At 42.8% G+C, this 144179-nt stretch overlaps 3 protein-coding genes and 2 pseudogenes across 3 annotated transcripts in view; 3 read left to right on the top strand and 2 right to left on the bottom strand.

Annotated features, from left to right (window-relative positions):
* Itgb3 (integrin subunit beta 3) overlaps positions 1-4359 on the bottom strand; it is a 55266-nt gene extending 50907 nt beyond the window's left edge. Inside the window, 1 exon segment of the mRNA XM_036195317.1 lies at positions 4262-4359. Coding sequence (XP_036051210.1) covers positions 4262-4359 — 98 coding nt within the window.
* Positions 4360-27067: 22708 nt separating this feature from the next.
* Myl4 (myosin light chain 4) lies at positions 27068-68430 on the bottom strand. Its single transcript, XM_036198059.1, has 8 exons — positions 68163-68430; positions 37770-37923; positions 34526-34553; positions 29715-29864; positions 29301-29474; positions 28789-28866; positions 28023-28068; positions 27068-27159 (listed from the first exon to the last, which is right to left on the bottom strand). The coding sequence occupies exons 2-7, from the start codon at positions 37890-37892 to the stop codon at positions 28040-28042; spliced, it is 582 nt and encodes a 193-aa protein (XP_036053952.1). The 5' UTR covers positions 37893-37923; positions 68163-68430; the 3' UTR covers positions 27068-27159; positions 28023-28039.
* Positions 46783-47808, top strand: LOC118588773 (annotated as a pseudogene).
* Cdc27 (cell division cycle 27) lies at positions 67876-104034 on the top strand. Its single transcript, XM_036195316.1, has 15 exons — positions 67876-68053; positions 80261-80336; positions 82468-82615; positions 83246-83371; positions 86917-87014; positions 87729-87883; positions 87988-88199; positions 89275-89389; positions 90076-90191; positions 94422-94521; positions 95808-96015; positions 96633-96805; positions 99439-99591; positions 100091-100299; positions 103854-104034. Exons 1-15 carry the CDS (start codon positions 68027-68029, stop codon positions 104032-104034), a joined length of 2097 nt encoding a protein of 698 aa, XP_036051209.1. The 5' UTR covers positions 67876-68026.
* Positions 104035-138824: 34790 nt separating this feature from the next.
* Positions 138825-144179, top strand: part of LOC118588771 — a 9583-nt pseudogene continuing 4228 nt past the window's right edge.

Below are 144179 nucleotides of genomic sequence, written 5' to 3'. Positions count from 1 at the left end.
TGGAAGAGTATTAAATGCTCTGAACCACTGAGTCATCTCTGTAACCCAATCCTCCTTTTTAAGATGTATATCTTTTTATTTTATGTGTATGAGTATTTTGCCTGCATGCATGTATGGGCATACAGTGCCCAAGAGATCCGAAGAGAATGCCAGGTTCCCTGAAATTGAAATTACAAGCAGATATGAACCACCTATGTAGGTCCGGGGACCTAAACTCAGGTCCTCTGCAAGATCAGCAAGTGTCTTAACTGGCCCCAATCCTAGCCCTTTAAAGGGGGTGGAAGTTTTCTGGGGACACCATGTGCCTGGAGAGAAAGGTAAGTTTTTATTGTTTTGCTGTAGAGTCTCAAGTTCCAATAAACTCTGGCAGTTTCCAAAACGGAGAAACCTCAAGCAGCCTCATTCTCAGCTCCTAGGTTCTTATCCACTAGTGACCTGAGTTGAAGTAGGCACATGACTCTTCCACTTAGGGAGAAGACAGAGGAGGGGATGGTGAGATAGAGCAGGCCACCCTGTGGGCAGCAAAGAGAGGAGGGGTAAGCCAAGCGGTTTATCCCCAAAGCTGCCCAGTCACATACACACCCCTTGCCCGATTAATTATCTGTCTGCTGATTCATGACTTGCGGTTCCTGTGGGCATGCTTCCTGGCTGTTTCTGCCAACAAGGGCAGGATTCTTGCAACTGGGAGGAGACGATAAACAGAGATCCAAGGAGGGTGGGGAGTTGTAAAGGAAGAATTTTTATCAGGGACTTCTAGAGTCACATTCAGCTCTCCCTCCTCTCAACTCAACACTGCCTCCTCATCCTATCTTATGCTATTCCCAGGAGACACATGCCACCTCTCACCTTTGCCCTCATGCTCATGAATTTGAGGGGAAGAACAGAAAAGATTGTCCAAGTGACTCCCCCAGAGATAGGACAAAAGGGAGACACTTCAGAGGACTCCTGTGTTTCCATCATCCTCTGGTCAGAAGGTGAACACCAGTGCAAAAGGGCTGGGGTTGTGATTTAGTAGTAGAGCACATTTGGCACACAAAACTCTGGGTTCCATTCTCAGCAAAACACACACACACACACACACACACACACACACACACACACACACACACACATCCTCCAGAGTGTTCAGGTAGAACACTCGAGGTTACAAGTATGTAAATATTGGATTTCTTCAAAGTAAGAGACATCACCTCTAGATGCCTTTTTGTACCATTCCCTACATGCTTCTTTTGCTGCCCGTGTGCCAAGCGCTGGGTGCAGTGTTAAACAAAACAGACACTTTGCTCTCCCTATGAAGACTGAAGTCTTATGTGTTGGGTTTTACCACCCTCATTTTAAAAAGTTGAGACTTAAAAGGGGGAAAAAATGAATGTGTGGCCCTCTCTCCTCCTGGGTCTTCTCTGTAGATTCCTACAGGACCAGAGGGGCTGAAGTATGCCAAGCCACCAAGGAGGAACGGGTTGAATTAAGAGGATGTGAGAGATGAATTCTCAGCTGGGAGCCTGGATTGGACTAATGCATGAAGTAGCAACCACTCTGGCCTGCGGTCCATAGTACACCACCAGTAACAGGAACACTAATGACAATAGGAATCGCCAGTTACTGAACACTTTGTCTCATTTAGTCTACGTAATAGAGGCGCCGTTCTTCTCCACTTCCACGACTAAGATCTTAGCAAGACCACATGGTCATTCGGGGCAAAGTCAAGCCTACAGCCCACTGGCTTAAATCCCTTTCCTCAGCATCTCGTCTTTCGTCATCTCTCAGGCCCCGAGGATTCTGGAAGAGGGCTTCAGTTGGAGAGTTTCCAGAATACAAATTGTAGAAGAAAAATAAACACCTCAACTCTGACCTACTTTGGTTAGAATAAGCACTAAATATGAGGAAGCCACGAAACCGGTATTCAGATGAAGCTAAAAAGATTATCTTTGGAGATAAAAACTGAAAGTCAATGCTGTCCTCACAGAAGCTCTTGTCCCCTCACGGCAGAATCTCCGGCTCTGGACAGCCTCTCTGTGCCACCTCACTCGCACCCTGGTCCTTCTGTGTCCCTTCAACACTGTCCTGTCACCCCAGCAATGCTTCCCCAGGGACCTAATGGTATTTGCAGCTCTGTCACCAACACTGGGGGGGGGGGGGTAAGTGTGACAGACACTTCTCTCACAGGGTGCTCTAGAGTCCTCTGTTCCTCCACAGGACTCCACCTGCCCCTCAGAGGGAGTCTGGGGCTAGCTCAGCACAAGCCATCACCTCTCTGGATTATTCTAATCACAACAAATCTGTGAACAGATATCCTAGCGGCTTTGTGGGTTTTGTTTATTTTGGTGCATATGTGCATACGTACATGCGTGCTCATTTATAATTGTTCCTGGGCAGAGACCAGAAGGCAATCTTGGGTATCATTCCACCAAATATCACTTTTTTTTTTTGAGACAGGATCTCTTTCTATCCTGGAGCTCCCCAAACAGGCCAGGCTGGTTCACTAGTGAGCCCCAGGGACCTGTCTGCCTCTGTCTCCTCTCCTAGCACTGGAATTACAAGCACACTACTACACCAAGTTTTTTTTTTTTTTTTTCATTAGGTTCTGGGGACAGAATTCAGGTCCTCCTACTTTATCAGCCCAGTCTCCCCTTCTCCCCCATCCCCACTAAAGGATGTTTAAACCCAGACTTAGGTATACCAGAGCAGTGTGATCCTGTATGGATCATTGCAACTGTGTGAACCAAACAAACAAGTGATACACCGAACACTGGCGTTCAGGAAAGGTGGGAGAAAGTGAGAAACCAAATAACAGATATACTTCACCCTCACTAGAATTGAGCCAAACACCCTGCTCTCTATGCATCTGTGAACTCATTACTTTCTTCTCCAACTACAGATCATGATGGTGATGATGGTGGAGATGGTGATACTCAGAAGTTAATTTGAAAGAAAGCTATGGATATAAACAAAACACGGTGTGTTTTAAATATATCTCAGTAAACAGCTGAGCGGAGCTGGAAGCTGTCTAACTCAACAAAGAACACTAGCTAGCTACCCTGATCTGATTGTTGCACAGTGTATTTGTAGATGCATTTTCACACTTCACACAGGCATGCCCTGTCGTTACATGTCAATTTAAATTTCAGAAGCAGTGAGTTTTTAAAGGTTTTAAATTCATGGAAGTCAGCATATCTGTATGAAACATCAGCTTTGCTGGTGAATTTCCCCATTCCCAGTCAACGGCTAGCAGCAGCTTGCTGAAGGCTCAGACACCTCCAGGGCAGAATGCTGGAGATCGAGACTTCTATTCTGTGGTCAAAAGGCTTGTTCAATGTAGGCTAAAGACCACAGTTTTCATCTGTCACTCAGAAGCTTCAACCGGTTTTTTTGTTTGTTTGTTTGTTTTTGTTTTTTGTTTGTTTTTGTTTCTTGAGACAGGGTTTACTCTGAGTAGCTTTGCGCCTTTCCTGGAACTCACTTGGTAGCCCAGGCTGGCCTCAAACTCACAGAGATCTGCCTGGCTTCAACTGTAAGCCCGCACTGAGACACCCTTTCCCTTCCATGGCTGTGTTTATCTGTATCATTATGGAAGGGTCTTGAAGGCAGCCACCAAAATATTTTTTAGAATGCTTAGCCTCAAAGTAATTAATAAATTTTACCTTTGAGAAATAGTCCATCTGGGTCTGGAGATGTAGCTCAATTAATAAAGTGCTTGCCTGACACAAGGAGGCCCTGGGTTCAACTCCCAGCAGCGCATAACCCCTGGGTGGTGGTGCATATCTACAACCCTAGCACCATTAGTGGAGGCACAGGATGGTCTGGAGTGTGAAGCATCCTCAATAATGTGAGACCCTATTACACACACACACACACACACACACACACACACACACACACACACCCATCTGTAGGGTTTAACTTGCTCCAACTGACCCAGAACCTCAGTTTCTCCACCTCCCACAGTATCATGTCCCGCTCCCCTACAGCTCTACTGACTGGACCACTCCCCATCCCTGGAGCACCAGTGAGGCCAAAAGCTGACTGTCCAGGCAGATGATGATGGTGTGAGCTGCAAGCAGGGGAAACAAAGCCAGCCCCAAGGACCTCTGTGCTGACTCCCAGTACACAGTCAGAGAGTGCTAGGTGAGAGATCTGTCCCAGGAGGTCTCAAGCTCGAATCCTGCTCCTCCTTAAAGAGTGGAGCAGCCAGATGCATAAACTCGAAGTTAGAGACGTGCCATACTCGGAGAAAGGGGCAACCTAGCGTGCACACACTCACCGAAGCAGGTGAGCCACATCCTCCAGCCAGTGCACCACCGGGGCCGCCCCGCAGAGCCCCACCTGGCCTCTGCCACCCTCGACGCCCCCGGAGACCATCGGAGGAAGGACCCGCCCCCCACACCTTAGCTTCTCATCCCGAGCTCCGGGATCCCACGGTCCCACCGCTGTTTGCACACCCGCCTCACTCACCTCCAACGACAACGCTCGCCAGTGTCCCCAGCGCCAGCAGAGCTGCCCAGAGCGGCGCTCGCATCCTGTCCGCTGCCCTTCACACGCCGCGCGCTACCGCTAGCCTGGCGCCCACGGCTGCTTTTCCCGCGGTGGGAGGGGAGGGGAGGGGACGCAGTGGGTGGGGCGCGCGGGGCGGGCCAAGGGCGTGCGCTCCCTCCCCTCGGGTGCCGGGTGCCGTCTGGACCCTGCCTGAAGCTGCAAGCGTGATGGGGAAACTGGCGAGCCTCTCTTCAGAACCCTCCCCAGCCCTCTGCCCACGAGGAAACCGAGCCCCCACGGGGTCGTGTGCGTATCTGGATCCTAGGGGTTCGCGTCTGGGTGCTTGGTTTAAAAAAAAAAAAAAAAAAGTAGCTATTGGGCCACTTCCTGGACTTTTCCAGTCCCACCTCCACAGACATCAACTATTTCACTTCGCCCTGGCTCTTGATTTCCTCCAGTCTCATTCATCCTCTCATTGAGTTAACAGGCAAGCAGCTGTCGAATGCTTTCTCTGCAAACTCTTGGCAATACCACGTCTCCAGCTTGTGTTAGGGGAGATGGATCTGTGAAGAGCCTCTGTCTATCAGGTGTGTCTGATAGCCGTTTCAGGGGAGTCACTGTAGCGCCTTCAAACTCAAATTCACTAGCTTTGTGGTATTTTCCTGAAAGACTACTTGCCTGCTATTCCGGTCCCCTACACTAGTTTCCTTGGGTCTTCCCCAGATAGGAAACCTCTAGAAGCTCAAAAGGTCCAAAATACTGGATCTGAAGAGCAGGTCATAGGAAGTAGCAGGGCCGGTGTATCCTGATCAAGAGACTCGGACTGGCGATGCAGCTCAATTCTACCTTGCTTCCTTGCCTAGCACTACTTCCCAGCACTACAAAAGCAGGCCGTGGTGTATGCCTATAAATGTAGGGCTAAGGAGGCAGGAGGACCAGAAGTTCCAGGTCGTTCCTGAGCACATAGAGCATTCAAAGCCAGCCTGAGCTACAGGAAACCCTGGAGGAGGGGCGTGGCAAGAAGAAACCTGACACCTGGCCATGATCCATCCCTCGCTCTGAGCCCAAGAGATTCTTGTCACTCCTAAATGTCCCATGCCTTTCCATCTGACTGACCTTCCTTCCTCTTTCCATTTGGAAAATTCCACTTATTTTTCAAAACATCTCAAATATCATCTCTTCCATGCCATCTTGTCTGATGTTCCTCCTCCAGCTTCATCCTTTGCACAGGTGGGCACTTCTCCCTCAGACCTCTCCAACACCAGGATAGTATATCATTTTGGGTAACAGGTAAGAACTTATAACTGTACAAATTAACTGACAGGACTGCATTTCCTATGCTATTGGGACCTAGTGTATTATTACTATACATAATGACAATGCACGGTGATGCATGTGACAATGCATGGCGATGCATGGCGATGCATGTCTCAGTCCCAGCACATTAGGGTAAGGCAGGAGGATGGCTATTCGAGCATCGCCTAGGCTACACAGCAAGACCCATCTCAAGCAAAATAATAATAATAGTGATCTTAGGGAGATGGATCAGTGGGTAATAGTGCTTGTTGGACCAACATGAAGACCTGGGTTCAGATCCCCAGCACCCACATGAAAATCTGAGCATGGACACATGCTGACCCCAGTGCAGTGGGAGGGAGTGCAGAGACAGAAGGCTGGCTGGCAGCTAGCCTCACTCCAGGTGAAGTGAGAGACCGCATAAGAACATAAGGCAGACTGTAACAGGGCGGAACACCCATCCTCCTGGGCTCCTCTGACTTCCGCATGTGTATGCATGAGTACCTGCAACTGCACACGTGTGCATGCACCACACACACATGCATATGCACATACACAAAACAGTAATTCACAATTTATTTTTTATTTTAAACAGTTATTTATCTCTTAAATAAAAAGGTCAGATTAATCCACATATTTACTGTTTCTGGTACTCTTCACACCATTCTATAGTTCTGAATTTTGATTTAGAAACACTTCCCTTCATCCTGAAGAACATCTTAAGTTTAGCAACTCCTGGGACTGGAGAGATGGCTCAGTAGGACCCAGGTTCCATTCCCGGCAGCCACATGGCAGCTCACAACCGTCTGTGACTCCAGTTCCAGGGAATCCAACAACTTCACACACATTTTGCCTGAACGTGTGTCTGTGTGAAGTTGTTGGATCTCCTGAAACTGGAGTCACAGGCAACTATGCACTGCCGTGTGGGTGCTGGGAATTGGACCCCAGGTCCTAAAAGATCCCACAAACTCATATCTGTACCTCCAACTGGGGCCCAGGTATTCAAAATGAGCCTCTGAGGGACATTTTACATTCAAGCCACAACCAAGCTGTCCTACTGTGTGCTGACCCGCATGGTCTCTGAAGAAGTTTACTGTCTTTTCCATTCTTTTCCCATATCTTCTTGTTCTAGCTGCTCCCCATACACACACTCTAACTTTTCATTTTGAAATTAATTATGTTTACTTTTGTCATTACAAAGCACTAAGGAAAGTCTCCTTCTGTCCTTCACCCAGCTTCCCCTAATGTCCATGTTTTATCTTGATTACCACATCATAATTACCAAACTACAGCAAAGAGTGTTGATTCAATACTGTGAACTAATGCCATTACAGAATTTGAATTGTGCTGCTTTTCACATTGTCCTTTTTCTGATCCAGGATGTCTCTCGTATTTAATCTTCACGTCTCCCAACTCCCCTTCAATCTTTAACATCTTCAAAGTCTTTCTTTTTAAACACAGTCCCTGGTTGGAAAACTAAAAGGATAGTTTCCAATAGGCTAACTGCTCCTGAGAAGGTGAGTACCTGGAACAGCAGGCAGAGAGGCAGACATTGCCTGGGTCCATGGCCCAACCTCCTTCTCTAACTGCTCTCTTGTCCCAGCCCTCCAAACCCTAAGAGAACAAGGGCAGTTCCCAGTGGCCATATTTCAGCCAGTGGCATGCTTTCTGGACACAGATGAATAGACAAGGGTATGTGTACAGTATGAGCTCTGCCAATCAGAGCCCATTCCCAGAATCCTGGATTGGAAGGACACCCAGTGTTGAGTGTCTGGGTCTGTGCAGTCAAGCCTGGGAGCTGCAGGTGTCCTGAAAGCTGAGGTCAGGAAAGCCATTTTGAGCAGAGTGCATGAGAATGCCGGCCACAGTCTAAGCGCACTTGCTCAAACAGCCTCAAAGTGGAAAAATAGCCGTTGGGTTAGAGGCCAGAACGAGTGTCCAGGAAGTTGGAGAGTTTCATTTGTTTCCTTCTTTTTCATCACTTAGAAGTCTTAGAAAAGCCAAGGCCAATTATTTTGTAGTTTATCCCTCGGGTAGAGTTTATCTTCTGTTTTCTCATGATTGCGACATTTTGGACAAGAATCCCACAAAAACGATCAAATGATGTGTCTTCTCAGTATGTAACATCAGGAGCACACAATGTTAATATGTCTTATTATTAGGTTGACTTCAATGACCTAGTTATAGTAGTATCTTCCTGGGTTTGCTCGTTATAAAGCCACCATTTCCCTCTTTGTTATTGATGCATATTTCATTCACTCATTAATACATATTTCACAGAGAAGGTGCTTTACCTCCGTGCCTGAAGGCCTGAGTTCCATCTCCAGGCTCCACATGGACGAAAAAGAGAACTGAGTGCAGCAGGATTGCTTCTGACCACCACACACACACACACACACACACACACACACACACACACACCCCACATCAAACACAGAAGTAAATAAATGAAATGTATTTAAAAATGGAAGAACCACTGACAGACGGACGGCAAAGTCAGTGGGTGGTCAGGCCTGTCAGCAGGTGTTTCTACTCACTGAACCATCTCTGCCTTTTTAAAAAATTTTCCATCAGTATTTCACAACTACAACATTTGCTGCTGTGTGTTTAACGTGGCTTTTCTACTTCCTTCAAGAGCTACTAATTAGTATTCTGCATAAGGAAGAGCTCTCCTGCTTCTAGTTCTAAAAAGAATTGATTCAGAGCACTATGAACCCATGGACACTCATTTCATTCCATAGGTTATGATATAATACTATCATTATTTTGTTATTGAATTTGTCTCAGTTTTTTTCTTGACCACTTTTACATTTTTTCTCCATCTTTGATTTGTTTTTAAGCCACTTCACTCTATGGTGACTTTGTATTTATCTGTTTGGGTTCTTGGGGAGAAAGTTAGATATATAAGTGGTTTGTTTTCACTGTACATATTAGAAACTTTTAGCCATTATTTCTTCAAATACTTTTTCTCTTTACCTAAGGAGACGCCAGTTAACACGTGTTAGATTAAATGATATCTTCCACATGGCTGAGGCTCAGGTTTGGTTCTGTTTTTCAGCTCTGGGGATGGACTCTAAGATCTCACAAATCCCAAACAACTGATCTATCACTGAGCACATCCTAGTTTGTCTTCAGTCCGTCTATCACGATTGATTGTCTTGTTCACTAGTCTGTTGATCTCTTTTCATGATCTCTAATCCTTCTTTTGGCCCCTCATAATTCTGTTCAGCTTATCTGGGAAGAATTTTCATTTCAGACATTGTATTTTTTTGATCCTACTTTTCAAACTGTGGTATTTTCTTTAGGTTCCCTTTTTCCTTTCAATTTCTCTGTTGAGATTCCTCATCTCTTCAACCATCAGTTGGGTCCCTGTTCCTCTGTAAGTTTTTAAATCTGTTTACTATAGTTGTTTAAAAATTTAGCCAGGTGGTGGTGGCATACGCTTTTAATCCCAGCACTCTGTAGGCAGAGGCAGGTGGATCTCTGTGAGCTCGAGGCCAGCCTGGGCTACAAAGTGAATTCCAGGACAACCATGGATACACAGAGAAACCCTGTCTCTAAAAACAAACAAACAAAAACAAAACAAAATTCTAGTCAGCTGGCCCTGGGGAGGTGACTCAGTAAATAAAGTGTCTTCCGCAAAGCATAGAGACCTGCATTGGACCCCTAACACCCACAATTTAAAAAGGGGGGGGGGGCCTGGAGAGATGGCTCAGAGGTAAGAGCACTGACTGCTCTTCCTGAGGTCCTGAGTTCAATTCCCAGCAACCACATGGTGGCTCACAACCATCTTTAATGAGATCTGCTACTCTCTTCTGACCTGTAGTCATACATGCTGTATACAAAATAAATGAATAAATCTTTAAAAAAAAAAAAAAAAAAAAACACTGGAAGCGAGCTTCTGCCCTCCAGGGTTCTCCCATTGTGCTGTAAGCCTGTATTTAAGACCTCCTCCCTTCTTTAATAAACTGCATTCAAAAAAAAAAGAGATTAATATGTTAAAAAAAAGAAAAGAAAAGAAACAGGAGAGAAAAAAGGTGTGGCAGGAGACAAGAAGCTCTCTAAGGCTTACTAGCCAGCTAGTCTTCCCAAAATGATGAACTCCAGGTCCAGCTAGAGACCCTATGGCAATAAAGAAACAAAAGACATCTGATGTTAACCTCTAGCCCCTACATGCGTGTGTTCATGCATATACATACATGCACAACATTCTTATTAGCTAATTCTGTTTCACTTAAGGGTCGGTTTCTCTTGGGTTTTGTTTGACTGTTTTATAAATATTAATTTATGTATTATAATATAGTATATAATTATTAATTATATAATATTGATTCAGTTTCCAGTGTCTCCATAATCATTCTTTTTATTATTATTTCATTTTATTTATTATTGTTGGAGAAGGGGCACATGTGTGCTATTGCACATGTGTGGAGGTCAGAAGACAACTCTTGGGTTTCTCCCTCCAAGGATCTAGGGTTCAAACTCATGTCTCTAAGCTTGCTCAGACATCTTACTAGCCTTTTGTTTTGTTTGTTTCATTTGTTTTTTTGATACAGGGTCTCCCTATACCATGCAGGCTAACCCTCGACTCACAATCCTCCTGCCTCAGCCTCCTCGTAGTGAGGTTACAAGAATACACTACCATGCTTCCCTTAGTTGCTAACACCTATTCCTTCATATACATAGTTTAACCTGCTGTGGGATGTCCTGTATGCTGTAAATATATGTTGCTATGATTGACTGATAAATAAAATGCTGATTGGCCTGTAACCAGGCAGGAAAGATAGTGTAGGCAGGACAAGGAGGAGGAGAATTGTGGGAGGTGGAAGGCTGAGAAGCATGATGTAAGATACCAGTAAGCCACAAGCCACGTGGCAAGGTATAGATTTATAGAAATGGGTTAACTTAATATAGCAAGAAGCCTGCCATGGCCATACAGTTTGTAAGTAATATAAGTCTTGGTGTGTTTACTTGGGGAACATGAGTGGGAGAGATTTGTCCTGACTGCCAGCAGGCCAGGACACAGGAAAACTTCAGCTACAGTAACCACCCATGTATAGATATCTTGGGTGGATAGAAGTGTTCCAGATTTGGGCCACAGCAGCACATCATCCAATCCTATTTGTTTTGGTTTACATCTCTGGGACCACAATTCATGTGGAGCATCTCTTCATGTTCATTACCATCGAGTGGGTTGTTCACTCTAGAACATCGTCCTTATTCCTAGGGCATGAACTTTCTGGGGAGTCACCTAAATGAGAGTTCATCACCCTGGCTGGGCTGACTCCCCTGCCCCTCAATATATCTAAGAAGTGGGCAGCAGCCTCCAGTGTCTGCTCAGCTCTTGGTTGTGTCATAAAAGCCAAAGAGAATCCCCTGAGTGCACATGCATCCCATCCCCCAACCCAAAGACCCTAAGGAACACCCCGGTGGACTTCTGAGGGCATTTCTCCAGTTAGCTTCTTCATCTCTAAAGAGCATTTTCCACAGATCACATCCTCGGCAGCCCTGAACTCTGCCCTTATGTTCAGTGGACCCAGCATGCACTTCTCTCCGTCTCAAGGCAGAAAGCTAGACTAATAGGGCTCCCTTTGTGCACTTCCCTCCTTCAAGGACTACTGTGTTCCCCCTCCATGTCGTTCAGAATCTATGAACCGTTTCTCAAATATTTTGCCCAACTTCATTGATACATAACTGTAGGGAGCAATTCTGTATCAATCACTATCAAGAGTAGAAGCTGAGATTCTGTAATTATTTACCCTCCTAGAACAGTGCTGAGCAAACAGATGCTGTGAGTGCAGGGACTGGTCTTCACATTCCATGGCAACCCCTCTGTAAATAAAAGAGTCTATCGCCCCTTTGTTATTCTTCATCACAGGATAGTTGATCTTAATAATTACAAGGCCAGAGAGATGGCTCAGCATCAGAGAAGGGCATCTGCCACCAAACCTGAAGACCTGAGTTCAATCCCTGGGACTCATACGATAGAAAGAGAGGACCAGCTCCTACTACTGGTTGTCTTTTTACCTACACACGCACACGCACACGCACACACACACACGCACACACACACACACACACACACACGCACGCACACGCACACACATACACGCACACGCGCACGCGCACACACACACGCACACGCACACACATACACGCACACGCACACGCGCACACGCACACGCACACACACGCACACGCACACGCACACACACACACGCACACGCACACGCACACGCACACGCACACGCACACATGCATGTGGGGGGATAGGTGTGCCCCACACACACAATAAATAAAATATCAAAAATCAAAATAATCTTCACAATCTAAACTGTTCCAACAAAGCTATTGGAGAACAGCTTGTCCATCCTGTGATGTAAGCAGGAAGGACCATGGAGGAGCATCCAGGGCACAGCAGGGAGAAGGTGCATACAGGATGCACTGAAGAGGCAAACGTCACATAGTACAGTCCCTTACCCAACTCAGGCTGACACCAAATCCTGTCCACTGAGCAGCCCTACTCCTGTTCAGTTCCTCATTGTTGCTGTTATAAGTCGAAAGAAACGTATTTATGGCCACATTTCAGACTTACATTCCAAGATCAAGGTTAATCCCTTTATATAACAAGGCAGAGGGCCTGCGTGGAGGGACTCACTCCACCTCCTGGTTATGCCACTTGTAATGCATCTTACTTCTCTTGTCACTGCAACAAACGCCATTTAAAGAAGGCGAGGTGTGCTTTAGTTGGAAGATCTAGTCCATCATGATGGAGACATGATGGTATCAGGAACTTAAGGCAAATGATCTGATTGCAACCACAGTCAAGAAGCTTGTGCTCAGTTCACTTTCTTCTTTTATTCAGTCTAGGATCCTAGCCCACAGAATAGTGCCAACCACAGTTAAAGTGCATCTTCCCACATCCACTAACCTCATCTAGAAAACCCTCATGGGCACACCCTTACACTTGTTTTCATGGTGATTCTAAGTCCTATAAAATGGACAGATCAAGATTAACCATCACAGGATTTTGAAAAGGCCATCAAATTCTCTCTACACTCTTCTTTTTTCCAGTCTGTAAAAATAACTACCTGTTTCCTGTGCTTTTCCCTTAGTGTCTCTCCCCACACACACCTGTTCCCAACCCACATTCAAGGCTGCTTGGTTCTGTGAGACCATGGTTAGGAAAACCCTCTAACTGGCAGAGCACAGAGGAATATGTTCTCAGTTTTATTATTTGTGGAAATACTGCAGACCTCTTGGTGAAAATCCACTTCTCTGGTTGAGGATACTAAGTGTGATGTAGCTTACTGGCTCAAAAGCTTCCTCCTACATGCTTGGCAGAGGATCTCCTTCTGTCCATTGAAATTATCCAGCTGTTCTTTGGCTTGCAGAAGAATGAGCTTTTCAGAGTTTACACTGATATTAAAAAAAAAAAAAGGCCTAGCTTAGAATTTTTCTGTTCTGGAAGCTGTCTTAGAAAGTACCCTTGGAAGTGATCAAGGAAATTGGGAGGAACGAACTCAGCCTTATCAGTCACTCACCCACATTAGGAAATATTGGCCATGTGCCAGATGGCTCCCAGGATGCTAAGGATGCAACAGCAAAAGGCCCTGGGAAATCTACCTCGGGGTCAGAGAGAAACTACACCCTCGTAGAGCCAGCCCTTCCTCAGCTGAGAAAAAAAATGGAGAGCCCCAGAACTTGCTATCCCAGCTCCACATATATGTGACAGTCTTGTCAAGTCTGGGTTGAAGCTATGTGCCCACAAGGACATCCATCGCATGACAACTCATGCCACGCCCTGAGAGCCATTCCTAAACCTTCTGCAGCTAATCCTCAAGAGGGAAGATGCCTCCTTCTGATATGGGCTACTACTTGCCTCCAAATTTGCCCTGGCCCCAAATTCTTGTTCTGGTGCCTGAGTCCTGTCCCCCACACACCCAGGGTCTAGCTCTAGTGAAAACAAATCTGCTACTCAGCTCCCCATATGGACTGTAAACTTCTCAGCTAGTCCCTAGTCACCTGCCTACCAGACAACTGGGTGAAGTGGCTCCGTAAATGCACCTTTGACCCCGCCTGACCACCTTTGACCCCTGAGGCCTCCATACAGCTTCGCACACACAGAGATAAATGATTTTTGTCTAAGAAAGGAGAGTGTTGGGGATAGAATTTCACAACTTACCTTGGCAGGTTGCTTAACTGTCCTAAACTTCTGTTTCCTCCCTACAAAGTGGGACTCAAGTGCTAGCTCACTTAGCTCCATAGCTGGCATGTGATAAGTGCTCGGTGATCTGAGGCTGCTGTTCCCCCTTAGAACCAATCCATTTGTGCTTCTTGAGTTTAGATGAGGTCTAGCTGCCCCCACCCAAGGTTCCTGTTCAGTGGGAGGCAGTGTGGGCCTTGAAATGAGCCTCATGGAGGTCCCAGTCACTGGAGGAATGAGATGCTTCACACATGACCAACTAATAATAGCAAGTCCCCTAAGATCCTTTGGTATTTTTTCCTAAGAAAGTTATTATAAAAAGACCAGGTCTGGCTTTATCCAATGCACTTCTTCCAGCTGAAGATGTACTGATGCCCCAACACGCGCTTCCCCTTTGCTATCCACCATTTGCCATACGGTCCTCTAGAATCAAGCTAATGCAGGCACTATGCCTTTGAACCTCTGTAACTGTGAGCCAAATGAATGTTTTCTCCATATAACTACAGAGATGAAGTGATGACTGACAGGATGCTGGGTTCTCAGTCTAGCCCCAACAACTGCCTGTAAGTTAGGAAACCAATTGCTTTATTGTTGCTGGCTATCATTAGCTGTCCCTTCTGGCCAGTGCTGGCTGAATTGAGGCAGGAGAGTATTGTAAGTTATGGCACTGTCAGTGCATCAGTGCAGGACAAACTCACCAAAGATCTGGGTCAGCTCTTCTGTCCCTATGCTAATTAATCCTTGGGGGAGCCAGTGGCTATTCCTCAGCCCTTAAGTGGTGCTGCTAAGACAAGCCCCTTGTCCCAACCACTGGAGAACTTACCTCTTCAGAAGCCAGGGAGATTTTCTTCACCTGAACAGTGTCAGGAGCTTTGTGAACACTCTGTAATAGGCAGAAGCTTGTGTGGTGTCTATATTTCCAGGGAGAAAACTAGACTTTACCTTTCACTGGCTTCTCAAGTGGTTCTGTGACCTCAAAGTTTAAGAACAAATGCAGAGGGGGAATCCTGGCATCTACGGTCCTATGATACTGGAAGGCCTCACTCTAGCCACTGTTCACAGTATAGCCGAGATTTTTGCCACTCTGCCAGCCTCTCTGTAGAAGCAGGACCTAGTCAGTGGCTCCCCAAGACCCTTGACACTTCCCTCCAAGAGTCATCTCCAAAGCTAGGGCTCTAGCTCACTTCACTAAGCATACACAGGACCCAGGGTTTGGTCCCCAACACCACAAAAAAATAATAATAATAAAAGATGGGGGGTGAGAGGAGTTAGTTCCACAGGTCTCAAGGCAAAGGAATGGCCTCCTTCCTTCTCCCATCATGCCAGTCTATGTTCCCTTACCATGATGAGCTCCTGAGTTAGGCCTCCCCTAGAGTTTCTCCTGAGGGTAGGAACTAGAAGCAGAGAGCGCCCACCATATTTGCATTAAATACTGATCATCTCCTGTAGTCCTCATAATAGCCCATCTTTTTGTTTGTTTGTCTGTTTGGTTGTTTATTTGGTTGGTTGGTTGGTTGATTGTTTTTTTGAGACAGGGTTTCTCTGTAACTGGCTATCCTGGGTCTCACTCTGTAGACCAAACTGGCCTCAAACTCACAGAGATCCTCCTGCCTCTGCCTCCTGAGCACTGGGATTAAAGGCATGCACCACCATCAGGCTATATTAGCCTATCTTATAGAGATGGAAACTGAGCTTAGGGGGTATGAAAAGGTATTTATTATGTTCACTGTTATTCTAATACCTGCCATATATTTTGCAGTATTAGGGGCTAGATACTATGCCAAACATTTTTTCCATAATACTTCTTGTTTTCAGTGAACACAAAATAGTGATTTTTACATGAGCAAAAATAGGGCCTCAGAGAGACAGGGTAATTAACTTAAGAGCACCCAGGTAATTAGTGGCAAAGATGGGATTAAAAACAGATCTGTCTGTCTGACTCAATGCTCACCCTACAATCCACAGTCTCCTTTGTTGTAAATATGGTACAAGGTGCCAGACACCTTGACTGTTTCATTGTGTCTTGGTAGGAAAAGCTCCCATCTTTTGGCTAAAACATGCTTGACTATCTTGTTTTCTGAGATAAAACTGAGAAGCCCATAAAGAACTGCGGTGCAGCCCAAGCCAAGACCAGGAATTCTGTGCCACTGACCCCAGGAGGCACCTAGGGCCAGTCATGTCCCACCCTCCCACCCCCACGGCTGCTCTATTTCTAGGTCTTGACCACTTCCTGTCTTGGCTATTACAAGAAGTCACCAGCTCTGCCTGGCTGAATGCTGATACGGCTCCGGAAAAAGCCAGGCATTAGACCAAGGTCTGGGTGAAACACAGCACCCTGGGGATTCAGCTTTTCCCTGAAAGGATGACAAAGAGTAGGGTGACTGTAAGCTTGGAGCAGAATCTCTCGCAGCAGCAGCAGCATACCTCACTTCCCTGCGCCCCTGGCTGTTTCCAACCCGGGAAGACCTGTAGTCCTCAGCCTGGGTCTGAAAGCCATGAGGAAGCCACCAGGAAGGAACAGAGGAAAAGAGCCATCCTTTGCTTCTTTTCCAGGCAGGACAGCCTCACTGCCTTCCTTTGTCCATCCCTTCTCTCTATTCTTGTACCCCATCGCCCTCCGACACTCGGGGGCTCACACTCCACCCCCAGGGCTGTCTTCATCTGCCATTCTCATCCTCCTTTTTGGGTTCTTCCTTTGGACCTTTGGATCTCTATCTAGACCCTCACAACCGCCCCCTGAGTGCTCGGAGGATTCTGCGTGGTAAGCCTTCAGACCCAGACTATCCTAAGTCAAGGAGCACCCGGTTTTCTACGCTTTCCTTTGCCGATATCGTAAAATGAACCCACATCCTCTACCTTTTCTGAAGTACTAAAGCGAGGTGCCGGACAAGATGTAAACTGGTGGAGAGAACAGCAACATTTCACAGCTGCCGGGCACTGAGGGCTCCTTAGATGCCAGGCGTTGTGCTGTCTGCCTACATCAGAAGGATCCCACACTCTTGGACTGTGGACCACAACCCCAAATGGAATTTCAGAACTGAATGTGGGGGTTCCAGAAAACCTGGCAACAGTACAAGATTTTTTTTTTAATGTGATATGACCAAAAATTAATTCGAAATCAAACACATTACGAACATGAGCTGTTTCTGGCGGTTCCCGCCCATGCTGTGTCACATGATCTACTGCAGCTTTGGTTCTGAACAGACAACATGCATATTTTCAAACTTCATATACCTTCCCATCAGGCTTCAATGAAGGCTGCCTGAAACACTTTTAGCTCAGATTAGAGACATATGCTACTTTTAAAATTGTATTACATTTATTTGTTTATTTGTTTGTTTGTTGGGATGGGGGGCTGCATGCATGGAGGTTGGGGAACAACTTGGAGGACTCAGCTCTCTCCCTTTACCACATAGATCCTGAGGACTGAACTTCAGTCATCAGACTTGGCAGCAAGAGCCTTTAGCCTCTGAGCCATCTCAGCAGCCCACACATATGTTATTAATTACAGTGTTTCTTCTGTGAATACAAAGTTATCCATTTTTATGAAAACATAATAGCTTATGGAAAACAAAGACTTTACATATTTTCCTACTATCGCACCTCAATATGTATCCAATTAGTACACCTTTTGTTTGGACTGTGTTAGAATGTTTAATTCTAAAATTTGCAGTTTGAGTTGCTGCCATGCCTTTTATTTAAGAATCATTAAAGGGTGGTTAAGGATGTAGCTCAGTCAGTAGAGTGCTTGCCTAACATGGGCAAGGCCCTGGGTGTGGTGACCATCACACTTCCAATCAGCACTTGGGATGTAGAGGCAGGAGGGTCAAGGTCAGCTTTGGCTATGTACGGTGAATTCAAAGGACTGCGTCTCAGAATTGATTGTTTGATAGCTGCTGGTGGAGAGTCAGTTTTCTTCAGGGATTTGGCCCCTGGGAGGCTGCCCATGGTCCAGCAGATGGCCCTACATCCATGCACACACAGGCAACACTCAGTGAACTCAGTGAGTTTGAAAGAGAAGAGTTCATGAAGTTGAAAGGGAATGGTGGTAGGGAAGAACTGGAAGGGGAGGAACAGAAAGTGGGTTTGATAAAAAACATTATGTGCATGCATGAAATTCTCAGTCAAAAAATTAATTAATTGGTCAATGATTTGGGGGTTGAGATTGGAGCAAATTTCCAGCCATTTCTGAAATGGTCTTGAATATATTTCTGCCATTTTGTACTATGTATTGGTATAAAGAGTATCCTCAGCTTCAACAATTATAAAATCAATTCTGGAAAACACTGAAGATGATCTACATTTTTCTTAATTATCTACCTAATAATAACCAAGTGCATCTATCTCATTTACATGCAAATTGGCTTTTATCTTTAGTAACTGGTGAGGTGATACAAATACCAAAGACTTGTTTTAAAGTGCCTTTCTTTATGATTCCATGTGGGTGCTGAGACGCAAACCAGGATCCTCTGCAAGAACAGCCAGTGCTCCTGACCACTCGGCCGTCTTGCCAGTTCATCCCAGTTTCTTTTTCAGTGCCTCTCTTACATCTGTCTCCTACTTGGTACATTTTACATGTGTTGTGCACATGCAAGACCTAGCATTCCTTAAAGGTAAGAATTCGCTGCTATTCAAGTTTACAAAAACCCCAAAGTCCAGGCAAACTATCAGCCACCATCGTAAGAAATGAGGCATTAGCATATATCGTAAAGGCCATATTCTAATTCAATAGCTAGGAAGGCGGAAGGCAGGCCAGGTGTGGTGGTGCACGCCTTTAATCCCAGCAGAGGCAGGTGGATTCTATGAGTTCAAGGCCAGCCTGGTCTACAGAGTGAGTTCCTGGACAGCCAAGGCTACACAGAGAAACCCTGTTTTGAAAAACAAAACAAACAAACAAACAACAACAAGAAGAAGAGCTGGGGGGAGAGTGACACAGTGGTGAGGGTGAGCGTGGCTCTGAGGTTCCGTTTCCAGGATGGGGAGGGGAAGAGAAGAGGCGGCGGAGAATTAATTCTAGGAATTAATGCAAGGAATGCAAGGAAATGTGTTGAATAAACAGCAAGGTAATGCATGAACTCTAGCTACATTGTAACTAATAACTGCGGTGCTTTTTTATTTTTATTTTTATGCTAGATCTTTGACCTTTCTTTTCTTAACATATGGAGCAGGAAGAGGCTGAGTTGAGAGCTGGCTGCTATGGGTGGAGGATAGAATGAGGAAGGGGCAGGACCAAGGAGGCCATCATTTGAATCCCCTCTGCCCCAAGTCTGAGAAGGTGAAATCAGACCAGACCAGTCAGACTGCTGGCTCATGTTCCCTCACGCCAAAGTCTCCCAAGGACAACTGAGACACTCTAACTCCCTGTCCCTACATCAGCTCAGCTGCAATGTGACACTTTTGTCTCCAACAACTCATACCATATATGATGTATGCAAATGCAAAATGATTAAGATTCTTTACAAGTAGAGGCTGGAGAGACGGCTCAGAGACTAAGAGTATGTACTGCTGTTGATGAGGACCCAGAGTTCATTTCCCAGTGCCCAAATTGGATGGCTCACAACCACCTATAACTCTAGCTCCAGGGAATCAAATGCCTCTGGCCTGGGCAGGCATCTCTGCTCATAAACACAAATCTACGCACAGACACACTTGTGCACATAATTAAAAAATAAATCTTTGAAAATACATATGCTCTTTTGTGTATGACCAAATGTTTGTGAGATGGGAATTACTCATGTTTGGCAATAGATACAACCCTAAAGAAAAGTTAACCGGTAGGGGGAGGTGCATGTGAGTGCTGAGCATCAAGAAGATGGGCAAGGAGTCTGAAGGAGGAAGCCCAGAGCAAGCCACCGGACTCTGAAAAAAGAACATTGGGAAATTGGCCTCAGTAGAAGGAGAGTCTGCATCCTCCCTCCAGGTGAGGGACTTGTGTCCTAGATAGATCCAGAAAGTTCTGGAAAGAGGCACACTGGGCACAGTTACAAACACGAGTAATTCTAAGAAGTCAGGAAGCAAGATGGCTGCAAGTTCCTGAGCAGGCTGCCTCTGTGGTGAGAGCGCCTCAGAACCGATGCAGAGGAGTGCAGATGCAGAGGAACGCCCCTGTGGCCAAAAGTGGGAGCCCAGGAGGAAGAACTATAAATGCCTCTCTAAACCAAAGTGGGGGTGGGGGCTTTGGAAATGAAACCGGTTCTGAGCTTTTGTCAAGTTCATGGCGGCCTGGGAGGAAGACCAGCCTGGTCAGATGCAATGTCAAAACATCCAGCAAGATAAACAGAATCCCACAGAGGCTCTAAACAGCACGTCTTGACCTTTTATGGATCTCTGACCCCCTGGAAAATATGATAGCAAAGCACAAAGCCTCTTCCTGGAAAAGGAGCATACATACCCCTGTGAGAGTCTTTTATGGTTAAGAATCCCTGTTCCTACCACAAAAGGAATGAACGGTACTTGGCAGGGAAATTCTAACAATGTAGTTTGCAAACAATTAAACAGGGAAACAGGTGAGGAAAGGATTCCACAGAGGCTGATAGGGCTGAAGGAAGAGATCCTGTGACATTCTTTTATACACCACCAGGATGGGGACAGCTAAGAGCTGCTTTCAGGCTTAAAGTTATGGCAAGGATCTGAAAACTAAAGCCTCGGAGAGCTGAGTTCAACATGAGACTTGAACACTTTGTTAAAGGCTGGAGAGATAGCTCGTTCAGTAAAATGTCTGCCCCACAGACATAAGCACCTGAGTCCGGATCCTTGGAACCCACATAAAATTGGCATAAGATGGCCTGGGCCTGTAACCCCAATTCTGGGGTGGGAAAGGGGAGCAGACACAAAAACAAGCAGATTCCTGAAGCTCCTTGGGCAGCCAGCCTAGCCAATCAATGAGTTTCCCCATTCAATGGGCAGGGGGAGGGGGAGGGGAACAGGATGGGACACAACTGGCCTCTGCGCGCACGCGCGCGCGCGCGCGCGCGCGCACACACACACACACACACACACCCACCAATAAATAAATAAATAAATAATAATTTTAATGTTAAAATTGGCAAACATGATTTTACCTATGTCCGGACCAGAACTCCACAACCTCTATTTTGACCTTCGTTTCGTCTTTCCTGACAAGGGGCGTCATAACATTCAGACTGTAAATATGAAAATGCATCCCATGGAAGAGTGGTTTTCAACCTTCCTAATGCGGTGGCCCTCTAAGACTGTTCCTCATGTCATGGTGAGCACCAACCATAAAATTAATGTCGTTGCTACTTCCTCACTGTAATTTTGCTACTGTTATGAATCATAATGTAAATATCTGCTATGCGAGTCTGGAGGTCGTGACCCAGGTGTTGAGAAGCACTGACTTGAAGGGAAATGAGACACAATGTAGAACAAACTGGAGAGCGACATGTGCACTCAGTATGTTGGCCTGAAACCAGTACCTGCTGGAGTGCTTGGCCTAGAGGAAATTCCAACTTGTGTTTTCAGGAATGGGCTAAAATGTTTTCAAAACTTGTTATCTTTAAGTATGGGGGAAAGGGTATGTGCACGTGAGTGCAGTTGTCTGCAGAAAGCGGAAGGTTTCAGAGCCCCTGGAGCTAGAGTTGCAGGTGGTTGTGAGCTGCCCAGGGTGCTGGGACCTAACTCAGGTCATCTGCAAGAGCAGTATTGCTCAGCTGCCTCTCCAGCTGTGGTGTTAGCTCTTACAGGGTCAGTTTGGGAGGTAAATGCAGAGCAGCAGCGGAAACCTGGGGACCTATTAGGGGAAAATATAAGTATTAGGGCTTTTCCTGCCTTAGTTTCATGAGCTGCATGCTAGGGTGGATATGGAGGTAGAAAACGGCAGTTGTGTTACAGGGATGCATTGCTGCTGCTGTTTGGAGCTGGTTGCTTTTGAGACTCTGTAGCCCAGGCTGGCCTCAAACTCCTGACACTCTTCCTGTCTCGGCCTCTCAGGGTGCTAGGGTTGTGGAAGTGAGCTGTGCTATAGGGATTTTAATGAAAAGTCGGAACTTGACAGAGGTTGCCCATCCTGGGAGCCTCTGTGGTCCTACCAGAGCAGGAGAGAGAAGATCGGGAGAGAGAAGAGAGGGAGGGAGAAGAGCGGGAGGGAGGGGAGAGGGAGGGAGGGGAGAGGGAGGGAGGGGAGAGGGAGGGAGGGGAGAGGGAGGGAGAGAGGAGCAGGAGAGAGAGGAGCAGGTCTTCCCCAGCCTATACCAGAGGTCTCCTCTCTGCACCTGAGTGGCTGCACACCCCTGAGCACACCTTCCCACCCTCTCAGTCCTCTCCTCCAGTCTCTTACCCTGGTCCGATGCTTTTCCTCACTCTCTCTCACTGTCATCTCTTTTTAACCAAATCTTAAAATCCAAGGCGATGCATGCAGTTCTCGTTTTAAAAAATAAAACAAAAAAATTAGGCTTGAACCTAGGGTGATGTGCATTCTAGGCAGGTAGTTTACTGCTGGGTTCTATTGTTTATTTATTTATCTGTTTTATTTGTTTGTTTGTTTTGAGATGGTATTTCATATGGCTCAGATTAACCTGGAACTTACTATGTAGCCAAGGGTGACCTTGAACCTCTGAACTCCTGTCCCTGTTTCCAGAGTGTTGGGATTACAAGGGATGACTACCATGCCTGATTTGGGTTTTTGTTTGTTTGTTCGTTTGTTTTTACTTCTTTTTCAGACAGCATCTTGCCAACTAAATTGCCCAACTGGTCTCCCACTTCAGCCTTCTGGAGCTGAGACAGAAGCGATTATCACCATCCGTGTCTATGTTTGCCACACCTATTTCATGACGCCCTCCTCTTCCTCCTCCTCCTCTTCCTCCTCCTCCTCTTCCTCCTCCTCCTCTTCCTCCTCCTCTTCCTCTTGCTCCTCCTCTTCCTCTTGCTCCTCCTCTTCCTCCTCTTCCTCCTCCTCCTCTTCCTCCTCCTCTTCCTCCTCCTCCTTTTCCTCCTTCTCCTCTTCCTCTTCCTCCTCCTCTTCCTCTTGCTCCTCCTCTTCCTCCTCTTCCTCCTCCTCCTCCTCTTCCTCCTCCTCTTCCTCTTGCTTCTCCTCTTCCTCCTCCTCCTCTTCCTCCCCTTTCTCTTTTTTCTTCTCCTCCTCTGATCTCTTGTTGCTCTGGCCCTCATTCCTCCCTTAATCCTTAGAAACACTCTCTTCTGTCTTCTAGCATAGCTGTACTTCTACATGTATATTAGTTTCCTTTGGGTAGAGTATAAATTCGTAGAAGGAAAAGCCATGAGTGGCTTTGTTTCCTGAAGAATCTACTAGTGTGCATTCATAATTAGTTTTTTTAATGAGTGTCTCTCACCACTTAAGATTCAAAGCACATATACATTAGATTATTTTTATCCAACTCAAGCATGAGGAGCTGAGTTCAGATCACTAGGGTCTACATCCAAAGACATATTCAGCAGGCTACCTCTGTGTCCTAGTTAGGGTTATTATTGCTGTGATGAAACGCCATGACCAAAAGCAAGTTGGGGAGGAAAGGGTTTATTTGGTTTACACTTCCACATTGCAGTCCGTCATTGGAGGAAGTCAGGACAGGAACTTGGAAGCAGGAGCTGATGCAGAAGCCATGGAGGAGTGCTGCTTACTGGCTTGCTCCTCACAGCTTGCTCAGCCTGCTTTCTTGTAGTATCCAGGACCACCAGCCCAGGGATAGCACCACCCACAATGGGCTAGGCCCTCCCACATCAATCACTAATTAAGAAAATGCCCTACAGGCTTGACTGTAGGCCAGCCATATGGAGGCAATTGAGGCTCCCAACTCTCTGACGGCTCTAGCTTGTGTCAAGTTGACATATAACTAGACAGCACACTCTGTGATGCCTGCTGTACTAGGTAGGGAGAGATAGGGATCCCTGGAGCTCACTCTTCATCTAATCAGTGGGCTCCGGGTTCAGAGAGAGACCCAGCCTCAAAAAAAATAAGGTAGAAGGAAGGCCAAACAGCTCATCAGTTAAGAGTGTTTGCTTGTCTTCCTGAGTTCAGTTCCCTGCAGCTATGTCAGATGGCTCACAACTACCTGTAACTCCAGATCCAGGGGAATCTGACACCCACAGCGCGCGCGCACACACACACACACACACACACACACACACACACACACACACAATTAATTAATTAAGTGTAATTACCTACCCTCTTACCTTGCAAGCTATGGAACTAAGGCAAAGTGGGTTCATGATTTAGGAGTCAAACTGGGTCTTGCCGGGAATCCGTATTTCCACCACAATGTCCTCTCTATGACCCTCATTGCAAAACCTTGTAATGAAGCTTGCAGGCTAACTAATTGCTGTGCTTCTTTTAAAATAAACAAGATCTCCATGTGTATAAATGCCCAAAGATTAGCTAAATGACTTCTGAAATTTCTGCCAGCCCAGGCTATGAACTTTGTGTCATACTTGGGGCTCCTCATGGAGGCACACTGTTGCAATTCCGCCATCTAGTGGTAAGAACTGGACATGGCACCTCCAGCCATTACCAACACATGGCTACCTTAAATGCCCCAGTAACCAGAGTTTTTGCAGGATGCCAACCAAACACATGGTGGCACTGTGATAAAACACTGCCTTCAGGATTATGTGACTCTAGAAACCAAAAAGGTCTCTAGTTCTGACATCTTCAGCTCTCAACCTAGTGACTCTGTACAGGAGAATAAGCTGAGACCTCAGTTTTTAAGGGGAGTGTTTATGACAGTGGAGGGAAAGAACAGGGAAGGGCCAAGCTTGACTCAGATCTTGAAAGGTTAGAATAATTTTAATTCTGCTATCCCACTGGTCACCAGGAAAGGTGTGCTCCCTGTGCAATAATAACGAGTCTGAGACCCGCTCCACAAGAAGACATCTGTTACTATAAACCTGGCCCAAAGTCCATGGCTGGGGAGATCACAGGCCCTAGAGAGGATGCTACAGCTGTGGTTGCGCTAAACGGACATGATATGCTTGTCAAGTTGCCTTCTGCTGGCTTCCTCCACTCTTACACAATCCAGAATTCTCTACCTGGGGAATGGTGCCACCCACAGTCAGCACACCTCAGTTAATGCAATCAAGAGAATCCAGACAAGTCCACAGGCCAAACTAATCTAGACAACCCCTCATTGAGACTCCCTTCCTGTGTGACTACAGATTAACGTCAACCACGTCACCAACCCAAAAGCATTTGGACATTTCTGTTGCTGTTGTTATTGATGTGACATTAATGGTGTTTTGATAAGGGGACATTCCCATAAAGTTGCCCTTCCTCTCAGGGAGCAGACAGCTCCGTGGAAACCTGAAGTGAGAACTTTGTTTATCATCTTAGACCTGGGTGGCAGAGAGCTTGGCCTTATGGACACGCTCAGCCGTTCTTCCCTCCTCACAGCAGCTGCCCTGTGACCCATCACTTCCTGTCAATCCATACGATGGGTCCCAGGCCAGAGCCTTCCTTATGTCTCCCCCATTGAGGTAAAAGGACAGGAGTTTCTTCTGTCTTCACATAAATGAGGCCCCAGTATCACAAAGGTGATGTATTGATCTTGCCAGTTCCTGAAGACCTTAACTGAGAAGGAAATGCTCCTGAACTCTCCTCAGTGGACAAAATGGCAGAGAAGCAGTAGTCATCTTAGATCACCAGACAGCTCACACATGAGGAGACCATGTAGAAGGGACTTGAGTTCCTGTGGGATATGATGCCACCAGCCCTGGATCTCACTGGGAAAGAGAAAAGTGAATGCTCTTCCATCTCTTGTCTGGTTTGTTTGTTTGGCTGGTTATTGTTTGTTGCTGTTTGGTTTTTAAAGGTTTTAAATATTTGTTTCCTTTTGGGTTGGTTTAGGGTTTTGGGGGGTTTTGTTTTGTTTTTGTAACAGGGTTGTCCTGTAGACCTGGTTGTCCTGGAACTATGTAGCCCAAGCTAGCCCCAAACTCACAAATGTGTGTGTGTGTGTGTGTGTGTGTGTGTGTGTGTGTGTGTGCGCGCGCGCGCGAGAGCATATCCTCAGAAGGTAGAAGATGACATTGGATCCCCTGGAGCTGGAGTTACAAGTGGTTGTGAATGTCTGGATATGGGGGCTGGGAACCAAATTCTTGATGAGCAGAAAGTTCTTGACCACTGAGTCATCTCTTTAGCCCCACAGTTTGAATATTCTTAACTCTACTGTGGTAGTTTGAATGTAATTGGCCCCTATAAACCTATAGGGAGTGGCACTATTAGGAGGTGTGGCTTTGTTGGAGGAAGTGTGTCACTACGGAGGCAGGCTTTGAGGTCTCATATATGCTCAAGTCACACCTAGTGAGACAGATCATTTCTTGTTGCCTGTGAGTCAAGATGTAGGACTCTCTATTCCAACACCATATCTGCCTACACACTACCGTGTCCCACCATGATGATAATGGATTAAACCTCTGAAACTGTAAGCCAGCCCATTCAATGTTTTCCTTTATAAGAATTGCTGTGGTCATGGTGTCTCTTCACAGCAATAGAAGCAATAACTAAGACAACTACTGAATTGACTGAAAAATGGTTATCATGCTGGAGTCTGTATTCTAAGTGTTTAATCAAATTTTTAAAGTGCTGGGGATCTAAGGTAATTATACATACTAAGCAAGTGTTGACTTTTAACATTTTCTTTTGAAGCAGGCTGTAGCCCATGGCTACATGTAGCCCAGGCTGGTCTCAAACTCACTGTGTAGCTCAACATGATCTGATCTTCCTGCCTCCACCTCTCCACCACTGGGATCACAGGTATGTGAAGCTAGGACTCTGTGAGGGATCCTGACAGTCCCGGGTGTCCCTTTTCCCACCTTCTGCCTAAGGGTGACAGAGTGGAGCCAGGGCTCTGTGGAGGTGAGACCCCAGTGTCCTCAAGCTGCAGGCCCTTCAAAGGCCTCCCCCTCATGTGATTGATGCCACTCTTCCTAGATCCTTGGCCTTCTATCCTAGTCTCTCTGTTCCCAGATCCAACTCACTTCTCAAGAACACGAGGCCTCAGTGACATTATCACATGCACACACAAATTAACTCCATTCATAGGTTTTAAAAAGCAGCCCAGGGACTGGTGAGACTCAGTGTTGGACTCTTTATTTACAGGGAGGGTTGTAGGTCTGAGAGGTTATAGAGCTGTGACGGGGTGTGAGTCCAAGACTCTGTGACAGCCACCATGGGTCTCTCCCTTCTCCCTTGCTCACTCAGGGCCAAGCACCTGGAAAAAAAAAAAGTGCTAGATAAAGAGAGCATGTTACCCTGCCACATCCCATGCCCTTATCACAATCCAATGTCACTTGGGAGGACCCTACACCAAGGGTTTGAAGTAAAGAGGCAAAGGTGGGGATTTCAACTTGGAGTGAGGCTTTGTCATACCCAGGAGCCTGTGCTGTGAGAGGCAAGAGGACATAACAGTAAAGATAAAAACAGGGCATGTCCTGGTTGGCTGTTTGTTTGTTTGGGGGGTTGTTATTGTTATTGTTGTTGTTGTTGTTGTTGTTGTTTTGCCAACCTGAGTTATCTGAGAAGAAGAACCTAAGTTGAGAAAATGCCTCCATCAGAGTGCCTGTAGGCAAGTCAGTAGGGTTTTGTTGTTGTTGTTGTTGTTGTTTGTTTGTTTTTTTGACTAATGATTAATGTGCAAAGTCCCAGTCCACTTGGGGAAGTGCCACCTCTGGACACCCCTGAACTATGTAAGAAAGCAGGCTGAGCAAGCCATGAGGAGCAAGCCAGTGGGCACTGTTCCTCCATGGCCTTTGCTTCAGTTCCTGCCTCCAGGTTTCTGCACATTGAGTTCCTGCCCTGACTTCTCTCAGTGATGGAATAAACCCTTTCCTTCCCAGGCTGCATTTGATCATGGTGTTTACCCCAGCAATAGAAATGCTGACTAAGACCAGGCAAAAGATGAGGGGGCAAGATGTTGGGCAGGAGAGACATGTGGCTAGAACCCGCACAAGCAGGCAGTCCCAGGCTGCCCTATCTTGGCTGCACAGACCTGGCACAGAAGACTTCTAGGGCATGTGGTATATTTATAAACCCCTTTGAGCCCAGAAAGGACCTTGAGGAAGAGGCAGAACTCACCCTGGAGAAATCTGGCTTTACCCGGACATGATGTGCTTGACAAAGGCTAAGGAAAGAAATTGAGATTCAGCCATACAGAGTCCCCCTTGGAGCTCTTCCCTCCTCTGCACCGCTTCCTGTCGCCCACACTTCCAACCTTGTCATGCCCTTTCTGCAGGTGGGAATTCTCTTCCAAGAGGGTTTGCAGAGAAGGCAGAAGAGGGAAGAGATTTGAACTCTGCTGTGTGTCCCCTCTGTGCTGACCTTAGACAGGTGACATGAACTACTACACCATCACTACACTATAGATCCTCACAACTTACGAAAGGCATCAGCATGCCCACCCCCTCTCTGAGGCTCAGAGATGGTGGCTTGATCCAAGTCACATAGATGAATTATCCCAGAGCTGTCAAGGTCCTGGGCCAATGAGATGGGTCAGTTGGGTAAAAGTCTTGTCACAAAACCCTAATGACCTGAGTCCAGTCCCCAGGAACCAGTGATAGAAGGAACTATTGTTTCCTGAAAATTGTCTTCTGACCTCTGAACACACATGTGTGCCCATACCAACATAGAAATCATAAATACACACACAATAATAGTAATACAGATGTATTTTGATTTCCCTTCCATTATATTAGATATTCACTCCTGGGATGGAGAAAGACAGCACCCAGTGAGAATCTGCCACAGCACATCTGAGACACACATCCTGCAGCCTCTGGGCTGGCCCATCCCATCCCACACCGATCTTACCCGGGGCACCCTGGGAAGCAAAGAAGAACCGTACCTTCGTAATTGATGCAACCATTGGCGTCCTCCTGCCCAGACAACAGCTGCTCCACCTCCGCCTCACTCATCTTCTCTCCTGGGGGTGTGGGAAGGGGGTCATAACAACAAGTGACAGAGGACGGGAAGGAAAACAGAAGCCCTCATAAGGCTGAAAGCCCACCCTGGATCTGAGAAATGGTTAGTGCCAAGCCTCAGCAAAAGCTCTGCGAGATGGGATCACTATCTCAGAGCACAGCAGTAACCGTGGTAAGGAAAGAGGCCCCGAGACCACGGCAGCCCCAGAGTAACCCCTTCTCTGCCAGCTGTTCTCCTCTCCCAGCCCCCAGTACTTGCTGAGCAAACCCAGTTCCTGGGGCAGATGGGGTGAGGGGTTCCCATAGCTACCAGGGAAAGAGGCCCTGGACTAGGGTTTGCCAGATACAGGGACCCTTAGATACAGCCCGTCGGACGCCACTTGGCCCCTCTTATCCTTCGGCTACTTTCACGCAGTTTTCATCTCTGCTGACGTACCCAGAGTAGCAAGGACGTGCCGAAGCTCCGCCCCCATGACCGTGCCATTGCTCTCTTTGTCGAAGACCCGAAGCCCCTCCACGAAGTCCTCATAGGTGCCTTGCTCCTTGTTGCGGGAGATGTGCTGCAGGATGGGCAGGAACATCTCGAAGTCCAGTGTCTTGGAATTCATCTCTTCCAAAGGGCATGAGGGCAGACAGAGAACACCACTTAAGTAATGCGCAGGGGAGGAGAGGGCCAAGAGGCCTCTTCCCAGCCCTGACACCACCCAGGGCTTCATGTGACAGGCAGAGTCACAGGGATGGCCAACAGAATTGGAAAAAAAACTGGTGTCCTTGGAACTCTGCATTGGGTCCAGTTATTAGACCGTCCTGTATGGGTGCTGAAATATCTAAACATCAATCCAACACTAACCTTCAGGCTTGGGTTTGCCCAAAACACGCAGCACCTCGGCATTGGTGGGGTTCTGGCCCAGGGCCCGCAGCACGTCCCCACACTGCCCATAGGTGATCTTCATCTCTCCAGTTGGAGTTCGGTCAAACAATGAAAAGGCCTCTTTGAACTCTGCGGAGAGACACCCAGCTACAGCCCCCTGCCACGGGAGAAGGCGGTGGCTGTGGCTTCCTCACTGGAGTAGCTAAAGGAGAGCAGTTCCCTGGAGGCACTCACTGTTCCAGGCTGTCCCGGAACTGCTTTTACCCCATCTTCTGATAAGCAAAGTCACCTGGGGACCCCATGACTTATCTCGGGGTCCCTTCTCCCAGTCAGTTAAAGGATTGGCTTGTTCCCTATTTCTCCTCACCCCACATCTTGTCCTTGCCAGGAATGAGGCTTTCCAGATTTTCAGTTTGGCTCTGCCTAGGAGAGTAGGAAAGCCAGGCTGGGTCTCAGCTCCCTCCTGCTCTGCCCATTATCCCTGTCACTGAGTGTCCTGGGAGGTGGCAGGATGTGGACACAGTTTGCAAAGTGATAAGACCTATTCCAAAGGCAGCTATTATCAGGACCGCCTGTTCCCAACTGCAAGAGCTCCAGAGCCAGACAAAGTGACATTGGGGCCATAGTCAGACCACACCAGGCCTGCCACTGAACCACTGAGCCACTGGTAGCTTTTGGTAAAAAGCCACTGACACTTTTGTAGGTCTTAGGTTTAACTGAGGACACAATGTTCACCTGCATGTGTGGCTGGTGGGAGCACCAATTGTGCCAAAGGTGTGACTCACAGAGGTAGGGAACAGACCAAGGTGCCTCTCTTGTCCTCGGCCTCTGGGGCTAGCTCAGTACAAGAAAGACCTGGAACCTTGAAGTTTGCAGAGCAGGCATCTAAGGGGCAAAGCCAAAGGAAGACACCCCTGGGCCCTCTGTAAATAGCCTTAACTCTTCATTGGTTTGTTTGCTTTTGATTCTGTGAGACAAGGTCTCACGTAGTCCTGGTTGACCCCAAATGTGCTAAGTAGCAGAGGATAACCTGGTGCTCCTGATCCCCCTGCCTCCACCTCCCAAGAGCCAGGATTATAGATGTGTCTGGCTAATTCTCCACCAATTTGGATTCAATTACTTTATTAAAATAATATGAACTGGCAGTGGCACTTAAGTCCCCTCATGCTGTGGACAATGGCGTGGACAACCACAGGTGACAGCAGACTGCTGTCACTGATGGAGCAGCAAAGAGCTTCGGTGGAAGCCCTGTCCTAGAATGTGCAAATCTGGTGGGAGAAGAGAAGTCATCTGCTGGAAGCTAGTTCCTACGGCGTAAAGCAGGTCAGCAGCATGAACCAAAGAAGAATGCTGAGTTACTTGAGAGGGGCAGGAGGGGGGCGCTGCCTTTAATCCTTTCCAGGTACTTTAGAACTGCTTGGTTCCTTAAAGGCTGTATATGAATTACTTACAAATTATTCCACAGTCAAAGCAGAGTACCCCAGATTTAATACATACATACAATTCTTCCTGCTGGGGATCCCAGTAGACACGTGAAAACACCAAGGTTTAAAATTATGGCTAGCCATTGGTACAGGAGCTGGCTGCCATATCAAGTGGCAACACACTGCAGTAATGAGGTAGCTGCCTCATGAGACAAAGAGCCTCATGGTGGAAGCCCTGTTCTAGAAGGTTATGCAAATCTGGCAAGGGATCAGAGAAGCCAACAGTAGGAGCTTCCTATGGGGGAGGTGTAATAAGGAAATTGGAGCCATAGCACCTAGAAAATACAAAGCTTAGAACAATGTGGTAACTAGCTCCAGATAGATGAAGGGTAGATGTAGACAAGATGCTGAATAGTCACAAAATTTCAGAACTGAACAGAACCAAATATCCTCACTTTGAATAAAAGAAAATTAATTTTTGTAAAAGTGACTACAGGGCTGGAGAGATGGCTCAGTGGTTAAGAGCACTTAATGCTCTATCAACCAAGGTTTAAAACCCAACACCCACATCAGGCAGCTCACAAAAGCCTGTAAACCCAGCTCTAAGAGATCTGATGTCTGCTTCTGGCCTCCATGAGTGCATATGCATGCACACAAAAATACAATGAACTTGGAAGAAGAAGGGGTGAACAACACCTTATGGCTCATAGTGGAAGAGCTGGTGACAATAAAATAGTCTCCTGATTCCCAAAGAATGTTCTTCTCTTCATAACATAGCAAAACCATAGGCTGGGGCTGGGGATGTGGCTCAGTCAGTAGAGAGCTTGCCTAGCGTGGGTGAAGTCCTGGGTTCAATCCCCAACACCCCATAAACCAGGTGTGGTCATACGCACTTATAGCCCCAGCACTTGGGAGGTGGAGGCAGGAGAATCAGAAGTTCAAGGCCATCATCAGTTAAAAGTGAATTTGCAGCCAGGCTGGATTAATTAAGACCCTATCTTAAGAAAAAGAAAGAAAGAAAATCACTCACCAGTAGCCACAGCTTCACCAAAAAGCACATGGAGAGACAACAGGGATGAAACTTAAAGAAGAAACCTTTGTAATCCAACATAAAGTGCTGTGTAACAATTCTTTTCTATACTATGAATAAAAAGTTGATTGGCTGATAGCTGGGCAGGAAGAGATTAAGCTCCAGAGCCAGACTAAGAAAATTCTGGGAAGAAGAAGGGCAGAGTCAGAGAGTAGGCTTCCAGATACAGAGGGCGTAGGAGATGAACAGCTATGTGGCAGAGTGTAAATAAGGAATAGGGTTAACTTAAACTCTAAGAGCTAGTTAGTAATAAGCCTGAGCTATTGGCCAAGCATTTATAATTCATATAAGCCTCTGTGTGTTTATTTGGGCCCGGGAGGTTGGGACAGGAACCATCTGTCTACAATGAAGAGAAGTGGCTTCAGAGTCAGGGTGTGAAAGGTTACAAAGAGCTAAACCCCCAACCTGAAAACTTCAGGAAGAGTAGAACTCAACCAGCTGTCTTGGTGAGCTTTCGGCCATGATTTCTCTTGGGAAATGGGAAACTCTGGTTATTGAGTGAGTTTCCAGTCCTCGCTGGTGCGGTGGGGCTGACATAGCTACAGACACATGTGTTAACTAGAAAGCACTAAGAATTTCACAGTGTCTACCAAACTGTTATCCAACAGTGAGTCTCCACGGTGTATGACAGAAAAAGATTCCTGTCACAGGTCCAAAACACATGTGCCAGTTCTCATGTTCTGTGTGAGTAAACTGATACCACTTTCTTAGAGGGAAATTGACAAGAACTATTATTAATCTTACAACCTAAATGCAGGCATGCTTTCACCTAGCGCTAAGAAGGCCACTTGGAGAAAAGATGCTAATGCCCACCAAATGGAAACAACATGAATCTCTCTGATTATTTAAGTACATCCACATATCAGAAGTCCCAAGCTTTCTCTTCTTTTAAGGTTTATTTTATTTTTAATTATGTGTGCATGGGGGGTGCATATGAGTGCAGGAGCTGAAGTTACAGGTGGTTGTGAACTGCTCTGGGACATAAACTCAGATCCTCTGCAAGAACAGTACACACTTGTAACCACTGAGCCATCTCTCCAACCCCTTGAGATTTATCCTAAAGTTACATTTACTGACACTTTATATAAGATTGAGAAAATATAAATTGTCTCTATTGAAAATGAGAAGATTTGGTGACAGAGACCACAGATGGACTAGTGTACCTGCAAGTCACCACTGGCTCTGCCACCAGGGAGGATGGGCATGTTGCAGACCTACTTCATGATGAAGGAGGGAGTGCCCATAAGCTAAAGAGTGTTCCAGCATCAAGAACAGAGAGAAGGACTTCCTGCTGGGAAATAGTCCTCTTGTACACTGTAAAAAGTTGTCACTTGAACTGGTTTAATAAAACACTGATTGGTTGGTAGCGAGGCAGGAAGGTAGGTGGGAAAGCCAAACTGAGAATGATGGGAAGAAGAAGGAGAGCAGAGTCAGAGAGATGACAGCCAGCCACCAAGGAAGCAAGACATGTAGAAAATGAGGTAACATGCCACGTACCACATGGCAAAGCATAGTTAAGAAATATGGGGGCTGGAGAGATGGCTCAGAGGTTAAATGCACTGGCTGCTCTTCCAGAGGTCCTGAGTTCAGTTCCCAACAACCACTTATAATGGGATCTGGTAGCCCTCTTCTGGCCTGCAGTACAGGTGTACACACAGGCAGAACACTGTATGCAAAATAAATAAATAAATGAATGAATGAATAAATAAATAAATAGTGTGGGTTGAGTTAAATGTAAGAGCTAGCTAGTAATAAGCCTGAGCCATCAGCCAAGCTTTTATAATTAATATAAGCCTCGGAGTGGTAATTTGGGAAGCAATTGCTGGGTATAATCAAGCATAAGGGTCAGAAAGCTCCACCTCTGTTTACAACATCCAGATGTCTTGACAGATTAGGGGGGATAGAGGAGAGGTAAAGACATCAGCACACTTGATACTGAGCATCAGCTTTATCTCAAGCACTCTGAAAGGACAGCGGAAAATAAAGGTCTAGAATAAGATACTCAAATCTGAATCCTGGATCCACCTCTACCAACTATGTGAGCATGGACAAGACATTCAAATTCTCTAAGCCTCATTTTTACTACCTGTAACATGGGAGCAGTGATAGCTACTACACCTCATAGGATTGTTTGAAGAAGAAAGTGACTTGATCCATATAAAGTGCCTAAGAATGTACTAGCAGGCCTGCTGGGATGATAATAACTACTGTTACAACAAAGGACCACTACTCCTTCTCTGGAAAGCACAAGAGAACACAGGGTTGTTCACACTCACCTTCGATCTGGTCGGCACTGAAGTCTATCTGTAGGGAAGGAAACACAGGAGTGAGGGCAGGCACTGCTAACGGCTTCCAAAAGGAAGTCTGGTCACCTCCAGCAGGCCACTGATGGAGAGGGAAGGACCCTGGACAGAGTATAAACCAGTCTCCTGATGAATGGGCCAAAGCTGGAGATGTAGGAAATAACGCAGCCTTCAAAGCTCCCTCAAAACCAAGAAGGCAAGTGAAAGGAGCTGCTGCAAAGGTTCCACACTTAAGAGTCACTATTGCTATTTATTTATTTATCTGTTTATTTATTTATTATGTACACAGTGTCCTGCCTGTGTGTACACCTGTGCTGCAGGCCAGAAGGGGGCACCAGATCCCATTATAAGTGGTTGTGAGCCACGGTGTGGGTGCTGGGAATTGAACTCAGGACCTCTGGAAAAGCAGCCAGTTCCTAGCACCTACATGACAGCTCACAACCATCTGCAACTCCAGTGCCAAGAGTTCCAATGCTCTCTTCGACAGACAGGCACATGGTATACATACATACATGCAGACAAGACACTCATAGCCATAAATAAATCTTTTTAAAAAATGCCATCAAGAGGAAAAAATAAAGAGAAGTTATCTATCTACACAGTTCCAGAACCTATGGTGACCTGCATTATAATCCTTTCGGCCAACAATAAATTCCTTGTAGTCCTAGACAGCCCTGGATGAGCTGTCACCCCAGGTTCACACTACCCTGACTAGATCTGCCTCCTGTGACTTTGAGTGCTCACTGTTGCTCATTCTGAGATGGCTCGAACCTCACCAAATGAAGCTTTCCCTTCCACGGTCCCACACCACCTTCCTCCTAGGCACTCTAGTAAGTTACAGATGCCTGGACTCTGCCACTGCTTATCTGGGCCTGTCTCATTAAAACCAGGTCCCTGCCCCTGCCCCCACCCACCCTGGATGATATTATCACTAAAGTGTTTGGTATATAGTAGGTACTCAAAAATACTGTGTTGAATGAAGAAATGGATTTGGGGTGCCCACCCCGAACACACACGGTTGTGCAACTCTGAGTACAGAGTACCTGGGTGGGACGTTCTGAAAAATGAACTAAGATGACAAAGTATGAGTCAGCACTCTAACAACCTTGGATGTCATTTTGATGACGACCTTCCCCACTCCACTCTACCCTGGTCCTCCCTTAATGGTGCTGGGTGCCACCCCTGGGGCATTCCATGCCCACCCTACCTCTTCTCTAGAACTGGCAGGGGCTCAGCCAGGGAACTGTGGCCAGGAGTGGTTTTGCAAAGTGTGGAGGTAAATGAGAAAAGAAAAGCATCCTCCACCCGGCCATGAGGAAAAGCAAGGTCTACACTAACTCTCTGAGGGAAAGACAAAGCTTGTCTTGCTTTGCGATGCTTTTTTGCCCCAGAACAGACCTGTGAAAGAAGCAGTCAGCCTGCCCCCGTGGTCATCGTGACGCAGTGGGCTCAGGTTTACGTCTGCTCTCACTTCAGTCAGGGGATCTTATAAACCAGACAGACTCTGGGTGCTGTGTGAACGGAGAAGGACTCTCATGAGTGACACTGACTTCCTTCTCCCTTTCTCCTGTTTAAAGGAAATCAGGAGAGGCGCCTGAGTGGAGGGAAGTGAGAGATGAAAGGGGATCGTGGTCATCTGACGCCACGGGGCAGCTGTCGTCCCGACAACAAGCACCAGGTGACAAATCAGAAATAAAGGCTCCTGGGGACACAGACCTTCAGCTTTCAGGAAAGACAGATGATGCAGAAAGCCTCCGGGGACTATCGGGGATTTCCGATACTCTGTTTCCCCACAAGGAGCCCTACAAGCAGGCATGGGGCTCCTTCATCCCTTTGACAGATCAATCCTAATAAACGCCTGGTGGGGCTAACAGGGTCTCAACCCCTTGGCACAGTATTGTAGGAAGTGTCTTCAGTGAACTCGATCCTGAAGATTATGGAGGCCCACACAGTTAGAGCCTTGGGTTCAGGGTCTCTGCCTGTGTGTTACAGAAGCTTGTCTTGGGCACCTCATCACCCCAGCCTCACCCTGTGAGATTCCCCTGCCCCCCCCCGGGGGGGGGGTAGGGTACCACTCCAGACCCGATATTAATAGCTCTTCATACCAGGAGCCACTTGACCTCTCCCAATCTGGTGTCCAGTTTTCAAACGGCTCCTTTCTAGAAGCTTCTGACCCCCTCCTTCCCAGGCCCAGCCCTTCCCGGCTCATTCCTTCAGCAGCTGGGCCAGATTGCTGGGAGGCCTAAAATGACTAGGTCAGCCACCAGGGCTCACACCAGCTCCAGAGAGAGGGCTGTTATCAGCCAGGTGAAGAGAACACGATGAAGTGGGACATAAAACTGGGAGACTAAAGAAAGCAAAGCAGGCCCAGCTCCCTCACCAAGTTAGAGAGGTCTCAGCCAGGAGTGAGCCACGCAGGCCAGGGCCACAAAAGAGTGGCCCATCAGTGTAAGGGGGAGAAAAAGAGAAGGTCCCCAGGCTGCTCTCATCTTCTCTACCTCCCTTCCCAAGAGTATATTTGTGAGTGGAGCCTCCCATGCCCCAGCACACAAGCTTCCTCCCTGGCTGCTCACACCCATTCCCAGATGTGCCACTAGTTCCCATTATGTGTCTATTTCTCATAAGCATGTTCCACCTCTCAGGGCTGGAAAGAGAATTCTGCAGTCAAGAGTACGAGCTGTTTTTCCAGAGAACTAAGATGTGATCCCCAGCACTCACATGGCATCTCCCAATCTGTAACTCCAGTTCTGAAGGATCCAATGCCCTCTTCTGGCCTCCATAGGCACTGTGTGTATGTGTTACACAGACATGCATGTAGGTAAAACATCCATACACAGAGGATAAAATAATAAGTTGTAAAAGATATATTCATATTCCACTTTAGGTAAAGGCCAATCTTGGCTTCACTATGGTTGCCCCACACTATGTTTTACAAAAGCTGGCTGGTTGGTTGCACCTGCCACCATTTTGGATTCTGCTAGGCTAATCGGGGGTGGTCTAGCTGAGCCTCTTTGCACATAGCAGCAACCTGTTGTTAAAACAGAAAGCCTCTAACCTAAGTCTAGTTCTGGTTCTACCGGCCTTTGGAGCTATGACCTAGGGCATGGATGCCATGGTCCTCATCTCTGTCTGGCCTGAGAGACTCAGATCTCTCAGCAACAGAGAAAACAGGACCCTGTCATCTCTACCCCTACCCAGTGGGCTGAGCATCACTCACCTTCACACTCTTGGGGTCAAAGGCAGAGTCCTTGAGGGGCTCAGGAGCCGGGGCAGGGGCTGGAGCAGGGGCTGCGGCTGGCTTGGCAGCCTCCTTCTTGGGCTCAGGCTTCTTGGGAGGCATGCTGTCTTTGGGTCTCCAGTGGAGGTAGGACCTAAAAAGGGACCAAAAGAAGAGCGGTGGCTCCTGAGAGAGAAGATGGGAGACTGGAAGGCCTCCTTCTGCTTTTATTCTGGGCAGGAGCCCCCACAGAGGGGCTGGTGAGAGCTGGAGCAACTGTCGATGACTATAAAAGGAAGACACACCAGCAGCAGGGCGCAGCTGACATCTCAGTATTGTCACCAGTTTGGGGCCACCAGTCCCCTCCCCACTCTCCACACCCCCCCCCCCCACCCTCCCACCCTCCCACCCCCCACCCCTTACCCCCCCACACACACCTCACTCCTCACAACTTGCACCTCTGGAGCAGACTGATCTTTCCTGCCAGTTGGTGGAAACCCAGAGAGGGGCAGGGAAACAGACCCACTCCTAAGTGCCAGAGCAGCCAGAGAGAGATGAGCTGACTTGAGCCGTTGATAACCCTCACACGTAGCCCAGGGGAGGCTGAGGCTTTTTTTAGCCCCTCCTGAGCAGAGGCAGCCCACTCACTGCACATTCCTTTTAAGCCAAGATCCTTTAAGCTGAGAGCCCTAGTCTCTGCCCTAGAGGCTCAACTGTCCAGGCATGGAGCCCTGAGGCAACAGCTGGTCCAGCCACCCCTGCTGTCCCCATTCTCCTAACCCACCGGGCAAAAGCCTGCATTGTCCAAGGACAGGCATCCCAAGCACTCCACAGACTTCAGCTCCCTAGATCCACCCTCGACCCACATACCCGCAGTTGTTCATTTAGCAAATATTGCACCTTTGTGCCTGGGGCAGGGGTTGTCTGGGTAAGAAACAGATAAGGCAAAGCTGGGGAGCTAGAGGTTAGAAACCTCAAGATCTAAGATCTAGTGCATGCTTTCTCTCTAACTCATTATGCGCCATTATACTGTGTGTGTGTGTGTGTGTGTGTGTGTGTGTGTGTGTGTGTGTGTTGCTTACTATGTACCAGGTTACTAGACACTTTTCCTATAACATCTCATTAAATATTCCATAATCCTAAAAGGCAGATACTATTATTATTCATCACACACACACACACACACACGCACACTATGGTTAAATAACTTGGCCAAGGTCACTCAAATGATTCACTATGAGCTGGGATTAGAAGACAGGTATATCTGATTCTAATGTGTATAGCTGAATAATTTATATTACAGTCTCCTTTACATGAGAAAGAAAAATGGGGGAGGGGGTAGTAACCAGGAAGGGCAGGATGAAAATAGGGCAGAGTGATACACAACTGTCATGCCAACACTCAAGAGACAGAAACAGACGGACCATGAGTTTAGGCCAGTCTGGGCTACATAGCAAGATCATAGTTGAAAAAACAGAGAGAGAGAGGAAGGAAGGGAAAGGGAGGTGAGAATCAACTGTTCACAGGAAACCCTCCTGGGGACCGAGAGGTTGGGGGTGGGAGCATGGCAGCAGTTTCTATTTTTTCCCACTTCCTATAAATAGAAATTTTTGTAACAATCATGTGATGTTTTGAAAAAAAAGAAATAAATGAAAATCAACAATATTCAGAAAAATAAGCAAAAAAAGTTTACCACACACCTCATGCGTTGAGCTGAATCTTTAGACTATGTAGAGTTCACAGGATAAAAACCAAGGAAGGCACAACAGCACTTTGACTTTCTAAGCCATTTCTTCACTTACAAAACAAGATTGTATCAGCTGAGAATCCCAGCACTCAGGAAAGGGAGGTAGGATAAACAGAAATTGGACGTCATCCTTGGCTATGTAGTAAGTCCGAGGCCAGCCTGGGCTACATAAATAAAATAAAGATTGCTAGATGGGAGAAGTAGGACATGACTGTAATCCCATCACTCAAACTGTTGAGGACCTAGATTGCTAACGTGGCCCACAAGAGATTCTGCCTCAGACCACAAGAAGCCAAAATTTGTAGACTACTTCCAATGAGCACTGGAGCCTCCAATTCCAGGTACTCGAGCCAAACATCTGCCCCTTCCTCAGTTCCCTAAACTCAGCCCCAGATCACTTGCTATGAATAAATACACCTTATGCCTGCAGCCTTCCTGGTGAAGAATCTAAGGCCCAGAGAGACTATAGTGTTCAGCACTGGGTTGCCTAAATCTACTCCCAATGTGTGGGCTATCTTTATACTACACTGTATAAAGTTTCCCATGGCCTGCCTACACCTGTGCTAGCTGCTGCTGGACAAAGACGCCTTCAGAGGAAACTGAGGTAGGGAAAGGGACCAGAAATTGCCCCCAAACCAGAGCAAGACTGAAACTCAATCCAGGTCCGTCTCTTTTCATGTCACCTCATTTCTCTTTCTTCTTGCCCATTAAACTTGACCCCTTGAGGCCATGGAGATGGTGCCCTAGGAAAATACACCAGCTGCAAGGCTGACAACTTGAGTTCTGTCCTTGGGATGCACGTGGTGGAAGGGAAGAATGGACTTCCTCACGTTGTCCTCTGGCCTCCACACGCTTAGGCTCCCCTACTCCCACAAATACAAAGTAATTAGCTAACTCAGTCTTTTTTCAAACTTAACCCCTTGACAACTCTAGCATCCTTTTCTATGCCCTGTGAGTCTCCTCCCTGACCTACTTCACTGGGGCTGAAGTTAGGTGGATGGTGATGAGGAAGGAAAATAAGAAACTCAAGCCCCTCAGGCTCTGCCTGCCCCCTGCCCCACACCTCCAACCTCTTTCCTGGACAAGCATACTGGAGTGTTTGTATGGAGAAACACCTATGGATTTCCCTGGGAAGCCTGTAAAAACATCACAGCTGGAAGCTTGGAGATGGGCATCCATCCTAACTCACCAGCCACAGTCTCTCTGGGCCACAGCCAGCTGACATGAAAGATTGTCAGGAGCTTTCAGACATGTCAAACAGAATCCAAATGCCAGGACACTCTTCTGGCACCAAGGCTTAGAGAGGTCAGGTCTGGGGGCTTCCCTCTACCACCAACCCTTTAAGCGGTTTCCCATCCTGTGTTTTATAGTTTGTTTGGGTTTGCTTTTGATTTGTTTTTTACAATTATTTATTTATTGGGGGGGGGCAAACCATGAGTATGTGAGGAAGTCAGAGGACAACATGAAGGAGTTAGTTCTCTCCGTCTACCATGTGGGTCCCAGGGATCAAACTCAGGTCACTGGGCTTGGCAGCATAATACTTTTGTCTACTGAACCATCTTCCTGACCCTTGTGTATTTAATTTGATTTGATTATTTTTATTTATTGTATTTTATTTTCATTTTAGACTATTTAAAGATTTTATTCTAAATTGTGAGTGTGTGTTTATGTTATGTGCACATGTTTGTAGACAGATTTTTCTTTGGGCCACCAGCTCACAAAAAACAACATGGAGACCTATTATTAATTATAAAAGCTTGGCCTATAACTTAGGCTTATCCCACTACCTCTTATAACTTAAGTTAACCCATTTCTTTTAATCTATGTTCTTTTACATGGCTCAGTTACCTTTACTCTGTCCTGCCCATTCTGCTTCCTCTCCATCTGGCTGGTGACTTAATCTTCCTTCTTCCAAGAGCTCTTTTATGTCCAGAAGACCCTGTTATACCTCCTGCCTAGCAATTGGCCATTTAGCTTTTTATTAAATCAATCACAGTGATACATCTTCACACACTGTAAAGGAATATTCTACAACATATGTTTGTGGAGACCAGAAAAGGACTTCAGATCTCCTGGGATCAGAGTTACAAGTAGTTATGAGCTGGCTAACATGGGTGCTAGGAACTGATCTCAGGTCCACTGTAAGAGCAACAAGTGCTCTTAACTGCTGAGCCTCTCAGGATTTATTGGGCTGTTTTTGTTTTTGTTTTGAGACAGAGTCTCACTGTGTAGGATAGGTTGGCCTAGAACTCATAATGTAACCCATGCTGGCCTCATACTCATGACAATCCCCCTGTCTCAGCTTTTAAAGTACTGAGATTACAGGTATGAACCATTATTCCAGGCTTCCCTGTGTGTATTTATTTACGTGTGTGTGTGTGTGTGTGTGTGTGTGTGTGTGTGTGTGTGTGTCCCCAACATCTTCCTTCTATCACTTTCCACCTTATTTTCGGAGACAGAGTCTATCACTGAACCTGGAGCTCACTGATTTGCTAGATTGTTAGCCATGGAACTCCTGATCCAACTGTCCCCAAACCACACACACCCAGGACTGCAGTTCCAAGTGTGGTGCAGGAAGCAGGTAAAGATCCAAATTCAGATTCTCGTGCTTGCCCTGTGTCTTAGTCACTGTTCTATGGCTGTGAAGAGACACCATGACCACAGCAACTCTTATAAAATAGACGATTTTGTTGGGGGCTTGCTTACAGTTTCAGAGGCTTAGCCCATTATCATCATAGCAGGGGTTTGGAGGCATGCATGGTGCTGGAGCAATAGCTGAGAGCTACAACCTGATCCAGAGGTCAAGAGGTGAGAGGTGAGTCTAGCATGGGCTTCTGAAACCCCAAAGCCCACCCCAAGTGACGCACTTCCTCCAACAAGGCCACACCTCCTGATCCTTCCAGTCCTCTCAAACAGTTCCACTCCCTGGTGACCAAGCCTTCAAATCTGTGAGCCTGTGGGGGCCGTTCTCATTCCGTCACCACACCCTCCGACACTTTACCCACGAGTCATCTCCTTCCTGTGTCTTACACACTCAGGTCCTCACAACCATTTTCAAAGAAATAGTTTGACTGTTTTAAATTTTTTACATAACCAATGACTGAAATACTCTCACCTGCTGACCAGTTTAAAAGGCAATCAATCATGGCATTTTAGAAAGAAGTGTACTAGTGTGATCCTCAAAAGACAGAGCTAGGAGGCTGTTTTACTTTTCTTGTTTTTTGTTTTGTTTTGTTTTTGTTTTTGTTTTTAAAATCTGGGCAGGCATGTGGATCAGAGTCCTAAGTTCAGTCTCTAGCACCATTAAAAAAAAGTCTAGAGGGGCTGGAGAGATGGCCCTGCAGTTAAGAGCAGTTGCTGCCCTTCCAGAGGTCCGGAGTTTGGTTCTCAGCACCCACATCAAGGGGCTCACAGCTGTTTATAACTTCAACTCCAGGGGTCCAATGCCAACGGTCTCCTAGGGCACCAGCACTCAAGTGCACATAATCCAAGCAGACACACATACCTACACATACTTTAAAATAATCAAAATAAATATTTAAAAGAGAAGTCTGGAGTGAAACAGAACAACAGTCTGCAGGGCTCTCTAGACTAGGCTGTGGTATAGCTGAAGCCTATCTTTACCATTTCCAGTACAGGGTCATGACCTTTAACGTCCCAAGCTATGGTAAGATTTGTAAGAAATACATGTGAGGCAGGCAAACCATCCCAGCAAGAGATCTGCATTTCCCATGAGTTCTCCAGGCAGAGGACACCCAGCTTCTCAGGTTTCCTCAGAAACAGAGAACTCTGAGAGACAGAGGTTCAGAGGAAGGAAAGGCAGCACATGGTGATGGTGGTGGTCCTGAGGTGTGGTTTTAGAAATGATGACAGACAAGACAGGAAGGGGTGGAAGAGGGGCAGGGCGGCAGCTTGGAAAATAGCCTGTGAAACATTGCCTCCCCGAAGCATGTTATGAGTCCCTAGGTTCAGGCAACCTGCCTCCTCAGAAGAAAAGCCAGACCGCCTGAAATCTCTGGCATAGGGCACCCCAACGTGGGGCAGGGGTGGGTGGGAGCACTTTACATGTTTCTGACTCTCAGCAACCCCAGGAGAAAGGGCCCTGGCACCCCTGAAGCAACAGGAGGAGAGCTATGGCTTCTGGGAAAGAGCCTTGGATGTTGCCAAGAGTCCCAACAGAGAAATGAGCCTTATTTATCACCTGAACTCACTGTCTTGAGAGGGATCTGCCAGGCGGTGGTGGCTCACACCTTTAATCCCAGCACTCGGGAGGCAGAACCAGGCGGATCTTTATGAGTTCGAGGCCAGCCTGAGCTACAAAGCTACACAGAGAAACCCTGGAGAGGGATCCTATTGTAGAATATTAGTTAAAGATGTGTTACACTTATTTATGCTGTGGAACATTTGTTTAATGATGCAAAAGTGTGTTGCATTCTTTTATGATACATTTTGTGTTGCATTGTTAAACATGGTTTAACTCTGTGAAGTTGTGTTACCTTGCCTGTCTAAGACACCTGATTGGTCTAATAAAAAACTGAATGGCCAATAGCGAGGCAGGAGAAAGGATAGGCGGAACTGGCAGGCAGAGAAAATAAATAGGAGAAGAAATGTGGGAAGAGGAGGATGCCAGGGGCCAGCTGCCCAGCCACCCAGCTAGACATGGAATAAGAAGGAAAGAAAAGATACACAGAAATAGAGAAAGGTAAAAGCCCAGAGGCAAAAGGTAGATGGGATAATTTAAGTTTAAAAAAAAAAAGTTGGCTAGAAACAAGCCAAGCTAAGGCCAGGCATTCATAAGAAAGAATAAGCCTCTGTGTATTTGTTTGGGAGCTGGATGGTGCCGCCCCCCCCCCCAGAGTAAAAAGAGTGTAACAACCAACTGCAGCATCCCAGTAGCGAGAGTCAGAGGTCCCACTTTCTCATCCTCATTTTGTCTCCAGATCACTGATGTTGAATTTTGACCCCCCAACAGGGACTTGCCTTTCAGCACACACTGGCCAATCTAAGAAAGGAGGTCCTGGAGAATGAAGAACTAACCCTGTGAGCACTGGCAGCCTAGGCAGCCTAAACCCAACCTCTGTGGGAACAGCTAGCAGTGCCTGAGCCAAAGTTAGCTCCACCCCCGAAATGCTCCCACTGGAAGGACGCCAAATGCAGTGGACTGAAAATGTAAGGTAGAATTTCCTACCAGCCAGTCTACATAAGACGTCAGCTCAGAGACAAAGGCACTGAGAACCTCCTCTGGACTGTGCTCATCAACACCCACTCCTGTCTGCCTGTCACCTCTGACCACACAGGGCCTGACCTGCCCTCAAAGAGACAGACTCTCCTGCTTAGGATCGAATGCTGCTGACAGCAGCCCTGGCTGTTAATACTCTGTCCTTGTCCCCCACCCCCCCCCTTCTCATCTGTGTCTCATAAACCTGGATATCACAGGGCATTGCCGAAGTCAACAGTGCTTTAATCCATGTCCATAAAGGAGCTGGCAGGAGAGGTTGAGGCCCACTCGGGGACCAGACCGCTTGGGTTGAAGCCCTGACTCAGCCAGTTAACTTCTTTGTGCCCCAGTTTTCTCCCCCTGGAAAAACTGGAGCTGATAATAAGTGACATACTATAGCTAGCTGTTTGTGACTTGTGTGCTTGTGTGTGTGTGTGTGTGTGTGTGTGTGTGTGTGTGTGTGTGTGTGTGTTGTATACATTTGTGTTCATGTAGAGGACAGAAGAGGGAGTTGGATCACCTGGAACAACCATTGCAGTCAGTTGTGAGTACCTGAAGTGGGCGTTGGGAACTGAACTTGAGTTCTTTATAAGGATTGCTGAGCCCTATCTCCACTTTCTTTTTGGTGTTGATGTTTGTTAGTCTTTTAGTTAGTTAGTATCTTAGTTAGGGTTTCTATTGCTGTGAAGAGACACCACGACCACAGCAATTCTCTTTTTGTTTGTTTGCTTCTTTTTTGTTTGTTTGTTTGTTTGTTTGTTTGTTTCAAGACAGGGTTTCTCTGTAGTTTTTGTGCCTGTCCTGTCCTGGATCTCGCTCTGCAGACCAGGCTGGCCTCGAACTCACAGAGATCCGCCTGCCTCTGCCTCCTGAGTGCTGGGATTAAAGGCATGAGCCACCACTGCCTGGCCACAGAAACTCTTATAAAAGAGAACATTTTATTGGCTGGTTTACAGTTCAGAGGTTTAGTCCATTATCATCATGATGGTCCATGGTGGCATGCAGGCAGACATGGTGCTGGAGCTGAGAGTCCTACATCTTGATCAGTAGGTAGCAGGAAGTGAACTGAGACACTGGGCATGGCTTGATCTTATATGAGACCCCAAAGCCTGCCTCCACAGAGACATACTTCCTCCAACAAGACCAAACCTACTCCAACAAAGCCACACCCCAGTAGTGCCATTCTCTATGAGCTTATGGGGCCAATTACATTCAAACTACCACAGTTAGTTAGTTTGTTTGTTTGTTTTGAGACAGGGTCTCAACATAGCCCTGGCTATCCTGGAACTCACTGTTTAGCCCAGGCTAGCTTCAAACTCAGAGCTCCATCTGCCGCCAATTCCCCAGTGCTGAGACTAAAGGTGTGCACCACCACACCTGGTTCCACTTTCTCTTTTGAGACAGGACCTCACACCAAACCTGGAGCTTGCCATTTTGGCTCAACTGGAGGTCCAGTAAGCCACCAGAATACTCCTGTCTCTGCCCCACATTCCAGCACTGGAGTTATAAGCACATGTCACCACGCCTGCTTCTACACGAGTGCTGAGGATCGAATTCAGATCCTCATACTTCACTAGGAAAGCTGTTTCTATGCACTCCAAACAGAACAGGCAAGGATAGGGGGAACTGAGTCCACAAAGCTGTTTTCTGACCCCCAAACACACACACACACACACACACACACACACACACACACACACACACACACTAAAAAGTTAATATGGTCTTTGCTCTAGCAGTTATAAAAACAAACCAAGAAATGGACGATCTCTCAACAATCTGTTAAGACTATCCCATTTTAACCATCTAGTGAAAGATTTGCCACTCTTGACCAAATACATTACAGAAGACTGGAAAGAAGTCCACAAACTGTATGAAGAGAAAGTACTTTCAGTGGAGACAGAAAAATTATTAAAGGGTCTGGAAGCTGTAGGAAAATTGAAAGATGAGCTGGAAGCCATTGGTCTAACAGAGAAACGTGGGTTACTTAGCAACATCTAACAATTCACTTCAGGTCTGAAGAAACGTGGACAGCCTTGTTATAAGGAATGCCTCTGACTGCATGACTAAAGAATCTGAGAACGAGGAAAGCTAAATTGGTGCTTGAACCAGGAAGTTCTGAAATATCTTTAGCATTTGAAACACAGGGCAATGAAAAAGCAGGGTGTGGTAGCATGCTTGTAATCCCAAGGCTGGGACGTGGAGACAGGTGGACCCCGGGGGATCACTGACCAGGCAGCCAAGTCTACACACATGTTGAGCTCCAGGCCAGGGAGAGCCTTTGTCTCAAAAAAAAAAGGTTGAACGGTGCCTGAGGAATGATAGTGTCCTCTGGTCTCTACAAATGTGCGTCCTCACACCAGCCCTGAATGTGCATACATATAAGCCCTTATGTGTGCATACACGCACACACAATAAAATTTTTTTTAAAAAGGCTCATAACATACATACATATTTCATATTTTAATTGCATTGGAAGCTAGTAAAACAGGTCAGGGGTTCAGAAGAAAATTTAAGTGGCGCCCTGATGAATTATGAAATTATAAAAGTTTTAGATGCTCTCTATAAAAACACGTAAGCCTGAGCCAGCTGGAACGCATTTCTGGCTGTTGACAGCAGGGCTTCTGTGAGCCAGAGGTCTGGGAAGTATATGTGAGGCTAGTGTAGTTGCTGCAGCAGTGTGCTTGGTGGTCACATGAACAGAAAATGATCCTTAGGTTGTTGCTTTTTTTTCAGATGAGCTAGTAACGCGCCTAGCCTGTGGCTAGGTGTGACCTTAAGACAGGATTTAAGGGCCATGAGTCAAATCCCAGCAGGTGGAACTGAGTCCTCCCTCCAATGACCTGGGCTCAGAAGACAAACAGCTGCTCGTGTGTCGATCATGACCACTGGTGAGAACTTTGTTGGAGAAGTGTGACCTGCAGTTGTTCTCATATCAATATCAAAAGAAAATAGATACTCCAACTGACTTGTTTTTCACTGTTTCTGACCCAGATGATATAGGCATGTGTGGCTTTGATACTGGAACTCTGGGTATAATGAGAAATTTCACATCACATGTGATGTTCCCATAACATCTGCATGACCTAAGAGGTCCACAGTCATCAGTGTTCCCACTCATGACACACCAGTCATCAGTGTTCCCACTCATGACACACAGCAACATCCCAGCTCACTGTGATCGATGAGAGATGATGGTACAGTGTGTGCATAATGAAAACATAAAAAGACAGGGAGACAGGAGAGGGAGAGGAAGGGGACCCAAAGTTGTGTGTACTAACCTGGCTCTTGAGAGCACTTCTGCCTTGCAGACAGCGTCTTCCTAATGGACGCTGTAAAATACCCAATAATTTTGTTCTGGTGAATGGGACGTTTGTGCTTGAAAGAGGTGAGATCCAAAAGTGTGAGTAATCCCACATCATGCCACGCACCTGTTTAAATCTTTGTTTAAATGCTTTCACTGGAAAAGGACAGTTTTTAAAATATTCAGATACCCCCAACTACATCAGACTCATAATCTTCATGGAATATGAAACTCATACAGAAACATCTACATTAAGAGGGTTAAAAAAACAAAACATCTTATTAAATTATTGATGAGTTTTACAAATTCCTTTCAGAGTTTTCCCAGTATCACATAAATAACATTTCTCTTTTGTTTTGTTTTTTCAATGTGTTTTTGTTGTTGTTGTTGTTGTTGTTTGATTTGGGTTTTAAGACATGGTTTCTTGATGGGAGGCAGTGGTGCACGCCTTTAATCCCAGCACTTAGGAGGCAGAGCCAGGTGGATCTCTACGAGTTGGAGGCCAGCCTGGTCTACAGAGTGAGATCCAGGACAGACACCAAAACTACACAGAGAAACCCTGTCTCGAAAAACAAAACAAAAACAAAACAAAAGACATTGTTTCTCTGTGTAGCCCTGGCTGTCCTGGAACTCTCTATGTAGACTCAGAGATCCACCTGCCTCTACCTTCTGAGTGCTGGTATTAAAGGTGTGCGCTATTAAATAACGTGTTTTTTTATTTGATCAAAAAGATGTTTTGCGGGGTTGGGGATTTAGCTCAGTGGGGATTTAGCCCTGGGTTCGGTCCTCAGCTCTGGGAAAAAAAAAAGATGTTTTGCTTCTGGTGTTTTATTTGTACTTATAAAGTTTTCTCCCATAGCCAAAATGTGATGGAAGGCCCCAAGAAAAAATTCTAAGTCTGTCTTGTGAGGTATTTTGTTCTTTTTCATTGTATTTTATGGCCATGACTAAGGATGGGACTTGACCATGGTTATTTCTTTTCTGTATAGCAACACAGCTTCCTGTAGTCACACTGTCTTTTCTCATACTCAGAACTGGCAATAACTTAAAAGGTTTTAAGTATTCATAACCCAATCCATAATCTTGAAAGTATAGTTGTTAAAAGGCTCAATTGTTAAAAAAAAATTGTGTGTATAATCTCATTGCACATGAAAAACTAAAATGAAAGCTCCAAGGGAAGACAGCAGTTATTTGAAACTTAGAATAAAGAAATTGAAGCTGACATGGCCTGGCATGTGGGCGCACGCCTGTAATCCCAGCACTCGGGAGGCAGAGGCAGGTGGATCTCTGTGAGTTCAAGGCCAGCCTGGTCTACAGAGCGAGTTCCAGGACAGCCAGGGCTGCATAGTAAGACCATGTGTTAAAAATAAATAAAAGGGTTTCTTTGCTGCTGAAATTGAAACCTTTCATAATGAAAACAAACATGTTTTTCTAAAACAAATATGTGTACGTTTTCATCATTGTGTAAATGAGCCACAAAAATGACAAGAAATATTTGAGGAATGTTGGGTTGACACTAATACATTCTGAGGCACTTTTTAGTTTATAAGACACTCCTTAGAATTTCATGTTAATACTGAGTTGACATAAGAGTTGGTTAAATTATTTAACCTGGACAGAGATGGGTTTTATTTGAGTGATTAGTTTGACCTGATTTAGTTTTTGGAGACAGAGTTTTACCACGTAACCTAGGCTGGCCTTGAACTCTGGGTTAGTTTTGAAGGTGATGTACTTCAAATAAGATTCAGTATTTCCACAAAACAAACAGATCTGTCAAGTGTACAAGTTAGTGCTCGATTCAGTCATTATGAGACTAAAGTGTTCCTGGGAGAGCTTGGGCAGGTGGGCCTACTTTTCCAGCTATGAACTGTTGTGGAATATTACTTTAGGCAAAGATGTGTTACATTTGTTTGTTACTTTAATTATGTTCTGCTGCCTTTGTTACGGATGTAAAGATCTGTTTATGCTGCATTTTTTTTATTATGTAAAGATGTGTTGCTGGTTCACCTTGCCTGCCTAAGGCACCTGATTGGTCTAATGAATAGCCAATAGCGAGGCAGGAGAGGGATAGGTGGGGCTGGCAGGCAGAGAGAATAAATAGGAGAGAGAGAATGAGAGAAGAGAGCAAGGGAAAACAAGAGGGACATGTCCAGGCCAGAAGCCAGGCAGCTGCCAGACAGACAGACATGAGAAGCAGTGAAAGTAAGATCTACAGAAGGAAAGAAAGATGAAAAGCCCCAAGGCAAAACGTAGATGAGAAGAAACAGGTTAAGTTATAAGAGCTAGTGGGACAAGCATAAGATAAGGCTGAGCATTCGTAACTAATAAGTCTCATGTCGTGATTTGGCAGCTGGTTGGTGACCTAAAGAAAGCTTGATACAATGAATTTCATTAAATCTAAACACAGATTAAATACTTCTGATGAAAATTTAGAATCTAGGCTGAGATGTTACATAAGAGTAAAATATACAACCTGAGCTTGATTCCCAGAATCCATGGAGGGAGAAAACTGACTCCTGAAAGTGGTCTTTGACTTCCACACATGTTGTTGCACATGTACATGCATACACACACACACACACACACACACACACACACACACACACACTTAAAAATACAAAATCTTTTTTAAAAAAGAAAATGGGGGTAGGGAGCACTTAGACAAGAGAGGTCTGGTAGACCACTAAAGGCTAGAAATCAGAATGACCAACTCAACCCCTGAATATACGATTTCTCCCCACCAGTGAAAGAGGGAAAAAATGAGGAAGAAAGTGAAGGCTCAAGAATCCTTAAGGCCGGGACTCCAAAGGGAAAGTGCCTGAAATCAAAGGTCTTTACTTCTTTCTGAAGGGCAGGGTCTCAGTAGCTCGGGCTAACTTTGAATCCACTATGTATGCAAGGGTGAACTTGAACTTCTGGTCTTCCTGCCTCTAACTCCTGAGGTGCCAAGACTACAGGCTTCTGCTGCCTTGCCCAGTCTATGTGAGGCTAGAATTTGAACTCAGGGCTTCATGCCTGCTAGGAAAGCCCTCTACCAACCGAGCTACACACCCAGCTCCTAAAATCAGATTTCAAAGATCACCATAAACTGGCTCTCAGAGCACTTTACATTATCTCTCAGACTTCATCCCAGAGAGCGGCAGCCTGCTTTGGCACCTGGCTGTCTGGCGTCTGGCGTCATCACTCAACACAGCTGGCTAGTGATGTGTTTGTGAACTGCATCCTATGGGGAGACCCCTGGAGGAACAGGTGAACAAGACTCTCCCACAGGAGTTAAAGCAGTGAACAGAGAGCAGGACAGCTGGTGTTTGGCGGAGATCAAGTCAGCCAGATGTGCTGGCTACACTGGCCCAGATGTGCTGCTAGCTACAAAGGGGCTACAATGGCCCAGAGGGAAGGGGTGACTTGCCCAATGTCACAATGGGGCTGTATCTGCCCAAGACTAGAACCCAAGACACTACCCTAGGGCAGAAGATGGAGTAGGCAGAGCTGAGGCTCCACAAAAGTGATGGTCCTGTGTGAGTCTTTGGGAGTCCAGCTCCAACCTATCCCACCTATTGAAGAGTTCTTAGGTGGAGGAGAGAGAAATGAGGGAATATTAGACAGAAAAATAGACCTAGATGCCAAGGAGAAAGACAGAGACACAGGACACAGGACACAGGATAGTGCTGTGGATATCGCTCTGTATGCCATGAATGTGTTACTCTGATTTGGTTGATAAATAAAATGCTGATTGGCAAGTAGCCAGGCAGGAAGTATAGTATAGGTGGGACAAGCAGAGAAGAGAATTCTAGGAACAGGAAGGCTGAGTCAGGAGTGGCCAGCCAGACACAGAGGAAGCAAGATGTGAAGGCAGAACTGGGAAAAGGCACCAAGCCACGTGGCTAAACATAGATAAGCATCTGTTGTTTATTTGGGTCTGAGTGGTTGCTGGCCCAGGTGGGACTGAGAAAACTCTAGCTACAGGATAGCTTTGGGCGGGCCTGGGTCAACACCCAGCAGCCCCTCCATTTATTCAAAAGGACGTTTTATAATATGCCTAGGGGAGAGGTAAAATACCTCCCTCTTGCAAGAGCAAAGCACACTGTACAGCCAAGTGTAGACTCTTCCAAATATCTGGTAAACACGTCCGCGGCTAAATCATCTCCTTACAAAGCCCTTGGGTAAAGCAAGCTCAGATTCTCTGACCTTGAGTAATTTGGGCTCTCATAATCCTGGCACCCACAGAGGGATAGCTCTCAAGGAAAAACAGAAAATGCCTGAGCAGCCATTTTTTCAAGACAGTCTATGAGTAGACTCTGAGTACTAGAGATGCTTCTCCCCATACCAGCTTCCTCTTTGGCTTCTGGAGTTCCAGGTTCCTCTCTAGAGCACTGCCAGTGGCTTCTCCCAAGGCTGGAGTCAGTACTGTTGCCCCTAAGCCTTCTTCTAAGGCACTTGAAGAACCAAAGCTCTGCCATTCACCTTCTTGCCTGTATCTCCTGTGTCCACTCCACACACATTTATTTGCTCAACCAACATGTACTGAGTGCCCATAATGCACCAGTACTGTTGCTAAAGTGAATAAGGGGCCACAGGAAGCTCACTATCATACATAGCTTTAACACGATGATAAATACAAAGATTCAAAGATTTTATAAGATATTACAGCACAGCAGTGGTGACGCACACCTTTAATCCCAGTACTTGGGAGGCAGAGGCAGGTGGATCTCTGTGAGTTAGTGGCCAGCCTGGACTACAGAGGGAGTTCCAGGAAAGGCGCAAAGCTACACAGAGAAACCCTGTCTCAAAAAACCAAATAAATAAATGAATGAATGAATGAATGAATGAATGAATGAATAAATAATATATTATATAACAATATATGTTAGTCCTGCCTGGGGGAAAAAAATCTATATCTCAAAGGCCCAGCTTCTTTCCCAGATGGCTCAAGCTCCACATTTCTAATTGACTTCTGGACATTTCTCATGGGAAACACTCCAGATTCGGTTCAGTTGGTCCTCTGTAACTGTGGGATCTGCATGAATGGATCCAGCCAACTACAAACAGAAAATATTTGAAAAGCTGGATGTGGTGGTACATGAGTATAATCTGAATACTCAAGAGGCAGAGGCAGGTAGGTGGATTGCCAAAAGCTAGAGGCCAGCCTAGGCTATATAAGGAGACACTTTCTCAAACAACAAAGATCAGTTGTGTCTGAACATATACAGACTTTTCCCCATCATTATTTCCTGTCATAATAGTCACATAGTATTTGCATTGTGCTAACTAAGTACGACAAGCAGAGCTGGTTTAGAGTATAATGGAGTGAGCACTCCAATTATAAATAAAGACTACACTAGTTTCACCATTTTGTATAAAACACTTGGACATCTATAGATGTTGGTACCCACCCTGGATCCTGGAACTTGTGAACCAGTCCCATAAATACTGGAAGATGTATATTTTAAACCTAACCCATCCCTGATGACCCAAATTATAGATTTGTGGATTTTTGTTCTATTCTGGTTTGATTTTTGATCTCTCTCTCTGTCTGTCTCTCTGTCTCTCTCTCTCTGTCTCTCTGTCTCTCTCTGTCTCTCTCTCTCTCTCTGTGTGTGTGTGTGTGTGTATGTGTGTGTGTGTGTTGTATGCACTTGAGTGTGCAAGTGAGTGCATGCAAGGACCAGAACATGATGTCAGATATCTTCCTCTGTCACTCTCTGCCATATTGCCTTGAGACAGAGTTTATCACTGAGACAGAAACTGGCCATTTTGGCTAGACAGGCTGACCAGCAAACTCTCTTAGGATCTGTCTCTGCTGAATGACGCTGTGGTTACAGGCATGCGCAGCCAAGTTCAGCTTCTTATGTGGAGCTGGAGAGATAAAGTCAAGTCTTCATGCTCACAGAGAAGGTACTCTTAATTACTAAGCCATATTCCTAGAGCTGGCTTTTTTTTAGGACAATGTGTAATGTAGCCCTGACTGGCATCAGACTGTCTATGTAGCAGGGAATGACCTTGAACTCCTGATCCTCCTGCCTCCATCTCCCCAAGTGCTGAGATTACAGACTTTGTGTCATAGAATATTATTTTAAGATGTGTTACATTGGTTTATACTGTGGAACATTTGCTTTAATGATGCAAAGATGTGTTGCATTCCTTTATATCACATGTGTTTAACTCCATGAAGATGTGATACTGTGCCTGTCTAAAACACTTGATTGTCCAATAAAGAACTGAAAGGCCAATAGCAAGGTGGAGAAATAGGCAGGGCTGGCAGGCAGAGAAGATAAATACAAGAAATCTGGGAAAAAAGAGAAGTCAGAAAAGGAGGAGGACATTAGGAGCCAGCCAGCCAGCTATACAACCAGCAATGGAGTAAGAAAGAAAGATATATGGAAACAGAAAAATGTAAAATCCCAGAGGAAAAAGATAAATTTAAAGTTAAGAAAAGTTGGCAAGAAACAAGTCAAGCTAAGGCTGGGCATTTATAAGTAAGAATAAGCCTCTGTGTGTGATTTATTTGGGAGCTAGGTGGCGTGCCCCCAAAAAGAGAAAAAACAACAACAGCTTTGTCCACATACCATGCCTTGGTTCCAAATAGCGTATCTGTAATGCAAGAAAAATAACAAAGTCTCTTCAAGCCAACTACGGTAAATACTAGACTTGAGTATAAGATGAGTGGAATGAGCTGGGCAGTGATAGCACATGCCTTTAATCCCAGCACTCGGGAGGCAGAGCCAGGCGGATCTCTGTGAGTTCGAGGACAGCCTGGTCTACAGAGTGAGATCCAGGACAGGCACCAAAACTACACAGAGAAACCCTGTCTCAAAAAACTAAAAAAAATAAAAAAATAATTAAAAAATAGAAATAGAGTGGGATGGCCTACTCTTGAAATCCTAACTCTTGGGAGGTTGAGGCAGAAGGATCAGGAGTTCAAGACCAGCCTCGGTTACAAAGGTAGTTCAAGGCTATCCTGTGCTAAATGAGACTATATGGAGAAGGAGGAGGATAAAATTGTGTCCATGTTTAGTCTATTGTTCTGCAATTTATCCAGAATTACATAAAAGTGTGCCTAGAACCTAGCTAGCCAAGGAAAAAAAACCTAGTCAAGAGCTCTCTCTCTCTCTCTCTCTCTGATCCAGTTATTTTAAAATTATTATTATTTGATTTTTGTTTGGTTGGTTTGTTGGTTTTTTTGAGACAGGGTTTCTCTGTGTAACAACCCTGGCTGTCCTGGAACTCTCTTTGGAGACCAGGCTGGCCTTACACTTACAGAAATCTGCCTGCCTCTGCTTCCCGAGGGCTGGGATTAAAGGCATGTGCCGCTGCCGCTGCCACCACCGCCACCCCACCCCTCCCCACTCCCCAACCCCCGGCTAAAATTATTTTTAATGAGCTTATGAAACAGTAGGTTTCCATAGGACATTTTTCATGCATTCTCAGTTTCTGACCCTCCCTCTGCTTTGTCCTTTCTGCTGCTTCCCAGCCCCCACCCTCCCTTAGTCCCTTCCACCCTCAGCCCCTCTACTCTCATGTCACACATTTCCTACCATCCCCTCCCATGGCCCCTTTCCAGCTTCCTGGCCTCTACAGGAACTCCTCGACTCAGACATATAAATCCCAAATTTTGAAGCTGGGATGCCTCATCTGTCTTTCCGGGCCTGGTCCACCTCATTCAGTACAATAGTTCTACAGTTCCATCCATTTTCCTGCGAGCTTCATGCTTTCATTTTTCTTTATAGCTGAATAAAATTCGATTGTGTACATGTACCACAAGTTCATTATCCACTCATCAGCTGATGGACATCGAGGCTGATTCCATCTCCTAGCCACTGTGAACAGAGCAGCACTGGAGGTGGATGTGAAAATGATACAGATATGTTCAATCTGGTGATCAGGCAGGCATATGGACTCCATCTGAAGGAGAAAAAAAAAAAAGATGATAGCCAGTAAGATAATTCAATTTAGATTTTTGCCTCTAAGTCTGTACTCACCAAACAGCCTTCTGGTTAGAGTGTGGATGCTCTCAGAATCTTTCCCAGTACTTTTCATTAATATATATATATATATGATGTAGATGTTATATATTATAATATATTCCCTTTAAATTCAAAATGCACAATTGTTTAAATTCCCAGTCTTTTTCCAGATTAAACTGCCTAGGATGTCAGGAAAATGGAAATTTAGGATGGCCTAGGCTCCTCGTCATCTCTTCATGGCATTTCTAGCCTAGTCACATAATCCTCAGCTGCTAGCATAATCTCCCTTGAATTCCCTTCTCCTGAGGTCATTTTCCAGCCCAGTCACCACCACCCTGAGTCTGTCTTATTGACTCTGAGCTCATCAGCCTGGAACTTCAACTTTGATCAACTTCGATCAACTGTCCCCAACACCATCATTTTAACCAAACGTAAAAGGCCTCCACTCCAGGCAAGCAAATCAGCTTACTTTCAGTCCCAGCCATTCTTAAAGATTTATTTATTTTTATTTTAGGTGTATAGATGTTTTGCTTAAATATATTTGTATGCCACGTGTGTGCCTGGTGCTCAAAGAGGCCAAAAGAGAGCATTGGATGGATACCCTGGGCCTGGAGTTAAAGGCAGTTGAGTGGCCATGTGCGTGCTGAGAATTGAACCCAGGTCCTCTGTAAGAGCAGCAAGTACTTTTTTTTCCCAGCATGGATATTTATTAGGCAGGGGAGGGGATATCAGTCCTTCTTGTCCACCGCCTTCCTCATGGTGGCCAGCACATGCAGCAGCACCCTTAAATGTTGACCCAGCCCACAGCCCAGTCGTTCGTATTTCATACTTTACCTGTGCATTTGATATGCAAGCTTAGGTCAAGGAGCACGTATCATACAGAGTTCACTTCACTCAAGAAGCAGTTTAGGACTATTCAACATCTCAGACACCACCTTGATCTTATTTTTTAACTTTTTGTGTTATCTATTCTCTTCTGAAAAATTGACATGGTCACTGGAAATGAAGTCACACCAAGATCTGTATTTTCTGCCTTGTTTTTGTTTGTCTTTTTGAGACAGTATCATGAAGCTCAGGCTGGGCTTGAACTAACTGTGTATCAGAAGATGGTCTTGAAACCCTGATCCTCAGCCTCTCAAACTCTGGGATTACAGGTAAGCATCACGACACCTGGCCTTACTGTTCAGTCTGGCACTAGCACTGCTGCTTTTCGCCCCCCATTTCCTTCACTGGGTTCTTATATTCTTCTCACTGTTTCCTTGAGACCCTTCGCTTCCCATGCAAAGCCATATCTTTCAAGCCTATGTCTGGCTCATTTTTTCCCCATAATCCAGAGAATCATAAATCATGCCAAAGCCACCAAAATGGGTTCTGAGTCTATTTAAATACAAGGATGACATCTAGTATGTTCATATATATTTTGGCTCATTTTTCCAGAATTTCTGTGCCTGGTGCCTTCTAAGGTGAAGGATATACTGTATGTAAGAATTTGAGTCTGGGGCTGGAGAGATGGCTCAGAGGTTAAGAGGACCAACTGCTCTTCCAGAGGTCCTGAGTTCAATTCCCAGCAACCACATGGTGGCTCACAACCATCTGTAATGAGATCTGGCACCCTCTTCTGTGTACATAATAAAAATAAATAAAACCTAAAAAAAAAAAAAAAAAGAATGTGGGTCTGCAGCTGGGTGGTGGCGGGGCATGCCTTTAATCCCAGCACTCGGGAGGCAGAGCCAGGAGGATCTCTGTGAGTTCGAGGCCAGCCTGGTCTACAGAGCGAGATCCAAAGCTACACAGAGAAATCCTGTTTTGAAAAACAAACAAAGAAAAAACCAGAATGTGAGTCTGTGTGTGCACATACATGTGCATGTGTATAGAGGCCAGAGGTCAACCTTGAGCTTCAGTCCTCAGGAGTTATCTACTTTGGATCGTTTGTTTGTTTGTTTATGTATTTTATGTATATGGGTATTTTATCTGCATGTACTTCTGCATACCAGAAGAGGGAATCAGATACCATGTGACTACTGTTATAGATGGTTGTGAGCTTCCAGGTGCATACTGGGAATTGAATTCAGGACTACTGGAAGAGCAATAAGTGCTCTTAACTGCTGAGCCATCTCTCCAGCCCCCTTCTTCGGGTATTTGAAAAGGATCTTCAGTAGCCTGGAGCTTGCCACATGCAGGGTGTCTGGGGGGAGAGCCCAGAGCACTGCCTATGTCTGCCTCCCCAGCACTAGGGTCGCAAACTCACACCACCCAGCTCAGGACCTGCCATTCAAGGCAACACGGTACCAACTGAGCTATCTTCCCCGCACTCCCTAGGGTGAAGGATATTGAAGAGTGCTTGATTCCTCTGCAATAGGTGCCTGGTCATGTACTTCCTTCAGATCATTTATAAAGAAAGAAAAAGTTCAAAATAGCATCAAGAATAGAAGAGAAGCCAGGCATAGTGACCGACGCCTAAAACAAACAAAATAAAATAAATAGAAGAAATGAATTTAAGCATCCAAGTCATTTAGCCATCAGGTATTCCAAAAATGTGTATTTTTTTTTTTTTGAGCTGAGGATCGAACCCTGGGCCTTGCGCTTAGCTAGGCAAGTGCTCTACCACTGAGCTAAATCCCCAACCCAAAATGTGTATATTTTTAAGATCTTGTCACTGTGCAAGGTGATGGGAAAATCATGGCTGGCTAAGATTCCTGTCCTCATGGAGTTTAAAAACAAAAAATACAATTACAATTGCCACGCCTACATGAAAGAAAAGATCATACTGCCGTAAGAATAAGAGGGTGGAGCTAGTCATTTAGATGAGGCAGGACAGGGATAGGACAGGATCCCGAGACCGAGGCTGAGAAGACAAATAGAACTCAGCTGCTAAAGGAATAAAGGTAGGGCTGGAGAGATGGCTCAGGGGTTAAGAGTACTGACTGCTTTTCCAAGGAACCCACACCTGTCTGTAACTCCAGTTTCAGGGGACCTGCCATCAATGCACATATAATAAAATATATAAAAGAAGATAAAGGTAAAGTGTTTTAGAAAGAAAAGGCAACACATATAAAGGATTCTGTATTAATCACAGTATTTTTAAGCATCTTCTATACAGTTGATGCTTTTCAAATACAGAGAATATTTGAGAATATAGAGAATGATTGGGCCCTTCCTCTTAGACGACAAGGCTTAAATAGGATGATCATTGCATCTGGCTGCTATAATAAAATACGCAGACTGTGTGGCAAGAGCAATAGAAATTTAGTTCTCACAGTTTAAGAAGCTAGACATCCATGGTCAAGGTGCCAGCAAACAGCTTCTCGTGAGCTGGTTTTCTGACGACCTTCTTACAGTGCCCACATATGACCTTTCCTCAGTACACAGGGAGGAGGGGAGGGGAGAGGAGAGGAGACCAGCCTTTGCTGCTTAAGACCCCATCTCACACAACAGACGCAGGGAGTGTTGGAGGAGAGAGGAAAAGACACAGAAGGCCTCTGAGAGAGGAGAACAGATGGAAATGTTCTGTGCAGCTGAAATGCTGAGCGGAAAGGTGAAAAGGGTAAACAGGCTGACCCAACAGGTGGGACAGCCCTGGGAGGGTCTTGGAAAGGGAGGTAAGGAGTGTGCAAGGAAATCCTTGGGGTGGGTAGAGAGGGGGCTCGGCCACGACAGACTTATTTTGGGAACAGGGAAGACTAGAAGCGGGAAGAAATGGAAGTTCTATGTGTCACTAGATGTAAGGGTTGCACAGAATCAAATATGCTGCGTTGACACCTTGGTTATTTTTAGCTAAAGACACTTGAAAAACAGCAGATGCAAGAGGGATGCTCTGACCTTCCTTTATCTTTCTTGTGGTACTAGGGATGGAACCCAGGCTCAAGGGGTCTACCACCGAGCTACACTTTATTATTATTATTTACTTCTTTTTTTCTACCTTCTTTTTTACTCTTAAAAGCAGGTGATGAAATGCCCACATGAAAAGCACCCTCCCTATTCTAGGAGAAGGACGTCACCTTTTCTAGTTGGTGTGATAAAGACCATGACCAAGGAGGCTGGAGAAATGACTCACTTGTTGAAAGCACTGGCTGTTCTTCCAGAATTCCCCACACCTACATTGTGGCTCATATCCATCTTTAGCTCTGGGCCCAAGGGATCCAGTACCCTCTTCTGCCCTATGTGGACACCAGGCATACATGTGATATATAGACATACATGCAGACAAATATTAAAATAGTTTTTTTTATTTTTAAAAAAGACTATGACCGGGGTTGGGGATTTAGCTCAGCAAGGCCCTGGGTTTGATCCTCAGCTCAAAAAAAAAAAAAAAAAAAAAAAAAAGACTATGACCAAAAAGCAACTTGGGGTAGGGAGGGGGGGCTACTTAATTTACAGGGTACAGTCCGTCATTGAGAGAATCCAAGGCAGGAAGTCAGGCAGAGCAAGAACCTGGAGACAGGAACTGAATCAGAGGTGTAGAGGAATGCTGCTTACTGGTTTGTTCCTCATAGCTCGCTCAGTTTGCTTTTTTCTACAACCCAGAATGACCTGCCCAAGGGTGGCACTACCCACAGTGGGCTGAGCCCTCTTGCAACAATCATGAATCAGGAAAAGTGCCCCACAGACTTGTCTATAAGCCAACCTGATGGAGCCATTTCCTCAGCGGAGGTTCCTTCCTCCCAGATGACTCCAACCAGGGCTAAGTTGACAAAAAAAAAAAAAAAAAAAAAAAAAAAAACACCTCAGCAGCACACCACCCAAGGATGGAGAGTCGAGGCTAGGAGAAATGTACACAAGCATAAAACTAACCCTTTTCTTCCTCATTATTTTGCATTATTAAGTACCCAAGGCCCACACTCTTTGTCTTGTTATGTTTTCAAAATTTATTATTCTTTGCCCAATCTAGTAATAGTGAGTTTAGCTCTGCTGACACAGGATTCCTACGAATTCAAGGCTGAGCTATTAATGAACCCCTACCCCCAAATTCTTTTGCTATGAAATTAAGTAGATCAACATGTTTTCCTCCTCCCCCAGTTATAGATTAGCTCCTTTAAACAATGTAACTCCAAAAGCCCCAGCTCATTTGCATAGTTGATGCTGTAGCACTTGGACATACTGCTCCCCTAGTGCCCACACTTGACTCTCCTCAAGTGCACATAGATTCTCTCCCAGTCAATAAACTCCATGACTTCACATCACCATGACCTGCCCTGAAATTCTTCTCTGCAGAGTTAACGAAGAATCCTGGCTGCATCTGAGTAGAGGCCCCAAGTGACTGAGGGGGATTCCTCAGGGTGCAACCTCAGCAGTGTTGATCCGTGCCTGCCCGCAACCATATCAGCAATGTGGCTGAACGATGTAAAATACAGTGATATCTTACATCGGATTAGGAAGCATTTTAAGTAGAGTGAATGGGGGTCCCATCCTGAACAAAATGCCTGTGGAACATTCTAATAGAAATGTCTAATTGACCTGGCATTCTAACAAGTGGTTGGCCACAGACACCATTTCTTTTAATGATCTGTAGATAATGGAAGCCACAGGAATAGGCAAATTTGCTAGGAAGAATATGTAGGGTGAGGAAAAGGCTAAAACAGGCCCCTTGAAGCCATCAAGTGTCAGAGGGGCTGGTAGGGCCCTGCAAGGGAGATTGATAAAAACCAGAGCAGTGGGGGAGGTGCTGGCAACAGGGGGCTGTGTTATCAAAGCCACAGAGGATGCTTTAAGAGGAAGGAGAAAACCTGGTGTGGTGGGAGAAGCCTTGAGGGCAAGGAAGATAAAGAGGGCACAGGCCTTATATGGCAGGAACAAGATGCCAGCTGCAGACGGGAAGTGAGGGCACTCAGAAAAAGAATACACTTGCTGGGTGTGCGCTAAGCTGTTTCCCAAGGGCCTGACCTTCGACAATATTACTATGTCTGGCTTTCTTTGGTTGCTTGGTTTTTTGATATGGGCTCTCGTGTAGCCCAGGCTGGCCTCTAACTTGCTATATATAGCCAATGACAACTTCGTACTTCTAATTCTCCTATCTCCAACTGTCAAGCACTAGGACTACAGGCATGTACCATGATACCCAGTTTTATGTGGTGCTAGGGATTGATCCCAGACATCTTTCTACCAACTAAGCTATATCCCAGCTCCTATAACTGGTTTTTTGACAAAAGTTAGGGACTTCAAATTTAACTGAATGCTAAATATATTAAAATTCAGGCCAAGGAAAAGAACAATGTGGGCTGTGTATGTAGCTCACTTAATAGAGTGTTTGCCTAACATTCATGACAGTGTGGGTTCTATCCCCAGCATAGTATAAGCTGGGTGTATAGCACAGCCCTGTAATCCCTGTGCTCAAGTAAGTGGCAGCAGAAGAATCAAAAGTTCAAAGTCAACCTCAGCTATATAGTGAATGTGAGGCTAACTTGGGATATATGAGACCCTGTCTCCAAAAAAGTGGGTGGAGGGAGCCTGATGAAATGCCTCAGTAAGTAAGAGCTTGCTGTACATGCCTAGAAACCTTAGTTTGATCCCTGAAAGTCACGTGAAAGGCTGGACTCTGTAATTCCAATGGAAGCTAGCATGGTAGGAACAACAGGAGAGGCCCTGCTTCAGCAAGAAGGAAAGCAAGAACTGACTGCCTGAAGTTGTCCTTTGACTTGTGTATGTGTGCCATGGCATGCACACACTTACCCATGAGCATAGGCATGCATGAGTTTGAGTGTGCATGAGTGTGTGCACGCACATGCCACACACACACTAATGACAAAGAAGAAAAATTTTAAATTTTAAAATGGAGCTGGAGAGACGGCTCAGTGGTTAACAACACTTGCTGCTCTTGCAGAGGTTCTCAGTTCTGAGTTCAGTTCTCAGCATCAGTGTTAGGCAGCTTACAATTAATTGCATGTAACTCCAGTTCCAGGAGATCTGACGCCCACTTTTAGCCTCTTCAGGCACACACATACACACACACACACACACACACACACACACACACAGCATAAACTCACACAAAAATATGCACATATACAAAAATAAAAACAAATCTTTAAAAATAATAATATTTTTAAAACAAATAATCTACATTTGGGAGCTAACGCTTATTGAAACCTAATTCCAATCAATAGGTAAACGTATTCGATGTTGGATAACAGCAGGGTACAAAAGTAGTTGCAAGATGTTAAGTTTAAGTAGGTCAACCAGTGTTCTAGTTTGGTTTTTTGTTGCTGTGACAAACACCATGACCAAAAGCAACTAAGGGAGACCACAGCAGAGATCTCAAGGCAGGAACTGAAGCAGAAATCACAGAGGAACACTGGTCACTGACTTGCTCCCCCAGGCTCAGTCAGCTACTTCTCTTAATACAGCCAAGGTCATACTTGCCTAGGGTTAGCACCTCCCACAGTGGGCTGGGCCCTCCCACATCAACCAGCAATCAAGAATATACCCCACAGACCAGTCTGAGGGAGGCGATTGCTCAACTGAGGTTCTCCCCTCCCAGGTAGTTTGTGTCAAGTTGACAAAAAAACTAACCAGCATTCTCAGGATCAGAAATAAGTAAAATGCTCTAAAAGAACTCATTGGATAGGCTGGAGAGATGAGTCAGCCATTTAAGGGTAGGCTCACAACCAAAGGACAAGAGCTCATCAGAGTACTTCAAATAATGTGGGCTTGCCATGGATCAGTAGAAAACCACTATAACAGACTATTAACTGGGTGAACAGTAGTCAGAAGAAAGTCTCTGTGTGTGTGTGTGTGTGTGTGTGTGTGTGTGTGTGTGTGTGTGTGTGTTTTCCAAGCACTATCCACCTTGGTGGGATTTTTGTTTGTCTTGTTGGAGTTTTGTTTTTGTTTTGGGGGGTTGTTGAGGGGAAGGGTGGTTTGGTTTGGTCTTTTGTTTTGGAGACAGGGCATCCCTATGTAGTACTGGCTCATCTGGGCTATGTAGAAGAGGCTATGTGGTGGTATTTGTAATCTAAGAAATAAAGCTTGCCTGAAGACCAGAGGATAGAGCCAGCCACAGAGTTAAAAAACATAGGGGTCAGGCAGTGGTGGCACACACCTTTAATCCTAGCACTCTCTGAGTTCAAGGCCACACTGGGCTACATGAGATTGATCCAGTCTAGGAGAGGAACAGAGCCAGGAAGGGTGGCACACACCTTTAATCCTAGTATGTGGGAAGCACACGTGCCTTTAATCTCAGCACTAGGAAGGTTGAGATAGGAAGTGAAATGGCTGTCAGGAAAAAGGCATAGAAGGTGTGAGGAGACAGGAACTAGGCTCTTTTGGCTGAGGACTCAGAGGCATTCAGTCTGAGGATTTGGCAAGATGAGAAGTGGCTGTGGCTTGATCCTTTGTCTCTCTGACCTTTCAGCATTCACCCCAATATCTGCCTCCAGGTTTTGTTTTGTTTTGTGGGTTTTTTTTTTTTTTTTTTGGTTGTTTTATGGTTTTTTGTTTGGTTGGTTGGTTGGTTGGTTTGGTTTGGTTTTTGGTTTTTCGAGACAGGGTTTCTGTGTATAGTTTTGGTTCCTGTCCTGGATCTCACTCTGTAGACCAGGCTGGCCTCAAACTCACAGAGATCCGCCTGGCTCTGCCTCCCAAGTGCTGGGATTAAAGGCGTGTGCCACCACTGCCTCGGCTGGCTCCAGGTTTTTATTAAGACCATTTAGGATTTGTGCAATAAGGCTAACCTGGAACTCACAGAGATCTGCCTGCCTCTGCCTCCAAGGCGTGTACTGCCATGTCTGGCTCCACCTTGGTTTTGGTGCAGGGTTTCACATTGGCTTGGAGTTTGCCAAGTAGATTAAGCTGGCTGGCCACTGAGTTCCAGCAACTTGCCTATCTGCTGGCTCTGCCCTGGGATTACCATTGTGTGACACTACACGTGGCTTTTTCCATGAGTTCTAGGGACTGGACTCAGGTCCTCATGCTTGTAAGGCAAGCACTTACTGACTGAGCTAATTCTCCAGCCCTGGATGCCCTTTCCTATGGGGCAGGAACTTTGGAAAAAATAGATTCTAAGCTCAAAATCCACCTCCTCTGGTTTACAAAACTCCTTTGAACAAGTCAACACTTGAGTTGACACACCCTATATGACAGAAAAGCTCAGGGTATACAATAACCACAAATTCAACATTACTCGTGTTGTGTGGTTGCTATAGAATGTAAACACAGCTTTAGATTGTTTTTAACACAGCTTTGGACTGTTGAATAAAAGTTTCCAATTAATCATCGGTGATGGTTCATCTTAATGTCAACATGACAGCTTTTAAAGTGACCCAACCATGGAAATGGTCTCTGGGACTGTCTGTGAGGGAGTTTCTACATTAGGCTCATTGAGGCGAGAAGACCCTAAACGTGGGTTGCAAGATTCTGTGGCATGGGGTCCCAGACTGAATGAAAAGAACAAAGGAGCTGAGCAGCAGCCTGCCTCTCTCTGCTCCCTCAGTGCAGGTACACTGTGACCAGTCACCTCAAGTGCCTCTTTCCATGCCTTCCTCACTAGAATGGACTGCACACTGAACTGTGAGCGTAAAGAACTCCTCTCTTTTTGGAGACGGGGTACCTGGCTGTCCTGGGTCTCACTATGTAGACCAGGCTGGCTTGGTCTACGACTCACTTGGTCTCCATCTCCCAAGTGCTAGGATGAAAGGCATGTGACACCACGCCTAGCAACCCTTCTATTAAGTTGCTTCATCTGTCATTTTGTCAGAGCAACAAGAAAAGTGATTAGTGCACAGTCCCACAGCATTCTAAACTATCACAATAAATCTACAGTGCGGCTCAGCTTATAGGGTCAAGTTTTAAGAAAGACATCTCTTACCCATCCCTTTCTTTCCATTCCCACCAACAGACTCTCTCGTCTTTTACCTGATATGGCAGACCATTTCCAAGGATGGCCGGAGCTGAGGGTGCACCTTAGTGCTTGTCTAGCATTTGCAAAGCTATGGTCTGATCTCCAGGTGGAGAGGAGTGGTATCAAACGTGACCCAACAACCCCTCCCATAGGGCCTACCATTTGCAGGGGCACTTCATCAAGAGATGGAGCTTGTTTTCCTCCTAGTGGATCCAGACTAATCATGTGTCTTAAACTGACAAACAAGAAACAAAGGATTTGACTTATAGATCTAGGTTTGAAGGGGACTCACAGCTTGTTTTCAGTCTTGCTTGACAGCCACCAATTCAAGCTAGGAAAGGCCACCGATTGGTGAGTGACCAGTGTATGTAAAGAAAGGTTTTGTGGGGGAGAATTGAGAGGCTGAGATAATAGTAAGACCAAGCCTTAGACCCACGGGTAAAGCTGTCCTACAGCTCTAGCTATGTCAATAATGACAACATTCTGTGTCCATGTGACTCTCTTACCACACAGGTCTTTGGGATGTGACTAGAATATCTGAAGAATTTCACTGGATTTAAGCTGAACTTTAAATAGCTAGAGACAGTTATGTAGGTCAGCACAGACACCTATTCCCACTCTAATTCAGCTAACACAACCCCACTAAAAGAACAGGACATGGGGGCAGCTGAAAATTGCCTCAGTACCTGTCCTTCACGGTACTACAGGTATGTAGGCAATGCCTAGAGATGGTTTCACATCTAGCTTAGAGGAGTCCAAACACAAAGTTAACTTTTAGAAGTTTTCCTTGTCTGATGAAAGGCGAGATTTTTTTTTTTTTGGTTTTTCGAGACAGGGTTTCTCTGTGTAGCTTTGCGCCTTTCCTGGAACTCCCTCTGTAGCCCAGGCTGGCCTCGAACTCAGGCCTGGCTCTGCCTCCCAAGTGCTGGGATTAAAGGCGTGCACCACCACCACCCGGCTGAAAGGCGAGATTTTAATAGTTCCTTGATTTGTTCAGAGGACCTGGCAAAAAAAAGCAGATGTTAAACCTCCTGTTTGTGTCTGAATCTACATCCATCATTTAAATCCATATTTATTTCCCTCTTCACTGAAGTTGAAGTTTTACATCATCTTAAACAGGTAGCACAAACTGTAGTTTTCAGTTACACTGATTTTCTTTTTTCTATTATGAGCCAAGGTGTCATGCAGTCCGGGCTTGCCTCGAACTCACTATCTAGTTTGTAAAATACTATATTCTAGATCCTTCTGCATCCAGCTCCCAAGGCAGGCATGTAATGTCAAAACATGTCTGGTTTGGGTGGTATGGCGATCCACACAAACGGCTTCGTGCATACTAGGCAAGTGCACAGCCTAGTCGTTTTGTGTTTTTTGTGTTTGTTTGTTTTTTGTTTTTCGAAACAGACCATAATCTCTTTGAGTACAGGAATCCTATTCGTTTCAGGAATTGTTATGTTCCAAAAACCCCTCGATTTTCCTCAGAGGCCTGAGTACGAATTCCAGGAGTGGATAATGATCTAAACTCAAAAGACTTTATCAAATTCAACCCCAAACTAGTATTTTACTCTTCGCTGAATCTACCGGGCACAATGCAAAACGGCCAAGGAATTTTCTCAGAGGCCTGAGTACGATCCAGGAGTGGATAATGATCTAAACTCAAAAGACTTTATCAAATTCAACCCCAAACTAGTATTTTACTCTTCGCTGAATCTACCGGGCACAATGCAAAACGGCCAAGGCGCGAAGCCAGACCTAAGCTCCGCCATGCAAAGCGGGACTACCGCATCCCTCTCTCCAGGTCCATCCTACCAGTTGCTCTTTGGGCGTGGCCTAGTTAGCGTGGCCGATTGGGCGTGGCGTGCGTAGGGAAAGGCGTGGCTGAGAAGAGGCACTTCCGATTGGGTCCAACCCAACGATTTCCGGTAGCACTCGACAATTTCCGGCTGCAGGCTCCGCCCCCGCCGGCTTCCCTCGGGTATTTCCGACATCTCTCGGGCTTTTCCGTCTCGCTCTCGTTTGGCTCTCTCCACTTCGGATATTTCCGTGTCGCGCTCGGAGGAGCTCGGCAACCACTCGGCCTCCCCCATCCCCCGGTAACGGTCGCTGGTGAGTTTAAATGAGCCGGGGCTGGCCGGGCCGGAGCCGCTACGGGGGGGGGCCTGAGGCACTGCAGAAAGTGGGCCTGAGCCTCAAGGATGACGGTGCTGCAGGAACCTGTCCAGGTAATGCTAGGCCTGGCGCCATGCCTGGGTCGCAAGCAGCGAGCAGCCACTTCGCGGCCTGCTGCGGCCTAGGCCCCGCTTCTCCCGCCTCCCTTGCGGCGAGCCTTACCTGTCTTTCGTTTGTCCCGAGGCCTTTCCAGCGGCCTCGGCCGAGCTTAGCCCGGGCCCCGCATTACTTCTCGCCTCTCCTGCGAGTCGTTTCCCGTCGGTACTGGCTTCCGGCCATACTCCCCTCCTGTTAGTGGGGGCCCTGCCGGCGGTGGGGAACGAGGGGCCGAGATGGCGCCCCGAGTGCTCGGCGCCCCGGGGCCCGACACAAGCGCCTTTGAACCGAGCTGGTGGGATTTCCCCCCGATGGGGCAAGTTTCCTGGTGTTTTCTTGGTTGTGTTTTACGTGAGATGGTCGAGGGAAGGAGGTAAAATTATCCGTGGTTTTGGTACTAGTTTTTGTTTCGGTAGCAGACTTTCTGGCCCGCCTTACCGTTCTCGCTCAGTGGATTTCCCACCGGACAATGACGATCAGAGAAGGAACTCCAGAGCCAGTGCTGCGGGGCAAACAGCCGAGCAGGGGAGGGGCGAAAGGGCAGCCTGGATTTTGCCATTACCTGGGATGGGTACCAGGAGGCATTTTATCGTGCAGATTTAGAAGGTGTTTAGGAAATTAGAGATAATTGCTTTCCCATCCATTTCACTATTCGTCCATTCCTTAACCACACCAAGGTATGCGTTGACGCACACGGTGCTGTTGTCAGAAGAAACCCTGGTGGGGTTTAACTGTGTGATGCAGTGCCAAGTCATTTTTTTCTCCCTGCCATTTCTGAAGGAACTGAACCTTGTCCCTTCCTGATGGACTAGGTTTGGGAGATTTTTCATTCTACCGTATGATCTTTGACATGTCCAGAGTTGGCCTCCATTAAATTACTGTCATTAAGCCATAAACTTTATTTTGAAGTTATAAAGCAAACCGATTTTAGACATTGCTGCGAATTGCCTTAGGTAAGACTGTGGCGACAAATAGTAAATATTTTAATGCGTCAGTACAGCATTTCCTTAATTTCCCATTGCAGCGTAAAAATTGTTTTCTCTAGTTAGCCTTATCTCCAGCTGTTTACATGGTGACAGCTATTAGTGTTTGAATTAATATACTTCTGGATTATAGCTTCAGAGCTGTATGTGTCTCTGTACGTTGTATCAGTTCTTCCAAAGCTGCATTTCTTTCCAAATTTCTCTTCCTAGTGTAGAGTCCCTCATAAGGCCCTTTTGAGGTCTAACATGAAATTAAATGGATAAGGAGGTTATTCACATGATTATTTTTTCATGCTGTAGTTTTGTCTTACTGATTCTTTTGCTTTTCTGGACCCAAAAGGCTTCTAAAGAAATTGATATGATAGTTGCAATGATAGTATGTAAACCATTACTTAATAATTTTGACTTATGTAAAAGCATGAGAGTAGACTATATTTATAGGAGATAGAATCCAGCAGGTTTCTTCTTTGTTTTTAAAGTATTGTTAGCAATAATACTCTTATTATATCTAAGACTAAAAAGTGAAATTTACCTCCTTCCCTCCATAATACTTTGTCCATTAGATTTTAGGATAATAGTAAGAAGTTTTAAGGTGTAAGGGGGTGAGAATTTGGGTTATAATTTATAGGAGGCAAGAGGATCAGGAGTTCAAGGTCATCCTCAGCTATAGAGCAAGTTCAAGGCCAGCATGAGCTACCTGAGACCCTGTCTCCAAAAAAAAAAAAGCAACCAAAAACAAAAGGAGCAGTTAAGGGGGGGTCTCAGACAGTGGGAGAAATAAAAACTATGATCAGGAGGAATGCTGTTAAAAATGAGAAAGAGCTGGAATGAAAGGAAGATAGTAAGATTTTTTTTAATGGTTTTTCGAGACAGGGTTTCTCTGTGTAGCTTTGGGGCCTGTCCTGAAACTCACTCTGTAGACCAGGCTGGCCTCGAACTCACAGAGATCCGCCTGTCCCTGCCTTCCGAGTGCTGGGATTAAAGGTGTGTGCCACCACACCTGGCAAGATAATTTTTTTTTTAATTACTCATTCCGTGTTGTATTAGGATAAAAGTAGTGTTGAAAATATTTTCTTTGCTTTGTTCCTGGTAGTCCAGGCACAGGGAAAAGTTGACAGAAATAGTACTCGATTGTTTGTTCCAATTTTCCCCTTGTCAAGCTTTTACATGGACTACCCAGTGGAATGTGCCATATAGGCTTCAATATAAGCATCTCCCCAAGTCAGTGCTCATAGAAGAAGTATTACTTTGTATTTGAGTCTTCACCAAAAAATCTTTCATATTTCAAAGCAAACATTTATTTTGTAGCAGGGTCTCCCTGTGTAGCCCTGGCTGGGATTAAAGGCATTCACCACAGTGCTAATTTGGATGTCTGTAAAAGTTCACCTGGTAAAAGTGGTGGTGTTTTGTTGGCGGGTGTTTTATTTGACATTTACTTGTGTGTGTGTCATTCTGTCTTGGCGGCAAGCATCTTCACCTCTGAGTCATTTCACCAGCTCTGTTGCTCTTGCTTTAAGAGGGAGGCGTTTTATATAGATGCATCAATTGATAAAGCTTTATCAATTATTTCTGCAAGTTAAGTTTCACAGAAGTATTGGATGAAATTGTAAACAAGTCTTTTGAAAATGATTTTAATATGCAATAGAGTAACTGGATGCAAAAACCTTGCATGTTAGTTAACCTGCACCTGAAACTGACCAGAGGCAGGAAGAAGTTCAAGGTCAATCTGAGATCCTGTCTCAAACACCAAAACAAAATAAAGTAATTTCGTACTATCTGTATACATATCATCCTTTTAGAGTTTTATTAAATAGTGAAGAAGTACTTTTGGCTTGGGGTAAGATGTCCTCAAATGGCATCTAGGATTGATTCAAAGAGTACCTACCATACTGTGGTTACTCTGTGAGAAATATGATCAAGAGTGAAGCCAGTAAGTAGTCTTAGAGGCAAAGGTATCCAAAGTGGAGTAGAAGGTTTTAGAGGTAGAATTTTAGGAAATAACTTGTTTCACCGGTAAGTAGAACTGGTGAAACGAGGGGCAGGGCAGGGGGGAATTCCTGGAGTTGGTATCAAAAATGGCTGCCTGAATTTTATTTTGGAGGTGCTATTTAAAAATAAAAGATCCAGCTGGATGTGGTGACACATGCCTTTGATCTTAGCACTTGGGAAACTGGTAAGGTCCAGGCAGGTGGATCTTTGTTAGTTAAGGCCAGTCTGGTCTACATAGTGAGTTCAGGATAGCCAGGGCTTCATAGTGAGAGACCCTGTCTCAAACAAAACAAAATTAAAAATTCCCCAAAGCAAAAACTTACCCCCCAGAAAAATAAGAAATGCCTTTCTGCGAACTGTTAGGATTAGGGCAGATTCAAGAGCGAATCTGTCATTTAGGAATTCTGTTTTAAAGATAACTTGTGAAACCACCAACTATAGAGACATCATTCTTAATCTTAGGGTTCTAGTCCTGAGAACAGGAAGAGTGATTAGCAGGAAAAATTGGATGTTAAGTATGCATTTGATTATACAGATATTAATAAAGGAATTTAGGAAAGAGACATCTTTGTAGGTCGGAAAATAAAATGGGAACGGCTTTTTGGGCAAGTAGAGTTTGAAACCTAAGGAACTGAAGAGGAGGAATATTCTTGGCATGAAATGAATGGCATGAGGAAAAGCCCAAAGACGAGGGTATCGTTCCTCAGAAGGATAGTAACTACTGTGTTCTTAACTAGAGTAGACGTTGGAAACAGGGTTTGCACAACCAGAATCAGCTTGCAGGAGACTTAGCGTTGAAGCTGAAAGGTTTAGATTTAATGGGTTAATAATGAATCTTGGGCTGTCTTTGCACCCAGTTCTTTGTAGCCCAGGCTGGCCTATAACTTAGTATCCTCTTGTCTCTGCCTCTGGAGTGCTGGGATTACAAACTTGTGCCACTACCCCTGGCTGCAAGAAAATTTTAGTAGAGCTTTGTAATGAAAGCAGTGTGTTGGGAATAGTGATCTGATTTTATTGGTAAGGAGGAAAAGACAGAGATAGACTGTTAGGATGGCCCGATACATGGTAATGTGGGCCGAGTTTTTTAGTTTTGGCAGGATTGACTTTTTGGAGAAAGTGGTGTGGGTTACCTGTTTATTAAGGAGTGTTTTACTGCATCTCTGTTTATTTACCAGATGCCTCCTCCATTTTGAGGCCCAAAATGCCCCCCACCAGACATGGCCAAATGTGGGGTCAGAGAATCATCTAGATAAAGAACCATCATAGAGAGCTAGGTATGGACAATGTGTCTGTAATCCCAGCACTTGGGAGGTAGAGGCAAAAGCTCAGGAGTTCATGGCCTGCCTCATCTGTGTTTTAAGTTTGAGACCAGCCTGGGCAAAATGAGACCCTGTCTCAAAAAGCAGAAATAAAAAGCAACCAATCAGATAAATAAAAACTAGAGTTATAGAAATAGAAATTAGATTCTGATGTATAAGATAAATTCTACAGTGGCATTTTTGGTTAGGGTTCTTTCCTTTTCTTCCTCCATCTATCCCTCCCTCCCTTCCTCCTTCCCTCTCTCCATCTCCCTCCCTTTTTTATACCTTACATTTTATGAAGCTTTTCTTACTCATTGCTTTTCTGGTCTTTTTGGTTTTTCAAGACAGGGTTTCTCTGTAGTTTTGGAACCTGTCCTGGACTAGCTCTGTAGACCAGGCTGGCCTCAAACTCACAGAGATCCACCTGCCTCTGCCTCCCAAGTGCTGGGATTAAAGGTGTGCGCCACCACCGCCCAGCTGCTTTCTTGGTCTTAAAGAAATATTTTTTTTCATCAAATACAAGACCAAACAGTTCATAGCAGTCACATTTAAATCTGAGTACAGTGTACATTTAAAATATTTGAGCTGGGTGTGGTGGTGCATGCTTAGAATCCCAGGACCTGGAAAATGGAAGCAGGACCATGAATTTGAAGCCAGCCTAGGTTACATAGTGAGAACCTGTCTTCAAATACACAAATAAAATTATATTTCAGTGAGTTGTGACAGTGGATGGAATCCTAGCACTTGAGAGGCAAAGGCAAGCAAATAAGGAGTTCAAAGGCATTCTCTACCTCATAAGAACTCTGAGGCAAGGTTGTGCAATGGAACCCTTTTTTTTAAGCAACCAAAACCTCACTTTGGGTCTCTTCCTTAGCTTACTAGCATTCCTGGGAATACTTTTTTTCTTAGGATTTGTGTGTTTATGCACATGCCCCTATATGCTTGCAGGTGCCCTTGGAGGCCAGAAGAGGGTGTTAGATCACATGGTACTGAATCCAACAGGTTGTTGTGAGCTGCTCCATGTGGGTCTTGTAAACTAAACTGAGTTCCTTGGGAAAAGCAGCAAGCGCTTTTCACTACTGAGCCATCTCCAGCTCCCCTGTTCTTTCCTTAGTAAGGTGGCTATTTCTATTCCATATTTAACATAGAAGACACAACCTTTCTCCATCTCTCCTTGTGGTAGCTGTGAGAATCTTCACCTAACCTGTATTTTTTTTTCTTAAACCCTACTTAGTGAAAGTTATCCTTAAGCTTCAAGAAGAAGACCTCCCCACCAAAAACAAAAACAAAAACAAAAAACAAAAAAAAAAGTTTGGTATTGTCAGAGTAGATGGTAGGACAGGAAGATGACTCGGCCACCGAAGGAATGGCTACACAAGCATGAGGACCTGAGTGAGAGTGGATGCTAGCAGACATGCAAAAAGCCAAGCTCACAAAACCTCAAGTCCTAGGTTTATCGGGGAGGCCCTGTCTCAAGAGGATAAGGCAGAAGAGGGTGGAGATGGCCATCAGATGTCTTCCTCTGGCCTCTGCACAGTGTGCTCATCCATCCATCCGCACACACTTGCATACAGTGCACAGCTGAAAAAGTTGTTTGGTTTAAAGGTGGAGAGCAACCGAGGGAGACACTTGGCATCAGTCTCTGGCCATACCCAAACACACGATACATGCACATACCACGTACATACAGAGTACATAGCAGGTAAGAATGTACAGCTTTATGCTGTTGGCTCATCTTTCGAATGAATACAGCCCAGGACTAGATCATTAATTTCCGCAGTGGAATGTCTCCTACACATTTTGTTGGAAAGGAAGAAGGAAAGAATGCTGCTCTGTTTGGCTTCTAACTTTGTTTAGCAACTTCTCACCCGTCTGGCTTTTAATCTGTAGAAGTGGTGCCCTGGGTGCTGTCCGTCTGTTGGACAGGGTGCTGAGTTTAGCTCTGTGTTCATCATCAGCTACTAATCTGCAATGATAGAGAATAGTCCATTCCACATCCCCTTCCCTCAGTGAATGGCATATTACTCAGGCATTGAGAGATACCTGTGCAGAAATTTGGGATGGCCCATCTCTTTGCTGAGCTAATGAAGGATTGTTGTTCTGGGCAAAACTTTTTCCTTTTTTTTTTTTTAATTTCTTTATTTTGGGACAGAATCTTATTATTTGCTCCAGACTGGCCTGGTTCTATTTAGCCCATGTGATAAAGGCTCACAAGTGACTTGGTCATCTGATTAATGTCAGGAATCATCCTTATCTACCTGATTTGGCTATAGAGATCCTAGGAAACATTCAAGAAATAATTGCTGAGTCGAGTTAGAATTAATTTCTTCTGTCTTGTTGTTTTCTCAGTGACATTTTGGCAGGTTGTTATATAATCCAAATATTGGAGTTCTCTAAGTAGAACATCTGCAGTTTATCACATTATATTTTAATCTTAGTATCATTTTTTTAGTATCATTTTATTTTATGTACTATCTACCACCAAACCCAAAATCTCTGACAGAATTAGAACTAGAAAAACAATTTGTTTTTTATCCTCTTTGATAACTAGTGTCCATTGCCCACATTCTGTCCACCCTTATCTCCTTACACTGTCTTTCTTGATCTTTTCTTCATATAATACTGAACCTACAGGACATTTGTTTACATGCGTACATTTATTATTGGCTAGAAAAGATTTTTTTCCTGGGATTGTATGAACTCAGTATTATATATTTTAGAATAATATTAGGTAAATAAATAGTAATATTTTAGAACAATACCTAGGTCCATCTATTTTCCTGAAATTTTTTTAAACTTTTTTTTTAGAGTGGAATAGTATTTCATGCTTTATATATACCAAAGTTTTATTATCTGTTGATGGACAACCAGGTGGTTCTGGTTAAAAAAAAAATTGTATATCCAATAAAAGAACAATAAATAAGGGGTACAGATATCCCTATGGAAGACAGGGTATGGAGTTCTCTGGGGATAGCCCAGGAGTGAAATGGCTGAATCTACAATGACTATATTCATTTGCAGCTCCACCCACAATGAATAAAGGTTCCTGCCTCTCTGTCTCTCTGACATTTGTTGTCAAAATTTGTTGATGATGATAGCCTTTCTGACTTTTTGAAAACTGTCTCTTCAGTTCATTTGCCCATTTGTTAATGGGTAGTTTTATGGTATTTAATTTCTAGAATTCTTTGTAAATTCTAGATGTTAGTCCTTATCTGAAAGAGAGAGTATAGCTGGTAAAGATTTTCTTAGTCTGTGGGCTGTTAACTCTAATTGTTTCCTTTGCTGTATAGAAACTTGAATTTTCATGTAGTTCCATGTGTTGGTAATTGGGGTTAGTTCCTGTGCTGTTGATACTCTACTTTAAAAGTTCTTACCTACCCCAATACTTCAGTATACCCTGAAGGGTATTCTCCCTGTTTTCTTCTAAAAGTTCCTGGGGTGGGTTTGTTTGTTTGTTTGTTTGTTTGTTTGTTTTTCCAAGACAGGGTTTCTTTGTGAAGTTCTGACTGTTACTGAAACTCTCTCTGTAGACCAGGCTGGCCTCAAACTCACAGAGATCCACCTGCCTCTGCCTCCTGGGTGCTGGGATTACAGGTGTGTGCTAACATTGCCTGGCAACACAGTGATGCCTAAAACGGGCATGAATCAGCTTTTAACTTAGGTCTTGAAACATTTAAATTGATTTTGTTCAGGTGAAAGATGTGAGTCTAGTCTCGCTCTTCTGCGGAGAGACCCACTGCTGCCGTCACCTTTGTCTGCTAGGCGATCTTTTCTCCAAAGGACGCTTCTGCCACCTCTGTCAAAAGATAAACTTGGCCACTTTATTTCCAAATGTAGACCTGATAGCAGTGACTCTGTAGATGAAGAGAACACACGAGTGAGGATGTGTTTGTTTGAACAAGGGGTCTCACTGTATATGTCAGGCCGACCTCACACTCACTGGATTGGCCTGCCTCTGCTTGTTGGGCAGGCGCTGGGACTAATGTGCCATCACACCCCTTTGATCTGAGAGTGTGGGTTTTTTCCTTTCGTTTTTTGGTTTGGTTTGGTTTGGTTTTCGGTTTATTCGAGACAGGTTTCTCTGTAGCCCTGGCTGTCCTAGAACTCTGTAGACCAGGCTGGCCTGTAATTTACTGAGATCCTCCTGTCTCTGCCTCCTGGGTGCTGGGATTAAAGATGTGTGCCGCCACCACCACCACCCAGCTGGTCTGTAGTATATTAAACACCTGAGTTCACGCTTACCAACCCATATTTTTGTTTTTAAGATTTGGCTTCCTTGGGGTTGGGGATCTAGCTCAGTGGCAGAGCGCTTAGGCAAGCACAAGGCCCTGGGTTCAGTCCTCAGCTCTGGAAAAAAAAATGATTCAGCTTTCAAACTGTATGATTTAAGAAAAACAAAATCACCCAATGACATTGACCAAACCTTGTGAAGTGACTTTTTCATAATTTCTTATTGCTAGTAGAAACTTGAATCCAAAGTGTTTAAAGGCTTTGAATATCCCAGTTAATAAGCAAAATAAAGAACTTTAAGTTGGCTAGATCTTTTGCTACTTAATTTTTTTTTTATCTTATTATGTGTGTGTGTATGTGTGTGTGTGTTTTGTTTTGTTTTTCTTTGAGTTTCTCTGTGCAGCTTTGCACCTTTCCTGGAACTCACTCTGTAGACCAGGCTGGCCTCAAACTCAGAGATCTGCCTGGCTCTGCCTCCCAAGTGCTGGGATTTATTTAAGGCCTGCACCACTGCCACACTGCTATAGAGTCTGTTTTTAATTGGGAGATACTGTGTGTACATGAGTGCAGGTTCCTGTAGAGGACAGATGCCATAGCCACTAGAGCTGGAGTTACAAGTGGTTGTGAGCCTCTTGATGTGGGTACTGGGAATTTATTTAACTCCAGTCCTTTGCTGGAGTAGTACCAGCCCTTAACTGAGTCTTATGTTTTAAATGAAGAGACTCAACAAAGCACAGCAAAAATAAATAAATGAACAAATAAATAAATAAATAAATATGTGTGTATATTTAATACTATCCATAATGGATTTTAATTAAAACTGGTAATAAAATCAGATAAAATTTTAAGAGGAGGCTTTTTTTTGAGAATAAGAAATTGCATGAGATAGCTTACTTTATATATATATATATCTATATTATATCTAGTGTGTCACTGTCGTCTTACTGTATCAAGCTGGAAATGTTGCTGTGGTCTGCACAACTCGACATGTCTTATTGGGAGGCTCACTTTTCTCTTTGTTTTCATGCTCTGAACTAGTAGGTTGGCTCAGTAATAACTACGAGGAAATTTTAGGGGAAAATTTTTTCAAGGAAAGAAAGTTCTGTTATGGACTAAAGTTTTTATTTTGAGATAGGGTCTTTCTGGTCCTGGCTGGCCTGAAACTCACAGAGATTTTTTTCAACCTCTCAAGTGTTGGAATTAAAGACATGTACTTTTTTTGCCTAGATCTCTTTCTTTAGGATTAGTTCTGTAATTATGATTAAATTCATTAACCAGCCAATTAAAACTTTTCTGGTATGGAATAAATTTGGTTGAATCACTAATGCAATCATTTACTTGTATACTTAGCCAACACTCGTGACTTGGTATTTAAAAGCCATTTCCTTCCTGTTCTTAGTGACTGTGATTTTTAAGACACTAATAATGTAGTAGTCGTCAAAATACAAAAGAGAAAGGAATTCCAGGGCTGGGCAGAGCACTTGTTCTTGCAGAAGACTAGGTTCTATTCCCAGCACTCTGAACAGCCACCCGGAACTCCAATTCAAGGGATCCAGTACCCTGTTCAGACCTCCTTGGGCACCAGGCATGCATGTGGTAGACAGACAGACATGCAGGTGAAACACCTAGCACATAAATAAATAAGTCTAAAAACAAAATGTTACATAAATAAGGAACTTTCTTGTTTGCTAACTTTCCCCTTTTCTTTCAAACATTTAAATCAATTATACAATTATTTATTGAGAGCTTATTACACACACACACACACACACACACACACACACACACGGTTCCCACAAACTATATCAGTACTTCTTACAGAGCGAGAGTATTTATGAATCTCAGAATGTATACAGCTTTCAGTATATATTTAAATGTATGACAAGCCTCAGATATACACCAGGTTTTCAGTCCATTCAAATTTTATTAGATATGCCTTTATCTGGGGAGCTCTGTAGTTTTCACAAGATTTTCAGAGTGTATAGAAATGGAAGCCATTCTTAGTGCACTATGGAATTTACTCTGAGTGTTGCAGTTTAGTGCTTAAATTAGTAATTCTGAGCTAGAAAAAGGGCTCATTTGGTAAGTGCACACCTTTAATCCCAGGCAGAGGCAGGTTGAGATCTGAGTTTGAGATCAGCCTGGTTTATATAGTGAGTTCAAGGCCAGGCAGGACTACATAGTGAAACCCTGTCTTTAAAAAAGGAGATAGCCGGGCAGTGGTGGTGCACGCCTTTAATCCCAGCACTGGGGAGGCAGAGGCAAGCGGATCTCTGTGAGTTTGAGGCCAGTCTGGTCTCCAAAGCGAGTTCCAGGAAAGGCACAAAGCTACACAGAGAAACCTTGTCTCGAAAAACCAAAAAAAAAAAAAAAAAAAAAAGAGGGAGATAGAAGGAAGAGTGGGTTAGAGATAAGCAAGATTAAGTCTTGCCAGAATCTACAAAAAGTCAGAGAAAATTTTTCACACATAGTATTACTGTCATGCTCTAAGTATATAAGTATGTGATATATACTACAGGGAAATATAAGACGGAATGGAGTCCTTGGCTAATAGCATGTGGATAAATTAGCAGCAAATATGGTTGAGCATTTGATGATTGTTCTAGATGTTCCTGCATAGCATATATTTGGTACTTTTTTAAATGGCTTTAATTGCTGCAGAATCCTAGATCCAGCAGACCTTTCTAGCAGCTCCTGTTTGTGTTTAGTGACCTTACCATTTTTTTTTCCCTCATCTCATGTTTATTTCCCAAACAATAGAAGACCCTCTTCCCAGGTGTTCTCAACCTTCCTAACACTGTGACCCTTTAATACAGTTCCTCATGTTGTGGTGACCCCCAACATAAGAGTATTTCCTTGCTATTTCATAACTGTAATTTTGCTGTTATGAATTGTAAATGTCTGCTATATGACCCACAGGTTGAAAACTACTTCTCTAGCCCCAATGAGTGTCTTTAGTGTGGTGTGATATTCATTATTGTAAATATTTCTTTCCATGAAATTGAGCATTATTGGACTGATTTGTATGGCAGTGTTTTAGAATAATTGTATTTAACTGCTGGCAGAGAAATATGACATATTTAAACATGTACATACATACATATACACAGGGACTACCTAGCCTGGAACTCACTATCTTCTCAGCCCCCTATTTAAATATATATATGTATGTATGTGTATATATATTATACAAAAGCTTTTTTTCCCTACCATATTGGTAAAAATTTGAAATCTGTCTCAAAAGGGAATGGGGGTAGGGTAGAAGGAAGAGTGGGCTAAGGGATTCTTATTTTAAACTAGGGTTTGGGAATGAACAAGTTATTGGTGAAGAAAAAGGCTATACAGAGGTGAAGATTGGAAGTTCATGCAAGGATTGAGAGAGTAAATGCTCCCACAGAGGACCCACAGGATTCCTGGCACCTGTATCTGGTCTCTCATAATCATCTCCAGAGGATCTGCCCCACCCCCAGCCTCTGCAAATGTCTGCACACGCATGTAAAGAAATACAAATAACCAGGGCTGGTAAGATGCTACAGCAAGTTAACAGACTTGAAATAAATTATAGATAAGAGCTATATATACAAGAGTATTGTGTTCAAGGCTGTGTGCCAAAAGTTACTTTGAAACTGTGTGTATTTATGTGCCTTCCCTCTGTTTACAGGCTGCTATATGGCAAGCACTGAACCACTATGCTTATCGAGACGCCGTTTTCCTCGCAGAACGACTGTACGCAGAAGGTTTGTGATCTACTCATTTGTATAGAACCATAATAAATAAATAAAAAATACATGGAATTCCATCACGTTTTATGACTATTAAGAGCCCTTTTTTCGTTCTTTGTCTTTAATCTTTTTCTTATTTTTAATTATGTGTGTGTGTTTGTACTTGTTGGGATAGTGCCCTCGGAGACCAGAAGTATCAAATCCCCTAGAGTTAGAGTTGTGAGCCCCCTAAATATGTGTGCTGGGAACTGAACTCACTATATGTTCTTAATTGCTCAGCTACCTCTCCCAACTTTCTGTCTTGTTTGTGTGTGTGTGTGTGTGTGTTCATGTGTGTTGGGTGTGTGTGCAGAAGCCATAGGACAACCTTGGGTGTTGTTTCTCTGGCATTTTTTTCACTTTGCTTATTTTTGGGGAGGGGGTACAGTCTGTCTCTGGCCTAAAACTTTTCAAGTAGGCTGGGCTGTTAGCCAGTGAGCCCCAGAATTCTTCTCCCTCCAGCTCCTAGTGCTGCAGTTAGAAGGTTCCGAAGAACTGAACTTAGGTCCTGGTACATTGAATGGAAGCACTTCACTGACTTGACCTCCCGGCTATTTGTTTTTTGTTTTGAGACAAGTTCCCACTCTGTATCCCAAGCCGCCTTCAACTCTTCACTGTCCTGCCTTGGTCTCCCAAGTTCTGGGGTTATGGTCCTGAGCTACCATGTCTGTCTGTCTGTTTGTTTGTTTTTCAGGACAGGGTTTCTCTGTGTAACAGTCCTGGCTGTCCTGGAACTCTTTCTATGGACCAGACTGACTCGAACTCACAAAGATCCTCCTGCCTCTGCTTCCCATGAGATGGGATTAAAAGTGTATACCACGATGCCTGACATTTTTTTCTTCAGAAAAATTTTTTACTGTTTTTTGTTGTTGTTGTTGTTGTTGTTTTTTAATGGGGTGGCATATGCTATGCCTTGTATGGAAATTTGAAAGAGTTGTTTCTCTTTGTTCATGTGGGTTCTGGGGATTTAATATAGGTCCTCAGGCTTGGGAGCAGCCATCATTACCAACTGAGCTATCTCCCGGGCCCCAAACTTTTCTCTATCTTGAATATAATTTGGTATCTGGTGTTCGAGAAGAACAATGATTTTTTTTTCAATCAATTCATTTTTATGCAAAAATATTTGACTCTAGTAATGAGGTTTATTTTTCCCTTCCTAGTAAAATTTAACTTTTGTCTTCCCAAGAGGTCTATTTAAAAAAATATTTCCTGGGGTTGGAGATTTAGCCCCATGGTAGAGCGCTTGCCTAGCAAGCGCAAGGCCCTTGGTTCGATCCTCAGCTACAAAAGAAGAAAAAAGAAAAATATTTCCTAAAATAAGATGCTTCCCTGGTAAAAATATTTCCTAAAATAAGATGCTTCCCTGGTAGGCTATTGAAGCGTAGAGATGTGTGTTTGCATTTCTTCTGTACTTACAGAAAATGTCATTACCTTCATTGTATCTACTACCTTGGTTCTTATAGAGAGATGATCAGGAACTGGCAGACTGGCTTTTTTTCCCCTCTGTATAGCTGACTGGCCTGGAACTTGTGTAGGCTAGACTGGCCTGGAACTTGTATAGCCTGACTGGCCTGGAACTTGTTGATTAGCCTGACTGGCCTAGAACTTGTTGTGTAGGCTAGACTGGCCTAGAACTTGTTGTGTAGGCTAGACTGGCCTAGAACTTGTTGTATAGCCTGACTGGCCTGGGACTTGTTGTATAGCCTGACTGGCCTGGGACTTGTTGTATAGCCTGACTGGCCTGGGACTTGTTGTATAGCCTGATTGGCCTGGGACTTGTTGTGTAGGCTAGACTGGCCTAGAACTTGTTGTGTAGGCTAGACTGGCCTAGAACTTGTTGTGTAGGCTAGACTGGCCTAGAATTTGAAGTGATTTATTTGATTCAACCCACTGAGTGCTGAGATTACAGATGTGGGTCACCAGCATTAACTTTCCTATCAAGAATTAATTATTTCTCCATAACTCGAATTTGAATTAATAATTGTTTTTGATTAAATGACATGCTTAATTTCTTGTTGCTAAACTTGTTTATTGACAAACTAAATACTGTGTAATATGCTGAATAGTAGCTAATTTATCTTTTCTTTTTTTCTTTTTGATGTCTTAGTACATTCAGAAGAAGCCTTGTTTTTACTGGCAACTTGTTACTACCGCTCAGGAAAGGCATATAAAGCATATAGACTCTTAAAAGGACACAGTTGTACCACCCCACAGTGTAAATACCTGCTTGCAAAATGTTGTGTTGACCTCAGCAAGTAAGTATTAAAATCTTCTTTAGTTTTGTTATACTTCCATCAAATTTTAAATAAAATTCTTCTAGCAAACTCTTGTCTTTTTTCCTCTCCTGAGTAACAGTTGAAATGTTTGTACCATTGACTATGGCATTAATTTGGTCACAGGAGAGTTCATTATAATGGTGATAAATAATTCTTTTTTGGTGCTGGAGATCTCTAACCCCGAGCATCATAAAAGCTATGCAAACACTTTTTTTTTAATTTTATAATTAATTTAATTTTACATATCAGCCACAGATTCCCCTGTCCTCCCTCCTCCCACCTGACCCCCCACAAACACTCTTTTTGTATGAGTAATACATTCGCTGCTCAGACTAGATTTGTCCATAGAGACTGAATTTTTTTTTTTTTTTCAAGGCAGAGTTTCTCGGTAGAAATTGAATTTTAATGAGTTCTGATTTTAAAGGGAGGACTGAAAATTTAAGGTCATAGATTTCTAGCTTCCCAATGATTCTAAGGCCATGATTGCCACTATTGTACAAAATACTGTTAATTTTTCACTGTATCTGTCATTAGACTCACAATGATAATAAAAGATATCTTCATGAAAAGCTTTTTACATTGACAAAGAAATTAATTTATATTTTAAAGGCTTGCAGAAGGGGAACAAATCTTATCTGGTGGAGTGTTTAATAAGCAAAAAAGCCATGATGATATTGTCACTGAGTTTGGTGATTCAGCTTGCTTTACTCTTTCGTTGTTGGGACATGTATATTGGTAAGTAAGAAATATTCAGATGACCAGAAAAAGCTCTCCTGTATAAGAATGCTCTGTATTGTACAGTGGATACTAGTTGGCTTTGTAGCCCCTAACCTTTCTCATCATGACTTCATTACATTTGTTAAAGAGTAGAAATGTTGGTCCCACTGACTCTCCACATGGTCTTAGTTGCTGATAATAGCTCCAGCAACTGTAACAAGCTCTTACCTTAGGTGAAAAGAGCGCACCTGTGTGGTTGATTCATTCCCTGAACAAAGGGAGTGAAACTTGTTTTCCTTGATGTTGAAATGTCACTGCTACCCCTTAGAAAGGCTTCAAGACAGGTTTCGGTAATAGATTGTTTTCTTCCAATATATAGTAATCTTTGAAAGGAAATTTTAATATACATAAACTCAGAATTATTATATAATAGTAACATGGGTTTCATTCATTTTTTTGAAAAATACTTTTGAAGTTGAATAGATTAATAGAAATTATTCATATTCAGACTGTTCATCAGGAATGTGATTAAAGCCTACTTCCCACCTTCCCCTCCCACCCCCCAAATGGCCAGGCCAGACAGTAGTAGCACATACCTTTAATCTCAGCACTTGGGAGGTAGAAGCAGGCAAATCTCTTTAAGAGTTTGAGGCCAGCCTGGTCTACAGAGCAAGTTCCACAGAGCTATTACACAGAGAAACCCTGTCTCTGAAGAAAGAAAGAAAAAAACCACATAGCCAGTTGTGGTGGTACATGCCTTTATGTCAACATTCAGATTAGAGCAGACTGAGCTCTTGAGTTCAAGGCCAGCCTGCTCTATGTGGTGAGTTCTGGGCCATTAGAGCTACAAAAGCAATAAATAAAACTTGAAATGACTTTTTGTGCAGAATAACCAATTTGGTTGAATATTATGGGGGCTTATTTTCAGGTGTAAAAGTGTTACATCAGGTCATTCATACCACACTTAGGAACTGGAATAAGAAAAGAGAGTATCTTCATTTCCTTAAAAATGGGGTCGGGTATAATCATGTACCTATGATTATTTTTGTCATTTGTTCAAGGAAAGTTGAGGTCCTTCTCCCTTTGTAGCTAAACAAGAAGTCTTTGGTCCTGGGAATGTTAAAAGACATAACCTACAGTGCCCACCCTGTTTGTCATAGAGAGGGAAGAAAGCAGTAGACAGAAGTTGTATTGCAGAAAGGGATTGTGATAAAAAATTGGGCACGATGTTTTTCAAATGAGAGGATACTGGTTCTCTTTGGTTAAGAAGAATAAAAGGCTCATTGGCAGAGCCCTTGTTAGCACAGTGCACCAGGCCCTGGTTCCATCCTCAGCACTGAGTGGGAAGGAAGGGGAATAGAATGCATGTACAAGAGACTTGGTAGCAAGAAAGTCATTTCTTTCCTATAAGGTGACTTCTCGAGGAAAAGATGTTTGAGGGCAATCAACTGTTTGAAGGGACTGAGTGGGGGCTTTGAAAGATGTAAAAATCTTAAGGGAAACAGAAATATTCTTTAAAAATGTGATGAAGTTAGATAGAAAAATATCTTTACTTTAGAATTGCTGAAAACAAATGTAGATGAGATAATCATAGAAGCTTAGGTCAGTCCTCAGACACTGAAGTCACTTACTTTGTGTGTGCAACATGCTTGCACTGAGGCCAGAGAAGGACGTTGGTTATATGGCTATATCACTCTACCATATTTCTTTGAATCAGGGTCTCTCTCCCTGTTCAAAGCTCAGCCTGGCTGTCACCAGATCCCATCCATTCTCCTGTCTCCACTTCCCACAGCACTGGGGTTACAGACTCACTTATGGTCATACCCAGCTCTTTTTTACATGGGTGCTCAGGTCCTGCTTGTGCAGTGAGCATTCTTACACCTGGAGCCAACTCCACAACCCCTGTATTTTTCTTTTCCTTAGCATTATGTTGAAAATATCTATGGATTGGTTTGCTACTTTTAACTTTGCTTTCAGAAAAATGGCCTTTATGCCTATTCTTCATTTCCTATTTTTAAGTTTTTTCTGTATTGTAGTAGGTGATTTAGTCAGTCTTGTGACGATTATTTTCCCTTTATTTTGTCTGAATGGTCTAGGTATGGTTTTCCTACCCCTTGTTCCTCCTCTCTCTGTCTGTTTATTGTTTCTATGGATAACACTTTCTTTTCCTCTCATTGCTAACTAGTTCTTTTACCATGAGCCCCGCCTCCAGCCCACATTCTTATCTTATATTTATGCTGTTATGTACTCACTTGAAAACTCAGAAGTGAGACTGACCTATTAATTTTCCAAAGAGTTCTTTACACTTTTCTGATGTTATACCATGCACATTAAACCATATATTTTATCCTATAGTTTCACATCAGGACAGTGGCTCTCAACCTTCCTAATGCTGCAGCCCTCATGTTGTTGTGACCACAACCATAAAGTTATTGTCATTGCTACTTCAGAACTGTAATTTTGCTACTGTTATGAATCGAATTGAAATATCTATTTACTGATGGTCTTAGGCAGCCCTGTGAAAGGGTCATTCAACCCCAAAGGGGGGCCACCCGCAGGTTGAGAACCACTGCTTCAGGGTATTCCTTTGAAAATTTCAGTCTCGTACTATTTGGTCTTTTTAAAACTTTAGGGGGTTTTGTTTGTTGGTTGGTTTGTTTAAGTAAAGCTGGGTGTAGGGGTGCCATGCCTGTTACCTCCCAGTATTTGGGAGATGGAAGCTTGAAGATCTTAAAAAGATCCTCATTCAAGATCATTTCAGCTATATAGAATCTGAGGCCAACTTTGGCTATGGGATACCCTGTCTCCAAAAACAACAAAAGTTAGAATTGCTAGAGCTTTTCTCTCTCTCTGTCTCTGTCTCTCTCTGTCTCTCTCTCTCTCTCACTCACACACACACACACACACACACACACACACACACACATACACACACACACACACACACACACACACACACACAATCTGGCCATTTAAGTATTTGTATTCAAGGGGTTGGTAGAGTGCTTGCCTAGTAAGCGCAAGGCCCTGGGTTCAATCCCCAGCTTAAAAAAAAAAAAAAGTATTTGTATTCAAATGTAAATTGCTTTCAAAAGTACCATTGGAGTGTTATATAAACAAGTAAAAATACAATTGAAGCATTGGATGTCTTCTCTATCTCTTTTCAGTCACTATGTAGCAATTGGCTGACATGGATTTCACTAGTAGACCAGACTGGCCTTGATTGCATAAGATCCTCCTATCTCTGTCTCCCAAGTGCTGGGATTAGAGGCATGTGTGTCCCACCACACTGAGTCTTATCTGCCAAGAAATTAAATATCTAAGAATGCAGTGAGAACTGAGCATGGTGATAGAACCTTGGAATCCAAGGCAGGAAGGTTGAGTTTGAGGCTGGTTGGAACTATATGATATTATCTCAGGAAGCAAGAGAAATTAAGAATTTAGGGAAACATCAAAAAGAATGCTGAAAGAATTTCTCTAAGATTGATCTGATCTTTATACCAAACATTATAAGAAAAGCTTTGGGGTTTATAGTTTGTTTAATGTGTTGTTTCTCTCCACAGCAAGACAGACCGGCTTGCCAAAGGATCAGAATGTTACCAAAAGAGCCTTAGTTTAAACCCTTTTCTCTGGTCTCCCTTTGAATCATTATGTGAAATAGGTGAGCTTGCAGGGGTGGGGGCAGGACTCCTCTTTCCTTCTTTTTCTCTTTTCAAACAGTGTTTTCCTACCAGTGTTTTAAAACCTTGTCATTTAGCTACAAGAAACTATTTTGCAACATAAGGGTTGTTAAATTTAAAATAATAGATTAGCTCAGTTTAAAGCCAGCCTCTCTACACTATGTGGTCAGTCTGGCCTTTAGGAGACCCTGTCTCAAAAAAACAGCCCCTCCTTAGAATCACTACTCTGTTGTCTTTAGCCAGCCCGCTTCAAATGTATGTGTCCTCCAGAACAGATAACACTATGTATCGAACACTTACACAGATAAGAAAAACTGAAGAGAGTGTGTGGGGTATATATTTGTTTGCAGGGGTCTGTTCTTCCCTTCCATCATATGTGTCTCAGGGATTTAACTCAGGTTTTCAGGTTGAACAACAGACATTTACCCATGAGCCATCCTGTTGGCTCTGATTTATAATATTTAAAACTTACCATTTATTTTCCAAATTTACATCTTTAAGGGTTAACTTCCACAATAAATTAATGATTGGACTTTAGGGAGATAAGATTGATTAGCATAAATGGACAGGAGAATTTTGAAAACTCTAAATAGGGCTTTATTTCTGCCTAATTATGCATGCTTGAAAAGAGATTATCTCGCAGAGATAACTTTTTGGTTTAGTTTAGTTTTGTTTCTGTCTTTCGGTCTTCCCAGGTGAAAAGCCAGATCCTGACCAAACATTTAAATTGACGTCTCTACAGAATTTCAGCAGCTGTCTGCCCAACACTTGCACAACTCTAGTATCTAATCACAGCTTATCTCACAGACAGCCTGAGACAGTCCTCACAGAAACACCCCAGGACACAATTGTAAGTGTGTTTCTTCTAGTGTTCAAAATACTCTGAAACCCCAAAAGAATGATTGGAACTAAACAGTGTATCATAAGTGACATGGTAGAAAATTTCTGTTTCAGGAATTAAACAGACTGAACTTAGAATCTTCCAATTCAAAGTACTCCTTGAATACAGATTCCTCCGTGTCTTACATTGATTCAGCTGTAATTTCACCAGATAATGGCCCCCTTGGAATGGGTACTTCCATATTATCTAAACAGGTTCAAAATAAACCAAAAACTGGTCGAAGTTTATTAGGAGGACCAACTGCTCTTAGCCCATTAACCCCAAGGTAAGTCACACATGATATTCTAAAATTTATTCTATTATAAAGATGGTGAATCATATTATTAGTAATGCAAGTGAATATAAATAGCATCTTCCCAAATCAGTGTGAGAAAGTGGTATTCTGAAGAAATACATGTATAATTTTTTTTAATTAAATACAAGAGGGCTGATAGTATAGCTCAGTTGGTAAGAGTGCTTGCATAGTATGCACAAAGCTCTGGGTTTGATCCTCATCATGTAAATAGGGGAAGGTTTCAAATGCATGTAATCCTAGTATTTGGGTAGTGGAAGCAGAAAGATAAGTTCAAAGTTATCCTCAGCTACCAGTTAGAAGCCTATTATATGTGATGCCCTTTCTCAAAATAAGAACAAAATAAAGCAGAGGAAAAAATTAAAGCTTTTAAAATATGCCTCAATTAGTATATGTATTAAAAGATAATATCTTTTATGGCTGTGCATCTGCAGATAGCAGTGAAACCCTTGAAATATATGTTTATGGTATAGTTAGGGCAATATTATCAGTTCTCTTTTCTAGAACATGGAAGAAGAACTGACACCTATCATTGTAAAAATATCTTGTCAAATTATTAAAGTGTATTGATATATGAGTGTATACAATAACCCATCACAAAAGCTGTGTGTTCTTTGTTAAAAGAATAGACTGAATAATCTCAAGGCCAGGGAGTTATTGAAATAGCATGACCAGGAGATTGATTAGGGCATCTGCAGAGACCAATGGATAACTATATCAATAATTAGTAGGTAATTACCAATAATCTCAAGGACATTGTCTCCATTGTTCCAGGATTGGATTTATTTTCATCATTTGGATCTTAGCTTTTGAAAAGGCAGTCCGTTTCTAGATCAGTTGCTGTTGGTCATTTTAGGTTCCTGTCCCTTTCTTCTTTAGTTCTGGTGGGTGGAATACACAGCTCGTTTTGAAATCTGCCCCTCAGATCCTCATTGCCCCTAAGACTGATTTGCCATTCTCTTCCTTTTAGACCTTCTAATTTAAGTATACTGCTGCTTTATATATGCCTTGATGACTTTTTGACACCTTGATTTCAACCTCTTCTCAGTTTTGGGATTTTGCCATTAGAAACCCCAAGTCCTGGAGACGGATCCTATTTACAAAACTACACTAATACACCTTCTGTAATTGACGTGCCACCCACCGGAGCCCCTACAAAAAAGGTATTTTCTGTGTAAAATATAGTTTGGATATTGATTAAAGAAACTTACTGAAAATTCTAGTCTACAAAGGTAGCTTCAGAGAGAATTCAACTTTATATAATTATTCTTTCCTTATAGTTACTGACCAAACTGGAAAAGAATGTCATTGTTGTAGTCTACCAGATATATCAGACACATACATCTAGTTCATTTCAGTATCTAATTAAAGAAACGTTCATAAACTAAGTTAAGATCGTTTCTGTCACATTGAACAATTATGTCAGATGAGACAAGTAGAGACCTTTATCTTCTCCTTTCAAGCAAGCAGAAATCAATCAATGAAATAGTAGAAAAACTAGAAAGAAATGATGATGCAAAAGAGCAGTGTCTTTAGCATTTAGAAAGGGACCAGGTGACTTTTTTTATGTGTCCTCACACTTGTATTTAACTGTTTGACTAAGTGCAAAAGGAAGAGTATACAATCTTGCTGTATCATTTTCTTTATAAATAGCAAATTAATTCATAAATATTGAGACTAATAGCTATCTTTTTTAGGACAACATAGTGATAGTAGTGATTGTTTTAAGATGGCATTATTTATTCTGAGCTGTCTTCATGGAGGAGATGTGGATAGGAGCATCATTGTGTCCTTTATCACTTGCAGTACAATCTATAATCACAAACCTTAGACTTTTTGTGTTTTACAGTCTGTTGCCAGAATGGGCCAAACTGGAACAAAGTCTGTCTTCTCACAGAGTGGAAATAGTCGAGAGGTCACTCCAATTCTTGTCGCACAAACACAAAGTTCTGGCCCACAAACAAGGTATTTATTATGGTGTCTATTTCTTCAAAGTAATATATATGTTCTTTTAATTTTTTTTTAATTTTTTAATTTATTTGCATGTTTTGCTTTTGAGACAGTAGTCCTTGACTGTCCTGGAACTCACTATGTAGACCAGGCTGAGATCTAGTTACTTCTGCCTCCCAAGTGCTAGGTAAAGATGTGTGCCACCACACATGGCAAATACAGATTTCATTCTCTCTTCCCCCATTCATTCTTTCTTTTCTCTTTTGGTTTTTCAAGACAGGGTTTCTCTGTAGTTTTTGGAGCCTGTCCTGGAACTCACTTTGTAGACCAGGCTGGCCTCGAACTCACAGAGCTTCACCTGCCTCTGTCTCCCGAGTGCTAAGATTAAAGATGCTACCACCGCCTGGCCCATTATTTATTTCTTTACACAGTTCATAAAATCAAACTTCAGGTTCAGAAGTTTAAGAAGTCTTAAAACTGTCACAGATTACAGTCTCACTGTCTAAAAGGAATCACTGTACCTGTAATGTTGGAGTGGTGATTCTAATCAGAATCAGCTTACAGACTGCGGCTGCCTAAGATCCTGTTCAAAGAGTGGTTCACTTGGGCTTTTTTTTTTTATTTTACAGGGCAAGCAGTTAGTTGTTACTGGTTTTTTTTTTTGTTTGTTTGTTTTTTTTTTTTTGGTTTTTTTTTTTTTTTGGTTTTTGTTTGGTTTTTTCCTTTTTTGTTTTTAATATGTAACCCTGTATGATCAAGACACAATATAAAGCCCACACCCGCTTTGAACTGGCAGCAAACCTCCTGCCTTAACCTCCTGAATGCTGGTAAGGTTCACATCCTAAGGCTACAAGTAATGAAGTACAGACTGGGCTCCCGATCTGAGAATCCAAACTTCTCTAGAATACAAGACCTTGAACACCAGTATTACATAAAAAGCTTCAGAGCAGTCAGATGTTATCATTTTGGATCAGGAATGCTTAACTGGTAAGGATTTTCATACAAATACTACAAAATCCAAAATAACTGAAATCTGAAATACTTCTCATTTCAAGCATTTTGGCCAAGTGTTACTTAGCCTCTTTCACAAACTCGATGTCTTATTCTCTTTTTTCTTTTCCCTATATACCATGTCACTAACAATCTCTCCTAGCTTTAAAACGTGTAAGTTTGAAATCAGGATGTTGGCAGGTGCATTTCCCCACCAAAGTCTATAGGGAGGATCTTTCCTTGCTCAGGCCTTCCTGAGATTGTGACAGTATAATTCAGTGTCCCTCCTGTAAGGACGTCAATCATACTGGATGAATACCCACCTTAATGACCTCATCTTAACCTGATTACATCTACAGAGACCCCATTTTCCAGATAATCACAGCAATGTGTTCTGGGCATGAAGACTGAGAAACCCAGTTGAGTACTGCCATATTAACTTAGCAACCAAGCATTGCTTAACAGCTTTCTCTTTTTAGAGACATCTTTAAGGCTAACAGTGTATATTTTATTGTATCAAATGTGCCTTCAAGCAGTAAACCACTCTGTAACATGAAGCCTTATGATGGTTCGTTTTGATGCTCTTAGGGAATGTTATAACTGTTTTGTATCCATATATATTATAACCCCCATAATATATCATTATTTAAACCTTAAAACAGTCATTTATCTTTTATAAAAAGAAGAAAAGCAGCCTGTTTATTTTTATCCACACATCTAGTATTGCTAATGGTCTTTCAGCAGAGTCAGACTCCAATCTGGTATCATTTTCCTCCATCCCCTGTAGTCTGTAATGTGTCCCGATAATGAATGTGTGTTTATTTCACATCCTGACTGCAGTTTCCCCTCCCTCCTCTCTGGAAGTCTGTCCGTTTTCTAGGCTAGCCTCACTAGGCTCAAGCAGCCCTCTTACCTCAGCCTTCCAAGAGGCTGGAATGACAAGTGGTTAGCACTGTACCCAGATGTCATTGCTTTTAAGGGAAATGTTAGTGAGGAGGAAGCAGCTGAAGAGATGGCTCAGCAGATGCAGGTTCTGTGAAAGCAATAGGACTGGAGTCCAACTCCATCCCAGCACCCACATAAAAGTTGAGTATGTCCGTGGGTGCTTGTAGTCCTTGTGTTGGGAGGAGACAGCAGGTCCTGGAACCTTTCTGGCCAGCCAGCCAAACCAAAACTGTGGACTTCGGGTTTAGTGAGGAGAGACCGTCTTTATAAAGGTGTTGACTGGAGAGAGAGCTCAGTCCTCACTTGCTTGTGAAAATATGAATGCATGGGCCTGAGCAGGCATGCCTGTATCCTTAGCACTAAGGGGTAAAGGCAGAGGGTCCGGAGAGCTCACTGCCAGCCTGCCTAGTAAAAAAATGAACTTTTGGTTCAGTGAGGCTGATTTATGAGAATAAGTAAAAGAACTATAGAGAAGCTACCCGAGGGCCCTCTTCTGGCCTTGCTTAAACACTTAGAGGTATGAATGTGTGAGTACATACACATCTTTAAACTAGGGTGGAAATTTTATATTTTATTATAATTTATTTGTATTTAAATAATCAATATTAAAAACTTTAATTTTATGTGCATTGGTATTTTTGCCATGGGTGTTGGGTCCCCTGGCACTGGAGTTACAGACTGTTGTGAGCTGCCATGTGGGTGCTGGGGATTGAACCTCGGTCCTCTAGGGAGTATTCTGTGCTCTTGACTGCTGAGCCCTGTCTCCAGCCCCTAGAAAATATTTTGTTACCATGCATATGGAGGACCTTCCCAGAATGGCTAGCCCCATGATTTTCTTCACAGAATTCATCCTCTAGAAGTCATTTCTGTGAATTCCCCAAGGTACTTGTTAGTAACTCCCAGACCATTTTATTTTATGTGTGTGGATATTTTGCCTGTTTGCATGCCTGTGCACTGCGTGCATGCCTGTGTATATGCATAATAAAAAATAGCTGGGTGTAGAAGTACATGCGCCTTTACTCACAGCACTTGGGAGACTGAGTTTGAGGCCAGCATGCTCCACATAGTGAATTCCAGGACAGCCAGAGTTATTACATAGTTAGAACCTATCTCAAAGAAAATAAACCAAATCTTTAAAAAGGACATTCCTTTTTAGCTGAGCATGGTGGCATGTACCTTTAATGCTAGTGCTCAGGAGGCAGAAACAGGCAGACTTTTGTGAGTTCAAGGTCCTATTGATCTACATGGAGAGTTCCAGGCCAACCAGAGATACATAGTAAGACCCTTTATTTAAGAGAGTGAGTGAGTGAGTGAGTGAGTGAGTGTGTGAGTGTGTGTGTGTGTGTGTGTGTGTGTGTGTGTTTACATTAGGGTCAGACGGATGGCTCAGCAATTAAGTCTGCTCTTATAGAGAACCATCATTTAGTTTGCAACACCCACATGGTAGTTCACATTGGCATGTAACTCTAGTCCATGGGATACAGCGCCCTCTTCTTACTTCTGCAGGTACCAAGCATGCTTGTGGTGTACTTAGGTACATCGTGTAGGCAAAACATTCATAGACATAAAAATAAATAATTTTAAAAATAGAATTCTTCAGTCTTATGTTTGCCTTTCAAGTAGACCTGTATACATGTGATGATCATACTTCTCTTATTTAAGTAAAATAAACGTTTGCTTTAGCTGGTTACACTTCTGTTTGGTCTAGTGATACTTGTTTACTGACAGATACTGCACATTTAAATTATTCATGCCTAACTTCCTTTTACGTAACATTTTGTACTTAGCAGTGGGTGCTCCAGACAATTGTCTAGAGATATGTTTGTCCTTTATTCACTCAGATGTTTTTTGTAGATTGTTTTAAGTAAAAATGTCTATTTTCAGTTAGTGAAGAATTTTCCTGTACTCTTTAGCATTCTATAATAACAAAAATGGGTTTGTGTTGTTATTGTGGTACTTTTTTGAGGGGAGGGTGTCATGTGCATGCTGGTACATGCTATGCACTCAGGCCAAAAGAGATTGTAGTATTGCCTGGAACTAGACTTCCTGGCAGTTGTGAGCCACCCAGCATGGGCACTCCTCAGGGAGAGCATCAAGTACTCTTAAACAGTGAGCCATTTCTCTAGCCTGTGAATAATTTTTAAATTCTGAGTTTCCATAGAGAACCAAAAGAACTAAGCAAAAGACCAATTTAAAAAATATTTCTGTGATGAATGCATGTTTTCATAAAGTAGAATCGGCACAGTAGTAATAATAATGCTCATAAGCTGAATATTAAATGTTTGAAATGTCTGATTTTGTTTGTTTTAGTACAACACCTCAGGTATTGAGCCCCACTATCACATCTCCCCCAAATGCGTTGCCTCGAAGAAGTTCCCGCCTCTTCACTAGTGACAGCTCTACAACCAAGGTAAAGATTGCTGAGTGTCCCAGTCTTTTACTGCTTCCTGTGCTAGGATCTCAGCATCACTGACTCCACCCCAAACAAGTAAAGGGTTTGGTTTAATTTTATGTAGAGGACTCGTGATGTAGCGCAGGCAGGCGTTGTGGAAATTGTCATCCTTAGGTAGGGTCCTGGGATTATAGAGAGGCACCACCATGCTGAACGAAATTTTTGTTTTGTTTTGTTTTGTTTTTCGAGACAGGGTTTCTCTGTGTAGCTTTGCGCCTTTCCTGGAACTCACTTGGTAGACCAGGCTGGCCTCGAACTCACAGAGATCCGCTTGCCTCTGCCTCCCGAGTGCTGGGATTAAAGACGTGCACCACCACCACCCAGCCGAAATAATTTTTTTATTTGGAGAACTAGCTATAGTTTTTGTGACTCTCTTTGATCCATGGGTAAATATGTCATTCTTGAAATGACCAAATTATAGTAAAAATGTCAGTCTCATATCAGGAAATATAACTGGAGGGAAAATGTGGCTATTGAAATGTAGTGCAAATGGATTTCTTTGTTGTAGAGGAGTAATTCTGTGTCATAAATGTTGTGGTTTATTGCACAGATGCCTGTTTGATAAAATTATAGGAAACTACACATGCAAAAGAATCCATATCAATACTAGGAAATGTCCATGGGGTCTGTAGTTTACATGTTATCACTGAGGAAAGAATGAGTAGAAATTCGGTCATGTTACTGTCTTTTGTAGAATTGCTTTGTAGTTAATAGCAAAAGATGAGGGGACATTTGTTTCTTGGTCTGTGACTGACATTATGAATAATTTGCTTTTGGTACATCCAGTGGTTTTATGCCATTGATTATAGTGCTTTGATGTAATTAGTGTTGCATTTTCTTATTTTTAAATAGTGAATGAGAATGTGAGACACTCAGAAAAGAGCTGCCCTTACTGCAGACTGACCTCAGTCACTATTAACTGTGCAGTTTATTGTTGTGTATAAAATGAATGTCAGGGCTGCTGGCTCATTCCTGTGGTTCCATTATTTGGGAGGCTAAAACAGGAGGATTGCTTCAAGTTCCAGGTCAGCATGAGCCAAAAAGTAAGACCCTGTCTCAAAACAAAAAACAAACAAAAAAAGTTAAGTGTTTTTGAAGACTTGATCTTAGAAAATTTCTGATAAGAAACAAAAAAGAGGAATGAGGATTATGCATTTCTTCTGTGTGTAGTACTCGAGAAAACGTTGATGGAGACATCTAAAATAGTGAGTATGACAAGCATGACATTTTATCCCTTCTTACAGGAGAATAGCAAAAAGTTAAAAATGAAGTTTCCACCTAAAATCCCAAACAGAAAAACAAAAAGTAAAACTAATAAAGGAGGACTGTCCCAACCCAACATCAATGACAGTCTGGAGATTACAAAGTTGGACTCTTCTATCATTTCAGAAGGGAGAATATCTACAATCGCACCTCAGATCCAGGCATTTAACCTCCAAAAAGCAGCTGCAGGTCTGTTGTAAATGCTTTCTGTAGTTCTTGTGGGTTTTGTTTTATTTTTACTTTCTTACACACTTATTTTGATTAAGTTTCTTCATGCCTTCATTGTTTTTAGACTAATACTGGCATTAAAAATGTTTTAATGTTTATTTTATGTTTTTAAATTTGTGTCTCTTTGTATTTCTGTGGATATGTGTATGCCCACAGAAGCCAAAATAGGGCGTGAATCCCACGGAACTGGAATTATAGATGATAGTGAGCTGCCATATGGACGCTGGGAACTGGATGGAAAATGAATGCTCTTAACAACTGAGCCCCCTTCAAACATTTTTTTATTTAATTCTGTTTTATTTGAGAGAGAGACTGTGTGTGTGTGTGTGTGTGTGTGTGTGTGTGTGTGTGTGTGTGTTTAGGTTAAAGGACAGTTTGCAGGAATCAGTTCTTACCATATACCATTTGAGGTCCCACAGACTTGGGTCATCAGGCTTGGTAGCGAGAGCCTTTAACCACCAACCTATCTCGCCAGCCAGATACTGGAACATTTTTTTAAAGGAGTAATCTGTGGTTAGCTTTTCTAGAGAACCAAAGTTGTGTTTCTCTCCTTTGTTTATTATATTGTTTTCTCCTAGAAGGTTTGATGAGTCTTCTTCGTGAAATGGGAAAAGGTTATTTAGCTTTGTGTTCATACAACTGCAAAGAAGCTATAAATATTTTGAGCCACCTACCTTCTCACCACTACAGTACTGGTTGGGTATTGTGCCAAATTGGACGGGCTTATTTTGAACTTTCAGAATACATGCAGGTAAGTATCCGAAGATATTTATTATGTGATAGTTATATATTAATAATATATAATTATTGTCTTAGTCTTTATAGTAGTCAGGGTTACTATTGCTGTGTTGAAACACTAGGACCGAAAGCAGCTTTGGAGGAAAGGGTTTATTTCACTCACAGTTCATGTAAAGCAGTGAGGTCAGAACTCATACAAGACATGGACCTGGAGCAGGAGCTGATGTGGAAGCCGTAGAGGGGTGCTGCTTACTGGCTTGCTCCTCGGGGGTTTTTGCTCAGCCTGCTTTCTTTCAGAATTCAGGGCCACCAGCTCAGGGGCCCTCCCCCATCAATCACTAATTGAGAAAAAGCTCTATAGCAGAATCTTATCGAGGCATTTTCTCCACTGAAGGTCTATCCTTTCAGGTAACTCTAGCTTATGTCAGGTTGACATTAAATTAGCCAACACAATAATTTATAAATAAAATTATTTCTTGCATTAAGAGATCATTTGAATTTAGTGGGCTTTCTTGTAAAGGATTTGTAGAGAACAGTCGTCAAGTTATGTGAAATATTTGTGCTATTCTCAGATGAATATGAAAATAGATACCATTTAATCGATATTTATAATAATATAAATTCTTTCTATAATATGTACAGAATTATATACTGAGCTGAATGTTCACCATTTAATGTGTTTTATAAACTTAGTTCTGTTGCCAGGTGTGATAGTGTACACCTTTAATCCCAGCTTGTGCACACACACACACACACACACACACACACACACACACACAAAACAACTTAATAGTGCTGTGAAGAAGACTATGTTTAATTGAAGACACAGTGTCCTTATAATAGGTTTTTTGGTTTGTTTGTTTGTTTTCTTGTGAGGCAGGATCTTTCACTTTGTACCCCTGGTTGGCCTGGAACCTACTATATAGACCAGGCTTACCTCCCTAATGCTGGGATTAAAGGCATGCACCACCACACCCAGCTGGTTTTGTTTTTGAGACAGGGTCTCATGTAGGCCAAGACTCTGTATAAACCAGGATGACCTAGAACTCCTGATCATCTTGCCCTGTTTTTCTTAGATTTTGGGATTGCAGGCATGTACTACCATCCCTGGTTTATGAACCCACATATGGCCAGGGCTTCATACATGCTAGGCAAACTCTATCAACGGAGAACTGCATCAGCTCTTCAACTTTTTTTTTATTAGGTTTTGTTTTTGTTTTTATTTAGGTTTTGTTTCCTGTTTGCATAGAATCATACTTACTTGTTTTTTAGTTTGTTTGGGTTTTGTTTGTAGAGCTAATGCTTTGAATTCACTGTATTCTACCTGCTAACCTTGAAATCACAGGCATGTCCCACCATACCTGAATCTTTATAATAGCTTTCCTTTTTTATTTTATTTTTGGGAGACAAGGTCTTGCTATGTAGTCCAGTCTCATCTTGAACTCACTGTATGGCCCAGGCTAGCCTCAGACTTGCCAGTCCTCTTGCTTTGGCCTTCGTTCCTAGCTAATAATCACTTTTGAAAGAAGACAATAGTTTCTGAAACTTTGAAGCTAAAAGATATCTGTATGTGGCCATTTGCTGTGTCTGTTATCTTATATAGCCTGTGTCTTTTGGAAGAACTTAATGTACAACTTTTTAAGAGATTTGAGGGAACTTATAAAACACTAAACTGATTGTAGATGCCAAATCCCATGTTTTAGGCAAAAGTTACCCATTTTGTCAATGTCCTTTCCTGGGGCTGGAGAATGACTTGGCTGCTAAGAGTGCTTTCGATGCTTGAGAGCTCCAGTTCCCAGCACCCACACCAGCTCACAACTGTCTGAACACCACCCTCAGGACCTGATGCTCCCTCTGGCCTCAGCTACCACATGCATGTAACAGAAGTCCTTACCTTATTTTCTGTCATCTCCATGTCACTGAATACAGCCCAGATGCTGACCTAAACTTTGAATGTTTTGAACTTACTAAGGTGATAAAACTAGGTGATTCATTGAATTTATGAAGTTTTTAAAACAAGAAGCACAGTTCCAGAAATTGTGAATATTTTGAGGGGAAAAGGGGAGCCAAACAGCTATGGAGACCTCAGGAAAGGCAGTTGGTGTCCAGCAGATCTAGTGCTGGGCATGGTTCGGCACTCAGCATGCCCTAGAGTTGGCAGCCATCTTACCATGTTTATTCCCTCAAAGTTTCAACTCAGTCTTTCAATATATTCTTCCCCTCCCCTCTCTTTAAAATATTATTTTGTGTGTGCACCAGACATGTACCTGGTGCCAGAAGAAAGTGTTCGATCCCCAAGAACTGCAGTTCCAGATGGTCATGAGGCACCATGTGGTGCTGGGAAACCAAAGCCAGCTAGCTCTCTGCAGAGCAGCCAGTGCTCTTCACCCCTGAGCTGTCTCTCCAGCCCCATCCTTTTCGTTTTTATGGAAATTTCTTTTCAAGTTTCATGTCTTTACCCATAGTTAAAATACAAAAACTAGGCTAAATATGAGTGATTGCTTCATTCAGTATTTGACTTCCACAGCTGATTTGTTCAATTGTCCTTACTGGGTTTAGGTCCTATAAAAACAGTGACCAGCATTGCCCTGCATATATAAACTGTAGCAACTTGTTTTCCCTTACTCACTCCTCTTTTTACTTCAGGCCGAAAGAGTATTCTCGGAAGTCAGAAGGATTGAGAACTACAGAGTTGAAGGCCTGGAGATCTACTCCACAACACTTTGGCACCTTCAGAAAGATGTTGCTCTTTCAGTTCTGTCAAAAGATTTAACAGACATGGATAAGAATTCACCAGAGGTATGGTAACTATCGATTTAATAATTTACTTGTTTAATGAAGCATTTATTTAAAATTATTCTTTATCAGTAAAAAATCAGGAGTCAGTTACCAGGTAAGAACCTGAATGATCAGAGCTGCTGTGGAGAAGCCACCAGTGACCTCCTGCCTCTTGCATCCCTCCTTGCATGTGAAGCTGGGCAGGCATGGTGTAAGCTGCTGTAACCTAGCACCTCTCCAGGGTGGAGCTGACTCAGGCAAGGCCCCAACAGCTGGCAGGCAGCTAGCCTGCTGCACCCAGCAGAGCAGCGCAGACCTGCCGTGAACACGGTGGAGAGCAAGGACCAACACCCACACACTTAAGTGTGCACACACACACTCAGTTCCTAAAGTCAAAATTAAATCGAGATACAAAAAAATTAGAAACCTAAGTTTCTACTTTTGACAACACTTTTTAAAATAAAACATAAAAACATGTAACTGTGTTTGATTATTTTTGTGTTTGCTTCCATTTTGCCAGGCCTGGTGTGCTGCGGGGAATTGTTTCAGTCTGCAACGGGAACATGATATTGCAATTAAATTCTTCCAAAGAGCTATCCAGGTTGATCCAAATTACGCTTACGCCTATACTCTATTAGGACATGAATTTGTGTTAACGGAAGAACTAGACAAAGCATTAGCATGTTTTCGAAATGCTATAAGAGTAAACCCCAGACATTATAATGCGTGGTAAGTGTAAAGACAAAGTCTTCCTGAAAATCAGTTTATTTATTTAATCTGTTTGATGGATGTGTATAGGTATGGAGTGTGTGAGCCACATTACATCCAAGAGTTGGTTTTCTCCTTCTGTTTTGTGGGTCCCAGGAATAAACTCAGCTTGCCAGATTCAGCAGCAAGCACCTTGCCAGCCCTTAATGGCTTTTTCTTTTTTATATGTATACATGTTATGCTTGTATATATGTTTGTATTATGTGTGTCACATGCATACCTGATGTCTTCATTGGGGTTTCTGTTGTTACAGTGAAACACCATGGACCAAAAGCAAGTTGGGGAGGAAAGGGTTTATTTATTTGGCTTATACTTCCACATCACTGTTCATCATTGAAGGAAGTCAGGGCAGGAACTGATGGAGAGGCCATGGAGTGGTACTGCTTACTGGCTTGCTCCTCATGGCTTGTTCAGCTTGCTTTCTTGTAGAATCCAGGACCACCAGCCCAGGGGTGGCACCACCCACGATTCCCTTATCTATCACTAAGATGTTCTGCAGAACCCAATCTTGTGGAGGCATTTTTCCTCTCGGGTAACTCTAGTTTATGTCAAGTTGATTATATGTAGCTGGCACATATGGTGTCCACAGAAGACATCGAATCCCCTAGAACTGGAGTTATGGGTGGTCATGAACTGCCATGTGGGTTCTGGGAATCAAACCCAGATTCTCTGTAAGAACAGCAAGTCCTCTTAACTTCTGAGCCATCTCTTGAGCCTCCCTGCCCTTGTTTTGTTTTGTAGCATTCTTTACAGTGTAATTACAATGATATGAAATACATGTATAGAGGGGCCTGGAGAAATAGCTCAGTCAAAATGTACTTGCTGCACAGTGAGATCCTCCTGCCTCTGCCTCCCGAGTGCTGGAATTAAAGGTGTGCACCACCTTGGCTCACATAAATAAATACTTTTAAATAAATATTTAAGTGCATTTATTTGAAGAAGAAGAATTAATAAAGGATACCAGGAAATGACACAGTGGGTCTAACACTTACACACAAGCCTGTTTAGTTCAAACCCAGTTGTCCTTTGACCTCCACTCCAGTTAGCATGCCATAACACTCAGGAACATGCACACATCACACACACACACACAAACGCACCATAATATAGACACATTTTTAACTAAATTAGCAGAGAAGCTGACGAGATGTTTCAGTGGTTAGGACCTGATTTCTGTTCCCAGATCCTACATGATGGCTCATAATTCTCTGTAGCTCTAGTTCCAGGGGATCTGATGATCTTTTCTGACTTTTTTTCGACACTAGGGATACATGGTGTACATATTTACATTCAGGCAAAGACTCAAGCACATAAAATATGAATAAATAATTGGGAGGGGGCTACTTAACAGAGTCAAGAGTGACGGTGCATACTCTTATCCTAGGACTCAGGATGCAGAGGCATACACATCTCTGAGTTTGATGCCACACTGGCTTACCTAACAAATTCTAGGCCAGTCAGGGCTGCATAATGAGACCCTGTCTCAAAAGAGGGGAAAGACAAACTTAACAGTACCAACAAGATGTCTCAGTGGCTCAAGGCACTTGCCATACACAAGCCTAGCTTCCTAAATTCAATTCCTTGGGACCCACATGATGGAAGGAGTCTTCTAAACATCACATATGTCCCTTGGCACATGCATATACAAACAATATTGAAATGTTTTGTTTTACTCTGTTTCACTTTTTAAAAAAGAATTCATTAAAACTTGGGTGTGGTAGCACATACCTGGCTGCAGCTTAGCTTTTTCTACATAGGAAATTCCAAGCTAGCCAGAGCTATATAGGAAGACTATGTCTCAAAGTCAGGGAGGGAAGCTAAAAATTTAACCCACCTAATAAAGTGCTTGCCTCCCATGCACAAAGCCCTGGGTTCTCTCCCCAGAACTGTATGTACTGGACCTAGTGGCTCAGGCTGTAATCCAGGTACTAGTGAGGAAGAAATGGGGATTAGAAGGTCAGGGTTATCCTTGGAAACATAGATTGGAGGCCACCCCAGGATACATGAGACACTGTCTCAAAATGAATATAAAGTAGTATACAAAGCAAACATTTACGAATAATAACGCATAAAGAAGTCATAAGATCCTAGCCTATAATAATATATATGTAAATGTAAGTGTGGGTAAAGTCTAAATATTAGAAGACCAAGAGGTGGTAAGAAAAGGAGAAAATGGAGGCACAAGGATACAAGAGTCAAGGAAATGGACAGAAGACTTAAATGTGTTTCTGTTTTCAACCTCATTAAAAGCTTTTGTTTGTATGCTGGATGTGGGAATTCAGCTTTTTTTTTTTTTTTTTTTGCGCTGATAATATCAAGAACATTTTTACAATCCAAAAGAATCCAACATGTGTTATTCCATCGAGACAGTGATTGTGAGACAGTGATTGTGGAAACTTGGTCTTTCTTTTTTAACTTCATTAGCCATTAGTACAATAGAAACTCAACTAGTCAGTGAGTAGATGTGTTGTGTTGAGTCACACAACACATAGATCCTTTTGTTTAGCTATTTTTCTAAACAAAAAATGTTTTTCTAACCTGCAGTTCCCCCACCTCCTTATTATAGTATTGCTTAATCTGTAAAGTGTATTGCATTATAAATAGTTGTTATACATATAATAAAGTGTGGTTTAAAGGGAGAGAAAAGGAGGAGATTGAATTTACTAGATCCAGCCGTGGTGACATATGCAGTTATTTTCCAGCTGCAGGGGAGGCTGAGACATGAAGAGTGCTTGAGCCAGGGATTCAAAGCCAGCTTAGGCACATAAAAGGAATAATTTAGGTGGTGGTACACACCTTTAATCCCAGCACTGGAGAGGCTAAGGATCTCTGTAAATTCAAGGCCAGCCTGGACTACAGAGTGAGTTCCAAGACAGCTAGGGCTATACAGAGAAACCTGTCTTGAGGGGGGAAAAAAGGAATAATTTAGCAAAATGTTTGCCACACACTTAATCTAGACTTAACAATTAAGTCTAGATTAGAGTAGTGAGCTTAAGGATGTGGCTTCTTTTTTTCTCCATTGGTTAATTTAGTATAAAAATGTCTTCTAAAATGCTTCATTGATTTTTATTATGACTGTTACTTTTTGTCTCCCCAATAAGACTTAATATTGGGGACTGGAGAGCTCAGCAATTTAGAGCATTTACTGCTCTTGCAGAGGACCCAGGTTCAATTCCCAGTACCCACATGGGTGGTTCACTTAACTCCAGTTCTCTAGTTCCAGGAGAGCCAATCCCCTCTTCCGACCTTCTTGGCACCAGGGGACGGACAGACGGACGGAGACACACAGACACACAGACACACACACACACACAGACACACACACACAGAGAGAGAGAGAGAGAGAGAGAGAGAGAGAGAGAGAGAGAGAGAGAGAGAAGAAAAGGGAAAAAAGGCTTAACATTGTTTTTCCATTGTGTATTAAAATGTCAGGTACCATAACTGTTCTGTTAGTAGTTGAATTCTGTTAGTAGCAGTAATTGTGTCCTTAAAATCGTACTTTTTTACAATTTCAGGTATGGTTTAGGAATGATTTATTACAAGCAGGAGAAATTCAGCCTCGCAGAAATGCACTTCCAGAAAGCACTTGATATCAACCCTCAGAGCAAAATTTGTCTAGTTCTTGTCTTAATTGGTCCACATTTAATAGGAAACCAGACAGCAATTTTGCTGTTACCCCAGAATTGGCAACCATAATCGGAACTAAACTTTTGTTTTGTTTTTTGTTTTTGTTTTTTCGAGAAGGTTTCTCTGTGTGTCTGGCTGCCTGGAACTCACTTGTAGACCAGCTGGCCTCGAACAGAATCGCCTCTCTGCCTCCGAGATGGGGATTAAAGGGTGCACCACCAAACGGCTTAATTTTTTTTTTTTTTTTAATTTAAAAAAGGGTATGGTTGCGACAAAAGTTTTGTTTTCACTAAGAAGGAAATGCTCTCCATCCTCTCCGGGGATGACAGAGGGTCCACTCACCTGGAAGGGACGGGGCGCACAGGCAAAGTCACATATCATACTGCCAGGACTAGCGCTTGTAGACCAGCCTGTTTAATAGTCTTTATATTTTTGTGTTAATATTGGTTAATGACAATAATGGTTGTTTTGCAAGAACAAGATCGTCTATATTGAATATTTTAATTCATTGCCTTATTTGAAATGTTGTGAATAAAAAAATATGGTGGTGTTTTAAACTTCAATTAAATATGGCCTTTTTAAATTGACTTTTGCATACCAACAGGATTCACTGAACTCTAAAAGAGCAGTTGCAATTAAATTTCGCAATTCTGCTACAATTGCTCCCTAGGCCTAGCATGATCCCAAATTTCCATTTATCAGTCTGCCTTATCATAAATAGCTCTGAAACTGAATAAGCAGGTTTCCTAATTCTTTCTCCGTGTGTGTGTGTGTGTGTGTGTTGTGTGTGTGTGTGTGTGTGTGCGCGCGTGCTACATATGATATTCATGAACACCCCCTATCTGGCTATGTCCTGTTTGTGTCAGCTGTAAAATAGCCTCACTCGAGATACGAGGAAATGATGAATGAGGCTCTTGTGTTAACTCACGCGGTGGTACATTTTACCCCCTGAAAACGGCGCTGCATCCTCACCATAAATAGGAATCCACTGTTTATGGTGTAACTAGATGGTTAGATGAAGAGAAAATATGGGCAAATGTGTTATGGCATGTAAGGTAGATAAAAGTTTTTTCAACTCGGGTGGTATTTTGGACAGGTGAAGAAGTAAGGGCTATGGGTTGGTTAAATTTCTGTGGTATCTGTTTCTTGGCTTTGTTCTTCAGCCGTTATGGAATATATTGGGTAAAGTTTCTTTCTTTGTTGGCTAGTGTTTTTATCTCTTATTGGAGGGTCGTAATTTTGTAAAAAGTGTGATTCAGATTAAATCGTGTGTGGAGACAGAAACAGTACGAATAAATAAATTCTAAGGGGCTTCCAAGCATTCTTGACATCCACCATCATAAAACCAAGTTCATTTCTAGGTTTCTGAGGTAGTGCATGCTTCTAGGACCTAAGGATCCAATGTTTTGCTAGGCTACTTGTGGACACTATAAATGTATGTGGAAGAAGAAGTAGGGATATAAGCGACCCTCGTTTCAAGCTCAGACTAGGATTTTGTATTAAATTTATGTAAAAGTGTTTGTTATAGAATATATATATAGTCAAATCCACCATGTCCTTGGGAGCCTATTTGAGAGAGGACATCTACGTTACCATTACATGGATATGACAGGACAGATGATAGACAGGACCGATAGACAGAAACATGAAGAGAGAAGAGAAGAAGGAGAGGAAGGAGAAGGTGAAGGAATGTGAAAGGAAGATAGGAGGAAGAGAAGGAGGAAGGAAAGAAAATGAAGAAGAGAATATGAAGATAAGAAAGAGAAGAAAGAAGAAGAATGAAAGAAAGAGAGAAAAGAGAAAGAAAAGAAGAGGATGTAATATATACATTAAATCAATACATGAGAAGTTATATTTAAGGGAATAGTTGGACTTATTGAATATTTCAAATTATTCCTAGGCGTTGTCTATGACAGAAAAACTACTTTAAAGAATAATATTTTTTTCATCCTAAACATGGCGGGTGGCAGGAAGCAGCAGAGTTCTGTGAGTTCGAAGCCAGCCTGGTCTAGCAAGCGGGGGTCATAGATGAGATGCTCTGTATTAAGAAAAGGGACGTCGTAACAGCTACAATGAGGAGGAGACAGAATACTATGCTTTGGAATCTGTGAAAAAACCTACAGAAAGTTGGGACTAAATTAAATAAAAAAATAATGACGAATAGTTCAGTATTTTGTGAAAACATTTATTTTCTTTTCGTGTCTTAAGAATTATTTTATGGCGCAATAGCCATTAATCATAGTATATGTTATGTAAAAATACTTTGTCGACTTGATTAACATGAGTACCTGTTTTTCAACATCGGTATGGTCCCAGCACATTGACGTCATAAACCATTAATTGTACACAGAGTAAAGATTATATTTGCTGGGTACGTTGGAATTATGTAAATTGAATGTGGTCTGTGTACTCGGATGGGTATTTTCGTTATTGTATTGGCACGTCTTGTGTTAGTGCATGTAGTGGCACCAGATCGTGCCTCATAGCCCAAGTCTGCAGTGTATGCATTGATCCACCTTGGAGGCTGTGATTATTTACTTAGTTCGCGACTAGCTTTGCTCGCATTCAGTTCACACTAGCTTGTGATCTTGAGGAGTGGCGACCCAATTGCTATTCACGACGGCCCGCTTGTTCCCCATAGATAGTTCTGCTACATTTTAGAGCAGCACATAGCAGTTTCTTACCTTGCACAGCTCTGCCGCCCCGTTCTTGCCAACTTACGGCCACTGTGTCTTCAGTGCAGACCCACCCCTCAATTGTAGTATTCATTGGCCCTCACCCTCTTGCCTCTCCTTCGCCCGACAGAGGTGCGTCCTAGCCCCCCCTCTTGTAAAACCACTGTACACTCTACTTCACGACCCCAGGCGCTGCGGCCGTCTCTCTCTCCACTACTCGGGAGAATCCCTATAGACCCTTCTCATTTTACCCACCTTCAGACCCTGGCAGCCACAATTTCTGGCACGTTTTCCCAGCTGGGTTTTCCCCCCAATTAGCACTTCAACTGTCTTTCAGAACCACTAGTCATATCCTTCCCCTGTCCTTTCTCTGCTGGCCAGGGGTTCCGCCATCCCGCAGCCAGCCCCCGACATGCTTTCCCCACTCCCGTCTGTTTCCATGCGCCCCTCTCCCTCCCTGCCATGTACAATTTCCCCGTCCTTCTGTTAATCGGAAATTTTTTCACACCTCTTCTACTGTGTTCTCCACACATCACATTCGTAAGACTGCGCTTTCTCTGAGCGATTCCACTGACAAATCGCAATCTCACTGATTGAAGTGATCACACAGCCAACTACATTCAAGACGGTCCCTAGTTACAAATCGCAAATTGACGTGGCAATTCCCTTCCCCGGGCCTCCGTCTTGCTACCGCCCCATCCAGTACTGCTGATTTATCCTGGCCAACATCGATGGCGTGCTAGACCGCCACCCCCGAGTATCTAGCTCACTTAATGCTTGCTGGCTGGGACAACGCTGGTTTAGTGGTCTGTGCCTGCTTGTTGCATGCCCTGCGTTCACCCAGAGCAACCACGCATCAATGACGACTATCACTGCCCCACAGACGGATACGGATGCGAGACAGTCCATGACACCACTCGCATGTGTGCTCATCAAAGGGCTTCTGCCTTGCATGCATCACAACTTCACTGGCACGCTATACATTCACACGAGACACAGGTTATATACCCTTCTTCTAAGCCTGGATGAGATTAAACCATATCTCTTCCCATAGGCGTGCTCCGCACACGTGCCAATGGTTACTGGTACTGCTGCATATGCATCACCTAGTGAGGTTCTGCTGTCTGTTGGGCTCGCCCACGCTTCAGCCTGTGTCTTGTGAAAACTGCAACGGCAGCAAGCTGGGCCCTTAATAATTCCATAAACGGTCCAAGCAAAAACTGTGGCCCGAAAAAGAGAGCTTAGGTCTGCTCTTGCACTAGCACAGACATGAATGCCTTTGAAGTTTGATCCCCCGGGAACACTAAAGATGGAAGAAGAAAGAAACACATTAGAATACTGCAGAATTAATAAAGAAACCACAAACAAATATCTACCAATGCAAGAAGAACAACCACAGTACATCACATGAAAAAAAAGTGTAGTAAACGATAATTGCTCTTTTTCCCCTGTCTTATTTTCTTCTCATTTCCTCCTCTCGAATACAGCCATGTTAAGTTTAAAATAAAAGTAAATTTGCTTTGAATAATAACTTCGTTTTTGTAGTCTTAAAAACCCTTGAGTGGATGGACTTTCCTTTGATTCGAGATATGTGCTTATGTCTGTTATGACTCCTGGTATTCATTTTCCGCAGTCCCTCTTCCTATATGATTGCTCGTGAATCAGGACCATTTGACACGATCAGTAAACTGTGAGCTGCTATGTGGCGCGCTCTGTGTGCACCACGGGTGGGGCTCCTGTGTGGGCCGTCTGCTTCGTCCTGGCCTCCTGCGCCTTCTGGGGCAGGGGCGTGGGAAGACTGGACGTCTTGCCGCTGTGCCGTAAAGGAGCTCCTTTTTCAAACTCAGGTCTTGGTACCTGGGTGAATTTTTGAGAGACAAGGATCTTTCAGTTACTGGGAGATGCAGCTTTTATTAGGGGATACCGGACACCGTGACTTGACACTTGAAGAGTAACCCCTTCGTATACTTAATGCCCACGTCACGTGGTGGCTCCCTGGGCCTGCCACTCCTCTCTCAAACTCTCAGCCTCACTTCGGTGTCCACTACAACATTCTCATGTTAATTCCTCTCTTTTTTTTTCCGGCTTTGCATTCAGGCCAGCGCTCCTATCCTCACACACTGCATGATACCGCACTCAAATTTGGCCGGCGATCACTTGGAACTCTCTACGTGTCGATATCCTCATCAACTACTCACTGGCTCAGACACTCGCAACGAGCAATGCTCAGGGGCCGACCTCTCGAACCTACCCATACAACTAATACCAAGAACGTCTCGTCACTTGCGCGGAACCCTCTTACCTGGCCCCAACGTCGACTGCTTACCCGCGTTGGTGTGGTAACTCAGGCGCTTTTGTCAGGTTTTTCCGACCCCTTCCACCTGGGCCGCTGGGGCTGTGGGGCTCACTCTCCCGAGCCCTCCGGGGAAAGTGGGTAACACGCCCAGGCTGAGGACGGTGTACGTTCTTGGATTTTAACGTGGTGTCGTTGGGGGGCGGTGAGCTCTCGGCTATGGCTGTCATGGTTATTTACTGGATGCCCAGTAGGGCCAGAGGACCCAGTGCATGGGATCTCACATCTATCGAGAACAGTCCTGTTGTTGAGTCTGAACGACATCATTGTTGGCGTTTGGTTGGTTTTGTTTGGAAGTTTTGGGTGGCTTTGGGTAGTGGTTTAATCGTAAAGTCGCTGCTGTTCCCTTCTTTGCCCGACTAAACCTTCAGCAGATCCTGTACTCAGCTGCTTATATATTCACATTAAAGCCATCCTCTATCAGCCCATTAGAGTTACATTTTTTTTTAATAAAGATTTAATCGTGAGCAGATTGGCTTCAGCTGGGTTTATTTAGGAGGCAACCTGGCTCGCGGGGTGCTCTTTTGTGCCAGAGCGTCCTCTGAGTCGTTAGATTTGCCCAGTCAGTTCTGCACATTGGTTTTGCTAGTCTTTCACAATTTATTACCTCCAGTTTCAGGACTACTGACCCTCTCACACAGACATACATGCAGGCAAAATGCCATGCCGATCTAAAATTGATTGATAATTGATTATAAACATACTTGTTTTTTGGTTGTACTAAAAAAAGAGGGCCTAGTTTCATAAAAACTTCTATTTACTTTTTTAATTAGTCAGTAGGGTTAAGCATTTTTTAATGAGCTCCTGTGACGGTAGATGATACTAGCATGTCTAGGACCTTGGGTTGTGAAATGGCTCATCCTCCGAATTGAATCTGGTAGTGTAGGCACTTGGGAGGGTTGCTGGTTAGTTTATTTTTTTTAGCAATTGAAAAAATACCATTGACGGTGTCCTGTAGTGGGAAGGGGGATCTAATGGAGGTAATGGATGTGTTATGGCTAAAATCAATGGCTGAAATATTATGGTTTATATTGTTGGTTGTTTTGATTGTTTTGGTCATCATTTTGTATAATTTTGTCAAATGTATGAATAAAAGAATGTAGAAATCATAATAACTGGAACAACTTACAGTATCACTTTGAGAATCTCAGGATCTACTTCCTTGTCAGTTACTTTTTTTTTTGTTGGTTTTCGATTAAACTTGACTTCTATTTTTCCAGCCGGATAATGGGGTGTGGGTGTGGGGGATAAGGGAGCAGAGAAATTGAAGAAAGCAGAGTCCCCAGGAAGGAAAATTAGAAATCCCAAAGGCAGAAGCAGGAGCATAGATTGGACTTCATTGTCCTACAGCCCGAGCTTCAGGGAAAGGGCCTAAAAATATGTGGGACTAGAAGGGTGACCTCATAAAAGCAGTTTGTTGGGAGCAGAAGGAATTCCAAGGAGAAAAAAAAAGCAGGCTGGTCACCATTCTCCCACCCCACTCAAAATCCTTAAATTGGTTAGGAGTGTAAGTCAGTGGCTACCTATGAATGGAAGGTCCAAGAATCCAGTAGTTATTCAGTCCACAAGGCTGGGTGTCTCAGCTGGTTTTTTGTATATGCCAGAACCCCAAAGAAGTAGGCTCTAATGCCAGTGAAGGAATGGACTGGCTAGGGAGAGCAAACAGATAAAAAAAAAAAAAAAAAGAAGTAGTAGTTTCCTTCTTCCTTGGTCCCACATAGGCTTCCAACAGAAGGCTTAGCCCCAGATTAGAGGTAGTTTTTCCCAGCTCAAAAAAATCTGGATTAAAAGTGTGTTGTCCTATCTCGAAGATCTGGATTATAAATAGATCTTCCCACTTCAAAATAAGCAAAAATGCCTCACAGGCGTGTACCTCCATATTGGGTCTTTAGTTAATTCTAGTCAAGTTGACAACCAAGAACAGCCATCACTGGCAAGGCTAAAAGATGGGAGACCATGAGTTGGCTCAACCAATAAAGTCAGTTGCTAACACACCGGTACCTCCCTTGTAAAATAGCTAGAATGACTCGATCATGGTTATTGTAAAAATTGGGCCTTTTTGTCAAGGAAGCAGTGTGTCAGTCTTTACAGCTGTAACACCCTTTGACTTCGTGAAGAAATGCCTGTGGGCTGAGGGTGTAGCTCGGTTGCTGTAGATTTGGTCTCTAGCACTGAGGAAACCTGAGCATGGCTCACACTTAGAAGCTTAACACTTCTGGAGGTAGAAACAGGTGGATCATAAGTTCAAGGTCATCCTCTGTTATGAAGCAAGTTGAAGGCCAGCTTGGGCTACATACATTAAGACCCATCTCTAGAGAGGAAGGGTTGGCATGTGGGATTCCTGTGTGTGTATACTCTTTCTGCTTGTTTTGTTGTTATTTTTTGCTTTGTTTTGTTTTTGTTAAGAGTTGCTTTATTTTTAATTATGTGTATGGATGTGTCTGCTTGTCTGCAGATGCATACTGACTCCCAGAAGTTGACCACGTGCATGCCCATACACACAGGCATGCACACACATAAATGAATAATGAATGTTAAAAATAAAAAGACTTGGTAGGTGGAGGTAGTTAAGTCAGGATCCTACCATGGAATACTTTGGAATAAAGCCTTCATTCACATAGAACTACTATCAGGAACCCCTTGTGGAACATTGCTGAGACCCCTGCACTTGGAAGGAGAAGGACGGAGAACCAGGAGTTCAAGGTCATCTTCACTGACAATTTCAAAGGCCATCAGAAGCTATACAAGACTATCTCAAAAACAAAAGGGGGCTAGAGAGATGGCTCAGTGGTCAAGGGGAGTGGCTGCTCTTCCAGAGGACCTGAGTTCAATTCCCTGCAACCACATGGTGGTTCACAACCATCCGCAATGAGATCTGGTGCCCTCTTCTGGCCAGCAGGCATACATGCAGGCAGAATACTATGTACAAAATAAATAAATCTAAAACAAAACAAAACAAAAAAACCCTGACAGCTGAGCTGAGGATGGCTCAGTAAGTGATTGCCTGGCAAACATGAGAACGTGGGTTTGATTCCCAGAACCTATATTTTACAAAGGCAGAACCAGGTGTGGTGGGGCACACCTTTAATTCCAGCACTCTAGGAGGCAGATATCTATGATTTTGATGCCAGCCTGGACTATATTGGAGAAACCTTGTCTCAGAACAAACAAAGCCAGGCACAGTGGTACACTTTAGTCCACCACTGGGGAGGCTGTTCTAGTCTACTAAACAAGCATCAGGCCAGTGAGAAACTCTGCCTCAAAATGAAAACAACGAAACCAAAGCTGGAGTGATAGCTCAGCAGTTTAGAGCACTGGTTGCTCTTCCCAGCACCCACATGGCAGCTCACAACCATTGTACCTCCAGTCATAGGGGATGCAATGCCCTCTCTGGCCTCTGGGCACTGCATGCATGTGATATATAGACATGCATACAGGATGACCATCTATATATTTAAAACTAAAGGTTAAAAAGGTCTTTTTTTTTTTTTTAAGCCAGGTGGTGGTGGCACAGGCCATTAATCCCAGCACTAGAGAGGCAGAGGCAGGTGGATCTCTGTGAGTTTGAGGTCAGCCTGGTCTATGGAGCAAGTTCCAGGACAGTCATGGTTACACAGAGGAACCTTGTCTAGAAAAATAAGTTGTTTTTTTTTTTTTTAAATAAAAATAGGATGAGTATCCCCTGAGGAAGGGTGTTCTCTGGCCTCCACACACAGATACACCCTCATATGCATGTGTACCCACATATGAGTAAACACACAACAAAACCTACTGTGTAAAAAAAAAAAAAACTGAGTTAATTGTTTTACTAATGAGAGAACTTCATAAAGCTGAAGGAATATCCTTTTGTATGTTTTTCTTTTTTCTTTTTTTGAGCTGAGGATCAAACCCAGGGCCTCGCTTTTGCTAGGCAAGTGCTCTACCACTGAGCTAAATCCTCAGTCTGTTTTGTTTCTCAAGATAAGTGTTTCTCTGTGTAGGCTTGGCTGTCCTGGAACTCACTCTGTAGACCAGGCTGGCCTGGAACTCACAGAGATCTACCTGCCTCTGTCTCCCTAGTGCTGGAATTAAAGGCATGTGCCACTACCACCTAGCCAAGATCCATATATTTGTAATTATTTTTATTTTATTATCTTATGTGTATGGGTATTTTGTCTGCATGTATGTCTGGATCCCCTGGAACTGGAGTAAAGAGACAATTGTGAACTGCTATGTAGGTATTGGGAATCAAGCCCAGGTCTTCTAGAAGAACAGCCAGAGCTCTTAACTACTGACCCATCCCTCCAGCCCCCTTTATGGTTTCATTTGTTTGGGATTTGGTTTTTGTTTTTTTGAGACAGGGTTTCTCTGTGTAGTCCTGGCTGACCAGGAACTCATTCTGTAGACCAGCCTTCCAAATCACAGAGATCTGTCTACCTCTGCCTCTGCCTCCTGAGTGCTGGAATTAAAGGCATTCACCACCACTGCCCTAGGATCCATATGTTTTAAATTTTAAGATTTATTCATTTATTTTTGTGTGTATGAGTGTTCTGCTTGCATGTATACATGTGCATGACAATCATGCTTGATGCCCATGGAACTCAGAAGACAGCATTGAATTCCCCAGAACTAGAGCTATGGATGGTTGTGAGCCATCCATAACATGTGGGTGCTCAAAACCGAACCTAGGACTTCTGAAAGTACTAAACACTCTTAAAACTACTGAGCTGTCTCTCCAGCCCCAAGATACAGAAAAACATACATAGGGACAGGTGGTGTCGCCCCACTCCTTTAATCCTAGCACTTATGAAGCAGAGGCAAGTGGATCTCTGTGAGTTCAAGGCCAGCCTGGTCTACAGAGTGAGTTCCAGGACACCCAAGGCAACAGAGAAACTATGTCTCTAAAAAACAAAAACAAAACAAGACAAAGCAAAAAATAAATAAATACACAAGTGTATTTTCTGGATACTTTTTATACTTGCAAATATGAGTGTGTGTAATGTGTTTATCTAAGGTGTTTTATTACCAATAAAGACTCAGGAGTCAGACATCGGTGTAAAAACCTGAGAGATAAAGAAATGGCAGAGGAGTGACCAGTTTACCTTCTCTCCACACTTCCTAGATTGGAGAGACCTGGAGATCTCAAAGTTCCTCCCCATTCCTTCATGTGTGTCTTCTCTATCCATATTTCTGGCATCTCTATGGCTAATTCTGATCAGCTAGTCACTGCCTCCGCCCCCAATTCAAGGTTAACTTTATTAACACAGTCTCAAGGTGTCAAAGTACAATCAAATATCCTGCAATGCATGTCAACTAGTTGCTGGCTCTGCCTCTTGACCCAAGGTTGATTTTATTTAATTAACATAACCTCAGGGTTCACAGTGTGATCAAATATCCCACAACATTTCCCCCTTTTTGTCTAAATAAAAAGCAAAGGTTTTAACTCTAACACAGTAAAACTATATAAAACAAGAACAATTATCAAGTAAGAATTACATTCACAGTGTCCAATACATTTGTATTTGGCAACTTTGGAGAAACTACTATCTATCCTATCTTGGTGAGTCCAAAGTTTTGTACCTAAATCACTTTATATCATAACTTGTATTGCCAACTTAAAAATAACTTTTTAGATCTTAAAACATTTTCTTAGATAAACAACTTAAGCTTTTATGTGTCTCAACCTTTATAAACTTTACATCTCTTTTGTGAGTTTCCTTTTTTAAATTTGATCACAAGGAAAACTGTAACTATAACTATCTAGTCTTCAATCCCATAAGAGACCAAAGAAGGATAAAATATTACCCGAGTAAACAGAAAGTGAAAGTACAGAGCAAGCAACTCCAAAAAGTATAGAAATGACAGACATCTGGCTGCCTAGAAAGTCACGCAAGCTTCCTCTGCAACACTGGGGCATCCACAGGCCTGGAATATCTGACAGACTTTTCTGTAAAGCAGGAACTTCAAAGGACTGTCCTGTCTTGGCAAAGTTTGGCAGTTTGCTTCCTTTGTGTCTTGCTTGTACAAATTGGACAGCACACTGTCGGCAGTTGAGGAAGAAGCAGTGTCTTGCCCAGTGACTAGCTTTGCTACCTTTGAAGCAAACTCCATATGGAGGTCCTTTGATGCCCGTCATCTTTGAAGTAGTCTGGTGCTGTGAGGAGCAAATGTGTCTCACTGTCATAAAAGTCTTACGTCATTAAAATAATGTAAATGCCATAGTCCGTCAGTCTCTGAAGTGTTTGAAGACCATCTGTCTATCTAACATATATCTCTGTTTAACCTTGAAAGCAAACCTAACATGACTACAAGTTTGATTGTGTTAGGTGACTAATTACTAACCTGCATTTCTTAATTATCCTAAACAGTTTGTAATAGTACCTTTCAAGGACTAGAACTTAACATACATTTTTAAGTGAGTAGCATAGGTACAATACCTTAAACAAAACTAGAAACTTATATACAGTATATTGTAACAAAAATAATCTTAAATTTGTATCAATATACAAAAATCCATACTCACATAAACTATTTGAGACTAGCAGTTGCTTTTTAATTTAAAAATAGATTCAATAATCTATCCTCTTATCCCATGATTCCTATATCCGACTCCTTTTCTTTTTTTCATCCCTTACCCCCCTTTTCCCTCCAACTCTAGATAGGAGAGAAAGAAGGATAGAGGATAGAAAAATAAAGGAAGGAAGGAAGGAGAAAAGGAAGAAAAGGAAGAAATCCCTTAATCTAACTTCTTTTGTTTTGTTTCCTTCCTGATCTTGACCAATAAATAACAACTTAACAATCAACCCCCCTTGCTGTGGGATGTCTTCCTGTACACTGTGAATGTGTTGCTTCCATTGGTTAATAAATAAAACTGCTTTGCCCTATGGTGAGGCAGGATAAGAGCCAGGTAGGAAATACAAACAGAGATTCAGGGAGAAGAAAGATGGAGTCAGGTGCAGATGTCATCCAGTTTCCCAAGGAACAAGATGCCAACAGACTGGTAATACCACAGCCATGTGGCAACACATAGATTAAAAGAAATGGGTTAATTTAATTTGTAAGAGGTAGCTAATAAACCTGAACCATTGGCCAAACAATTATAATTAATATTAAGCCTCAGAGTGGTTATTTTATCAGCAGCTGCAGGACCAGGAGTGACACAGAAAAGCTTCTGGTTACATCCCTAAACAACAACAAGCATCCACAACCCACCAAATGACCAAAACCACCACTCCACCTCTCAGGAATGTGGGTTCTTAGAATTGCTTCCCGTTGTCTGGGAGTGATGGCATCTTTAGGGGATCCTGGGAAAAGTGGGAGAATGGTCAAGTTCTGGGAAGCTAGCTGTATCATTGGTTGTCCAGTCTTTGAGTGATGAGAAAGTGCAGGGCTTACCTGAAATCCTGGCTAGAGCAGTCTAAGAGGCTAGACTATCTTAGCCAGCCACTTTCAAGCACTTTGTAGTCCAAAGCTGATCTTTGAGTGGTGTTAGTCAGCTTAGTGGCATTACTACAATCTAGGTGGATCTGTCATTGCAGGGCCCCATCATCTTGGAGACCTCAAAGGTCACTGCTAGGAATGGTCATGGTTCACTGCAGAAAACTTAAACATTTCAAATGCCATATTCAACAGATCCCTGAAAGGTTAGAGGACCACAATCTATTAAGTACATCTGGGGTACACAAACTTAGTTCCAATTTGCCTGCTTCAGACTCAAATCCAAAAACACATATAGGAAGCTAGATGACGCTTATTTCTAGAATTAGTATTCTATATGACCACTAATATCAAAACAAAGTTTATATGTATATAATAATCTTATAGATTTTTTTAAAGATTTATTTATTATGTATACAGAAGAGGGTGACAGATTTTATTACAGATGGTTGTGAGCCACCATGTGGTTGCTGGGAATTGAACTCAGGACCTCTGGAAGAGCAGTCGGTGCTCTTAACCTCTGAGCCATCTCTCTAGCCCAATCTTACAGATTTTGAGATAATATTTATACCTTAAGAAAAGTTTTTGAAAGTCAAAACCAAAGAATTATGAGATTAATAGCAATAGAATAGTCCTTTAATTTTGGTTTTCTTCCATTCCATACCAGGTGGCTCTTCTGACATCAGACAGAAATTTTGGATTTTCCTTAAAAAGAATGCTTGAGGTTCAGAGAAGGAGAGAGCCATGCTCCAACTTCAAAGCCAGCTTTAATTTTTAATTAAAATGGGACCACAAAAAGACCATTTGCCACTCATGTCTGTAGAGAGCAGCAAAAACAAGCATTTGGGAAGATTTATGAAATTCTACCCTGTTGGAGGTTAGTGATACAGTAGGTCAATTTGCTCTTTTTCTTGGGACATTTTCTCTTGATGATCCATCCTACTTCAGATGTCTTACTTCTCCAGTGGTCTCTGAATTTCTTTTTTTTAAATAAATATTTTTATTTTATAATTGATTTAATTTTACATATCAGCCACAGATTCCCCTGCCCTCCTCCCACTCCCCAGCCTTCTCCCCCAAATTCACCCCCATTCCCACCTCCTCCAAGGCAAGGTCTCCCCTGGGGAGTCAGCCCAGCCTGGTAGATTCAGTTAAGTCAGGTCCAGTCCCCTCCTCCTGATGCTTTTATTCTTCTTGAAAGACAAAAGCAAGCAAGCAAACAAACAAACAAACCCTGCCTCAACCCTAACTTTGAGGAGTTTCTTTTTTTAGCAGGTTATATCTTTGTTAAGGCAATATGTTGTTTGAGAACCAGAAATAGTATTATGTTCTAATCTAATTTTTTTGAAATTTTGACATAAATATACCTTGGTATGTGTGGATAAATATATCTATATTCCCCTTTATCTTTCTATATATAAATTCAAGCATAAAGTATATTTATATTTAGATCATAAAGGAAATTCATTTCAAATTTTAGCTTGTCTTTTTAGAATTGCTATAGATGCTTTCTATAATAATCTTTAAGTATAGTATATGTGATTTTTCTAGTGTGAAAACATACCAACTAGGAGCTATATCTGAATTTTGTCTCTGGGTGGAGCATTTAAAGGCATGTGCTAACATCCCCATATTCACTGTAACTCTAGAAATTAGAAAATAACTAGTTATAGAGATCCCCCTGTCTTTACTGTGATTAAGGTCATGGGCTACATTGAAACTCTTTGTAAAGGGCATGTTACACCTTCTGTAAAGAATATTCTAGCCAGGTGGTAGTGGCGCATGCCCTTAACCCCGGCACTCGGGAGACAGAGGCAGGTGGATCTCTGTGAGTTCCAGGCCAGCCTGGTCTACAAAGCAAGATCCAGGAGCGACACAGAGAAACCCTGTCTCAAAAAACCAAAAAAAAAAAAAAAAAAAAAGTTTGTAATTAATCTCTCCTGATTTGAACTTTCTGTGGTTGAATTTTCTGTAAACCTTCCTTATAGCCTAGGTAATTAATAGAATCTCTCTGCAGTGGGATGTCTTTCTGTAGGCTGTGAATATGTGCTGCTCTGATTGGTTGATAAATAAAGCTGCATTGGCCTGTGGCAGGGCAGGATGGAGCCAGGTGGGAAAATCCAAGAGAGAGAATGGGAGGAGAAAGGAGAGACAGGGGAGAGGCCAGCTGCTGCCCAAGGAGCATCAAGATGCCTGCCGACCAGTAATGCCACGGCCACGTGGCAATTTATAGATTAATAGAAATGGGCTAAGTTATAAGACCTAGCTAGCAAGAAGCTTGAGCTATAGGCCATCCATAATAATTAATATAATAATCCATCATAATTAATATAAGCCTCTGAGTAATTATTTTATAAGCAGCTACAGGACCTTAGTGGCACTGGGTGGGACCAGAGAAACATTCCAGCTACACTCTTCTTTGTAGTGTTTTTTCAGGAGCAATTTGTAATCTCCAACAATATAAAATTCTCTTTACTTCATCAAACATCCTTTGTAAGGTATCTGCATCTGAATCAGCCAGTAAGATATCACCCACACAATGGTAAATTACAGATTGAGGAAACTGTTTATGAATTATTTCTAATGGCTGTTATACAAAATATTGACACAAGGTGGGGCTGTTTAACTTTACTTATGGCAAGACCCTCCAATAGTACCTTCTAGCAGGTTGAGAATTATTATAAGTAGGCACTGTGAAGGCAAATTTTTCTCTATCTTGTTCTTTCAAATCAATTACTGTAGTAGGCCATTATTTAGGTAGCAAAGAAGGCAAGAGATTCCAGGCTGTAAAGAGCCCATTGGCTGAATTACATTTTTTTTTTGTTTGTTTGTTTGGTTTGGTTTTTCGAAACAGGGTTTCTCTGTGTAGTTTTGCGCCTTTCCTGGATCTCGCTTAGTAGACCAGGCTGGCCTCAAACTCACAGAGATCCTCCTGGCTCTGCCTCCCAAGTGCTGGGATTAAAGGGAATTACATTCTTAGTAGCTCTCAGATCTGTTATCATTCTCTAGTTTCTAGATTTCTTTTCTAATAACATATAGGAGAATTCCAAGGACTGGTTGATTCTTTGTATGTTGAGCATTTAGCTGCTCCTGTGCCAGCTGTTCTAGTGCCTGCAATTTTTCTGATGTCAAAGGCCATTGTTCCACCCACACAGATTTGTCAGTTAACCATGTTAAAGGTTGGTAACTTTGAAAGATCTTTTGTGCCCTATCTATGGTCAGTGACTGTTCTTGATAATAACTTTTAATAATTTTCTTAGAAGCATTCTTTATTTTATGGTTTGTTTCTGAGATTGGAAGAATGCTAATATTTTGTCCATTACTGTAACAAATCCCATCCCCATAAATTCATTGGTTTGTTAGTCACATATGGCTTTAATTTTCCTACCTGTCCTTCTGGCCCTACACACTCAACCCATCTTGTACTTTGTTTTACTTGAGATAAAGTTCCAGTCCTTAGAAGTTAAATATTTACCTCCTAAATCATCTGTTCCTATGTCTAATAATCCTTCAATTTCAATGCCATTTATTTGTATTTTTGGCTTTGGTTTCTGATCATTTATAGAAGTTTGCCAAAGTACTTGTTTTCTGGTCTCTCCTGAATTATTTGTTTTATCTATTGAAGATGTTCTGTCCTTGATCACATCCAGAGCAGTGTTTTTAACAATAGGCATTATTTCTTTTGATTGCTCTGTGGATGAGTTTCACCAATGCCTACCGGGAATGATCGAACCAAGTTTGATATTGGGGCCTGCTGGAGGTTCCCAAAGGTGTTTGCAGATGGTAAAGGGTTGCCTTGCCTGTCCCTCATTGATCTTCATTCATTAGTCAAATGCTGGCCTTTGCCACACCTTCTGCATACTCCAGAAGGCTGGGGCTTTCTGTTTGGATTATCTCTAGAAAAAAAACAATGTTTCTAGAAACACCTTGCCTACAATCCCTTTCCAAATGACCTTGCTTACCACAATCAAAACATCTGACATTTTGATGTTTCTTAAAATTTTATTTCTCCCATCAAAGTAGCATCATAAGCATGAAATCCATATTTCAAATTCATTCATCTGTGGTGCTGATCTTGCATTTAGCAGCCCAGTCACCCTTTTGCATTCTGAATTAGCATTTGTAAAAACCAAAGATTTTATACTTCTGGATCTGATACTATTCTATTTACAGCTGAAGTCAATCTTTCTAAAAAATCAGTGAAGACTTCTTTTGAATCTTGTATAATTTTAGTAAATGACTCAGACTTCTTTCCTGATTCTTCAGCTTTGTCCCAAGTATTCAAAGCTACTAAATGACATACGGCCATGTGTGACTATCAAATTAACTGTGTTTGCAACTCAGTATATTGACCTTCACCTAGAAGCTGATCTTGGGAAATATCAATCTTCTAGCCCTATTTTGTTCTTCTATGGCCCTCACTTCCTCTTTATACCATGTTCTCCATTGTAACTGAGGACCAGCTTCCAATATTGCTGTAGCTAAATCTTTTCAGTCATGGAGGATAGATTCTGAATTGCCCATGAATTTAATATCTGTTCCACATAGGGTGAATGCACACCATATAAAATGACTGCTTCTTTAAATCTTCTCTAATTTAATATTTCCCTGGGGTTACATTTAACTTCTGCATAACCTTGGGGGTGCCTATTGTCTGCTTTTCACTTTTGTATAGTAACTAGATAAATTATGGTTGGTTTTCTAATAATCTTGGGCCACCCCTCTTCATTTTATCATGCAGTGGTGCAGTACATTCTTGTCTAAATTCCTCTGTGTCTAAGTATTTTTCTTATTCTCATGTATAAGTCATTCTAAGGTTTGTATCTTATTAATCCACTTTTCATATTTGGCAAAATTATCAAACCACTTTTTAAATTTGACACAAAAAAATCACTGGCTATAAAGGATGCAATATGAATTACCAGCCTGATAGTAATTACAATCAGCACTATATCAATCCCAGCTAAGTCATTTTCCTCTTCATTTACTGCTTCCATTTTCAAGCCATCCAAAGTAGCACTATACAGGATCCTAATGCCCTGCATTGTGATATTTCCCATCCTTAATGTGGGAAAGATTGTTTTTTTAATAATACTTAACTCTTTCCTTAAAGACTTTCCAGATGTCTAACTGGATCTGTTGTCTTCTCATTTTGTGGGCAGTAGCAGCATTGGTGTAGGCACTGGCGAAAGCAGTGGTGCCAGCTGGAATGACCTCTCTCTATCTATGTGGTCATCCACACATTGGAGGGCCAAATGTTGTTTTTAAACTAAATCTCAATATAGTGATATTTTATTTGTATTGAAATGTGATTTTATTTGTATGTTAATAAAGTTGCCTTGAGGTCAGAGCAAGCCAGAGCAGAAGCTGGGCGGTAGTGGCGCACGCCTTTAATCCCAGCACTTGGGAGGCAGAGCTAGGTAGATTTCTGTGTGTTCAAGGACACAGGCAGCATGGCAGACACACCTTTAATCTCAATACCAACCATAGAAGACCTGGAGGTCTGTACAAACAGGCAGTGACGAGGAGGTCATGTGGCTGGGTTTACAACCAATGAGAAAATAGAACAGAAAGTCTATAAATAGACAGGACACACAGAAGTAGCTCTCTTGCGGAGAGGAAGGACAGCAGAAGCAGTGAAGGGTAAGATTTTCCGCTCTTGCTCTGACCTCGTGGTTTTTAACTCTGCAATTGGTTCCTATGTTTCTTATTTAACAAGCTGGTTACATCTACATCTCAATCTTACAATTTCATCAGTAAAGACTCAGGAGTCAAATGCTGGGGTGAAAACCTGCTAGTTCAGAGAGGCCAAGGAGCAACCAGCTGACCTTCCTTCTTAGCCAACATCCCCCCAAAAAGAGCGCCTCTTCTGCTGTCCCAAATCAAAAAGGCCTTCCAATCTCAAAGACCCTCCCTACTACTTCTTGTGCATTTCTCTACCCATTTTCCTGACTCCCTCTTACTCTCTATGGCTACTTCCTGTCAACCAGTTTCTGGCTTTGCCTCTTGACCCAAGGTTGATTTTATTTAATTATTGCAATCTTGGGGTTCACAGTGTGCAATATCCTGCAACATAACACATTTGGTGAAAGGTTTTGTTTTGTTTTGTTTTGTTTTGTTTGATAATAATGAACTCAGTCTCATATGTACACTAAAACACACTAAATCTCCTTGAGAAATGAAGTAAGCTAAATAAATATAGGATGTGACTACATTGAAACTCATTGTAAAGGGCATGTTACACCTTCTGCAAAGAATAGATTCTAGGGTTGGAGAGATGGCTCAAAGGTTAAGAGCACTGATTGCTCTTCCAGAGGTCTTGAGTTCAATTCCCAGCAACTACACGGTGGCTCACAACCACTTGTAATGAGATCTGGTGCCCTCTTCTGGTCTGCAGTCATACATGCTGTATACATAATAAATAAGTAAGTAAGTAAATTAATTAATTAATTAATTTAAAAAAAAAAGAATAGATTCTAGCCAGGCGGTGGTGGCACATGCCTTTAATCCCAGCACTCGGGAGGCAGAGTCAGGTGGATCTCTGAGTTTGAGGCCAGCCTGGTCTATAAAGCAAGCTCCAGGAAAGGTGCAAAGCTACACAGAGAAACCCTGTCTCAAAAAACAAAAACAAAAAAAAATCAAACAAACAAACAAACAAAAAGAATAGATTCTAGACCAGCCTGGTCTACAGAGTGAGTTCAGGAACAACCAGAGTTACACAGAGAAACCCTGTCTCAAAAAACTAACTAAACAAATAAAAACAAAAAGATCAAAAGTGTCCAGTTGAGCCAGGTGGTGGTGCACACCTTTAATCCCAGCACATGGGAGGCAGAGGCAGGCAGAGGCAGGCAGATCTCTTCTGTCTTTCTGTATGCTGTGAATATGTGTTGCTACCACTGGTTAATAAAGAACCTGCTCTGGCCTATGGCAAGACAGGTTATAGCCAGGCAGAAATCCAAGCAAAGATACGGGGACAAGAAAGGTGGAGTTGGAGCAGATGCCAACCTGCCACCCAAAGAGCAACAGGTCAGAAGACTGGTAACACCACGGCCATGCGGCCAAACATAGATTAATAGAAATGGGTTAATTTAAGATGAAAGACCTAGCTAGCAAGAAGCCTGAGCCAGAGACTAAACCGTTTGTAATTAAAATATTAAGCCTCTGAGTGATTATTATAAAAAGGGTTGCTACCTGGGCGGGACTGGACGGGACTGAGAAACTTCTATCTACAGATCTCTATGAGTTTGAGGCCAGCCTGGTCTACAGAGATCTCCAGGTCAGCCAAGGCTTCACAGAGAAACCCTGACTCAAAAAACCAAGGAGAAGAAGAAAGAAGGAGGAGGAAGAGAAGGAGGAGGAGGAAGAGGAGGAGGAGGAAGAGAATAGGTTCTGAGGAAAAACAAGTTTATGACCAAGGACTAGGGGAAGATCCAGTGTGGACACACAGATACTACAAGGGTCACCAGGCTATTAATCATGTCCACTCCTAGACTTCTGGGTCAATAATGGGTTATGCATTCCTTTCTTTGAAGGAACAGCTCATATGTACATATATATATGAATAACATCTCATGTTGATCTGTGAGCACTATCACCTTTGTGCATCCTACAAAGTACCCCATTCAAATTACTGGCACATAGATGTTCAATGACTTATATTTTAAAAATGGCACAAGGCGGCCTTGGTAGGTTGGGGCCAAGTGGCACAGTGGAAGGTCACCCACACCTTGTGATAGCAGCGCTCATATGGAAAGTTTTATTGGAGGGAAGGAAGAAGGGAAGAGAGAAAGTGGGTGGGAGCTGAGAGAAGAAGGCAAAGAGAAAAAGGAAGAAAGGAAAAGAGGAGGTGGACATTACCTTGTGGCATGAGAGAGGAAGGGGAGAGAGGTTTTCTCTTAAAGAGGACTTTACATAAGATGGCATTGTCAGGACCCTGGGCGGGCCAAGGTATTGCCCGTTTGTTGGCCAGGTCCCCAAGGGGCATGTCTGAATACTAAAACTGTTTTCACAATGAACCTTGAGCTGGAGACAGATAGAAGCCTAACAGCTGAGTCAGGTGGCTTCTAACTGCTGGGACCCTCTCTCTCTCTCTCCTTTTCCCTCTCCTTCTCTTCCCCTCACCGCTCCCCTCTTCTCTCAGGTTTTAGAGACAGGGTTTTACTACATAGCCCTGACTGTCTTGGAACTCGCTCTATAGACCAGGTTGCCCTCGAAATCTGCCTGCCTCTACCTCCTGAGTGCTGGGATAAAAGGTGTGTGCCACCATGCCAGGCTGCTAAATTCTCTCTCTCTCTCTCTCTCTCTCTCTCTCTCTCTCTCTCTCTCTCTCTGTCTCTCTCTCTCTCCAAGACAGGGTTTCTCTGCATAGCCCTGGCTGCCCTGGAACTCACTCTGCAGCACAGGGATCTCTTAATTAAATCCATGGCAGCAGGAACAGAGGAAATAATAAACATGACTTTGTAAAGGAAAGTAAATACAAATGAATGGGCTTGTATTATGCATAATTCAGAACTACATCTCATTTCTTCCTATACATATCTGTGCATGTGTATGTGCACATGTGGGTTGTGTACATGGAAACCAGAGGTTAACATTGGGTGTGTTCCTCAATTGCTCTGCACCTTAGTTTTGTTTTGTTTTGTTTTGTTTTGTTTTTTGTTTTTTTGAGACAGGGTCCCTTTGGAGCTAATTCAGCTAGACTGACCAGCCTGCAGCCACAGGATGATGTGTTTATCTAATTATTTTTTTTTTAAAGATTTATTTATTTAATTATGTATATGGTATTCTGTTTGCATGTATCCCTCAGGCCAGAAGATGGCACCAGATGGTTGTGAGCCACCATGTGGTTGCTGGGAATTGAACTCAGGACCTCTAAAAGAACAGCTAATGGGGTTGGGGATTTAGCTCAGTGGTAGAGCACTTGCCTAGCAAGCGCAAGGCCCTGGGTTCGATCCTCAGCTCTGGCAAAAAAAAAAAAAAAAAAAAAAAGAAAGAGCAGCCAGTGCTCTTAATTGTTGCACTGTCTCTCCAGCCCCTATCTACTTACTCTTCTGTTTTTGAGCTGAGGATCGAACCCAGGGCTTGCGCTTGCTAGGCAAGTGCTCTACCACTGAGCTAAATCCCAACCCTCTACTTATTCTTTATCAATAAAAACTAGGTAGACAGATATTGGGGTAAGAACCTGAATGATCAGAGAAGTGAGCAGTGACGTCCTACTCGTCCATTCCGTCATACAAAAGGGCCAAGGCCCTCTTTAAGACCTACCTTATTACTTCCCGCCTCACTAGCTGTCCTCATCCTCCAAACCTCAGGAGCAATTTGTAATCCCCAACAAGGCAAAATTTTCTCTACTTCTTCAAACATTTTCTCTAAGGAATCTGTATCTGAATCAGCTAGTAAGACACCATCTACATAATGGTAAATTGTAGATTGAGGAAAACTATTTCTTTTTTCTTTTTGGTTTTTTTGAGACAGGGTCTCTCTGTGCAATTTTGAGCCTGTCCTGGATCTCACTCTGTAGACCACGCTGGCCTCGAACTCACAGAGATCCGCCTGGCTCTGCTTCCCCAGTGCTGGGATTAAAGGCGTGCGCCACCACTGCCCAGTGATTACAAATTATTCTAATGTCTGTTGTACAAGGTAAGGCTGTATGGAAGAATTTTTCACTGATATCTTATAACAGTTTGAGAATTATTGTAAGTGTGCACTGTGAAGGAAATTTTTCTCTATCCTATTCTTATAGAGATAGAGTTAAAAAACAAAAAACAACAACACAAAAAAAAACCCAGTCTTTTAAATCAATCACTACAATAGACCATCCTTTAGGTAATAAGGAAGGCAAAGGAATTCGAGGCTTAAAGAGCCCATTTGCTGAATCACCTTTTTAATAGTTCTTATATCTGTTAACATTCTCCATTTTCCAGATTTCTTAATAACAAATACAATAGAATTCCAAGGACTGATTGATTCTTCAATATGTCAACCATCTAGCTGCTCCTGTGCCAGCTGTTCTAATGCCTATCATTTTTCTGATGTCAAAGGCCATTATTCCACCCACACGGGTTTGTCAGTTAGCCACTTTAAAGGTAGGGTTATTGGTACCTGTGAAAGATCAATACCTACTGTGCCCTGCGTATGTGCAACCTGAATGGTCAGTTATAATACCTTTTAATATTTTTCTCATAAACATGCATTAGTTTATGGTTTGTTTCTGTGATTTGGAGGAATGATAATTTCGGTATTCCATTGCTGTAACAAATCACATCCCCATAAATTCATTGCTGTATTAGCCACACATGGCTTACTTTTCCTCTCTCTCCCTATACACTTGACTCATTTTGCACTTTGTTTTACCTGAGATAAACTTCAAACCCCTAGAAGCTGAGCATTTACCTCCAGAAGAGACCAATTTGGATGTCAAGATTTTGGTGTAATTATTGTTACATCTGTCTCTGTGTCTACCAAACCCTCAATTTCAATGCCATTTATTTGTGTTTTTCACTTTGGTCTTTGATCATTTATAGAACTTTGCCAAAATATTCGCTTTATGGTTTCTCCTGAAATTTTTGTTTTATCTTTTAAAGCTGTTCTGTCATCCAGAGCAGTATGGTTTTTCACAACAGGCATTAAGTCTTTTGTGTGTGTGTATGTATGTGGTTTTTTGAGACAGGGTTTCTCTGTAGCTTTGGAGGCTGTCCTGGAACTCACAGAGATCCACCTGCCTCTGCCTCCTGAGTGCTGGGATTACAGGCGTGCGCCACCATCGCCCGGCTGGCATTAAGTCTTTTATTGCTCTGTGGAGAAGTTTCCCCAGTCCCGACAGGGAAAGATTGAACCAAATTTGTTGCAGGGGCCTGTGAGAGCCCCCCCCCCCCCCCCGAGGCATTTCCTGATGGCAAAGGGTTACCTTGCCTGTCCCATATTGACCTGCATTCATTAGTCCGGTGTTGACCTTTGCCATACCTTCTGCATATTTCAGAAGACTGGGACCTTCTGTTTGGATTATCTCTAGAAGAAACATTGTTCCTAGGAATACCTTGCCTACAATCCCTTTTCAGATGAGCTGGTTTACCACAATTAAAACATTTAACCTTTTGATCTTTCTTAAAATTTTTGGGAATCACTTCTTTTATCCAAGTATCATCATAAGCATGAGGTCCAATATCAGCTGTGTTTCTAATCCATTCATCTATCGGTGCTGATCTTGCTTTTAAAGACCTGATCACCCTTTTATATTTTGAATTAGCATTTTCTTTTTTTATTAGAAGCATAAATATTTATTTGTAACAAAGAAGTTTGTGTACAGTGTTGAAAATCTACTTCTTGTTAAATTCACATTTGCACTTCACCTTTTTAAACAAACATTTATAATCATTATTTTATACAGATATAGATATATAAATACAACATCAAGTTCAGTGGTCCTTCAGCATGTTCCACTTAAATGGTTTTTTTGTTGTTGTTGTTTTTGGTTTTGGTTTTGGTTTTGGTTTTTGGTTTTTCAAGACAGGGTTTCTCTACGTAGCTTTGCGCCTTTCCTGGAACTTGCTTTGTAGACCAGGCTGGCCTCAAATACACAAAGATCCGCCTTCCTCTGCCTCCCGAGTGCTGGGATTAAAGGTGTGTGCCACCAATGCCTGGCTAAATTTTTTTTTAACATGAAAACAGGTTATAATTCCAAATTCCAGAGTAATTTGAACCTGGAAAATATTTTCTCTGTAGAAAATAGTAAAAATGATAACATTCCCAATAAACCTTTTTTTTTTTTTTTTTTTTTTTTTTTTGAGCTGAGGGCCTTGCACTTGCTAGGCGAGTACTCTACCACTGAGCTAAATCCCCAAACCAATAAACCCTTTTAAGCCAAATGATAGCTGGATTATACATATATTGATTGGATTCTGGGATACAGAAGAAACCTATCTTCATCTGTTCAGAGAGCTATGTTTTACTTAAGTTGTGTAAGTGAGATTCCTATTCATCTTCCCCTTCACTGTTTGATTTATGGCAGACATTTTTCTACAGGTTAATCCATAATCTAAAAAGATTTTAGCCTCCTCTCCTGAAAGTACAGCCAACATATCCTTTCATCAGCTTGATACAGTACAAATTCTTATCCTAATAGTGAAATGTTTCACTAAAGCATGCCCAGTGATTGGGCAAAACCAAAACTTATTATAAGCCACAGTCATGCTAGGGTCCTCTCTGCTAGGTAGCCTTTCTGCATCTGTGGGTTGCAATCTGGTTGTCCTTTGCTTTATATCTAGTATCCACTTTTGAGTAAGTACATACCATGTTTGTCCTTCTGAGTCTGGGTTACCTCACATAAGATGATTGAATTACCATTTTCAAAAGCCAAAGATTCAATTAATATGTGTCTAACTTCTGGATCTGATATCATTCTATTTACATCTGACGTCTATCATTGTTAAAAATCAGTAAAGGCACCGCCCCCTCCAAGCCAACCAGCCCCATTAGCACCAGTGATCACCAGAGCCATATGCCCACCATGCACCAAATGGGAACAACACCAGCCACCACTGGAGCCATACGCTCCTTCCTGGACCTATTGGGAAGAAGAACAACCACAGGAGTCAGAGGCCCCACCTGTACCAACTGGAAGAAGCCCCACCTGTTGGGATTAAAGGAAGAAATGGGTAGATGGTAGTGTAAGAACACATTAAACAACATGAAGAGCAGCACAGTACCACCAGAATCTAGTGATCCTACAACAGCAAGACCTGAACATCCCAAAGCAGATGACCCAGAAGAAAATGACCTTAAAAACAACTTTATGAAGATAATAGCATCCCTAAGAGAGGAAATGAAAAATTCCCTTAAAGAAATGGAGGAAAAACAAACAAAAAATTGGAGGGAATCAAGAAATCTCTTAAAGAAAGTCAAGAAACCCAAGGAAAAAAAATCAAATAGGTGAAGGTAACAGTTCAAGACTTGAAAATTGAAATAGAGGCAATAAAGAAACACAAACTGAGGGAATTCAGGAAAAGGAAAATCTGAGTAAATGAACAGAAACTACAGAGTCAAGCATAACCAACATAATACAAGAAATGGAAGAGAGAATCAGGTGTTGAAGATATGATAGAGGAAATACATTCATCAGTCAAAGACAATTTTAAATCCTGAAAATTAACACAAAACATCTGGGAAATCATGAAAAGACCAAACCTAAGAATAATAAGGATAGAAGAAGAAGAAGAATTCCATCTTAATGGCACAGAAAATATATTCAACGAAATTATAAAAGAAAACTTTCCCAACCTAAAGAAAGACATGCCTATGAAGGCACAAGAAACTGACAGAACACCAAATAGACTGAACCACAAATAAAAGTCACTCACCACATAATAGTCAAAACACTAAACATATAGAATAAAGAAAGAATATTAAGAGCAGCAAAGGAAAAAGGTCAAGTAACATATAAAGGCACACCTATCAGAATTACACCCAACTTCTCAATGAAAACTCTGAAAGTCAGAAGGTCCTGGACAGATGTGCTGCAGATAGTAAGAGACCATGGATGACAGCCCAGACTACTATACCCAACAAAGCTTTCAATCACCGTAGATGGAGAAAACAAGGTATTCCATGACAAAACTAGATTTAAACATTACATATCCACAAGTCCAGCTCTACAGAATGTACTAGAAAAAAAAAAAAAACTCCAACCCAAGCAAGTTAGCTGCAACCAACAAAACACAGGCCATAGATAATCTTACACCAGCAAATCCCAAATAAAGGAAACACACACACACACACACACACACACACACACACACACACTACCACCCAAAAATGACAGGAATTAACAATCACTGATTATTAATATTCCTTAATATCAATGGACTCAATTCACCTACAAAAAGACACAGGCTAACAGAATGGATATGAAAGCAGGACCCATCCTTCTACTACATACAAGAAACACACCTCAACCTCAAAGACAGACCTTACCTCAGAGTAAAGGGGTTGGGAAAAAACTTTCCAATCAAATGGAGCTAAGAAACAAGCTGGTGTGGCTATCCTAATATCTAACTATAGTGATATTTTATTTGTATTGAAATGTGATTTTATTTGTATGTCAATAAAGTTGCCTTGAGGTCAGAGCAAGCCAGAGCAGAAGCCGAGCAGTAGTGGGGCACGCCCTTAATCCCAGCACTTGGGAGGCAGAGCTAGGCGGATCTCTGTGTGTTCAAGGACACAGCCAGCATGGCAGACACACGCCTTTAATCTCAATACCAACCATAGAAGACCTGGAGGTCTGTACAAACAGGCAGTGACGAGGAGGTCATGTGGCTGGGTTACAACCAATGAGGGAGGAGAACAGAAAGTCTTTAAATAGACAGGACGCACAGAAGTAGGTCTCTTGCGGAGAGGAGGAACCGCAGAAGCAGTGAAGGGTAAGGTTTTCTGCTTTGGCTCTGACCTCGTGGTTTTTAACTCTGCAACTGGCTCTGTGTTTCTTATTTAACAAGCAGGATACATCTACATCTAACAAAACAGACTTCAAACTAAAATCAATCAAAAGAGATGAAGAAAGGCATTTTCTATTCATCACAGGAAAAATCCATCAAGATGAGTCTCAATTCTGAACATTTATACCCCAAATACAAGGTCACCTACATTTGTAAAAGAAACATTACCAAAGCTCAACTCACACATCAAACACCATACACTAATAGTGGGAGACTTTAACACCCTCTTTCATTACTGGACAGGTCTGCCAGACAGAAACTTAACAGAGAAATAAGGAAACTAACAGATGTTATCACTCAAATGGACCTAATAGACATCTATAGAACATTTCACCCAAACACAAAAGAATATACATTCTTTTTCAGCACCTCGAGGAAACTTCTCCAAAATTGACCACATACTCAGTACAAAAACAAATCTCAACAATATAGACAAAATTCTAAATGGTCTTATAAAATAAGAAACACAATACAGAGTTAAAAGCCCAAGAGATCAGAGCACTAGCCTTTAGCTTACCAGTCGCTGCTGTCCTTCCCCTGAGAGAACAGATACAAAAAAAAATTGGAATAACCTCCTGTGTCTTATTGAACCACCATGGCTTAAAGTTAGAATTCAACAACAACACAAAATGAAAAAAGCCTACAAACTCATGGAAATTGAACAAAGCTCAACTACATCACCCCTGGGTCAAAGAAGAAATAAAGAAAGAAATTAAAGACTTCCTAGAATTTAATGAAAATGAATGCACAACATACCCAAACTTCTGGGACACTATGAAAGCAATAATAGGAGGGAAGTTCATAGCTCTAAATGCATACATAAAGAAGTTGGAGAAATCTCACACTAGCGACTTAACAGTACACCTAAAAGTTCTAGAACAAAAAAGCAAACTCACTCAGGAGGAGTAAATGACAGGAAATAATCAAACTGAGGGCTGAAATCAATAAAATAGCAACAACGAGAACAATACAAAAAAATCAATGAAACAAAGAGTTGGTTCTTTGAGAATCAAAACAGACAAACCCTTATCTACACTAACCAAAAAGCAGAGAGAGAATATCCAAATTAACAAAATCAGAAATGAAAAGGGGAACATAATAACAGACACTGAGGAATCCAGAGAATCATTAGGTCATACTTTGAAACCCTGAACTCCACAAAATTAGAAAATATAAAAGAAATGGACAATTTTTTTGGATAGGTACCACATACCAAAATTAAATCAAGATCAGATAAACCATTTAAATAAACCATTTAAATAAACCTATAACCCCTAAGAAAATAGAAGCAGTCATCAAAAGTCTCCCAACCAAAAAGAGCCCAGGGTCGAATGGTTTTATCACAGAATTCTAACAGATTTTCAAAGAAGAGATAATACCAATACTCCTGAAATTGTTCAGAATAATAGAAACAGAAGGGACATTGCCAAACTCTTTTTATGTGACTACAGTTACCCAAACCACATAAAGATGCAACTAGGAAAGAGAATTACAGGCCAATTTAACAAAATACTAGTAAACTAAATTCAAGAACACATAAAAAAAAAAAAAATCATCATGATCAAGCAGGCTTCCTCCCAGAGATGCAGGGATGGTTCAACATATGAAAATCTGTCAATGTAATTCACTATATAAACAAACGGAAGGGGGAAAAAACACATGATCATTTCATTAGATGCTTAAAAAGTTTTTGACAAAATCTAACACCCCTTCATGATAAAGGTCTTGGAGAGATCAGGGATACAAGGAACATACCTAAACAAAATAAAGGCAATCTACAGCAAGCCAACAGCCAACATCAAACTAAATGGCGACAAACTCAAAGCAATTCCAATAAAATCAGGAACAAGACAAGGCTGTCCACTTTCCCCATACCTATTCAATATAGTACTTGAAGTTCTATCTAGAGCAATAAGACAACAAAAGGAGATCAAGGAGATACAAATTGGAAAGGAAGAAGTCAAAACTTTCTTTATTTGCAGATGATATGATACTATACATAAATGACCCCAAAAATCCTACCAAGGAACTCCTACAGTTGATAAACACCTTCAGTGATGTGTCAAGATACAAGATTAACTCAAAAAAATCAGTAACCCTCCTATATACAAATGATAAATGGGCTGAGAAATAAATTACAGAAACAACATCCTTTACAATAGCCACAAATAAACATAAAATATCTTGGGGGTAACTCTAACCAAACAAGTGAAAGACCTGTATGACAAAAACTTTAAGTCTTTGGGGCTGGAGAGATGGCTCAGAGGTTAAGAGCACTGACTGCTCTTCAATTCCCAGCAACCACATGGCGGCTCACAACCATCTATAATGAGATCTGGTGCCCTCTTCTGTCCTGTAGTCATACATGCTGTATACATAATAAATAAATAAATCTTAAAAAAAAAAAAACCCAAAAAAACTTTGTCTTTGAAAAAAGAAATTGGGGATTGGGGATTTAGCTCAGTGATAGAGCGCTTGCCTAGCAAACACAAGGCCCTGGGTTCGATCCTCAGCTCCACAAAAAAAAAAAAAAAGAAAGAAAGAAAGAAAAAGAAAAAAAGAAATTGAAGAACATATCAGAAAATGGAAAGACTTCCCATGTTCTTGGATAGGTAGGCTCAACATAGTAAATACAGCAATCTTACCAAAAACAATCTACAGATTCAGTGCAGTCCCCATCAAAAATCCCAATGCAATTCTTCACGAACATTGAAAGAACAATATTCAACTTCATATGAAAAAAACAAAAACAAAAAACCCAGAATAGTCAAAAAATCCTATACAATAAAGGAACTTCCAGAGGCATCACCATCCCTGACTTCAAGCTCTTCTACAGAGCTATAATAATAAAAACAGCTTGGTATTAGCATAAAAACAGACACATTGATCAATGGAATCAAATCAAAGACCCTGATATTAATCCACACACCTACAAACATCTGATTTTTTACAAATAAGCCAAAATTATATAATGATAAAAAGAAAGCATCTTTGACAAATGGTGCTGGCATAACTGAATATCTACATGTAGAAGACTGCAAATAGATCCATATCTATCACCATGCACAAAACTTAAATCCAAATGGATGAAAGACCTCAATGTAAATCTAGTAACACTGAACCTAATAGAAGAGAAAGTGGGAAGTAGACTTGAATGCATTGTACCAGGAGACCACTTCCTAAATATAACACCAGTAGCACAGACACTTGTTAGAGTTTTCCTGCCTGGCCCAGTCAGGACAAATCTCGCTCACCCACCAGTCCCACAGTCTCTCAGACCCAACCAAGAAAGCACACAGAAACTTACATTGTTTACAAACTGTATGGCTGTGGCAGGCTTCTTGTTATCTACTTTTTCTATCTTAAATTAACCCATTTCTGTTAGTCTATACTTTGCCACATGGCTTGTGGCTTACCAGTGTCTTTACATGTTGCTTCTCATGGCAGCGGCTGGCGGTGTCTCTCTCCAACCTTCTACTTCCCAGAATTCTCTTCTCTCTTGTCCCGCCTATACTTCCTGCCTGGCCACTGGCCAATCAGAACTTTATTTGTACAGAGCGATATCCACAGCAGACACCGATAGCAATAATTAATAAATGGGAGTCCCTAGAACTAAGAAGCTTCTGTAAGGTGAAAGAAACTGTCAATAAGACAAAAAGGCAGCCTACAGAATGGGAAAAGATCTTTACTAACCCCACATCTGATAGAGGACTGATCTCCAAAATATATAAAAAACTTAAGAAACTAGACAGCAAAATATCAAATAATCCAATTGAAAAATGAGCTACAGAGCTAAACAGAATTCTCAACAGAAGAATCTCAAATGGCTGAAAGACATTTAAGGAAATGTTCAACATCCTTAGCCATCAAGGAAATGCAAATAAAAACAACTCTCAGATAGCATCTTAAGCCTGTCAGAATGGCTAAGATCAAAAACACAGATGATAACTTATGTTGGAGAGGATGTGGAGAAAGAGGAATACTCCTTCACTGTTGGTGGGAATGCATTCTTGTACATCCACTCTGAAAATCAGTATGGCAGTATCTCAGAAAATTGGGAATCAACCTACCTTAAAACCCAGCAATATCACTCCTGGGAATATACTCAAAAGATGCTTAACCACACCACAAGGACATTTGCTCAACAATTTCATAGCAGCATTATTCATAATAGCCAGAATCTAGAAACAACCTAGATGTCCTTCAACCGAAGAATAGATAAAGAAAATGTGGTACATTTACATAATTGTGTATTATATGATGGTTAAAAAAAAAAAGTCATCATGAAATTTGTAGACAAATGGATGAAACTAGAAAAAATCATACTGAGTGAGGTAACCCAGACCCAGAAAGACAAACACAGTACGTACTCACTCATAAGTAAATATTAGATGCAAAGCAAAGGATAACCAGGCTACAATCCACAACCCCAGAGAAGCTAGGTAAAGAGGAGGACACTAAGAAGGACACACATGGATCACCCCAGGAAGGGAAAAGGGTTAAGATCTCCTGGGTAAACTGGGAGGAGGGAGTAGAGGGAAGGGGATGGGAGGTGGGAACATGAGTTCTTGAGATCTCCGAGTTGGGGGAAAGACGGGGAGGGAGAGCAATGGAAGAAATATCTTGACAGAGTGTACCATTAAGGGTATGGGGAAAAATCTGGAGCTAGGGAAATCCCCAGGAACTCACAAGGACGTTCCCCAGCTAAGACTCATAGCAATGGTGGAATAAGCCTTCCCCTGCATTGAGATTGGTATCTACCCTAACTGTCATCATAGAACCTACATCCACAACTGATGGAAGCAGATGCAGAGAACTACAGCCAAGCACTTGGCCTAGATCCTGGAGTTCAGTTGAAGAGAGGGAGGAAGGATTATAAGAGCAAGTAGGGTCAGAATCATGATGGGAAAAACCACAGAGATAGCTGACCCAAGCTAGTGGGAGCTCACAGACTCTGGACTAACAGCAAGGGAGCCTGCATGGAACCAAACTAGGCCTCTGAATGTGGGTGAAAGTTGCATGGCTTGATGTGTTTGTGGGTCCCCTGACAGTGGGACCAGAACTTATCTCGGGTACAGAAACTGGCTTTTTAGAGCCCATTCCCTATGGTGTGATGCCTTACTCAGCCTTGATGCAAGGAGGAGGGGCTAGGTCAGACCCCACCTTGGTATACCAGCCTGTATTGACTACCCAATGGAGGCTTTACCTTCTATGAGGAGGGGATGGGAATAGGAGGGAGGGAGGTGGGGGGAAGCTGGAGAAGGGGAGGGAGGCAGAACAGGGGTTGGTATATAAAAGGAGAAAAAAAAAATCAGTGACGGCTTCTTATAATTTTAGTAAATGGCTCAGTCCTCTTTCCTGATTCTTCAATCTTGTCCCAAGCATCCAAAGCTACTGTGTGGAATAGAGCCAAGGTATGATCATCAAATATAATCTGCCTTTCCAAATCAGCATAATGGCCCTCACTGAGAATTTGATCTTGGGAAATCTTATAACCTCTAGGCCTACCTTGTTGTTCTTTGACCCTAGCTTTGTCTCTACACCATATTTTCCACTGTAACTGAGGACCAGCTTCCAATAAATAAATCTTTTAAGTCTTGTGAAGTAATTTTGTTCCAAGTGGCCCATGAATTTAACATCTGCTTCACACATTGTGAATTCATACCATATAAAACTATTGCTTCCTTAAAGCTCTTTGAATCTAACATTTCTTTTTTTTTTTAAGATTTATTTGTTCATATATTTTATGAGCCACCATGTGGTTGCTGGGAATTGAACTAAGGACACTGGAAGAACAGTCAATGCTCTTAGCAACTAAGTCATCTCTCCAGCCCCCAAACCTAACATTTCTGTAAGTTCCAAGTTAACTTCTGAATAGCATTGGGGGTGCCTACCATCTGGAGGTTCTTCTTGAATGGTAACTGGATAAATTAAGGTTGTTTTCTAAAAACCTTGGGCCGCTCTTCTTCAGTTTCATAATGCAATGGTGCAGTAGCTTCTGCTCTAAACTCCTCTGTCAATGGGTGAATATTTTTTTCTTAATTTCAGTAGAATGTCTTTCTAAGGAATGTGTCTTCTCAATTTTTCATATTTGGCACCAATAGCAAACAACTTTTTAAGGGATGAAACATGAATTACCAAAATGACAATGATTATAATTGACATTATGTCCATCCCAGCTATGTTAATTATCCTTTCCTTTAATTGTTCCATTTTCAAACCATCCATTGTGGAACTGTACAGAGACCTAACTCTGTGCATCATAATATTTCCCATTTTTAGCATTAGGAAAAAATTTTGGCGGGTTGGGGATTTAGCTCAGTGGTAGAGTGCTTGCCTAGCAAGCGCAAGGCCCTGGGTTCGGTCCTCAGCTCCACCAAAAAAAAAAAAAATTGGGAGGGAGAAGAAGTAAGAACCTGAGTGATCAGACAAGCAATCAGTGACCTCCTTTCTCTGTCATTCCTCCATCCAAAAAAAAAGCGAGACCCTTCCCAAGCCCCACCCTACTTTTAACATGAATTGCTAAATGATCTTTTTTTTAAAAGAGTTATTTATTTATGTATGTATGTATGTATGTATGTATGTATGTATGTATGTATACAACACGTATGCCTGCAGGCCAGAAGAGGGCACCAGATCTCAATACAGATTGTTGTGAGCCACCGTGTGGTTGCTGGGAATTGAACTCAGGTCCTCTGCAGCCAGTCCCCTTGACCACTGAGCCTTCAATAAAGGCATTCCACATTTAAAAAAAAAAAAAAAAAGGAAAGAAATTAAAGACAGCGATGTTCTAAAACAGGAAGTGGTGATGGTGTCATGGGCCTATGAGGATGCTGGACTAAAGTCTATCAAATTGTGCAAACAGAAAAATTATATTATGTGAATTATCTGTCAATAAAGATCTTATTTTAAAAAGATTTATTTATTATGTACACAGTGTTCTGTCCGCATATATGCCTGCAGGCCAGAAGAGGGCACCAGATCTCATTACAGATGGTTGTGAGCCACCATGTGGTTGCTGGGAATTGAACTCAGGACCTTTGGAAGAGCAGCCAGTGCTCTTAACCTCTGAGCATCTCTCCAGCCCCCTAAGGTACAATTTTAAGCATAAAGTGAACATTAAACAATTCATTTTTCATGATTTATGTAATATTTTAACAAAGACTCAAATCTTGTAAGTTGTCTTCTGATTGCTACACATGCTCTGTCCACCCTTATGCCTATACCCACACACATACTTCACACACACACACACACACACACACACACACACACAATTTTTTTTAAATGTCTAGTGTATTGGAGAGAATGCTCACTGAGTAAGAGTGTTGTTCAATCATGAGGACCTGAGTTCAAATCTCTAGCTGGACATAGCTGTGCTCTGTTCCTGTAACCCCAGTGCTATAGGGGCAGAGACAGCAGGCCACCAGCCTAACCCAAGGTTCAATGAGAGACTCTGTATCAAAGAATAAGACTGAGAATGATAGAATAGAACACCTAATATTCTTATATGTATGTACCACACACAAAAAAATTAAAATTAAATTTTTATTGGTTTTACAAGACACGGTTTCTCTCGGTAGCTTTGGCTATCCTAGAACTCAGTGTGTAGACTAGGTGGCTAGCCTCAACCTCAGAGATCTGATTGCCTCAAGTGCTGGGATTAAAGATGTGAGCCACCTCCACCCAGCTTAAAATCAAAATGTTTAATACTGGAGTTGGGGATTTAGCTCAGTGGTAGAGCACTTGCCTAGCAAGTTGCAAGGCCCTGGGTTCAGTCCTCAGCTCTGGCAAAAAAAAAAAAAAAAAAAAGTTTAATACTTTTAAGTTCCACAACAGCATATCTTTAAAGTTATCATCTACTGCAGAATATTAGTTTACATTTTGTGAAGATGTGTCACTGTGATTGGTTCAATAAAGAGCTGAATGGCCAAGTCAGAAGGAAGTCAGAAGAATGAATCTAGGCATGCAACAGACTCCAGCGAGACACTGAAGAAGTCAGACCTACGGCATAGGCGAGAGGTAACTAAGTCACATTGGTAGAATGTAGATTGATAGAAACAGAATAATTTAAGTTATAAGAGCTAATTGGGGAAAAAAAGCCTAAGCTAAGGTCTAGCTTTCATAATTGATAATAAGTCTGTGTTGTTATTTGTGAGCTGGTGGCCCACAAGAAGGACCAACTATATTTGGCACCCAACATGGTGTTCAACTACACTGATGGAGAAGTCACACCAGCTGGAGCCTCTGCAGTCGCCTCCTGGGCCTCTCTGCAAGCACTCACAACAGCCAGTTGCTGCTCATGGGGACTTAGCAACTTCCCAGAGCTGGGGCAGGTAAATGTGGCTCCAGGGCTGCTACCCATCAGTTTGAGATTAGGCTCTCACAGTCCCAAACGGGGCATAGCCAGCTGCCAATGCCACAGCTAGCCACTTGGCAGGGGCCTTGCAGATTTGAAGTTTGCCTCATGTGGTCAGAAAAATGTAGGAGTTGGGGATTTAGGTCAGTGGTAGAGCGCTTTCTTAGCAAGCACAAGGCCCTGGGTTTGGTCCTTAGCTCTGGAAAAGAAAGAAAGAAAGAAAGAAAGAAAGAAAGAAAGAAAGAAAGAAGGAAGGAAGGAAGGAAGGAAGGAAGGAAGGAAGGAAGGAAGGAAGGAAGGAAGGAAAGAAAGAAAGAAAGATGTTGCAGAGCCGAGAAAACCTCTGAACAGATATAGTATGCCTAAAATGTGCTTAGATGCTGAAGAAAGAAAAGAAAATGGGTGTAGGAAGTCGTTAAAAAATAAATAGTTTAAAAATGGTCTTTAAAGAGAGAGTAAAATTATGTAAAAGGGATAAGCTCCATCAGGATGGGAAATACATGGGGCACTTGGATCCTGTATGTTGTTTTGTTGACTTTGAATGCTGATGAGTGAGGGACGAACGCTGCTGAGAGACAGTGGACTGTGAAAAGAGCTGCTAAATTACACCAGCCTGTATATTTTAAGGCCGTCTTAACTTTAAAATGAAAGTAAAAAAACAAAACAAAACCATGTTGTATTGAGGAAGAGTTTATGACTTTGTTTCCACAGGAAACAAAAAGCTATGGAAATCTTCAAAATTAATGAAGAGCAGATTTAATCAGGGGAGAGCTCCTGAAAATCTTGACAAGAGAGAAAGAGGAGAGAGAGAGAGAGAGGAAGGAAGGAAGGAAGGAAGGAAGGAAGGAAGGAAGGAAGGAAGGAAGGAAGAAGCAACAACAATACAAAAAAAAAAAAAACCCAAAACAAAACAAACAGGGGTTGGGGATTTAGCTCAGTGGTAGAGCACTTGCCTAGCAAGTGCGAAGCCCTGGGTTCAGTCCTCCACTCTGGTAAAAAAAAATACAAAACAACAACAACAAAAAAACTACAATACAGGTAACATATAAAGTGATCCCTCTCCATGGGAACAGCTCTGAGACTGGAGGAGACGTGATAAATAGTGTTGGCTACATGACTTTTGTTTTGTTTTGTTTTGTTTTTTTGTTTTTTTCTCTGCGTAGCTTTGCGCCTTTCCTGGAACTTGCTTTGTAGACCAGGCTGGTCTCAAACTCACAGAGATCCGTCTGTCTCTGCCTCCCGAGTGCTAGGATTAAAGGCGTGTGCCACCACCGCCTGGCCTACATGACTTATTATTACACACCATCCTTTCATATGACATGAATGGAAATTTATGTTATGGTTTGGTTATGCAGTCAAAATGGACTTAAAAGTTGACAAATGCCTTTCACTGCTCAAACAGAGCAGAGAATCATCTTTAGCCAATTTGTGCACTCTGCACATTCCATACTTGTGTTAATATAGATATGTATGTTGCCTTTAAAAGTTTATGTGTTTTCAGAACAAAAGGACCAGGCACCAATAAAGACAAGTAGCCCAGGTGACCCAACCTCTCAGAGTACCTCTGTTGCAGTTTCCTCAAAATTCTGCATCCAAAACAACTTCAAAGCTGTTAGCTGAAATGATTCAACCTCACAGACTCCTCCAGCCAGGACTTCAGATAATCCCTACCCTTTCCCATCACACAGAGACCGAAGAACAAATGATACTGCTAACTTTCCTAAGACTTGACCATTATCTCAATTTTCTCAGGATCCCCTAAAGATGCTATTGCCCCCAGACAAAAGGAAGCAGTCTAGAGAACACAATGCCCACATTCCCAAGAGGTGAGGTGGGTGGTTTTAGGTCATTTGATGGGTTATAAATGTATGTCATCATTTAGGGGAGTTGGTTAAAAGTTGTTATTGATCATGGTCATGGAGAAAACTAACAAAGGAGATTAGATTCAGGGATCTTGTTCTGGAAAAAGGGGGGATATCGGAATAATAGGATAGAAGGGTAGATTATTGAATCTACTTTTTCTTTTCTTTCTTTCTTTTTTTTTAAAGATTTTTTATTTATGAATACAATATTCTGCCTGCATGTGTCCCTGCAGGCCAGAAGAGGGCACCAGATCTCATTACAAGTGGTTGTGAGCCACCATGTGGTTGCTGGGAATTGAACTCAGGACCTCAGGAAGAGCAGCCAGTGCTCTTAACCACTGAGCCATCTCTCCAGCCCTTGAATCTACTTTTAAACCAAATAAACAACTACTAGTCTCAAATATTTTACATTGGTATGAATTTTTGTATATTGATATAAATTTAAAGTTATTTTTTGTTATACTGTATATGTTTCTACTCTTCTTTAAGATATTTTTGTATATCAATACAAATGTAAGATTATTTTTGATATACTATATAGTTTCTATTCTTGTTTAAGATATTTGAAAGCTCATTTGAAAATGTGATGTAAAGTTTAGTTTTTGAAACCTATGTAGTGTTGTATGATATTTTGTTTGTGTTCTGATTAATAAAGCTTGCCTGGAGATCAGAGGGTAGAGCTAGCCACTAGTTAACCATAGACTGACCATAGAGGGTCAGGCAGTAGTAGCATATACCTTTAATCCTAGCACTTGGGAGTAGGAAGCAGGAAGATCAGGAGTTCAAGTCTATCCTGGGCTACATGAGATTGATCTAGTCTAAAAGAGAAATAGAGTCGGATGGTGGTGGTGCATACCTTTAATCCCAGCATTAGGGAGGTGGAGACAGGAATATAAGGTGGGTAGAGACAGGTTCTTGTCCTATATTTGGTCTGAAGATTCATAGAGGTAAGAAGTTTCTATTGGCTGCTGCTCTGATTCTCTGATCTTTCAACTTTTGCCCTCAATATTTGACTCTGGGTTTTTATTGTTAAGACCAATTAGGCTCGCACTTCAATTTAGGATAATAAAGAAATGCATGTTAGTAGTTAGTCATCTATAGCAATCAAATTGTAGTCATGTTAGGCATGTTTTCAAGGGTCAAACAGATATATTTTAATAGATAGATGGTCTTCAAATACTTCAGAGACCTACAGAATATGGCATTTAAGTTTATGTTATTATGTTTTAATAACATAAAGCTTTTCATGACGTGAGACATGTCTGTTCTTGGCAGAACCAATTTACTTCAAAAGAGGTTGGTGAGTATCAAAGAATCTCCACATAGAGTTTGCTTCAAATGTGACAAAGCTAGTCACTGGTTAAGAAACTTCTCTTACCTTGACTGCTGGCAGTCAGTATGCTATCCTAGTTGGATATGCAGGACACAAAAGAAAGCAACTGGCCAAGTGGTGGTGGCCCATTTCTTTAATCCCAGCACTCAGGCGGCAGAGCCAGCAGATCTCTGTGAGTTCAAGGTCAGCCTGGTCTACAGAGTGAGATCGAGGACAGGCACCAAAACTACACAGAGAAACCCTATCTCAGAAAAGAAGAAGAGGAGCTGGAGAGATGGCTCAGAGGTTAAGAACACTGGCTGTTCTTCCAGCAGGTCTTGAGTTCAATTCCCAACACCTGTATGATGGCTCACAACCATCTGTAATGAGATCTGGCGCCCTCTTCTGGCCTGAAGGGATACATGCAAACAGAACACTATATACAAAATAAATAAATACATCTTTTAAAAAGAAAGAAAAGAAAAAAAGAAAAGGAGGAGAAGAAGGAAGAAGAGGAAGAGGAAGAAGAAGAAGAAGAAGAAGAAGAAGAAGAAGAAGAAGAAGAAGAAGAAGAAGAAGAAGAAAAGATGGCAATTGCTGAACTTTGCCAAGACAAGGTAGGCAGTCCTTCAAAATTCCTGCTTTGCAGAAAAGTCTGTCAAATATTCTAGGTTGAAGATTGATGCCCCAACATTGCAGAGGAACCTTGGATGATTGGCTAGGTAGCAAGATATCTCTGTTGTGTCTGTAGTTTTGGAAGTTGTTTGCTCTGCACTTCCTGTTTACTCAGATAATGTTATATTTTTCTTGGGTCTCTGGTGGGGTTGAAGAATAGATATAATACAAATCTTAAAAGGTCTAATTAATTAAAAAAATAAAACAGAGCCAGATATTTGGGTGAAAGCTGAAAGATCAGAGAAACAGAACAAACCAACCATGTTCTTACCTCTATGAAATCCTCAGCCTCAAGAGAGTGAGTTCCTGTTTCCTCACACCTTATATACCTTTTTCTGCCCTGTCATCTTAACTTCCTGGGATTAAAGGCCTGAATGTATCCCAGTACTGGGATTAAATTGTGTGCCACCATGCCTGCCTCTGTTCCCAATGTGGTCTTGAACTCACAGAGATCCATTGGGATCTGTCTCCAGAGTGATAGGATTAAGGGTGTGTGCCATCACTGACTGGCCTCTATGTCTAATCTAGTGGTTGGCTCTGTCCTCTGATTCCCAGGTAAGCTTTATTGGGGTGCATAATATATCACCACAAATAGATATAGTTTTACAGTTTTTCCTTGTCACAAAATTCAGAAAAGAAACTTACATGGGAGATGTGAAGTTTATAAGGTCGAGAGACATAAAAGCCTAAGTTGTTCATCTAAGAAAATGTTTTAATGTCTAAAAAGATATTTTTCAGTTGATAATATAAGTTATAATAGAAAGTGGTTTAGGATAAAACTTTGGAATCAGCTGGGTGGTGGTGGTGCACGCCTTTAAGCCCAGCACTCAGGAGGCAGAGGCAGGCGGATCTCCGTGAGTTTGAGACCAGTCTGGACTGCAGAGTGAGTTCCAGGAAAGGAACAAAACTACACAGAGAAACCCTGTCTCAAAAAACAAAAACAAAAACCAAAAACAAAACAACAACAACAAAAAAAACCTTTGGAATCACCAAGATAGGATAGATAACAGAGTAAGTAGTTTCTCCAAATTTTCCAAATACAAATGGACTGGACATTGTGAATGTAATTCTTA

Source organism: Onychomys torridus, chromosome 8, assembly GCF_903995425.1.
Source record: "Onychomys torridus chromosome 8, mOncTor1.1, whole genome shotgun sequence".
Taxonomy (NCBI): domain Eukaryota; kingdom Metazoa; phylum Chordata; class Mammalia; order Rodentia; family Cricetidae; genus Onychomys; species Onychomys torridus.
Note: the sequence above shows the minus strand (reverse complement) of the source record. Positions and strands in the feature narration are given on the sequence as shown.

Bases quoted from the DNA above. Each gene is read 5' to 3' on its own strand.
- Myl4 (XM_036198059.1), bottom strand. From the start codon at position 37,892: ATGCCTCCCAAGAAGCCTGAGCCCAAGAAGGAGGCTGCCAAGCCAGCC. The intron at 34,554-37,769 runs GTGAGTGATGCT...CCTTCCCTACAG, and splicing joins TTGACCCCAAGAGTGTGAAG to ATAGACTTCAGTGCCGACCA. The intron at 29,475-29,714 runs GTTAGTGTTGGA...GCCCTTTGGAAG, and splicing joins GGGCAAACCCAAGCCTGAAG to AGATGAATTCCAAGACACTG.
- Cdc27 (XM_036195316.1), top strand. From the start codon at position 68,027: ATGACGGTGCTGCAGGAACCTGTCCAG. The intron at 90,192-94,421 runs GTATTTATTATG...TGTTTGTTTTAG, and splicing joins AGTTCTGGCCCACAAACAAG to TACAACACCTCAGGTATTGA. The intron at 100,300-103,853 runs GTAAGTGTAAAG...TTACAATTTCAG, and splicing joins CCCAGACATTATAATGCGTG to GTATGGTTTAGGAATGATTT.